Below are 144,179 nucleotides of genomic sequence, written 5' to 3'. Positions count from 1 at the left end.
TAAAATTATTTAATATATCTCTTCAAAAGTTTAAGCATTTTAGGTCAAAGGCATGAAAATACATATACAACTCTGGAAATCTCTTCCCTTCCTGATATTCGTTCAGTGCACACAAATTTCTATGGTCAACTAGCAAGTTAGGGATCATGAATTCATATCATCTTGGCCACCAAATAGCTGGGGACTTTAGGCAAGACACTTAATCTTACTATTTCTTAATTTCCTCCTTGGTAATAGTCACTGACCTCACAAGGTTGTTGTGGAAACAAATAATAACAGTGATGAGGATAGTAATAATATTTTGAGTAGTGATTTATAGCTTTCAAAGCACTTTGGTGCACATTATCTCTTTTGATCTTTATAATAACCTTATATGGTAGATAAGAGCAGCATTTTATTGTCATTTTTTCACAGAAAAGAACTAAGGCACAGTTAAGATTTGGTAAAATTATTAACCAATGTTTCTTTAAGAAGTCAAAGTCACTACACAAAGGTAATACCAAGGGCAGGGAAACACATGTGTTCCTAACAAGGAGCTTTAGGGAATACTGTCTGTGTATGGCATTTCTTCTTCCAATGTTCCAAAGGATGTTTGTTGTGATAAAAAGACTGGACTGCGACCAGCTTTTTTTCCCTCCACATTTTACACCAAAACTCTTGGTATATAGTTATATAGAAAAGTTTAATTACTAGAAAATAGAAATGTATGTGTGGTTTATAAATGCTTACATTGTATGGAAACTGAGAATTATCAGACAGGCTTTGCTTTTACATAGCACTTCATCTCACCGATGCCCAATGAAGATCGGTCAGGCAAGTGTTCTTCCCTCCATCACCACAGGAGGCCTGGGCTATGCATCTAACTGTAGCGTCTGTTTTCTCATTTTTCACTAGAAATTTTTTACAAGCACTGATGTGTATATATACATATTTTTTGGGGGGAGGGAAGGGGTACCCTTGAAAGAGAAGAAAGCCCTGGGGTGCCAGGGTGGCTCAGTCATTTAAGTGTCTAACTTCGGTTCAGGTCATGATTTCGTGGTTCGTGAGTTTGAGCCCAGCATCAGGCTCTGTGTTGACAGCTCAGAGCCTGAGGCCTGCTTCGGATTCCATGTCTCTCTCTCTCTCTCTCTCTGCCCCTCCCCTGCTCAAGCTCTGTCTCTCTCAAAAATAAACATACATTAAAAAATTTAAAATAAAAAAGAAAGAAAAGAATCCTTGACATTAACAGAAGCGTAGCTAAAGCTCTAAAACTTGGATTATACATTTTTAATCTATTGATCCAGTAAATATTTTAAAAATTTCCCTGTTTTCCAGAATGCAAGAAATATCAAATATCAAATCATAAAGTTCATTATGAACAGAATGACTAATAATTTTTCTCTCTAGCTTGATCTGTGTCAATAATCAAGAACTCTTTTGGGGCACCTGGGTGGCTCAGTCGGTTAAGTTTCCAACTTTGCCTCTCAGGTCATGAGTTTGAGCCCCACATCTGGCTTTCTGCTCTCAGCACAGGGCCTGCTTCAGATCCTCTGTTCCCCTCTCTCTATGCCTCTCCTCTCTCTCAAAAATAAATAAACATTTAAAAAATAACTCTTTTGGAGTATTTCCCATAGAATCAGATTTGCAGTACAATGTGTATTTCTCACTTGGGGATTAAAACTTTCAGTAATTTAATTACATTATTTAGCTCCCTTCCCAGGAAACTGAAACCTGGAAACATGTATCTGACTCTGCTTTATTGGGGATACAGATGGGAAATAAGAAAGCAAAATTTTTTTCATAAAAGGATAGGCTTAAAGAGTTGCAGGCCTGTTCTTTTCAATTACAACAAGAAATAGTTATTGAGAGCTTACAGAGAATTGGAAACTTTGGATACCAAAGTAGGGAAATAATATCCTTGTCCTGAAGGAGCTCACATATTAATCTAGTCAGAACTATAGAATTTTAGGCTCAAAAGGGAAGTTTGAAATAAATTCATCCAATGCCTTTCATTTTACAGGTGGAAAAATGTAACTAGTGATGTGAAGCACAAGTGTTTTAGTTATGGTTCTTTAGTTTAAAATAGTAGAAATCCAGGAAAAATAAATGGAAGAAAAAAAGGAACATTTACTGTCTTTTATAGCCAATAGTTTAAGGATAGTTCAGCTTTGGGCACAGCTAGATCAAGGTGCTCAAATGATTCTCTCCCCCCATCCCCTGTTTTTACCTCCTCTCCTCCCACTTCCCTTCACCTTCCTCCTCTTTCCTCTGCCCCTCCCTTCCTCCTCTCTTATCACCTGATTGTGCCACACTTTTAATTTTGACCTCTCTCTCATGTGTCAAGCTGGTCTTGTTCATGCGGTAGGAAAGATGATGATTGGAAGCCCTATCATTCACAAACCAGTATCAGGGAGAGTCTTTCTGTCTCCTTCTAAGGGCAGAAAGGATACAGAAGGACTCTTATGGCTCAGTTATGAGCGATCCTTCTGCCACTGTGGGGCTCCCAGATTGACAGTCCTTCCAGAGGTACATAGAGTAGACAATTCCTCAAAGAATTCCGAAAAGGAATGGGGCTGGGTAAGGTAACATAGCAAATACAGAAGAACCTGAGATCAGAAAACAAACCTCGTAGGCCATGAAGTTCCCAACATTGCTGCAGATGATGCCTGTGGAGGGCTCTGGTGTCCACTTCTCTTGTCATGATGCCCAGAATGAACGGTACAAGAGCAACCACTATTCCTAGCCTTGATTTCAGTTATTATCTGCCTTGTTCCATTCTATGTTGGATTTTTTAAATAATTATTTTAAGAAGTTTAGTAAATATGTTTTCTTTTTATAAAATTCGCTTCAGGTCTTGGAATAGGTAGTTGCAACATAATAAATAAATCGCACTTATCAATACTTTTCCTGTGCTTTTGACAAACTTGGGGCTTTCTTACTTACTAGATGTTCTCACTTCTATTCAGTCTCCTATAAGGACATAGCAGTTTTTCTGAAATGCTGGATTCCATTAGTTTTACATAGTAACTCCCAGAACCTGGCCCCAGGTTTTCTGTTTTATCTGAGTGTTTACAATGGATAGCTCTTGAGATGGGAAATATTTTTAACACAGGCTCACTGTTTAATTGCATACTGGATTTTATACTTTCGGCTTGTACATTTTTTATTGTCATGACTTCTGTGTCTAACAAGCAAGAATCAGATCACATTCACATATTTATAGATATGATAGGATGGCTATTTGTAAAAATGAGAAAATAGGTGATTCGTTTGTTTTTAGGTAAGTCTGGAATTTTCAAAATTTCATTTTCTCATAATCTGATTTTGGCTGGAAATGTAATGCCAGGCACCAGAAAATTTTATGTTGAGAGTACAAGCTGTAAATGGAAGAAACTTCAGTCGCCTGAGATTTTCCTACAAGGGGCTCTTGGATGTGAACACATTTATTGCTGTGTTCAGTCTCCCAAGCTTCACAGTTTTTGTGGCTTGGCCAGTCATTAAAACAGACAACAGGAAGCCCACACATGAATTCATCAGGCTGTTTGCATCTCTTACATATTGTCTAAGCCTACGAAATCCAGGGCTGAAAAGGAGCTTCAGGGTGTTGGCAACCACGGGTCCTCAGTCTTGTTGCTCTGCCCTCTTCAGTGTGCAGAAGAGGTCATCTCACGGTCCAAGATGGCTGCTCTATGTGTGCATAGGAGTCAGCAAGAGGGGGAGAGAGGCAGCGGGAGGCCATACACCCTTACTTTTAAAAAGGTCCAGGGGCGCCTGGGTGGCTTAGTCGGTTGAGCGTCCGACTTTCGCTCAGGTCATGATCTCGCGGTTCGTGGGTTCGAGCCCCGCGTCGGGCTCTGTGCTGACTGCCGGCTCAGAGCCTGGAGCCTGTTTCAGAGTCTGTCACTCCCTCTCTCTCTGAGCCTCCCCTGCTCACGCTGTCTCTTTCTCTCTCTCTCCTAGAAATTATAAATTAAAAAAAAAACATTAAAAAAAAAAAGGACAGCTCAAGAGATGTGGAGATTCTAATATCAGAGGGGAAGATTGGAAAAAAATATCATAGGGTTTCTATGCTGATCAAGATATTAAGAATATTTGTGAGAACATTAAAGTTACTCATGCAGTATGTATTGAATACTAATTTTGGGGGTGGCCTTGTACAAAACGCAGAATGCACAGATCACAGTTACACTTGTACCTTACTCTTGAGATCCTCAGAGCCTGGGCTGACCAGCTTCAGATTTCATCCTGCCAGTAAAGGCTATGGTGTAATGTGTACTCTTCCCTCACCCCTGAATTTTAGCAATAAAATATTTTAGTTTGTGTGTCTCTGTGAGCAGGGTAAGAGGATAACCATATAGGCGAGTTTGTCACCCAACTCTAAGTGCTCCTCCACCCCCAGATCAGTTTGTCTTGACCAATGGGAAAATCTGTCTGAATAATGATTTGGACTTGATTAAAACCACCTGTACATAAGAATAAAAAATGTATTTAATTAGAATATATATATGTACACACGTGTATGTATATATTTAATCACTCTCTTTTTTAATATACACATATATTCCATGTATATATGCATAATTTATTTAGAATTAAACTATACTTCTAAAATAAAAAATAAAGAGTTTTAGCTACAAATCACACACATACAAATTAAAAATAAAACAACCTGTAATATGTTGATGACTTATATATGGTGTGTTGTTGGTTGGTCATAGAGTTATAAGTTGTTTTCTAGGTGTGTTCTTTTTGCTTAATTTTATTTTAGTTTTAATAATATTTAGATATCACCTTTGTAATAAGAAAGAAACACATTATTCCAAAAGAAGTAAGCAAATTTAACTTATACCAGTTGAATTTAAGAGTCTCAAAAGTTAACAGAAAAATGAAAAGTACAATAGTCATTTCCTTAGTTGTTTGTTTTACATGATGACAAAGATATAGTTTGGGTATCAAGGAGTCCGGAACTTAATTTCTCATGTTAAATAGCATTTTTCAAAATTCTGGGACAATTGTTGAAAGTTATGTAACTATAATAAAAGTCACAACTCTTATGAAACAATATTCCTTTCATTGTACTATTGGCACAACAGTGCTGAGATTTCTGTTTTGTATGATCACACTCAAGAATCTGGAAGCTCTCCTACAGCTTTGCTCTCATGTCAAAAACAGTTTTCATATCAACAGAGCCACAAGTCAGAGAAATCACAAACAGAATACTCATTTCTTAACACTTTTATGTGCATCAGTCTGTTTTTTACCCTTAACAATTTTATGAGTTGTTATCACCATGTTATATATAGGAATACATTCAGGTTAAGGAGTAAGCTGGGATTAATATTTTGGGTTTGTGTGTGTGTGTGTGTTTTAACATTCGGTCCATGTGGGGGTAAGGCTGTGGAATATCTTGCTTAGCAAGGTAGGGGAATTTAACTTAACTCTGAAAATGATAGGAGGTTATTACATTTTTCTGAATAGGAGAATGATAGTTTGGGAACTAAATTGAAAAAGATCGATCTGTGATGATGTATTTTGTATATTCGAAGAGGAATCTTGGGGTAGAAACTAGTTTGGGCTGTTTCAGCAACAGAGGTATGGAATCATGAGAGCCCAAACTGTGGTGATGGTAGCCATGGTGGTAGAGAGGAAAGGGCAGCCTAGAGCATTGCTTTAAAAGAACTGGTTGGTCACTGCAAAATGGCAAAAACACCAGAATGTAAACTCCTTGAGAGGAGAGAACTTGTTTAGCTTTTATCATTGTATATTCCCCATGCATAGAATCATGCCTGTTACATGGTAGGCAGTTGATAAATGTTAGTTGGGTAAAATTAAAATAAAAACAAGTAACTGCAATGGAGTGTAGTAGGTGCAGTGATAGAGGCAGGAAATAAGGCCTGTTAGAAGGAGAGATGCCAGATTTGTGTTTGGCGGATTAGCTAGAGTGCTTCAGGAGGACAGGGGAGAAGGGACACCAAGGCCAAGAGGAGAGGCAGACTCTGAAGCATGGAGCAGCGTGGTGGTGTGTGTACAATCACCAGCAGGGGGCCATGTCTCAAGGGTAATACACTAGGTAGGAAGGGGCATCAGTTGATACTGGATGTGGAAAGCCTGGGTGTCAGGATAAGGAGTTTTGACTTACTGCAGGTTTGAAGACTTACTGAAGGTTATGAAGTAACATAAAGAGGTTTTTACTCTAGAAAGACATCAAGTGGAAATGAATGGAAGGCTTAGTGAGACCTTCTGTATGTTTGAAATAAAAGGGGAGACCGGAGTCAAATTAGGAAGCTATTGTAACCATCTATGAAAGAGGTGATGGGGGCCCCAGATTAAGGAAGTAATGACAAGAATTGAGATCTTGGCAAAGTTCTGAAAAAAATTCAGGAGTTAGAAGATAACAGACAGACGATGAATTAAAAGTGTAGAAGGGGAAGCAGATGGTAGAGTCAAGGATGAATAGGATGAACCCCAGGGTTCCAGTGAATTCAAACATGGTCCAACATCCTGAGAAATGGAAAACATGAGGAGGATTCAGGAGAAGGAAATAACGGATTAAACTTTAGGTATATTGATCTTGATAAGTCAAAGTACAAAGGAATTGTGGGTTGGTTAGAGTGACGTGGACCAGAGATGTGGTTTGGGGAGTTATGTGAGGCAAAGTTAATATATGAAAATGGATGATAATTGTAGTGAGGAAGTATGATATAGATTGAGGGTGGAACTCTGGGGAGTGCCCATATTTAAGAGTCACCTGGAGGAAGACACATGGTCAGGATGTCAGAATAGAACCAAAAGAGCCTTTGCATCAGATTGAAGACTTTTGAATAATTGAAAGCTTTAGAAAATCATGTAGGGAATGAAGGAGGAGAATTTCAAGGAGAAGGAATTATACCACAAATGCCTATCAGATTAAAGGGAGGTGAATGCTTAAAAAGGATCATTGAATCTGACAGATAAAAAGTCACAGGCAACTTTTCCCTGAACTATTTTGGCAGAGTGGTGCAACCAGAAGCCAGATATCAGTAGGGTCAGTGGGTCAAAAGTCAGGGACACTATTCCTTAACATTCAGTTGTGAAGAGGAGGGAGAAATAGAGTTGTAGTTAAAGAGAATGTCAAGATTGGAGACAATGTTATTTTGTATGTTTATCTCTTTTATACAAATGAAGTGAACATGGCATTCAAATCCTCATCAGCAGCCCTGACCTGTCCCTTGAGCTCAGAGTCTTGTATCCATATGGATGCTGATACATCTTGAAATTACTCTAAGCCAGTCTTTTTCCTGTATTGCACGTTTCCTTCAATAATCCCTCACCAACCATTTCAAGCAAATTACCACTTCCTATACAGCAGAACACATATTCATATTTTTTTCCTCTATCCCCCAGTGTAGATCCTAATCCTATCCCAACTAGTCTCCATCCTCTACCCTGTGTCAGAGTGATCTTCCTAAAATGGGACTTTATTTTTTTAAAATGTTTTATTTATTTCTGAGGGAGACACAGCATGAGCAGGGGAGGGCCAGAGAGAGAGGGAGACAGAGAATCAGAAGCAGGCTCCAGGCTCTGAGCTAGCTATCAGCACAGAGCCCGACGCGGGGCCCGAACCCACGAACCGTGAGATCATGACCTGAGCCAAAGTCGGATGCTTAACCGACTGAGCCACCCAGGTGCCCCCTAAAATGGGACTTTAAACCTGTCATCTTCCTGCTAGATACTTTGATGACTATCTTACCACAAAATAAAGACCTAAGCTCCTTATAAAAGAACTCCATGGGGACCTGGGTGGCTCAGTGGGTTAAGCATCTGACTCTTGATTTCGGTTCAGGTCATGACTTCACGGTTCATGAGATCAAACCCCTCATTGGCCTCCACACTGACAGTGTGGAGCCTGCGTGGGATTCTATCTCTCTTCTATTGTTCTGTCCCCCACTCCTCTCTCTTTCAAAATAAATAAATAAACTTAAAAAAATAACTCCAGTCTATGGTACTCATTCATGAAGTAATCTCTACATACAAAAGAGGACTCCTCTATAGTAATACCAAATGACTGTACTCCCCTGAGCTCACCTTCTTGACACACTTCCTGCTGCCGCTCCTTCCTTTTCCCCTTTTTCTGGAACAGCTGTCTGTACTTTCTTTGATTAGCTAACTCTTATCATCTTATCCCCCTAAACATCATATCCCTCATTTAGCTTTCCTCAAAGCTCTCTCGTCATCCCCTGGGGTGGCTAAGTGCCCCTTCACTATCTTGTTACAGTGCCCCATGCACACAACAATCATAGAAATCCCTACACTGAAATGAAGGTATCTATATGTGACTGTGTCCCCTGGATTTTGAACTCCTCAAGATCAGAAACGATGCTTTGATCCTTCTTGTACTTTTGTATATAGCATATCACCTGGCTCATTGGTTACTGCTCAAATGCTTGTTCAACTGAACTGAGCAGTGGAGGTAGGAAGATAAAGATGCTTAGGGCAGAAGGAGGACTCTTATGGAAAAGTTTGAGAAGAAGAGCTAGAGGGCACAATCAGGATGATAAATTATGGGCTAATTTCAAATAGAAAAGATACCTTTAACTATGTAACTAAGAAGAGGGAGATAAAGATGGAGGCAGATGGAGTTGATAAGGAACGAAGGCATTTCCAGGTTGAGGGTACCATTTTCTTTGTTAAAGAAGTGGTTGGACAGAGGGAGCGTTCAACCAAAAATTGGTGAACATGGCGGTGGTGAAGAAACACATAGAAATAAATGTACATTTTAAACACAGAGACCCTAGAGACATTTTATTCCAGAATATGCCATTTCTTAAGGACTCCTTCATATACTTGAAATTCTTTTTCGAGGCGAAATTTTTGATATACTTGTAGCATTTTCTCTGCACATGTGTGCAAATGCCTGTGGCTGCAGATCCTTGCTTTCCTGCCAGGCTGCAGGCTTACCACCAGTGCTGGGGTTGGCCGCTGTGATGTTGCTGCTAGTGGAGTCCAGGGAAACATGACTCGTGGCAAGGCTGCTGGCACTGTGGGAGGAGTAACTGTAAATCATCTTGAGAAAGGCAGATTTTGTGTTAGTCTCTTGCTTATAAAGAATAACATAGCATTTGGGGAAGAACGTGCAACACAGGATCCCATAGTTAGATATTAAAATAACGATAATCTCCACAGCTGGCAAATATTTACCAAATGTGGTAGCATAGACGGGGACGAATGTGATCCAAGCTATGAAATAAATGAGCATGCCAAATGTTATGAACTTCGCTTCATTGTAGTTCTCAGGTAGTTTCCTGCCTTTGAAGGCAAATATGAAGCAAATGAAGGCCAGGATTGCAATATAGCCCAGCATGGTGCCAAAAGCAAGGATGGATCCCTCCTCACATTCCAGGATGATGACTCTGGGTAAGGAGACATTCTCTTCCACAGCTGGTGCTGCAAAGATTAGCCAGATTGTGCAAATGACAACCTGGATACCTGTGCAAGTGAAGATGATGGGGATCGGTTTATAGAGGCACTTCAGGAAGTTCTGCAACTTGGGGTCAAAGCTAAAGGCGAGCAGAATTTTCAGGGACTTCACCAAAATGCAGGAGATGCAGAGAGTGAAGCTCACGCCAAATAACGTCTGCCTGGTTTTACATGTGAAGTCCCGTGGTTCTCCAATGAAAACACCTGTGCTGGCAAAGTTGAGGAAATGACAGAGAAGGATCACAAAGCAGACTGGCAATCCCCCAGATGATTTCACGACAGGTGTGTTCAGGTTTCTTGTAAATATTATGCCAATGGCCAGCACAAACAAGATTCCCAGTAGGGAGAGGGCCAGGAGCAGTATGGCAAAGGAGTCATTCCAGTTGAGATACTCTACTTCCTTCTCAAAGCATGCTGTGCTCCTCACGGGGGCCCACTGAGTTTCGTTGTTGCATAAAAGGCAGTGATCCATATCTAAAAGACAGAGATTCAGTTACATTGCAAACATTTAAACCAGGTGATTGTCCACAATGATGTTACAAATGAGACTCCTTAGTAATAATGTAGATGAGAAAAGGGATAGAGATAATTGTCACATTGGTTACTTATTAAAATAAAGCATGCACAGAACCCAAAATAAGTAGAGAGAAAGTGAGGGTGAGGGAAGAAAAAGAAGGGAAGAAAAAGCAAAATGCCAGCTGGGCTGTGAGTCTTAAGGGAATCAATATACTCAAGATAGATGCCAGCCTCTTATGAACTTGCTATTATAGGTGGCAGTTCAGGGATTCTGTTAAGAAAGGCTTTGAAATATGGAGGTGCCTGGATGGCTCAGTTGGTGAAGCATCCAACTTTTGATTTCACTCAGGTAATGTTCTCAGGGTTCATGAACTCAAGCCCCACATTGGGCTCTGAGCTGGCAGCTCAGAGCCTGCTTGCTCACTCTCTCTCTCTATCTCTCAAAAATAAATAAGCTTAAAAAAAAGAAGAGCTTTGGAATCAAATGTATCTCAAGTCCCTTTCTCTATTACTTATGATTCCCGTAATCTTGAATAAGTAAATTGAACTTGCTGGGTCTATTTCTAAATCTTTAAAAAAGTTAAAAAAAAAAAAAAGACTCTGCCTCTCTGGGGTGCTGCATTCAGTGACAGAATAAATGTAAACTTCTTTTCATGGAGCATTACACACAGTAGACACTAAATGTAGTAAGAACTGCTATTATAAATAGGCTGCAGATCTTTTAAAAGCAGAGAAAATATGGCTGGGTCACCCTAAAAGCTCTCTAAAAGTGAGATAACACAAGATTGTAACCACTGACAGTTGATGAAAAACTAAAGTTCATTTTTTTTTCCCCTAGGAAGTTGGTAAAATTGAGCCTCTCCTATGGGCAGTGATAAGCTTGAAAGTGTTTTTTGCTGATTCTGATGGCAGGGCAGCAGGAAGAGTTGATACCAGAGTGGAGTCCGGGAGTGTGATTGCATTTACTCTCCATTTTCACCCCCTAAAGGTGGGGTCTTATGTATTGCCAAAGGCTCTCTCTGAGCATCCATCTGAGACCCTCCTCAGTGCCCATTCAATTTTATACAGGGCCTGCGTTCCCTTCTTCATTAACCTCAAAGTCAGGCTATGTTTCTGTTTATAAACTTCATTACTTCTCCAGCCTCTTCCTCTTTCCAAACCCTGTTTTTTCTCTGTCCCCCCCAACTGCTGCTGCTAATGTGTAGCATTTTTTCACGTGTTTGGCAAACATTTAATGGCCTTGTCTATGTACAAGAGCTGTGTGCTAGAGACATAAGAAAGACAGAAGATAATGTCTTTTCGGATCCCCCTAAATCCTTGCTTTTTTTCCAAAGGAAAAACAGTCTTCTACACTTATTCTTGCCTTGGTTATCAAAAGACAACCCAAATTATATTTTGAAAATGCCTGCTTGCCTTTGTGGGAAATAAATGCTACATATTCTTTCAGTGTTCTTATTTATCCTACTTGGCAGAGAGTTTCTAGACACCATATTACCTGGAAAATCCCCCTCCCCCACAATTACCTAGTTATTTACACAGCAGCAGAGCCCATCTCAGGTTGGGATAAGTAGCATTTTTGTGAGATAGTGACAGAACAAGACCATTGGAATGTTTATATTGTGATACTTCTTTCCTTAGAGCCAGTGAGAAAAGAAGAGTAAATATTTGAGAACTGTTCTAGCTTTCAGGTTCTCAACTTTTATAGATGAGTAGGGATACAACAATAAACAAGGGAATATCATGCTTTTAAAGTAGGCTTGACTCCAGGGGCATCTGGATGGTTCAGTAGGTTGAGTGTCTGACTTCCATTCAGGTCATGATCTCCCAGTTTGTGGGTTCAAGCCCCATGTCAGGCTCTGTGATGACGGCTCAGAGCCTGGTGCCTACTTCACATTTTGTGTCTCCCCCTCTCTCTGCCCTTCCCCATTCATGCTCTGTCTCTCTCTCTCTCAAAAATAAATAAACATTAAAAAAATGTTTTTAAAGTAGACTTGACTCCAGGGAAAGTGCTGATAGCTCCTTTTATGACCACAAAGCCTGCTGACCTTATTCTTGTTCTTTACTTTGTATATTTTGCACTGATCTTGTGAAATTGTTAAAGATGGGTTTGGCAAACAATCAGTAGCATCTCATCTTTGTCAATAGTTCATCCCCTTGTCTCACAGAAGGCTCTTTTTAGGCTTTACAGAAGATTCTTTTTAGGCTCCTGTTGCATGTTGGTAGGGATAATCAGATCTCCAGGGTATGCATACCTCTGGGTTTTTTTTTTTTTTTATCATGCTCAGTTTAGTTAATTCAACATTTATTTAATTATAGCTATTGTGCCCCAGTTACAAGGCCAGCATATCTATGTGAGAGATACATGGACAAAAATTGGCAGAGAATTCACATTGTTTTGAGATATGCAGGAAGGGAAGTCTATCTAGTTGAGCAGATGACATCTTCCCTTGGAAGTGAAGTTACTCTTATATATTTGTATTATATATGTATTATATATATATATGTATACTGTATTATATATTTGTTGTGTATCTGCTGATATAATAGACCAAATTCCAAGATATAATGAAATTTTACTGGAATTTAATCTAGCAGGAGTATGAGATGCTTTTTTTTAATTAAAAAAATGTAAACCAAAATAGGATTCATGTAAAAAAAAAAATCAGCCTCAGAGAAATGTTTCAGGTGAGTCATTATACATGCTGTAGTGACTATAATTACCTGTCTGGTTACTGTAGTGATTTTCTGGACAGTTCACACATTCATAGCAACAGATATGTTGACTTCTTGTAGTTTTCTTCATTTGCCCAGGACTGCACTCCTTGGAGCATTTAGACTGAATTTTCTACAAAGTGAAAGAAATTCCAAATAGAATTTTAAAAGATTATTTTCCTACCTAACCTTGATTGATTTAAAGATACATTTACTAAGTAGTATTTTGGTCTCTCTCTCTCTCTCTCTCTCGTTTTTAAATAGCACGATAGAACTGTTTTGTCATCTGGAGGCGTGTGAACAAGTTTAAAAAACAGAAGATATTTCAAATAGCGAAACTGCCTTAGGAAGAAGTACTTTTTGTCACATTATTAACTTCTGAAATCAAATAAGGGAAATTAGCTCTTTCAGAAAGTCCCTAGCAGCGGGACAAATGTGTAGTGATGGATCTATAGAAGGAAATGATGGCTTGGAAATTTCCAATCTTGTGTTGTATAAAGCGTCCAACAGTATATAAAAAATAGTAATAACTTAATGGACACTTTTATATTCTTTAGAGGAAGGTTATTAATCACACTATCCAAGGAACTTGTCCAGTCTAAGCTTAAAAAAAACACTGGAAATTTTGAATTTAAAGCCATTAAAGTATTAGTGAAAAAGGCAACCCTAGATATATAAATACTATTTTACATTATAATTTGGCATGTCACAATGTGAATCATATGTAGCATCCTAATTTTATGGAGCTCAGTTTCCCATTTAACCAATAATTCTTTGTACTTCAGCTATGCTTTTTTTTTTCATTCACAGTCCCTTTCTCATGCATAACTTGTGAAATAAATCTGTTATTGTCTTATTCTTCCCTTTCAGAAAACCAGTGCAGAATGGGTAAATGAAGCTTTCTCTAGATTCTCTTAATAGTTATTTCTGAGCCAGGAACACAATCCACTGACTAAGCTAACTGGTCTTTTCTCTGGGAGATGAAAATAATCTGGCTGAGAGAGAAAAAGGAGGCAAGATTCAGGGGCCCTGAGTCCACAATGGTGATTTTCTTCTCAACACAATTATTCCTGATCTGGGTTTTCAGCAGGCAGGCCATCATTGGGGGATAAAAGAGAAATCTTCTCTTCTCTTCACATAAGATACAACAAAGACACTCTAATGTCTGGTGTTAATAACTTTGGGATAGCAAAAGATTTGGGATTATGTGATGTTGGACTATACATTGATGATTTACCAGAAATGCTGATACCCCAACTAGCCTGTATATTGACAAGCGTTTCCTGAAATCTGTTCTAATTAGTCTCAGATATTGTTTGTTTCCACTACCTCCTTGAAATATCTATGGGTATTTCCATCATGAAGAAAGGCATTTCCCTTTTTATCAGGCCTTTCCATGTAGTCTCTAAAAGCCCCTCTCAGTTATTTGTCACCCTGTCACCTCCTTCTCATTGAATGTCTCCCCTACAAAGCCTTAGAGAAAAATAAAAACATTATTGTGTTAATAAAAAAAAAAACACTAGTGGTTCTTGCAGAAATTCTAGTAGAGAATCCTCTCTGTATTCAGTACAAAAATGAGTCACTATGTGGCTTAAAAGATGCAGTATGAGTTACAGTGTTTAGCAGAGTTCTGGACTCACAAAGGCGTTGTGAGGCTGGTGGTGGTGATAACCAAGATGATGATGAAAGTTTGAGAACACAGAAGAATGGCTACATTCCTATCTTTCAAGGAAAAAGTATCTTTACTGAAACTTAGGACAGGGAAAATTAGAATAAAAATAGTGGCTTCATTCAACACATATTTTTTGAATGTCTATTGTATGCCAGGCACTGTTGTAATTGTTGAAGCCACAGCAGGGAACAAAACACAAAAATGCATGCTTTCATAGACCTTCATTCTAGCTGACAAGGTTGACAATCAGCAAGATAAGAATAAGCAGAATGTACAGAATGCTAGAGTGTGGTAAGTGCAAGGAAAGAAATAAAAAGACGAGGATACATAAAGGGTATTGGTTGGCATTGCAATTTAAAATATGGTGACCAGGGAAGACCTCCCTGAAATAGTGACATTTTAGGAAAGATAGAGATGAGGTCAGAAAGTGAACCACATGATCATCAAATAATATTATACAGGCAAAGGAAATAACAGGTACAAGGCCTTGAGTTAGGAGAAAGGAAGGTACTATGGCAGAGCAAGAAATCTTGTGGGGTTGTAGGAAGGGGCAAAGAGGAGGGCAAGGTAGGAGGCGAGGAGGCCAGGTAGATTCTGCTGGCAGGTCACATAAGGTTTTTAGAGACATTGGCTTTTCCCCTGAAAGAAACAGGATGTATAAGGAGGGTTTTGAGCAAATTATTATAATTTATAAGATTTCTCTGGCTGCTACTTTAAGGACAGACCAACGAGGGTAAGAGTGGAAACAGCAGTTAGAAGCCTACTGTTACAGGTGATTGTAGCTCGTACTGGAGGGGCAGCAGTGGACTAGAGAACAAAAGTTGGTCAGATTCTAGGCCCATTTTGAAAGTGAAACATAGATTGGATGTGAAGCGTGACAAGGATTCCACCAGGTTTTTCCAGGGACAAATGAAAGGAAATTGCCATTTATTAAGATGAGGGTTGGTTTGGGAGCTCAGTTTTGGAGATAATCTGTCAAGATGACTATCACATATTGTCAGTTGCACAGTTGTATCGTTATTAGGATTGAAATTCAGAAGATAAAAAGCTGGGAGTCATCTGCCTTCTTTTTTTTTAATGTTTTATTTATTTCTGAGAGAGAGAGAGACAGCGTGAACAGGGGAGGGTCAGAGAGAGAGGGAGACACAGAATCTGAAACAGGCTCCAGGCACTGAGCTGGCAGCACAGAGCCTGACGCGGGGCTCCAATCCACAAACCGTGAGATCATGACCTGAGCCGAAGTTGGACACTTAACCGACTGAGCCACCCAGGCACCCCTCATCTGCCTTCTTTATAATGAATGAAATTATTTATATCGTGAGCCTGGATGAGATCACTAAGGAAAAGTGTAGAACCAGGAGAGGATCAGTTCTGAGCTCTGGGTAAGCCAGTATTTATAGGCAGCTAGAATGATAAGGAACCAGGAAAGGAGGCTAAGAAATAGTGGCCAGAGACAGAGGAAGAAAATCAAGGGGGTGTGCTGCTCTGGGAACAATAAATAAAACATTTTACAGAAAGGAGAATAATTAATTACCAATAATTAGTAAGATGATGTTTGGATTTATTAGCATTGGTGAATTAGATAGAAAGAATTTTGATGGATTGGAAAGAGTTCAAAAGAATTATGGGAGGAGATAAACTGGGGCCAGTGGATGTATTTAAATTTTTCAAGGAGTTTTGCTGTCAAAAGAAATAGAGGAATGGATGTTACATAGAAGGAGAAGTGGAGGATCAATAGAGTTTCTTTCTTTTTTTGGAAGATGGAAAGAATAACAGCATATTTATATCACCATGTAGATAATGGAGAAAAGAAAATACCTGAGGATGTGGGAGAGAGTGGAGAATTGCCAGAGCAGTATCACTGAGTAAGTGGAAAGAAGTTGGGATCCAGAGATCACGGGAGGAGCTGACCTTGGCCAGGAGCAGACAGCCCATCCATAGTGCTGGATGGAAGACAGATGTGGTGGCAGGGGAACACTGCTGCTCTCTTCTGAGTGTTTCACTTTTGTTAGTGACATAGGAAGCAAGGTCAACTAAAAGTGAAGATGGGGAAGATGTGTTGGATCAGAGAAGAGAAGAAAAATTATGAAATAGCTATCTAGGAAGGTAGGTGAAGTAAGGGACTAGGGTAATAGTTTGATTGCCCAACAGCCCTAATGGCCCAATGGAGGTTTGAGATCATGACTTTAAAGTGAGAACAGTCAACAAAGTGTTTTTGTTTTTGTTTTTGTTTTGACAAGTTCAGCTACATGGGGGCTATACTGATTAGGCAGAGTTGAGGTTAGCCAGGATTATGCTCTAGTCAAATGAGTATGTTGAAGAGAGCATGTACAAGCGTGATACACAAGTTGACCGTAACATTTAAAGAGGGAAGTTGGGGACAGTCAACAGGCAGTAGGGTCACTGGAGGTCCTGGTAGGGTCAAGGACTTTTGTAATTAAGGTACTGATTTGATGTGAATGATATATAGCAACCTACCACAAAATTACCTTAAGATTTCTGAACTCATTTTTTGTTTCTTGGTCTGTGATGATGAAGACATCATTCTTCAGATCATATTGGGCAATCTTGGTGATAGCCAGGTGGCCATCGATCTCCTTCCAGAGCACAACATCATATCCAGTATTCATATCCCCATGGGCATCAAAATGAAATGAGTTCCCTTCATCAATGAATGTCACATTTTTTAGTGCATCAAGTAACTATAAAATACAAAAATAGAAACAAACACTAATAGAAATATGCATCCATTATCCCAATTGTAACACTGCCTTATAAGGAATATCACTTAAAAGTAGAAAAAAGACATTCTGGATCAGTGAGTGTGGTAACTAGTTGAGAAAGTTCTTAACTATCTGGCAACAATTTGACAATCCTAGCCTTATTTCTGCCAAAGTCTTGCTCTGTGAATTTGAGAAAGCAAGTTAATGTTTATGGAGAGTAGCTTCTCTAGCTTATAAGATTGGAAGCTGAGCATCTTCATTTTTTCACGTTGTAGAATTTCAGGATGGGTCCTCTGGGGGCATTCCATGGGCTCTAATACTGGTTCTACATCTCACTAGTGATGTGGTCTTGACACTTACAATTTCTTTCTAGGTCCAGGTTCCCCATCTGTGAAATGAAGTAAATGAAACCTACCTTATAGGGTTATTGTAAAGATTATATATAATTAAACATATAAAGAGTTTATCCAAGTATTGGGGACAGATTAAGATTAGTAAAGGTTATGGGCATCTGGGTGGCTCAGTAGGTTGAGCATCCAACTTAAGCTCAGGCCATAATCTCTTGGTTTGTGAGTTTGAGACCCACATCGGGCTCTGTGCTGACAGCTCAGAGCCTGGAGTCTGCTTCGGATTCTGTGTGTCTCTCTCTGACCCTCCCCTGCTCACATTCTGTCTCCCTCTCTCTCTCAAAAATAATAAATAAACATTAAAAATGTTTTAATAAAAAAGATTAGTAAAGTTTAAATTAATATCTGTTAACACTGTTAGCTAATAAGGACATTGTGCAAATAAAAATACTTTGAGTCTATTAATTAATAATGTCACCTGACATTCATAGATTACTTGATAATACTGAGAAGTGTGATATCCTTCTCCATAACAACTCAGTGAAACAACTGAACAGAGATCATCTTCCTCTTTTCTTAGGTGAGCACCACCAGTGAAAGGGTAAATGGATTTAATTCGAGAACACATATTTTGACGTGCAGCTCTTTCCATTGCACTTAACAATAATTTAATTCAAGATCTCTGTATTATTTTTTCCATTTGACTCAAAATCAACCATCAGTGTGTCATCTGGAGCTATAGAAGGAGGGAAAATTCATTATTTCCTTCCAGTCATAATTGGATCCTTGGCCAAGCCTGAGTGGGTAATCCAAGCCAGTAGTTGTTATGCTTACCATCCCCAAAATGAAGGCAAAGAGGACAGAGATAGAAACATGGGACAGTCCAGTGTCAACAGGGACAGTCTCAGGGCGTCTCTCCACCAGAGAGGTTTAGCTGGAGGGTGTAAAGTACTGCCAGTATCTACCTTCTAAATACATCCTTTTTTTTTTTTTTAAATGTTTTATTTATTTCTAGGAGAGAGAGAGAGAGAGAGATAGCATGAGCAGGGGAGGGTCAGAGAGAGAGGGAGTCACAGACTGAAACAGGCTCCAGGCTCTGAGCTGGCAGTCAGCACAGAGCCCGACGCGGGGCTCGAACCCACGAACCACGAGAACATGACCTAAGCGAAAGTCGGACGCTTAACCGACTAAGCCACCCAGGCGCCCCAGTATCTACCTTCTAAATACATCCTTTGTTACTCATTTGGTGGGAGGTACAGATCTTATTATCTCTGATGCTTTTCAAATTGGTTTCAGTGATTGAGTGTAAAGTGACCTCTAAATTCTATTTCCAACTTAATTCACAGAATGAATTTTTTTTTAATTTGAGAGGAAAGAAATGCAATGAAATATTACATGTCCTGTTACCGAGTGTGTACAGAAATTGTGTGTAATCCAGCTAGGACAGGAAATGTTTCACTGACAAATGAGGCAGCTGGATTGAGATTGTGCTGCAGAGGAAGATCGCTCTTCTGGGAGAGAGGAAAACACTGCTCCACCATTAACTTGTTATATAATCACGGCTAAGTAAATACCCTCTCTGAACATACTGGGCCTACTCATCTAAGTCTATGATGTTATGTGGCTCTCGTTGAATGCAAAATCTGGAATGAGGCAGAAATTATTCTATTTGAATAGAATTATTCTTATTCTGTTCCTTCTCAGCTAGTCTTTTATGCATGTTTCTTTCCTTCCATTTTTGTTTTGATCAATAGAATATAAGACAATCAAGCTATATTTTAAGGTAAATATACTAGTTACAATAGTTAGGTCAGTGACGAAATGTCACTTTAGTGAAATACCTGAGCATGTATATTGATTTTATTTTATGTATCCACAGATTTCTTAGTTCTCTTAATGGATATAAAATAATTATTACTACTTTAAAGAAGCAGGATATCAGATCTAACATGGTGGAATTAACCAACAAAAGCTTTTTATAGCAATTGCCTGGAAGAAAAAATAGGAAAGGAACAAAAAAAGAGGAAGTTTAGGACCTACTGTCAATGTTTCCACTTCCACCCGTGTGTTGATTTTTCTTCCATTCTTAAGTTCCTGCACTTGATTAGATTTTCTGACACATACACATTCTGTAAATAGTGACAACATTGTATGATGTACATAAACCAGCATAACTATGCTTGTTCTCATAAGAGACAGGGTGGAAGCAAACAAAACTGTACACTCATTACCTGTTAAGTAAGACAGCATTTACTCTGGATTAAGGTACATTTTGAACATTAGTGCTCCAGTTAGTAAGCTGCTAAAGGTTTTTTCTGTCAATTATTTATTCATTTTTCATGGAGACTCTGAAAGTCACTATAAATTGACACTATACATTTTAAACAGTAAGATTTGCATTTCTGTGATTACAGAACTCAACCTGTGTATGACAATGACCTGTTTCTGAGAACACAAAGCCAGGAGGCCACCCCAGCTAAGCTGTTGTGGTTAATGTTGTTTTCCATTTCCTTGACTGCTCCAGTGTCCACAACATCTTCCTAGAAAACTGTACTTGTGGGTAAATCAGAGAGAGCAGAGGAAGAGCCCTTGCATCTCTGTCTGGTGCCCAACCTGTGTCTTTTTCTTCTGCGAAATTTTATGTGCTGTATCAGAAAGCACCCTGGGCTAATGCTGGGACAGTCGCGCTGCTAATTGTGTGGGGGACTGTAGGCCAGATCTTCACTGTGGAGGTCCCCTCCATCTCTAAACTGCTGTGAGTCTCTGTCACCAGTAACGTTTCCTCTTGCCTTAAGATGGAGTGTAATGAACATGAAACTGTGGACCTACCAGATATTATAGAGGTTAGAGATGATATATGTCAATGCCTGGTATAGTCGCCCTTAAAAGTTATTAGTTATTATTTTCTTATTACTTCAAAATCACTCTCTTCTCAGCACATGTTTCTTCTGACTTCTGGACTAGCCATTGCTACACTGTATCTGGAAGTCATTTCTACACCTGAATGTCTCGTAAGTTCTTTGAATTCAACATCTCCAAAACAGAATGCTTAATACTTCTCTACCCCATCAGATCTTTACTTTTCTGTTTCCACTCAACAAAGGCATCAAATGTCCAAATGTGGAATCACTTACAACAACTTTGCTTCTCTTTGTCTGTCATCCTTTACACCCAATCTATCTTCAGCTGTTCTTCATCTTTCCTCTTACACATTCATGTATACATTTCCATCCTCACTGTCACAGCACAGTACTTTAATACTTATACCTGTAGTATAAGCCATCCTTATTGTATCCCTGGATTACCAAATTCTTCATTCTGCCTCGAGGCTTGTGTCCCTCTGATCAGTGTACACCACAACGGAAATGAAATGCTACTTCTTCAGTGGAAAGCAGATCAGGACACTTTCCTGTCTAAAAATATCTTTAACTGGCCCCCCTTTGCGCCATCAAGTCCCAACTTTTAAACATAGTTTGCAGTCATTCTATTGAAAAGATGGGCCCGTACTAGCAGTATGAACATCACCCAAGATATTATGAGAGGTGCAGACTCTCAGGTATCCCCCCACAGAATTAGCATATGCATGATAATAAGATTCTCAGGCAATTCAACTGCACATCAAAATATGAGATGTGCTGATTGATGAGGCCCTGATGATGGATCCTTCACTAATCCCTCTACTTTCATTTACCCATAGTTTCCACAAAAGACTCCAATTCTGAGGCACTATGCACTTATCCCTGAAGATGCCATGCTTTCTTTCCCTTCTTGGATCTTGCTTGAGTATTTCTATCCTGACTAACTCCTACCCAACCATCATATTCTCCAGAGATGTCATGATCTTTGGAAAATGTTCTCTGAATCGGTTGGCTCAGTTCTGTGCTTCTCTGCTTTTTTGTGTCTCTGTGAAACATAGTAATGCATCATCCTGCTTGTAATCACCTCCTTAAGTGGTTGATTGTACACACCAGTGGAAAGATGACTACTTTAGGAAGAGAATTATCTTGTTTTCCATAATATTTTCAACACTCAACACAATGCCTGGAACATTGAGACATCTAATAAATATTTCGTAAATATATGTATAAATGAGAAGTTTGACTATTAGACAGTATGTCATCTCACATGCATCACTTTCTATATCATCATAAGTAAAGGAAAACAAACAAACAAAAAAAATCACTGGTTACAACAAGGAGGTGGTATCCTCATGCACATCTGAGAAAACACCAAAAATCTACTGAAGTGAAACAGTTCTGACTGTGTTGCTTCTGAATACTGCTCCTAGATGTCACCAAATGTGGAGCCAAAGTGAGAACTATTGGGAAAAACTCCTTTAAAGTTATTTGAATATAAAATTACTTAGAAAGTAATATTTAGATATTAGTGAATTTAACCAGGGGATAAAATAATCTTCAGGAATGTATCTTTGGTTAGTGACCCTAAATGTTGCTGATCGTTTAAATATAAAGTCTATGGAGATTTCTTCATAAAAATTGTTTGCATTGTGTGTCCTACTGAATCTGGCACAGATGTGATTCACTCACATTGTGATCAAAAGAGCAAGTCACTCACATATTCTCTTTCCAGTCTGTTTCTGTTTGTTTCTAGATAACCAGGCTCCCAGGGGGAAATAAAGAACAACCCCAGGCTTCTACTGTTTAAACAAAATATTTTAGAAGATCTGTTTAGATTATACTTTCTCAAATCTTTTCCTCAGAATGTTTGAGATTTATTCCTGATTTAAAATACTTTCCCAGATCTTTAGTGGATAAATAGTCCTTGCTATTTTTATTTGTCCTTCCTTAGAGGCTCTTTATGTCTCCTCTCCTTTATCTTATCTGTCTCTAGGATTGTCTAATTTCTATTACTCTCTCTCAATCTCTCATTCTTAAAATTTCATGTAGTGGTTTCATTATTGTAGTCCACTTAATTTGTAGTTTTTACCAATCCCCTCATTAAGGTTCTATATTACGAAGAGTATGCTTTCAAACAGATACTTAAAATAGCTAGGAATAAATATATATTTTAAAAAAGATAGTTTTAATTTAAAAAATTCTAATCTCTAGTCTTACCTCCTCATTAGGTTTTTTACCTTGCATTAAAAGATCAAAACTAGTTTTAAAATGAGAAATTTAAAACACCCTATACCATCACATGATCCACCCAAATGTAAGCCAATGACCTTAGACTTTGAAGCTTCTGTTTGGGATTGCTTAAAGTAAAAATGACAAAAGTAGAAATAGCCTATCCTGGATACTCACCTATGTGGTAACAGTGGAGTCTTACTTCCTTTCACCTTCTTTTCCCTTACACATTTATAATAAATTTATTTTTTGAACATGATTCTGCATCAAAACAGGGTTTGGTTTTGAGTACACAGTATTGAAAAATCTGTTCTGATGAGTAAAATTTACCATCATATAAAGCAACAGTTTGTTTTCAAATATCTTGTTTATCAGCATTTTAAAAACACAATGGAAATTTTTCACTAAAAAGGCCTCATTAAGTTTTAATTTGAGTTTTTACAAAGTAATCAAAGAGAAGAAAGAAAAAGACTTCTTTTACTCACAATTAGTGGTTCATTTCAACCTGAGATATCATAGGAATTGTTATGATTTATCTAACAATGTTTATTTGAAGAAGACTGGAGCCCTAAGGAGACTGTTCTAAGTAAAAGTTGTAATTGAAGGTTTAAGACTAAAAACCAATAAAAACCCATGAAAAACAGAGGGCATAGAGGCAGAAGACCCAGGCAAGAGTCATATTTCTAGTACTTTCTAGCTTTAGTTTTTCCATTGATAATATTTAATGATAATAAAAAGGACCAGTAAACATGCCTGGTTTTATGTTTGTCAAGAGCACTAAAAGAGATAATTCACATGAAGTGCTGAAAAACTACAATATTAGATAACCATATACTCACAAAAAATAATACTGCCAACTGGATCTTCTTGGAAAATCAAAGAGCATCACTTTAGTGGGTCAGAGTAGTAGTGAAGGTAAAGTAGCAACTCTATTATCCTCAAGAACAAAGAGCTAATGAGAGAAATGCATGTTATTCAAACACTTAATGTATTTAATTTCAAAAGGAATACGATCAAGACAGTTAATATAAATACTTGAAAATTAAAGCAAGGAAAGGAAGTATGGTAGGGGAATTTTGTTGGATGTATGAGTTAGTACCTCCCATGGTTGAAAGGCGTTGGGGTTCTGACAGTCGCGAGCTTGGCAGAGATCCCGAATGGCATAAGCAAGGGCAAGTACTGCGAGCTGGATACTGTGGACAAAGCCTGGCTCAGTATAATCCCACAGGAAATCATTTCTCAGGGAGAAGTTCCTTTCTATATCCTTGTCAGCCTTGTAGGCCAAAGTTTCCTGAGAATGGTTGGAAATGCATTGACTCAAATCACTGTCCTTGACATATGCACAAGCAGACAAGAGTGAGGCATATTCATTTAAGGCTTTGTTATTATCACTGGGAAATATATGCAGATTTTGAAGAAAAGAATGGAAGGAAGACATATTTCCTCTTCTAAAGGTAAACCCCACAACTTTGCCAATCCTTTTAACATTAGGAATGGTAGTAATCTTGGTAGCCGTTGACCAGTTATCACTAGCAATCCAGATCTTATTTATATTCCTTTCTATGGCTTTACTGAAGAGATTGAAAACATGGAATTGCCTCAGGAATACCACAATGACATTAACCTGGGCTTCTGCTATGATTTTGTCAAGTGTCTCATTGATCCTGACCTCAATGGTATTATCTGAGAGGAAGGCTGGGAGAATTTCTTTGAAAGCTATGCACACATTATTTGCTGTGGTCTGAACTGCAAAAGTGCTGAGGGCCAGTCGTCCATAGTCATCATCTGTGGTTATGATGCCAATCCAGTTCCATCCAGACTTCTGAATCAGGTTGGCCATTGCTTTAGTTTGATAGAAGTCACTGGGCACAGTCCGTAAAAATGAAGGAAAGCGAATTTTGTCACTTAGGATTTCTGCAGTTGATTCATAACTCACCTGGAAATTGACAGAATCTTTTAGTTATGGTGTTGATGAACTCCAGGTGGGTGTTCATACTGGGTTTTCCCCTCTTTCATTTCTGTGAATTTTTGTAATCTTTCCCTAAATTCTCTGGTCCTTTATATTCTTTCCCATCAATGAACTTCTACTTTATAAACAGCATAAACCATAACATTTAGTAATTGTGTGTCAACTCTTTAGAGTCATTGCTCTTCACTCATTTCTATTGTGTCTAGTACAAGCTTTCTGAAGGTTCAGGCTCTATCTTCTGCTTCCATCTACACTTCTATATCCATCTATATCTATCTTATATCTCAGGCCAAGGCCAATAGTGGATATTATTTAAATATTCAGAGATAAATACAGGGAAAATGCAGCCAATCAAATAAACAGAATGTATTTTTAGGACACCTGCTATGTTCAACATTTTGTCTAATTGATTTTTATTCTAGGTAAATAAGTCAACCAGCCAAATAATCATCTAGTCTAGGGGTCAGCACACTTTTTTCTGTAATGGACCAGGTACAAAATATTTTAGGTTTTGTTGATCACATATGATCTCTGTCATATCTTTATTTGTTACAACCTTTTAAAAAATGTAAATACCATTCTTAGCTTAATAGCTCAAGAGCCACATTTGATGTACATGCTATAGTTTTCTGATCCCTGATCTACTCAAACAAGTAGCATCTAGGGATACCTACCTAATGTATACAAAGTTTTGCTTGATTTACAGTTCTGGGAATTTTATTCTAGAGAAAATTACTATCTTCACAGCTGCAACTGCACCATGTCCCTTGCTCGTCAATTTCTTTCTTTCTTTCTTTTTTTTTTTTACTATTTACAGCAGCCACCTGGCATGGTGCAAAGTCAATAGGCTTTAGAGTTAAATAAACTCAGAATTCTGATTTCAATAAATTTGGGGAAGTTAGTTAATATTTCTTTACCTGTGAAATGATAGGATTCTTGTGAAGATTAAAGGAGAAAATTGAAATGGTTATTAGCACACAGTGGACATTAACTAAACCTAGTACCCTGACATTACTATGCTGACCTACATTTTGCATCTGACATTGCTGTGCTCATCTATATTTTGAGGCCTGGGCTTTTGTAAAATCAGTGTCCCCTGCAGAGAGTCACCTTTCCTTTTGTGTTGTCTATCATGGAAATTACATTTTTACATTAAATAATCATTGTTAGAAATAGTCTACTTTTCTTACTTATTACCTAACTAGCATTACACATAGTCTAGAAAATTTGAGCCAAAGCCTTATCTCTGAGATATTTAGGAGAATAATTCTTTTTTTGTATTTTTTTTTCATTTTGGATATAAACTTTTATTAACAATTCCACTAGGCTATATAATAGAACTCTCAGAGTCTCTCATGGGTATAAGATCTTCTTTATTCTAACTCCAGAAAGTTATATATCTGAAATTCTTATGCACATTTAATATATGATTTATATTTTTCCATCTGTTCACTTCTATCAGAAGGCAATTTCCTAATATCTGATTATAATTCTTTTTCCTTTCTAACTGTTGGCTTCTAATTTTCCTTGAGCCTAGAAGGCAGTGACCTAGTGAGTTACAGAGCAATGAGAGAGAAAACCAAGGCAACTTGTTTGACTCTAAGTAATATGGAAGACCTTGGTGAAGGGCTTTCAGAGGCCTTTTTGCTTATTTCTGGATTATTTATTGGTTTGCATTACAAAGATATATATATTTTCATAGTCTCTGCTAAAAGCTTCCCACCATACTCAGAAGAAAACGCAAATCATACTACAGCTTATAAGATGCTGAATGACCAGCCCTTGCTTATCTCTCCAGATGCACTTCTTACTTCTTACTGCACTCCTTTCTATACAACTGATCTAGCTATACTGACCTTTTGTTATTCTTTGGAGATTTCAACTTTGTACTTCCTGCTTTCCCAGCATAGATATTGTCCTATCCTCCCCATCTTCCCTTGGCTGTCCTTCCTTATTCAAGTTTCAGGAAGTCTTCCTTTACCCTTCAGCCTCCTCATAGCACACAACTGGTGTTATTTCAGAAACAAGGCAGCTGAGGCCCTCAGAGATTTCTCTTATCCAAATCTCATGGAAAACTCTCAGAAACTAGACTTGACAGGTTGAGGGGCGACTATAGTCCCTTATAGTCCACTATATTATTCATAATAAGGCACATGTCTTTCTTTGACTGAAGAAAGGGAAACCTAGTATCCCAGGTTACCCTGATCCTCTCATAATAAGGAACATGATCAAAACCAACATACGGGATAAAACAAAACCCACCTGTGGCATGAGCTGTAAATTCAACACCCTGGAGACAGCCATGGTTATTTCTGAGTAGCCAGCACCTATGACAGCCTTAACCCTTGGCATGTAGCTGGAATAGTCACACTTAAACTCCACGATTTCTCTGGAGCTGTTGAACTTAGAAAGAAATCTCAGAGCAGCTGCCATTGCCACTGTGACTTCTGTACAAGTGTCATAGATTTCGTACCCCAGTTTGATTCCAGATAATAGTGTTGAATTATTGATCATCTCAATGCTGTGAATCATGGCAAGAGTTTGAATAAAAATTGATATTTCAAAGCTGTCGAGAAACAAGTTTTTTAAAACAATCAGAATACAACTCTTCTCTAGACATGATGGTAACTCATTTGATTCACATCTCTGTCTTATAATAGACAATTTCTGAATCAGTGAAGCTCATTTCTTAAAGAGTCTAAACTTTATTTTAAAATACTTCTTGATGAAAACCTTTCTAAATGGTATATAGTTTCCCAAATAGAGTCTGTGGAATAGGATTTAACTTGTTTCTGATTAATTTTGGGTTCATTTGAATACTCAGTTTAGTATTCTACAGTGTGGAGATGTGTCTGATTTTTGCTCCTTTTTGTAGTTAGATGTCACCATTTTGTTGCTGTCTAAGTATCTGCTCCTTAGACTCATTAGCCCATCTGTCTTTTTTAAATACAATCTGTTGTGATTTGAAACTAGCTTACTAAGACTCTTCAGAATTACATATAAAACAGTGTATAAGCTCAATAGCTTTCTTCTAGGTAAAGTGCACTGTTTTAGTTCCGAAACATAGCTATTTACTCTTTCAGTGCATTTTCCCAGTTGACTTCTTGATTTGTGATTACTTCAGAGGACTGGGTTCCTTGATTACTGCTGTACTGTTTATGTCATCCACCACTGTATAGAAAAAGTTACAAACAATATCTAATATATAGTAAAGATTCAAGTTTTTAATGATTAAAGGAGAGCATTATTATTATTATTTTATTTTCATTCCAGTATAGTTAACATACAGTGTTATATTTGTTTCAGGTGTACAATGTAGTGATTCAACATTAGTGAACTCATCAAGATAAATGTACTCTTGCAGCACCTGAGTGGCTAAGTTAAGAGTTGGACTCTTGATCTCATCTCAGGTCATGATCTCATGGTTTGTGGGATCAAGCTCTGTGTAGGGCTCTGCACTGACAGTGGGGAGCCAGCTTGGGATTCTCTCTCTCACTCTCTCTCTGTCCTTCTCCCACTTGCACACACATTTTGTCTCAAAAGAAAGAAAGAAAGAAAGAAAGAAAGAAAGAAAGAAAGAAAGAAAGAAAGGAAGGAAGGAAGGAAGGAAGGAAGGAAGGAAGAAAAAAGAAAGAAAGAAAGAAAGAAAGAAAGAAAGAAAGAAAGAAAGAAAGAAAGAAAGAAAGAAAAGTGTACTCTTAATACTTTTCTTACTCAATAATCTCCCGACCCACCTTCCCTCCAATAGCCATTAGTTTGTTCTCTATAGTTGAGTCTATTCTTCGGTTTGTCTCTATTTTTGTTCATTTGTTTTGTTTATTTTTCCAAGTTTATTTATTTATTTATTTTGGGAAAGAGAGAGAAAGAGAATGAATGTGCTCATGGGATGTGTGAGCAGGGGAGGGGTAGAGAGTGAGGGGAAGAGAGAATTCCAAGAAGGCTCCACGCTCAGCATGGAGCTGGACAAGGGGCTCAGTCTCACCACCGGAAGATCATGACTTAAGCCGTTTTCAAGAGTTGGATGGTTAACCTACTGAGCCACCCAGGCATCCCTTGTTTATTTTGTTTCTTAAATGAATGAAATCATACAGTATTTGTTTTTCTCTGACTGATTTACTTCGGTTAGCATTAACCTCCCTAGATTCATCCATGCTATTGCAAATGGCAAAATTTCATTTTTTTATAGCTGAAAAATATTCCACATATATATATATATATATATACACACACACATATTTATATACCATGTCTTTTTTATCCATTTATAGAAGACAATATTATTGTTCAGGGTTTTGATATTTTTAACTTTTCCTTTAATTCATTGAGTTATGATAAATTAAGGTATTTGAATAATACTATTTGTCATTGTAGACTATATAAAACTAAAGCATGGCAAATCAGCATTGTTTTTAATTTGAAAAAAGAAGCAAAAAAGTGAGAAAAGTTAAAGTAATGGATTGTAAAAAAATTATTAAATGTATAACAATCGAAATGTATAATGTTTTCAGTGTCTCCACATGTTAGCTCCATTAAAGTCTAAACTTCTTTGATGTATTCACATCAGTATCCCAATGCATAGAATAGGGCCTCATTAAGGTAGGCACTTAATGTATAGCTATTTGGGGGTGCCTGGGTGGCTCAGTTGGTTAAGTGTCTGGCTATTGATTTCGGCTGACTATTGATTTCTCATGGTTTGTGAGATCAAGCCCATGTCAGGCTCTGCTCTGACAGTGTGGAGCCTGCTTGGGATTCTCTGTCTCCCTCTCTCTCTGCCCACTTCCCTGCTTTCTCTCTCTGTCTCTCAAAATCAATCAATAAATGTTAAAAAATATATATATAGCTGTTTGATGCTGAGTGAATACTGTTTCTTTCAAGGTGTGTCAATAAGGTGAAAGGATATTCAATTCAGTAATTTTTTTCCAGAATATATTTGCTTATTAGAACAATGATTTTTTAGTATTTTTTATCCTTCACTGTTAGCCTATAATTGTGGGCCTGTACTCATTTTTTGACTACCAATATAGTGCTCTGAGAATCTTCATTAATTATTTTGAGGTATTCACTAGTATTCCTGATAATCAACATTTAAGAAAACAGTTCAAAGTGCCCAACTTCTAGAGAGAACGCCAGGAAGGAATCTTAGTGTGATGTGGGACCACATTTTATCTGACAGCATTCTTAAAGCACTTGGTAAATATGTTTTGATAAAGAAAGGGGAAAAAAAGGGGGGGGGAAGTGGGGAAGGAGGTTAAATTTACATAAAAGAACATCAAGATAGAAAGCAGGATTTCAGAGTTGGAAAAAAGCATGGTGATCAGATCGCCATAGCAACAGAAGCTGGATGCTGTCTATATCCCTAGAAGTTATCCAGGCACTTATTTTACAAAAGAGAAAATTGGAAACTGGGACTCAAAGAACTTAAGTGATTTGCCCATGTCTACAAAATGAGTTTGTCCCTAAGCTGAAATTAAAATTAAAATATCCTGCTTTCCTTAAAGAAAATCCATTTGTAACATCCTCTGCCCAGCTTTACTTTTCCATAGTACACTGTGCCACATTTGTTTTCTATAGTCTAGATTTCAGGGAAGAGTGTTTGTCAAAGAAGAATGAACACTAAGTTGAAGTAAGGTCCTAATTTATCATAAAAGAATTAGATTATTTCAAGAATGAAATTACTGCAGTACTGACAAAAATGCTGGTGTAGAGAGATTTTAAATGTCACCTATTTTAAACAAAGAACTAAATAAATAATAGATCTGTATTTAAAACAGAATGCATGTTGTAGCTGATATAAACATAACTAATACATAATATGCATACTGCAAATTAATATATATTAATTTTAATATATAATAAATATACATAATATAAATATAAATATGCTCTATATGTTTGTAGTGGACAGGCTACAGTGTCTCCTAATTGATTTTCCAAGTGACTTCAGGGTTTTTTTTTAGGCAAAATCCAAGTAGATATATTAATGGAAAGTATTCATTGCCTCTGCACATGGAGGTCGATTATACATATCGTGTTGATATATTTCTCTTTTAAGGAGAGATCACAAGACTAACTATATGCAACTTAAAAATACATTAGTTTAAATTTTATTAAAATAATTTAGACATCAATACAAGTAAATGTTTACATGTCCTAATCTCATAGTATAATTTTGAAATTTAAATGTGTTCCTTGAGGCTTTACTCACCCAACACACTTCTGGATTTCTGGTCGTCTGGGATAGTCTTCTGAGGACAACATTTTTTCATGAATGGCAAATAAACCTCCAATTATGACATGTCCTGGAGAAGTGGCAGTCACAAAGTCATCAGGGGTCTGGCAAGTCTGGGTAGCAGCAAGAGGAATCACAAAACAGATAATCGGTATAATCAATAGTGCCATGCTTCTATCTCATTTGCTCAGCCCATGTGAGTTCTTAGGAATCATTAAGCTCACAGAGTGCCAACAACATGGTTCCTATTTCACCTGTAAACACCATGTAAGGTATAGGGCAGTGTCAAAGGCTGGAAACATTCAGTTTTCAGATGCTTGATGATAGTCAAAACAGTTCTTCACCAATAACATATTGGACTCTAACACTCCATTGTTGGAGATGTATGCTAGCAGCAATGCTAGGGCAAAAGTTATAGAATTAGAAACACAGGTCCTCACTGGGACAGCACTGTTTTACTTCACTGATATGTCAAGGGCTTTGGATCATATTGGCATTTCTTTTGAAGTAGAATATAAAATCCTCAAGAGACAGCAGTCAGTGAAAATCTTCCCACTTCAGGAATGGACAATTTTACATTTCCAAATGTATCACATTCAAGGCACAAAAGCTTCAGTGTAGTTTATAAACTATTTAGAAAAAAATAGCATTCTGCCTTTATTTTTCCAGAAAATCTCTATTTCTAAAAAATGGAATTCAGTCAGCTTTAGATATTTAGCACTTCCAGTTTACATGTGTTGGAAATAAGTAGTTTTGGTGGGGTAGTTTGTGGAGAAATAAGTAGTTTTGGGGTGCCTGGGTGGCTCAGTCGGTTGTCCCAACTTCAGTTCAGGTCATGATCTCACAGCCCATGAGTTTGAGCCCCGCATCAGGCTCTGTGCTGACATATCAGAGCCTGGAGCTTGCTTTGGATCCTGTGTCTCCCTCTCTCTATGCCCCTCCTTGGCTCATTCTCTCTCTCTCAAAAATAAATAAACATTAAAAATTTTTTAAAAAACTAAAATTGAGATAAAACTTACCTGATATAGTGTTTGATTTTGAACAAGAAAACTCATAAATTGTTGACATTGCCACAGTGTGTGACTTTTTATAAATTTGGAACAAATTTTATTCTACATGTTCTTAAATGCTTAGGAATCTGAACTAACATGATTTAGTGGATATCTTTTAGAACTTAACAGAGGATAGATAAACCTCAGTAATTTAGTCTCCTTTAAGAAAAAGTTAAAAAATTTGGGGGCACCTGGGTGGCTCAGTCGGTTAAGTGTCCAACATCAGCTCAGGTCCTGATCTCATGGTTCATGGGTTCGAGCCTTGCATCAGACTCTGTGCTGACAGCTCAGAGCCTGGAGCTGGTTTCAGATTCTGTCTCTGGCTCTCTCTTCCCTTCCCCGACTTGTGCTCTGTCTCTCTGTCTCTAAAGTAAATAAACATTAAGAAAAAAATTTTTTTAAAGTTAAAAATTTTTAACTTTACTTTTTAAAATCCATCTTTTTCAAACATTGGATTAAGAAGGGCTATATCATGGGCAAGTGGTTCCAAACCCAATACATCCAGATGGCTGATGGGTAGCAGACATGTTTAAGGGAATTTCAGAAGATAAAAGAGTACAATAGCTACTATGCTGTTTTTCATCATTCAGATAAGCTTAGGTTCCACTGATGTAGGATTGTGCCAACTGAAGAGTGGAGAAGTCACAGCTTTTCACATTTTTACATTTTCCCCAATGGCAGGATTTCCTCTTGGATCCAAACCAGTTAACTTCAGCTGTTCAGAAAGTTTAATATACATGAGTTTGCAGTCTCTTCAAATGTACAGTAATTACATTTTGCCCATCTTAATCTTATTCATTTGTATACATATATGTATGCAGTTAAATGTACTTTTTTTTAATGAATGTAGTCATTTTGCTCAGATAACTTCCAAGGTCTACTGTAGTTACAAGTTCAAAGATGATTTTGGTAAAGATAAAAAATTAATAAATTCAGGTAATTGTCCAGCAAAAGTATATAATAGGTATTAAACAACTCAGTGATTCTGAAGGTATGACCCTCATGTGGCCATATTATTCAGATCTGACATTTATTGAAAAATCAATAACAAAGTTATACCAACGATTCCTTTTAGGTTGCAACTTCAGCAATATTTAGGGACTTTGCTATCTGAAAAAAATTAAAGATAAATCACATTTTAAATGTTATTATTATTATTTTTTAGATGTTTCTTTTGAGAAACAGAGAGAGCATACATGGGGAAGGGACAGAAAGAGAAGGAAAGAGAGAATCCCAAGCAGGCTACATGCTGCCAGTGCAGAGCCCCACGTGAGGCTTGATCTCACAGTTTGTGAGATCATGACCTGAGCCAACATCAAGAGTCAGATGCTTAACTAACTGAGCCACCCAGGCACCCCGACAATTTCTTATTTTAATAAATGTAATCTAAGTTGGAAAATCTATTTCTATAAGGGAGCCTTCTGAAGGTAGGAAAAAAGATTTTGAAAGCCCTTGTCCAATAAAATGCAGTCTCATGTGGCAGAAAGGGCACAAACTTCGGAAGCTGACAGATTGGTTGGCTCTGCTTATCACTTGGCATGTGACCATAAATGAGTTACTCAACTTTTCTGAACAATAATTTTCTCATTTATAAAATAGGTAAGCTATTCTTTATCAAAGGTATGTCTTGAGACTTGAACTGAATTGATTTGTAAAGCTCCTGTATTCTAGTAGGCATTCAGTAATTAGCTCCTGTCTCAGTCCATTAAGACTGCTGTAACAAAAATACTGTAAACTGCGTGGCCTATAATCCACAAACATTTATCACATAGTTCTGAGGCTGGAAAGTCCAAGATCATGGCACCAGTAGGTTCAATATCTGGTGAGAGCCTGCTATAAATCTCACTTGGTGGAAGAGGTCAGGGAGCTTTCTCGATGGTGCCTTTATAAGGATACTAATCCCATTCATAAGGGCTCTGCCCTCATGATCTAATCATTTCCCAAAGTCCCATCTCCCAATATTGCAACTTTGGGGTTCCATTTCATTATCTAAACTTTGGGAAGACACAAAATATTCAGAACATAGTAGCTCCCACCTTCCCCTTCCCAAAACCAAACTGAAAGTTATTAATTCTTAAACTTGGAGTGCTTTCTGCAGTTGACATTGCTCAGAGCTCTTTCTCAAACATCATGCCTGGTGGAAGTGATGATATTAGTAATAGTGCCACTAACTAGTTGGTTATTATCTCCCTAGAAGGTAAATCATTATTGAGTTAAGCTTGAAAGAAGATACAGAGTATATTAATGACTTCAGAATTCCACTGGACATATTATCTTCACTGTTGTAGTTTCTGTCATTATCAAGATTTAATTTTGGACTAGGGACAGCACTTTTACCCATAATTTTCACTCTGAAGTTACTACATGTTTTCTGCTATTTAAAAACACTGACATGTGCTTGACATGTAATGACAACAATAACTTACAATTTCAAAAGATTTTTTAAACAATAGTTTCTGAAGGATAAAAACCTTGAAGAAATTTTGAAAGATGAATTACTGAGGGCAGTAGTCATTTCCTCCTTTTGATCTCAAGGTTCTATATTTCTTTGTAACTATCTTTATTTGAAGAAATATCTGGTTAATATTATTTAAAGGGAAAAATATGGAAGTGATAGCATTACCCACGTAATTCTCTTAGAGACACCACCGCCCTGCTTGAACAAGGACAGAAGAGACATGTACTCAGTGAGTAAGGATGCTATGTTCTATCATCATTTGTTTATAGCACTGATGAAGGAATGACTCCCCTACCCCACCCCCATGATAAAAGACTAGTGAAAACTAAGCCAGACTGGAAATGGCCCTCTGGGACCAGAGGCTCACAGTATGGCATCAGCTCTCTAGGAAACTTTTAAGCCTGTGAACTTGACACCTGTCAGCTTTTAGCATGTTAGTTTTCTGTTCTGTTATAGTTTCCCATCCACCCTCCCCAACTCCACACCCCTCTTTGATACTTCATTAAATTTCAGACTAATAATGCCACCACAAAATTGTTTTCAGTGCTATTTGCATCTGCAGTGAGATTTTTAAAACAGAAGCGTCTTCAGAATTAACGGCATCTATTTAAACAATGGATTTCAGTTATCTGCAAGAGGAATTGCAGGGAGGTCCAGCATGGCATGGGGACTTCTGGGCCACACTAGCACAGAGAGTCAGCCAACAGAACAGCTCACGGCACTGAGTCTGAAATGAAAGAAGCCAACACAGGTGTTATGAAAGTAGATGCCAGTATCTACAGCCTGGGGGAAAAATAAGCAGATTTTAAGAATTAGTCTGATCCATCAGTCCACATTGTCAATCACCTTTTGTTTCTTTTTTTCAGGGCTGCACAAACAAACATATATTTAGCTAAAACAGACAGGTATTCAAAGCACAATACCAAAACTCATTTATTGGATCAACATTAAATTTGAGTGCATGTTTATGTCTGTAGTGTGCTTCCATTTCACAAGAACCTCTTATCAAGTAGTTGTAACAAGAGATTGCGGCCTTAAGAACACAGCTCTTAAAGACTGAGCCAGGAATCCTACGATTAGGCTCTTTCAACTGTGTTAATGTCTTACATGTTTTCTTACTCTTCTTACTGATTCATAATTTTTTGTGTGCATAAGTATTACCTCTTCAACTAGATGGGCACTTTTTATAAGGCTGAGATAGGGTTTGATAGGTCCTTGTATATCTCATAATTTGTCTTTCTAAAAAAATACAGTTTTTTGATGTGTTTAACAACATTACAAATGTATTGTTCAGTTTGATATTTTAAACAAATCACTAGTAACTACATAGTAGAGGAACCCCAGTAAACTAATTTGAACTACAGTGTATACTCCATATGATCTGCACTTTTATAGTCTATTACTATTATCATTCACTTGCAAAAATCAAAGTATCAATGCATCTTGCGTAAGCAGCAGTGAGTACTAGAAGAATATCACTGTACTACAAATCACAAAGTTCAGTAAAACTTCATAGTAAAAGGGTAAAATTACATGGCAAAGACCTACATGCCCAATGAACCCCACTGACTGCTTAGCTAAGTAATTTATTTCATTTAGTTGGATTTCAAATATATCAGTAAGATCAGAGATGGTTCTTAACAAAGTTATAAAATAACAGTCAAATTTTGATTCTCTTGCAATCCTTCCCCTATCAATTACCCTATTCCTTGTATTTACCTTTTATTTTCTCAGTATTTCATCTCTTTGCTATTCTATGTTGAGTTGTCATTTATCACTGCAACACTTCTGTTCCATTATACATCATCTTTTTTGCTGTTTTGCTGTCTATAATTAAAATTTTTCTTCTAGCAATTTTTATTTAATATATAGTTTTAACATTAGGTAACTAATTTCCTTTAATATGCAACATAAGGGATATTATCCTACTATATCCTACTATATCCCTACAGGGCACTATACTCCTGTAGGTCTATGAATGGAGTACAAAGAAGTCTATAAATCTCTTAAAATTGTGTACAAATTTTGAGTGAATGTGCATATGTGGATTATTTTGGGGAGAAAATTCAGTGCTGTTATCCAGTTATCAAATGGGTGTGTTACCCCCAGAAAAGTTAAAAACACCGTCTATTCCATTTAAGCCTTGCTTCCCAGGAAACACAGGAATGTTTTCCTAGATAATGATCCTTTGTTGCTACCCGTTGTAACTCAGATCATCCTAGCTAATCTTCCACCAACAACTTCATCATTCGCTTGATACACATCTTCATTTGGTACCACCGGTCAAAAGATTATGTGAGCAAAGCGCTATTACCCACAAGTCACTGCTCATCTGTCGCAGAGAGAACACAACTAGATCACTACCCTAAGAACACCAGACCTATTTCCCCTACTTACCACAAAATGAAATGAAGGATAGTTATCTCCTGGTGAAACTAAGCAGCAGAAGCAGTCTGTAGTGTTTTATATGTTCAGAATAGAATAGGCCAACTGTTTTTCAAAGCTATCTTCATTTTATTTTTTCCACAAATCATATAAAAGATATCATTATTAAAATAATTGCCCTGCTATAACTTGAAGGTGTGTGTGTGTGTATTTTCCCCCTCTCTCTGAAGGGAAGAACTTCAATATTTTAAGTTGCCATTTAGATCTATGTTTTATAGTCTCACATGGAACTCTAATGTAGCATCTCATCATCTTTTCCCTTCTGATATTACTGTTCTATTTTCAAAAGTACTTCTTTTGCCCATCTCATCACTAATTAGAAAATAGGCAAGGAAATCAAAATCCTAACATATATACTTCAGTGTCCAATCTTTGCCTCAACCTTGTTTTTATGTATTGAGTTACTCATATGAAAACTGTATTTTTCATAGAATTATTAACAAAGAAAAGATTTTAGTAATTTGTACAGCAAGTTGCATATGCTTCAAAGCCATTTTAAATCACTTTAGTGCTGTTGATACTATTTGTTGATTGAGTGAATGTCTTCCTTTTTAGTTAGTTTTTTGATGTGTTTAGACATGGTACAAGTCAACCACTTAGCTCTCTTTTCTCTATGGTAAATAAACAATGCAAAACTTATGAAAAATTTTTTCAGGAATTTACAAACTGTACCCTTATGTCCCCACACTTCCTAATAAACATTCTGCACACAGATTACACTGGCAAGAAACCTGTTCCTTCTTACCCAGTTTGCTGTGTTGGACTCAAAGTTGAGAAAGTATAAAGAAATTCTTTTACCCTGTAGATGTTGATACTAGAGTATTTTCAACCTTCTTGTGTTTGATTTTGGCTTAAATGTCACTTCCTTAGTGAATGTATTCATTTTCTTCACAGCATTCATTACTATCTGTTGCTGTTGAATGTTTATTCATTTATACTGCATCTCTTCCATTATATTTTAACGCTCTATAAGGACAGAAATCACGTTCATATTTTTACTTGATTATACCCAGTATCTTATACAGTGCCTAGCCACATGGTAGACACTCAGTCACTGATTGTTGAACAAATGAATGAGTACATCAGAACAGCATAGAAATGGGTGGTAACAGCACAGACTGTCCTTCTTAGCTGGATGTATGTCGCTTTGAGAACTTGCAGCACCCAGAATAACTCTGAAAGCTGAACATTAGTGGAGACCATTCACAAGCCAAAATCAGAAACTCCAAGTTCACACTGGTTTTCTCCAGTTTGTAATGTCAGAACAATGACTTGTTCAGGGAATCATTGACACCTGCTTCCCTATTGGTTCATTCTCTGCTCTCCACTCCTCAAGAGGCAGCATAGTAAGCACCTCACTGATTGTAGGCACAACAGACTGTACACTACCAACTTATTTGTTTTCAACCTACTCCATTAGGTTCATATCTCATATTGTGAGTGTCACATGTTTGTGTTTTAAGGATAAACAGCTTTTTATATGAGGTATACATGAAGCTCTTAGTTTCAGTTCAGTAACAAGGAACAGACCAAAATACATGATAGGTAATTAGCTAATAAATTCAGCAACTCTGTCATATGAACTGGTTACCAGTGTAAAAGCTGCAAAATTGCTCAGGAAAAAAATATATTTGCCTTTGTAAGTTTCACATCAATCTAAACAAAAATAAGAGGTTGGTGATTTGGAGAGGAAAATAAGACCTTGTGTAAGAGACTAGCTCAGGTCTTTTCCCTCAAGACTCCAGACAATCAACAGGTTTAATCCCTCAAACAAAGGCAGACAACTTTGGTTAGACTAGGTTGGTGAATTATTGCAGATCTGGCTGCTGTGGTTGGTAAGCACTCATTGAAGTTTTTTTTTACAAAGCTTCTTCTACAAAGAGATAATAGAACTCTTGAAAACAAATAGGTAGAAACCTCTCCAGTATGAACGAAAAAGTTAGTGTAACAGATAACTAATTTAGAAAGTTAATTCTACTTATGACTGTTTTATAGGGTCCTAGTTGGTTAGATTCAGTTGACCAGTTGTTTCAATGTAGCTCTTTGAATCCATCAATTTGTCCTCAAATACTGTAGAAATAGATGCATGTAACTCTAAATCTGTAATGTAGAAAATGAGAGTTAGAAGTAAGAAATGAGGTTGAGTCATATGTATATTTGTGCTGGTATAATGTCCTCAAATGTCCTGAGGTAGTATCTAAGGTAAACCGATAATGTAGCAATTCAGTGCTTTAGAGAAGTGTAGAAAGAACTTGGATTATTATGCTTGAAATTCTTTTCTGAGCTATGCTTCATCTAAATGAGCCTCAGACAGTTAACTGGAAATTGATCAAAGTTACTTTTCATTTGCCTGTAGATGCTTTCCTTTCTTGGGAAAAAGGTATATTAAATTGTACCTATCATATATTTATGTTAAATATATTTATGTCTCTGGCACTGTTCTGGGTGCTGGAAAAACACCCATGAAGTTTTTATTCTAATGGAGGAGGCAGAAAATTATATGAAAATGTATGTCTTATAATATATTAGAAGGTATTAAGAAGGTTATGAGAATAGTAAAGCAGGAAGGGACATAAAGTGTTCTAAAGTAGAGCTGGAAATTTGGGCAGGTAAGCTAGTCTGTCAAGACCTTGCAGAAAATATGACATTTGGGGAAAGATATAAAGGTGGGGAGAGAACTGTGGATGTGGGAGGGAAGAGTCATCCAGGTAGAAGTGAATGGAAAGCCTTTTTGGAGAAAAGAGACCAAGGAGGAAAGTAGTAAGAAATGAATTAGAGAAATGACAGGGGACAATATGAGGGCCTTGCAACTCATTATAAGGATTTTGCTTTTTACTCTGAAATGGGAATTTATTGGAAGGTTTTGAGTAGTAGAGTGACATATTCTAATTTACATATTTAAAGGATCATTTTGTCTCATTGAGAATAGATTGGGGGTGAGTTGGTGGCAATGATTTGGGCAAATTGATGCTGGCTCTGGTTAATCTAGTAATAATGGAGAAGGTGAGAAGTAGTCAAATGTTCAATATATTGAAAAAGTAAAGCCATCAGAATTTCCTGATGGCATTACTTAGAAAAGGTGCCACATCTAAAATTCATATATTTTTTCTTTCTCAGTTTCCATCCAGAGATACACTAAGGATACTGAGGCAGTAACTGAGGTCATGTTACTTGGCTATTGAGTCTGTAATTTGAAGTAGAAAAAGTTCAAGAAAACTATATAATATTTCTCAATATTTTTGTATTATTATTATATTTATTCCAGGATATTCAGATATAAAATAGGATAAAAGATAAAATGCAAATCTTCTTTTCTCTTACTAAGTGTGCAGTAAATATAATTCTTAATGAGGTGTGGCTGAAACATTGAATTTGGCCTTCATGGTTCTGTCTTTGTGTTTACTTAACAATAACAGAATATGTCCATCTTGGAAAGTGAAAAGATCAAAGAGTTTCCTCATTTGGCTTCAAAGACAGTAAAGGGAAAACAGGAAAAGAATAAAAGCTGGTATTTTTCGAGTTTTTGAACTCTGTTACTATCTCTTACATTTCACTTTCTTGGTTAGTTTAAAACCACTATAATTTTCTGTAGTAAACAAGAGATGATGAAAGGATTTTCTTGTGATTATAAAATAAACAAAATACTCCACTTCAGAAAAACAATCTTTCAGGAAATACCAAAAAAAAAAAAAAAAAACAAAAAAACCTCCAAAAAACCCCAAGCCCAAAATATTGATGTTAGAATTTCGGTGAATGATGGCTTCCTAGTATAGGTGCTAGAAAAATCAGATAGAGAATTTTATGTGAGCTAATAGGAAAAGAATACAATCTCTAGATCATTGTTTCCCAAACTTTCTTAAGATGTTATTAATTGTCCTTTGATTAAAAAAAAATCTTTTCAAGCTAAATAAAATGGGGATATGCTGGGTTGAGTTAAGTAGTCAGACCCATCCTTTGTCCCCCAAGTTCCTAGGGTTCTCACTTCTTAGCCTTTATTCACCCTAGAAAGATATGGCCACACAGAGATACCTTCCACCAGGTGCCTATTCTGAGTGTTTTGCTCATTTGAAAACCGACTTTGTCCTTTTCCTTATAGATTTGAAGAAGTTCTTTATAAATTCTGCTAGACATACGACTGTACAATATTTTCTAGCATTCTGTTTCTTGTCTTCTCAAATCCCTCTCCATTGTTATTCCCTAAAATTTCAGAGAAAAATAGTGTCCCACTTAGGTCAGCATGACAAGTTCAAGGGAAGAACTTTACAGATAAGTTACGAAAACATTATTCTTTTGTTGCTAAACCAGCAGCTTCCTAGATGCTCACAAACCCCTCACCATGAGACTGAACCTGCATTTGCTGTTGAGTGCTGTAGTTTGGATGTTGGGCAGGTATAATCTGTCAGTTTCACTTAATTCTTAGACTCTTTTTTTATTTTAAAAAACTGTTTATTTTGGAGAGTGAAAGAGACAGAGAGAGCATGAGTAGGAAAGGGACAGGGAAAGAGAGGGAGACACAGAATCTGAAGTAGGTTCCAGGTTGTGACTGTAAGCACAGAGCCCAATGCAGGGCGTGAACTCAGGAACTGCAAAATCATGACCTGAACCAAAGTCAGATACTTAAACAGCTGTGCCATCCAGGAGACCCATGGGCTCTTTAGTCAGACTGACTCCTAGGACAAAATAGACCATGAATTAAATATTTAACTCAAGTATGACCTACAATACACATGCTTAACTTAGTTTCTTTTTTAAAAATCAATAAATCAGGGCACTTGGGTGGCTCAGTTGGTTAAGCATCCAACTCTTGATTTCAGCTCAGGTCTTGATCTCAGAGTTCATGAGCTTGAGTCCCACATGGGGCTGTGTGCTAGCATCATGGAGCCTGCTTGGGATTCTTTCTTTTCCCTCTCTCTCTCTCTGTCCTTTCTCTGTTCACACTTGCTCTCTCTCTCTCAAAATAAATAAATAAAATTTTAAAAAGATCATTTAAAAAAGTCAATAAATGAAGTCTGATATCTTATTACGCAGACAAGAAACAAAAACATGAGGCAACCAAGGCTAAGTTAAAATTCTGTCTCCACCATCTAGTAGTTGAGTGAACATAGCCAAAGTAACTTAATTTCTCAGTTCCCTTATCTATACAATAAAGCTAATAATACTGACCTCCTAGGGCTTCTATGAAGATTAAATGATACCAAGTATGGAAAGCCTCTAATTTAGTACCTGGCACCAGTGGTCACTTAATAGCTATTATTAATAAAAAGAAAGTAACTAAAGTCAGACTCTAGTATTTTCAGCAAGTGAGTCAGACACAGGCACTTATTTGTCATTTGTATTTTGTAATTCACTCATAAATCACTGAGCCCAAAACTGAGATGAGATATTGATTTACAGTCCACTAAGCCATCAAGAGGTAAGAGACTGAAATGTTGACCTGTTGCAGTGAGAGGTTCTTTCTAACAGGAGCTCTAGAGTTCACATTCTAAGCCGAATCCAGTCATTTTTACAGTTATTTTGAAATATTTAAAAAGTGATTTATAATTTCTGAAAGAAATGTCATTAAAAATAGATTACACAATATAATAGGGCAGCTGTTTATTCACAGGCCTCTCTCTGTCTCTCTTTTTTGTTTTTTGTTTTGTTTTTGTTTTTAGGTCAGAAACAAGTCTAGAAAAATATTGTCCAACATCCCCACCTACTGGTAAGTCTAAAGAATGAGATTATTCAATTAGTGTAAGAACTGAAAATTCCTAGTTTCTAAGAATTTATTATTCACTAGTGATAACGATAATGATTAACATGCACTGAGCATTCACTTGGTGTTGGAGACCTTTTCAAGAGTCTTATGACATGGTAAATTACAGAATAATAAAGTGTGTTTTGGATTGAGTCCTATAAGGGAGGGAAGAAATCATTTTCAGCATTACACTGGGCAAGAGAACAAATCATTGAGCCAGTTCAAAGCAGGATCTTGGGTCCACATTATGGTAAATCCAGAGGATTACAATAGCCTTCTCAATGGCGTCTCTGCCTCCAGTTTTCCTCCAAGCCAGTCCATTTTGCACTGTGACATTAATTTTCTCACGGTGATTAAACACAAAGAAAGGATTTATGTTTCTGAATAGGCTTAAAAAAAGATTTGAAAAATTTTAGCAGAGAGAATAGTCTTAAAGCCAAGACTTCCAGTTGATGGGGTTGGACTTGTGAGACAAAAGCATGTGAAGATGAAGCCCAGAGGCAACGGAGCATGAAATATTTGCCTTGTAAAGTTGATTTGAAAAAAATATATGATGATGTCAAAGCAGATTCCTCCCCTCCCCCAATTAGATAAATATCTCACAGGTTGGGGGAGGCTCAAGATTGGGGAGGGTTGTGATCTGGACAATGAGATCCTGGACCTGAGCCTGAAGCTAGTGGCATAAGGGAGTGTACATTTTAGGATTTGAAGAAGGAAGGAGTGTATTTTACAAGTGGGAGGAATATAAGTAATTTGTGGTCAGAGAATAGACTATAGAGAAGGCCATAAAGTCTTTGGCATTTCTTTCTTAGAGAGATGTGATACGTCCTGTGTGGCTCCTCTTTGAATTTTGACTGACTCTATAACTTCCTCGATCCCTACAATATCACAGAAGTGACTCTATGCCGGTTTTTAGGCCCAACTCTTAAGAAATGGGCAGCNAGGCTCCAGGCTCTGAGCTGGCAGTCAGCACAGAGCCCGACGCGGGGCTCGAACCCACGAACCGCGAGATCATGACCTAAGCGAAAGTCGGACGCCCAACCGACCAAGCCACCCAGGCGCCCCTGTGTTTTCAATTTTTAAGAACAGAATAGTGCTGGGGCACCTGGGTGGCTCAGTCAGTACGCATTAAACTTCAATTCAGGTCCTGGCTTTGAGTGAGCACAAACCCAGCTTCGGTGAGCCCTGTGTGAGCCCTGCTTCTCTCTCCCTTCTGCCCTTCCAAGGATTCTCTCTCTCTCTCTCTCCCTTGCTCCCTTGCGCCCTCTCTCTCTATTCTGAATTTCTATTGCTTGTTGAGTCAGTGTTGAGGACTTGTGTTTTTGAAGAAATTTGTCTATTTTGTCTAGATCTTAAAATTTATTGGTCAAACATTGTTCATAAATATTGTCTTTTTTCATATGTAGAATCTATAATAATATCTCTGTTTTATACTTGAGAGTGGTCATTAGTATTTTATCTTACTCTTTTAAAAAATTATTCTTGCTAACGATTTATAAATGTTGCTAATCTTGGGGTGCCTGGGTGGTTCAGTCGGTTAAACGTCTGACTTTGGCTCAGGTCATGGTCTCATCGTTCGTGGGTTCAAGCCCCACGTTGGGTTCTGTACTGACACCTCAGAGCCTGAAGCCTGCTTCAGATTCTGTGTCTCCCTTTCTCTCTCTGTGCCCTTCCCCCACTCATACTCAGTATCTCTCTCTCTCTCTCAAAAAATAAATAAAAACATTTAAAAAATGTTGCTAATCTTTTCAAATATTCAACTTTTGAATATTTTTTAATGTTTGTTTTTTATTGAAATGATTTTTCCTCACATTCTTATTATGCTGTTCCTTTTACTTACTTAGTTTTAACTTCTCTTTTGCTAACTTCTTAAGATGGAAACTTAGATCACTGATTTTAAGACTTTTCTTCTTTACTAGTATAGTCATTTAAAGCTATAAAATTTTCAGTAAATACTGCATTCACTGATTCTCACCAATTTTGTTCAAAATCAAGTTTTGATAGATTACATTTTTACCATCTCTCAGTTAAAAATATATTTCTTTGTCTTGTGATTTTTCCCCCATTTGACTCATGTGTTACTTAGGAATGTATCATTTAATTTCCAAATATGTGGGGGTTTTCTAGATACCTTTTGCCAATTTCTAATTTAATTCCATTCAAAATAAGCCCTGAAGATTTCAACCATTTGAAATATACTGAGATTTGTTTCTTAATAGCTGAGTATATTTGGTAAATGTTCTTGATACACTTGAAAAGAATGCATATATAATTGTTGGGTGCAGTGGTTTATAAATATCAATTAGATCAAGTTGCTTTATAGTTTTTTTTTCAGATCTTCTATATCCTTACTAGTTATTTGTCTAGTTGTTCTACTAATTATTGAGATGAATGCCAAAATTTCTATGACTATGAACTTTCTGTTTCTTCCTTTAGTTTTCTCCATTTTTGCTTCATGAATTTTGAAGTTTTGTTATCAGATGCATACATGTTAAGACTTTAAAGAATTACCCCTATTATCATTATGCAGTGTCTCTATCTCTGATAATATTCCTTATCCAAAATTCTTTGTTTTATACTAATATAATCACATTTTGTATAGAAATTTAAGAAGAGTTGCTTACTATTTCAGAAAATCGCATTACCAATGACAATACCTCTTCTGTATTTTAGTTACCAAAAAAACTCTCTGCATGTATAACTCTTCCATTATGGTGATTTTATGTTTAGATGCAAACATCAGATTTCTTAAAATGTTTTAGCAATGTCATGCCTGAGCGTGTATCCATTGAAATGCTTATTATGTATTACTCGTAATCTTTCTTTACTCTTTATATTAGAGCTGGTACATTACATTTATTAAATATATGTATATAGTTATCTGTGAATTTCTTTTGGGGTAGGAAAGAGAATATTATAAAACATTTACTATAAAATAGTGGTGTAGGGTGTGGGGATGTGGGTTGGTAGGGCTGAGAACCACTGGTCTAAGCATGTATGAGACAGACCTGGCCCTTGTGTTGGTAGGGGTGTCCAATAAACTTTGGATTGTACTGGTTAAGATATGAATGTTTAAATCAAGCAGGGCTAGGTTCACTCTATTTCCTCACTAATCATGAGATGTTGGGCAAGTCACTTATATTTTTGAGTCTCAGTTTCTTCATCTGAAAAAAGTCATATTCTCAGCTACCTCATAGAATCAGTGAAGGTAAAATGACATAACATATAAAGTACTTAAAATAGTGCCCAGCATATAATGCAGTTGGTATATGATATCTTATTATTAAAACCCAATAAGTTAATGAATTCCTATAATAAACTTTATGAGCAAAGTGTTATATACAATTAATAATATAGATATTAATAAACATGTCACATTTATTCTTTCATTCCTGAAGAACTTGTTCCTTTATTCTAGCTCATAGGATTTGGTGTGTCATTATTCTACTGTGTATTTTTTCCAGTTATGCCAAATTCTACTTTCAGTTTATCTTGGTTATTTCCTTTGGGTCTTGAATTTGGATTAAAATATATCAATACTTAGGTTTTGCAATTTTCCATTTCCCTTTGTCTAATTCTCCACATTCTTATCAGCATTTCTTATTTCCCTGCTGGATTTTGGGACTGTACATGGGTGAATATGAGTTCCAGGTCTCTCTGGATGTCCTCCAGCTGTTGTGCAGAGATGGTTTGCTGGGTGAAGCTAGGAAGCCTGCTTACTCAGCAAGCCTGGATGTATTATTCTTCTCTCTCTACAAGCATTAAAGTGCATCACTGACAGGGAGGAAGCTCCACTTCCTGTAGGGTTTCCACAAAGTTAACCCTAGAGAGAGCACATCAACATCATGCCTACTGCTCACCGAATGAAGATATCATTCATATCATTCCATTCTCTGGTGCAATGAATCTTAATAACATTGGAAGGTTGTGAGTTTTTAAAAACTCACTTTATAAACTTAACTTTAAAGTTAAATTCAGAATTTCATTATCTATGACATGCATTCATATTTCTACAAATTTTCATGAGTATTAATTTTTCTAGCTTAATGTTTGGATTCCTTCACATCAAAGTAGATGATGAAATAATTGGAAGTCTAACATATGCCCTATGTCAGCACTGTGGAATTACTTTTTCTCTCCATAGGCTTTTAATTACAAATGCATCAGAACAGGGTCAGAACAGAAACCATCCTTACCATGACCCTGACTCAACTAAAATTCTATTTACCTTAATCACTTCCTGTCTCAATAATTGCAATTTCCTTTTTTTTTATAGTCTTCTTCAATTTTCTTATTTCTAACTTTAAATGAATGTTGAAGGCAGCTGACAATCCATAGACTATTTCATGGAAATGTTGTAGGAGAATTTTCCATTAGTCTAATTTTCCTTATATGGTCCACAGCAAGTCATATAATGACTTTAATAATTGCTCTACTATCTCTGGAGGGACCAATTAACTCTTATGTCTCTCATGTCTCCTTTCAAAATGAACTCATAGTTAGAAACAGCTAATCAACCACCTTTTTGATGTGATTTATGTTATAAATTAGTAGTTATAATAGTTATGCTGTAAGATAGTGTAGCTATTTATTCAGTTCATAAAATTGAAGCTTACTTCACATTACTGTCATTGATGAATGGGCTTAATATGCAACTTGGTTTTACATCTGATTTTAAGTTGCCCTACTTGTCACTGAGTTAGGTTTCTGGAGACATGAGCAAACAGAACTTACAAATAGATCAACCCCAAATGTGTAATCATTATTTGCTCTCCCTTTAAGTGTAAATGTTGCTGTAGTCTACTTCTAGTACTGTGTGCCATTAAATTTTTTTAACATGGTACATTATTTTCAAAGTTATATATCCTGATTTATTTTAATGCATCCAGTTAATGTTGAAAGATACAATGTTGAAGTAAAATTCAACTTAGTTTGACATGTATTATGGAAACTCACATTTTTAGTACTACAGAATTTAGAGAATTTAGGAAAATGATCAATAAACAATTTTATTTTAACTATTAATCATTTGATGTTTTTAGGTATTTGTGGTTTTATAAAAGTTAATATCAAACTTGCTTTTTGGTTTCTTTATCTCTTATTGACTCCTCCTCATCTTTAGTTTTTTAACCTGGAATACAGGATGTTTTTTTCAGATGCTAACATGATCAGCAAATAATTTTCATCTAAGGATAAAAATGAGTTCTATCACCTTTCTATGTATTTTGCACTTTCTTATTTTATAGTTTATGTTTATATTATAGTTTCATGTTTTATGTAAAATAAGAAGAATTCTCTTGAAGTTTTACTTAATATCATCATAAATGGCTAACTAAAAAGCCAATTTATACAAGTTGTACATGCTTTCTAATACAACTATTAAATTATTTATTTCATTCAAATGTAAGACATACAGTAATCAAGAAAAATGTTCTACATGTAATGCCATATCCACTTAATAGTATTCCATAATTGACTGTGGAAATGGAGAAACTATACCATGTTCTTCTTTACAAAGAGCTGGAAAATGGCCCAGAAGCTTCCTCCTTCTTCTTCAAAGTGGAGAAGATGAAGCCAGTGCCAGACATTGCTAAGAGCATGTAGTGATGAACACTAACAAAGAGCGATAGATGTTCCCGGAGCATCTTCCCAACAGGGTGTCCATATGGAGGTGGTGTTGATCCCCTGTCTCTTGTAGTTCAGAATCTCTGGTCAGTGTACCTCATGGGCAGACTCATCTATTCAGCCCAGTATGCTGTAGAGACATTTTCTACATGAGCTGTGGTGTGAAAAGCCAGGAAAGCACCACAGAGGTTACTGAGAAGTTATCACCTTCTCATTCCTCAGCCTACCATCTACATTGTCCCCACCTCCACACTGTCTTTCTGAATGAGCCATAATCTGGGTGAAAGCATTCTCTAAGATTTTAGACTATGACTTAGGCTGGGCACATTTTCCTTCATCATTGTCCAATTTTCTTTGTCTTAATTTATAACGTGACACTATTGGGTAAATGCCATTTTATGCAGTGATTCCCTGGTTCCGAGGTGGATATCTGCAGAGTTCGCATGTACTTTGGATAACTCTGATACAGATTGTCCAACTTCAAGAAATATCATCTCAATCCTTGTGTTAGATATAACCAACTATCTTTTTTCTTGACCTAACTTACTATGTTTTTCTATCATTTTGTAATTAATAGCTGGTCCCCTAGAAATACCCCAAAGCACTAAGTTATGGAAAAAGTAGCATTTACTCAGCAACTCCAATTGATAAATTGTTCAGTAAAGAAGATGCACTGAGCTCAAAAACTTTTAAACAGAGTGAGAGATGAGGAATAAATGCATTGTACACATAATCTTAGAACCACAGCCTGGAGTTAGTAGGCAGAGTTATCCATTCCACTCAGTGACAAGTTACAAAATTAATGATTTAAGCAAAACTAATCTTGTATAGCTTGAGGAAATTACATGAGTTCTGAAAAGAGTTATTGATTTCAATATTGTATTTAAAAAGCAATGTATTCATCAAAATTACTAATAATTATTAGTCAAATTATTGTATACAGCAAAATGATTATAATAAGCATATTCACACATCCCTTTTATAAAATACAAACAATTGGAAGGCTGAGAAAAATAAAAGCTACAATCTTCAGTGTTCATGGAACACATATTCTAAGTAAAAGAAGCATTTAGAGTGTATTTTACAACCAAAGGATGATATAGAGAAGTATGCTGAGAAAAGAAAGAGGCTTGGAACCAGCTATTAATTACAAAATATTAAAATCAAATGTATTCATACTTCCCTAAATCTTAAATTACCTAGTTTCTTCTATATTATTCATGACAGTAGATAACACATGCCTAACATTGATGCTTCCAGTGTAAGTCTTTTAATTTCAATTATTTGCCTTGTTATGCTAGGAATATTCATGCTGAAAAGCATTCTGGCCTTGCCCATTTCTCCCAAGTGAACACTGATAAGACATGAAATAATTTATTGTCCTCATCTTGTAGGCTACACATTATGTGTTGAAATTAAATGCTTGATAAGCTAGTATATCTTATTACATAATTTGTTATTTGAAGTCATAGGCACCCCAGCCCCAAGGCCACTAGGAAAATATATGGCAAATACAAAACTAAAAGTTCAAAAATAAAGTTGAGTTTGTTTAGCCTTAAACATGCTTAATTTATTTAGAGAGCTTAAGGTTCACATTTGTAATATCTTAGTCTGTTTACACCCATAATGTTTGCCTCTATGTGGACACTTCATTTTGAAGAAGCAACTGCACAATTCTCTGGGTTTGGGAATAGAAGGAGAAGTATGTCTGTGAAAATTATATCCTGCCTATAGTCAGAAACTTTAGGGAGTTGTTTTAAAGTGTGCTGTATGTAGATAGCCACTTGTGTAAATTCCTAAAGTTGACTAGAAAATAAAGTACTTATAATCTACATATATGCAGATTTATAAGATAACAATTATTTTTCATTTGGTGTTTTTGTGTACATTATTGCATTTGATCTTCTCACGAACTCCTTGAAATAAGTTTTATTATTGAAAACTGTTCTCACATTTGAATTTTATTCTTCCTTACCTAAAAAACAAAAGTGAACAAAAAAACCCCACCAGAAACAAACAAAATCACTCCACACTCACTCTTCAACTTGCTTTTCCCAGTAGCTACTGCTACTCTTATGTTTCTAAAGTTCAACTGACTTTTTGTGGCCTTCAAAGCTATAAATATAAACGAATCCATTACTGTGTCAGTTACTTTTTGCTGTGTCACAATCCATCCCCAATATTAGTGGCTTGGAACCACAGTTATTCATTAGTGCCCAGTTCTACGGGTCAGCAGTTTGGGCTGAGCTTACTCATGAGCTTCATTCATGGTGCTGCACTCAGTTGGCAAGTCAGCCAGAGGCTGGTTAGTTTAGAATGGTTTCATCGACATCACTCACATGTCTGGTAGTTGGTTCTAGTGTTAGAAGTATTGGTTAATTCTAGCTATCAACTCTAGTAAAGGGTTTGACATGTTTCTAGCAAGCTAGCCTGGGCTTGGCCACATAGTGATGGTCTCAGAATTTTCAGCTTCAGTGAGGAAAGGGAAACCCCAGTGCAAAAGTGTTTTTCAAGCTTCTGATTGATGTTTGCTAATAGCCATGCTCAGAGTCAACATAGGATGGGATTACTCAGTGGCATAAGTGGAGGATGCGTGAATGGTTGGGAGAACCAGTATTGTAAAATCTGTCATAATCACCATGTATAAATCCTTCATATGTTCTTGAATCACCTTTTTTTTTCTAGCTTCACTGCCATCGTCCTTGTCTACACCTTTGCTTTGTTTTATCACATGGTCTTCTTAACTTTCCTCCCCCCAATCCACTCATTCTTTATACTTTCTTCTTAAAATCCCTCAATGATATGTTATTATTAGTTATAAGATATATTGGTTAGCTTGCACAAGGCCCTAAGACCTGATCTCAACTCATGATCATTCACTTTCCACGATGTTGCTTATCCTCCAAATCCACCCAATTACTGACTCGTCCAACCAGCCATGTTCTTTCTTAACTCTGTGCCTGTGTACATTCTGCTCCTTCTGTCTTCCACCCGTGATTGCATACAAATTCTTCAAGACTAGTTCACATTATAGTCTCTTTGAAACCTTCTGTCTCTCCTGGGGCCAAGGTGATCTTTACTTGAGCTGGTCATTCTTTGCTCTGTACTCTTATATCACCTTGTGCATACCACCATTTTGATATTTATCACGCTGTATTCTAATGTATCTGCCTCCTCCACTAGACGGAGAATACCGAGTAGAGAAAAATCATGTCTTACTTATTTTTGAATCCTCCAGTCATGTAAATTATTTTTGGTTGAATGAAGGAGAGATTGGAAGGTCACCACCATTTTCCAATCAGTTTTGTAACAAATATCTGGTAGATATCCAAGATGTGTCATTTGCTATATAACACATATATCTAATTTTTAATTTGATTTGCAAGTCATAATTTTGATATTTACTATATTTATTATAATGCATATAATACATAAGAAGTTCTCAAATACACGTGATGCAGTACATTATTTTTATACACAGACTAACCTGGCCTATTTCTCCACTGTTTCAAACACATAATTAGTTTTATATTAATCTAAAAAAGACCATTAGACTGTCTTTTATTGGAAATGCAGAAAGAGCTAAGTGGTTATTTGTATGTGAAGGACAAAGGTTACTGGAGACACTGCATGTAAAGGTTGAAAAAAGTAACTTTAAATAAGGGATAGAGTGACTTTAACTATAGAAGTGAATATTACAATATTTTAAATGTACTCTCTGTTTTTAACAGCATTGTATTAAACACATGTATTTCCTTAGCTTTAACATATTTTATGTATACACATGCACCCCTAGAATTATGTAAATATCTTTTTTTATAAACAAGTATAGGTCAACTTTACTAAAGATAAAATGCTTACTGCACTTTTAAAATTTTATTCGGAAACAATTTTAATCCAAAGAAAAGTTATGAGTGTAATGTAACAAGTACCCATATACTCTATTCTGGCATTTCTATTTTTCTAAACAACATATAGAACAAAAATAAACACACTTGCACCAGTTACTCATTAGGATTTACAGTGTGGAGAGTTACAAATTAAGAAGAGTATCATATCACAGCCCCAAGGAAAATCTGATGAAACGTCTAGACACTGAAATGGGTTTCAGTGCACATTCTCAATACAGACACTTCTGGTTCAGGGCTGAGTTATTAGCTCTGGGCCCCAGTTCCGGCTGAAGTCCCTGTTCTGAGCTTAAGACACATGTCTATTTTTGGAATGATAGTAGTAAAAGAGGTGGCTGTTATGCATTGTCTGCCTGGTAACATTGCGTTTGGCAATGACTGTAGTGAGTTCTGGTGCAGCGTGAGAGCCTTTAGCTGAACAATTATTTTACAGGGAAAGTACTTCTTATTTTCCCTGACAGTTCCTAAAGACTACAATCTCGGAAATAAATTTTCTGTTCCATGCAAGACCTGCCCATTAGTCACCAGGAAATGCTGATTCTTTCTTTAAATAACCTTAGGGCCTGCCACTTACTGCATTTCCATCCAAACACTCCCTTTCCTAGCCCTGATCACTGCCTAATGTAATCTGGCTGTAGTTTCCTAGAAAACCCCATTTCCTGGATTTTCTCCCAGTTAATTTACCTTTTACATTGATCTACAGTTATGGAAAAAATGGTTCTCCCCATATGGAAACTGGAGTCATCAGTTTGGTCTCTTAACTTCTAACCAACTGGATGTATTTTATCTTTGCCTTTTTTTTTTTTTTTTTGCTGATTCCTTCAGTCTTATCAATAATTTCTTAACACTTCCTTTCCTTTCTCCTCTTCATTCTCCATTTCCCACTATTTCTTTCTCATCCTACATGCAATAAACTCAAAAGAGAGAGAGAGAGAGATATTTAAATTAACATGGCACAGGGGCATCTGGGTGGCTCAGTTGGTTAAGCGTCATGATCAGCTCAGGTCATGATCTCACAGTTCTTGAGTTCGAGTTCCGCATTGGGTTCTGTGCTGACAGCTCAGAGCCTGGAGGCTGTTTCAGATTCTGTGTCTCCCATTTTCAGTCCTTTGCCGGCTCGTGCTCTGTTTCTCTTTCTCTCTCGTAAAAATATAAAAGCAGTAAAAACAATTTTTTAAATTAACGTGGCACAACCAAGTTTGAAGGAGGAAAAAATGAGACTTGAAAAAGAAATGGAGACATAATCCATTGAAGTTTACAGGACAATAACAAAAGTAATGTCTCGTATTTTAAGAATAAACCTGTGAAATTTGTCCAAACTAATGATTTTTATCTCGTAATAATGTAGCAGATTCTTAAGCTGTTTATAACCTGACCTTGCTTATTTAAGTTTTTTTCTTTATTGAGATGGAATTCACCATTTTAACCATTTTGAAGTGTATCTTCAGTGGTTTTTAGCTTACTCACAGTGTTATGCAGCTATCACCACTAATTCCAGAACATTTTCATTATCCAAAAAAGAAACACCATATTCATTAGGCAGTCACTCCACATTACCCTCTACCTCTAGCCTCTGGAAATCACTAATCTACTTTCTGTCTCTATGGATTTGCTTATTCTGGACATTTCATGTAAATGTAATCATAAAATATGCAGGCTTTTATATTTGGCTTCATTCACTTGCATGATGTTTTCAAGGTTCATTCCTATTATAGTCTGCTTTGTTATTTTTTATGACTGAATAATGTTCCCTTTTATGGATATGCCAGTTTGTATTGATCTGTTCAACAGCTGATGGACATTTGGGTCGTATCTACCTTGACTATGATGCATAACCCTTCTATAAACATCTGTGTTCAGGCTTTTGTGTGAACATATGTTTTCAGTTCTCTTGAGTATATACCTAGAAGTGGAATTACTGGCTCTTATGGTAACACTATTTAACTATTTGAGGAACTGCCAAATTGTTTTCCACAGCAGCTGGACCATTTTACATTCCCACCAGCAATGTGTGAGTCTTTCAATTTCTCTACATCCTCACCAACGTTTTTTTTTTTTCTTAAAAAAATTACAGCTACTCTAATCCTATGGGAGCAACATGTTATCTCACAGTGGTTTTGATTTGCATTTCTCTAATGCAGATGATATTGAGCATCTTTTCACGTGTTTATTTGCTGTTTGTAGATCTTCTTTGGAGAAATGCCTATTCAAATCTTTTGCCCATTTTTAAGTTGGCTATTATCTTTTGATTGCTGAATCATAAGAATTTTTTGTATAGTCTGGGTACTAGACTCTTATTAGATACATGACTTTCAAATATTCTGTTATTCTGTGTGTTATCTTTTCACTTTCTTGATAGCGTTCTTTGATGCTCACATTTTAATGGAGTTCAATTTGTCTATCTTTTTCATTTGTTGCCTATGCTTTTGGTGTCATATTTAAGAAATATTTGCTTAACCCAAAGGAATGAAGATTTATACCTAGGTTTTGTTCTAAAAGCTGTACAGCTTTAGCTCTTAGATGTAAGTCTTTGATCAGTTTTGAGGTAAATTTTGTATGTGGCATGAAGGAAGGTTTAAGTTCTTGTGGATAAAGGCTTCTCTTGCCTGTGGATGTCCAATTGTTTCAGCAACATTTATTGAAAACTTAATTCCTTCCTGACTGAAGGGTCTGGGCACCTTTGTCAAAATCAGTATTTCCTTCATGTGTTTTTGGGCTGTGTTGTTAGTTCATAACTGTCCTTGCTTTTATCTGAAAGCAGCAACAACATGAAATTTGTTACTGGAAGGCAGAATAAGAAGTACTTTTTATATTTAAAAAGTAATCTTGGTGAAAAGAAAAAAAAAATAGAGGGGACGTGTGCTTTTACACAAGAAAGTTCCATAGTTTGTGATCACTCCAGATCATACTAAGCCCAGGAATAGCCTAAGTAAGGAGAAAGATGTTTCTCAGAATCATTTTGCAATGAAAGAAAAAGATTTCTTTCCTTACTTGTGAGCATTAAAAGAGATACAAAGTTTCACAATAACATCCTAGATACTTTTTAAAGTTTATTTATTTATTTTGAGAGGGAGAAAGCATGAATGGGGGAGCAGCAGAGAGAGAGAAAGAATCCCAAGCAAGCCTTGTACTGTCAGCAGGGCTCAACCTCACAAAGCCACGGAGCCCAGGAACCCCTGAGGTCATGACCTGAACTCATGAAGTTGGAAGCTCACCCGAGTGAGCCATGCAGGCGCCCATATTAGATACATTTTACTTACTGTTCCAGGCATTGTATTAAGTTTGTCTTTATAATATTGCATTTAATCCTTACAGAAGCCCTATCATGTGATGTCTTTGTCAGCAGAACTTGAGTTAAGTAGTCATCTACAAAAGTGATTTTTAAGGAACTGTTTCCAGAAGAAACAGGTAAGGGAGCAGAGGTAGCTAAACAGTGAAGAGGAAGAAACCAAACTAGGATGGGATGTCAGGAATTGTCCAGCCACGGATGCTTCAGCCTGATTCCACAAAGGAGCTCTGAGTTGTAAATTACAACTCAAATTTATCTACCATGAGGTCAAAGAATCAGGCTTTTATTCTCCCTAATCATCAATCATTGACTAAGGAATACCCACGGAGTGGACAGACACTGAGGTTCTGCCTATGCGCAATGGTGGTCTGGTAGCCAAAGGCAGGTGGTGGTGGCGGAGCTGGTGACTGGAAGCTGGGGAAAGGGTGCTCAGAAAACTTAGAGAGAAGGAAACTAAAGTTAAGGACCCAGAGTCACAAAGGGAATGAGTGCAAATGTATGTGACTCCAAATTCCTTTTTCTTTCCCCTTTAATGTGGTGCCTCCAGTCACAAAGATACCATCATTTGGTAACTACCAAGAATCTCCCATTTCAGAGATCATTATGCCCTTTTTAAAAAAAATTGAATAAATTTTCTCAGAGTTTTAAAAAATCTGGGATCTGACAAATTGCATACAAAATTTTGTGTGTATATATGTGAGCGCATTCATGGGTTCCCACCGCATCTCCCCTGGGGGAGACAGTTTATGGCTTACATAAATTTCTTAAAGGGAATTTAAAAAACAAAATGTTAAGAATCACTATTTAAGAGATCATCCTCCATATTTAACTGTTTTCCTTTTTAGGATCTTATGACTTATCATTATTACAGTTTTAAAACATTGGCTTCATGAGCTCAGATTAATTATAATAACTACAAATGAAAATTTAGGATAATGACCATCTGCCTATTCATTGAGCACTATTCTCACTGGTTCTCATACGTTTGAGAAGAATTGGCATTAATTCTTTTTTAACATTTGGTATAATTTATCAGTGAAGACTTTTGTCCTAGGCTTTTTTATGTCAAAGTTTTTTTGTTTACTGATTCAATTTATTTACTTGTTATAGGTCTATTTAATTTATATTTCTGACTAGAAGCGCAAAGAACTTACATGTTATTTTGTAGGGAATATGGTTTACTTAAAATCAAGGCAAAAAGTTCACTGAGGGCATTAAAGGAGTTTGGTTTGTGTTTCCTTTGATTAATTCAAATGAATAATTGCCAGGTACTCAGTGTCTATCACACACACACACACACACACACACACACACACACACACACTTACTTAGCCTGGCTATCAAGTGGTCTATATTTTTAAAAGTCCAAAAAGAATTCCCAGTACTTTTCCTGAATATTTTCTTTTCTGATTACGTGATATAAATAGCAGAGTCTTTTTGTGCACACATAGTTAATCACTAGCACTTTTACAGAATGAATCTGAAGGTGTCTGTATAAAGGGGGGACATTCTAAACTTTAGTATTATAGAACTAAGCTCCATGCATTGAGAAAGTTCTTTGGCTTTTGAAGGTCTGAGTAGAGGAAACTGGTAGGCGAAGTTGTCCCTTGGTTGGCAAGTGTATAGACTCCCAGGTTTGGGTGCATGAATGGGTGGGTGGCTCCAGCCTGGTACCAGGTAGGGAGAAAACCTTTGACAGGAAAGTGATGCCTTTCCCAACAAGTGGTGCTAAAATTAAGGAAAGTTTCAAATATATCCATAATCTTGGGTGCTTAAGCAGGTTCATGCTCTTAGATTATATTTTTCCTCTCTATAATTCACCCTTCAGCCATCCACCACCTTGAGTCCCATTTTGTTTTTACTAAGTTAAATTTTGATGTATTGTAGTTTAATATTAAATTCAAGTCCAGGGATTATTTCTCTTGCTAATGCTCCACAAGAACATGACAGGTTGTTGGTTATGGTGAGGCAGTGTGAATGAAAGCAGATTCCTTGCTTTTTCCGGGAAGCAGTAGGCATACAGTAAGCACAGGATATGGATATACTTGCCAAAAGAACAGAAGATGGAAAGAATGAAAGATTATGTGGCAGTCAGGCAACAAACTCACCCCAACTCTCTACTGACTTCTTAAAGAGAACACAAGTTACCATTTCTTCCACCCCACGTGACTCTTCCCATTTTAAATTGGAAATGAAATATGGCTGCTTCATTTTTCATCACAGCAACGTCCACTGCACTACCCCTGGGTACAATAGATGAGGAATTGCCAGGGATGCTTTTAACTCACAAAATTCTGCAGGAAACAAGTGAATCGTTTCCTCTACTCTTAAGGCTAGAGATCCTCGAAAGAGGCGAGGCCTGGGATTCAGAGCCCTGGTGCACCCTCCAGCAGGGTAGTCTGGACACGTGTGCGATGCGATGGCGTCTGTCCCCGTCACTGAGAAGAGCCTTCACCACCCCCTGAGATTAATCCGAGATTAAATAAACACGGCCCAGGTTGTGCGAAGACTGCGTGCTGCTCAGGGTTCTCCTCTCCCTGGCCTCGCAGGATCAAGGCTGCCGGGCAGGGCGTCCTTTAAGTCTGATGAGAGAGCTAGGGATGGGGACAGTTGCTGTAGCTCTTGTCTCAGACAAGAAAGTGGGGTTTTCTCAGCTCTTTCCGAGAGCTTTGGGTGTGAAAAGTGTCCTCGGGCCCAGCACAAGATGTGAGAAAGGGAGGAAGGAAGGTGGGAAATGTGGGGCCTGGGAGAGAGGCGCAGTTGAGGAAGGAAGTTCCGAATTGAGCATCTGCGAGGACAGCGGACAGGTGGGGGGCAAGGCAGTCCCGCCTCGGTCAGCGCAGTCCCAGCGCACCGCCTTCCTTCTCCGCGACGCCGGGCGCTCAGGAGCCTGCGGTCTCCGCCCCCGGCCCCGCGGCCGCAGGTCTCCAGCCCCGCCCCGCCCCGCCCTGAGCTCTGGGCTCCGCGGGGCGCCGGCCGAGCTGCGGGTGCCCAGGTCTCCCGCGGCCAGGAGGATGGCCAAGGTCCCGGAGCTGGAGGACACCTTCCTGCAGGCGCAACCTTCGCCCCAAGTTTCCCCTGAGGCCCAGGAGGAGTGCTGTGTGCCGCTCCTGGGCAAGAGCCTGCTCATTTACCCCGAGGAAAGGGTGTACCTGGCGGCTGCTGCGCAGCCCGGGGGCGCGCTGTGCAGCGGGGAGAGAGGGGAAGACCCGGAGCTGCCTGTAGGAGTTAAGTCAGGTGAGTGCTCTGCCCCCTCGGGGGACGTGACTGGCACGGGGATGAATTCTAAGAAGGGCACCCCACAATAAAAGTAAACACACTGCAAACGTAACATACATGTAGGATGTTCAGTTCTGATCTTTGTATTTCCCCCAGAAAGATGTTGGTCACCTAGAAATGAACTTTAAGGAATTTTGCTTAGTTCCCCTCTCACCACCCACCCTCCGCCCCCTTAGGCTACCCCGTTTGGTACTAGGGTCCATTGAGAGGCTACTTAACTGATTTTACATTCTGATTTTCTTTATCATCCTTTCAACTTGCGATCAGAAATGCATTTAAGCAATGGCAACGCTTCCTCCGAAGAAGAGGATGCAGACAGTCACGACAGCAAAACTAAAGCAGCCGATCTACACCTTTCTCAGAAAAAAACCGTCACGCAGATGATGAAGGATAAAAAGAAGCAGACACAGCTCACCCTGCAGTGGTAAGTCTCCCACCGGGGTACCTTTCAGAACCTGTTGAGCTTTAAAAGTCAGTATCTTCAGAATTGCTTTTCCCAATCTGTTTCTCCCTCAAACTTTTTGGAGGAAGTTTAAAATGCCAAAAGGAAATGAATCTTTTCTTTTCTTTTTTCTTTTTACTGAATATTTGATACGGAGACATATTCTGTCGTTGATGAAAAGTGATCTGCAATACAAAAACCCATCACTTTGTTCATTATTGACCTAAACTATAATTTTGTCAAATGTCAGCAATAATGAATGTTTTTTAATGACTTATTTGCTTAACATGCAATCAGTTTGGTCCTTATATACTTGTTATTTTGATAGTCTTTTTGTTTATAAAACATGATTTTTCCAAACAACTTAAAAAGAGGAAGGGTCTTAATATTGCCTTTATCCATATGTGGGCAAATGACCATATGATTATATATTGATCATTAGGTGAAATGCGTTTGAACTAGAAGACATAGAAAAATCAGTTAAAGTAACACTGTTAACATAAATAAATGTTCAACTATTTTTATAGCACCTGTCATATATGATTTATTATGGTGAAATATCATGAATTGGATTTTATGGAAAATCTTTTAAAACCAAGAGTTTATCAGTAGGCATTCTACATATGAAGAGCATTTTGTAATATTAACCAAAAAGGAAGAGGGATCTAAAATAAAAACGCTAAGCTTCCCTACATTGTGTAAAAAGGAGTATAAATTTCCTCCCAAGTTACAAATAACAAGTAAATAACTTAAAAGGTCTATTTACTGATTAGTTATATAATCTGTATATGTGTAAAGTATGAACTAAACTTTAGAAAAATACAACAGAAAAAGTAATATCTAGAAATCCAGTAAAAAAACACCCTAGTAACTTTTATTTTCAGCTATTTAAACAATTACAGTTTGCATATACTAAATTTTTGTGATTATATACTTAACACCTTTTCAAATATTTGAAATCTAAACCACATATTCTTCTAAAGTTATGGCTTAACTATTGAAGTTGATGTCACACTTACTGGTTAAAAATACACTGGAGCAGTAAATATTTGAGTCAATTATCTGGAATATTTTAGATACAACTATTTTATTAGGATAATTGGGGCAGAAGTATTGATTAAAGATATAGTATGGAGATCTGAGGAATGATCACTTCCAGTCCCTTCAAATTGAGTGAATGGAAACAAATGTGGTTTTTTGCTTTATAAATATCATTGATTGCATTACAATCAAAGAAAAATAAATGTCATACCTCAAATTAGCCATATTCATGGCTGGGATTATCCACTATTTTGAAGATAAAGACAATGCCTACAACAACATCAAAACAGCCACATGAATAGTTGACATTTTATGCATGCCATTAAAATATAATTTTCAAGTAGCTGAATGTTAGTGATTTTTCATTTTTTAAAACTTAAAATGCCATAATTTTTGTTTGAAACTTCTGCCCCCTTCCTATAAAAGAATGTTACATATGATTTTTTAAAAAACTAAGTGACTTATTTGTACTTTGAGAAGTTTCCCTCATGGTTATGTAGATTTTTGGGAATATTAAAAATTGGAGCTGAAAATTAAAATGAAAAAATGTAAGTAACTCCAGTTTTCAACTGTCAGCTAGATTTGGTTTTATGGATGTAAATCTTCCTGGGTGTTGTTTTGTTTTGTTCTTCTTCATAGAAATATGGACATCTGATGCTTTAAGTCTGATGAACATCTCCTTTAGCTTTTATCTCATGCATTTAGGGAATATGCTAAATCAGAGATTTGAATAGTTTCACTCAATTTTAATCTGAAAGCATGCTCAATATTGCATTGTTCCTATATAGTAATAATTATCATTTTACTATACAGAAAATGAGTATACATAAAGTTTAGTCAATATTACCTACTGAATTATTAGGAAAATTGGGAATACAGTCCACAAGTTCTTATTTCTCTATTGCTGTTTAGATATTTGTAACACTTACGTATATATTATTACATTTATATAAATTGTGTTCAATTGCAATTGTAGACATTCAAATTAAATAGAATTATGTCTAAATTTTCAAAAAGTTGAATTTATATGTCATATTTGGAGACATCTATAGAGAAGTACATTATGTTTCAAGTTTGTAGTATGTTTTAGGCAATTATGATATTGATCACAGAAAAAGGCATAGGGTAGAAGTAGATCAGTACATCTCAGACATCAGTGAAGTGAGTTTACTCTTAGGTATTTTGCAAATAAATGCATAATCATGCTTCCCTAACCATTTAGGGTTCAGAACTAGTTTGTGAATGAAAGTAAGAGATTGTAGGCATTTGCCAGCCTGAAACCTGACAAGTCCATTAGTATTGAGAATATTCTTTTAAAAAACCATCTTCTTCAATTTTACCATTTATATTTGCATCTCACAGAACAAACCATCATGAATAGTGAGGATTTCCATAGAAGTAAGACTTATTCTTTGAGATATAGACCAGGAAGGAGTGGTTTCATGTTGGCCATAGTATTTTAACTCCACTAGCAGGTATTCACTGGGGCTTGTGCTCTTCTAACATTAATTCTTGTGATCTGACTTTTAGTAATATCCAGAATAAAGAAAGTCTACTCATGTCTGCTCATGAACTCATTTGTATAGAGTCTGTATTCAAAACAGTCATTAAATCAATGTGAAAGGGGAATGGAAAGGAGAAATAAGGAAAGGGTTTGACCTAATTTTCTTTTTTAGGCTAGAAGAGAATTACATCGTATGTGAGGGAGTTTGCTTACCACGGTGCATCCTTTATGCACACTATTTAGATTTCTGCAGGAAAGAGAAATTGGAGCCTGCCTGCGCAGCCACCTTTGGAAAGGTAAATTACACATATTGGCCATACTGCTTTACGGCTAAAGTCATGTTAGGCAGACAGTATGGAAACAAATCATCTGAATACATTTTTTTTTACAGAATATTAAGAAATTTGTTTCACTAGCATAAATGAAATTTCTTGCAGATGTCTTTGGAACTACTGTATGTTTTATCTTGATTTTACCTACTACAGGTTTTACTTTGAACTACTATATGCTTTGAATTTTAGAACCTTAGCCATCAGATGGTTTAATGTGACATTAAAGGAAGCTCCATTTGAGCATTTCCCTTCAAAGAGGGATACATTAAAGAGTATTGTATGGCCTGTATTGAGAAGCAAAATTAAGTGATGGTGACAAGTATCTTGTTAATGCAACTGGTGATTGTGTTTATTTAGCTAGTCCAAGTATATGAGTTTTTAATAGATTTTTACTTTATTTCGTAAATAATTCCCTTGATTCTCTATTCCACTCTGAGTATGTTTATTCTCCAAACTCTAAAATGCTGTGACAGGATTGGTTAAGCATTGCTTATTTGAAAACATTCCTTTCTACACAACCTGTATGTTTAGGATGGGAATCTGTAGAATTGGCATTACTATATTTATGTATGTTAATCTTATTTTAAGAATTGAGAAACAATATCAATCTCTTGGTAAAGCTTTGTACTTTGACATTCTCCTCATTCTCTGCTAAGAATCTACGATATTCTAGGAAAACCATAGGAAGGTTAGGCCTTAAACATTGCATCTCATGTAAACTGAAATCCAAATTCTAACCTGCAGAGGGACTCATTGTCCAGAAAATAATGAACACAATAGTTGAACTGCTCAGTTTTTGAAAATAAAATAATTTATAAGTTTATTTTGAAACCTATCTGTTTATGGGAGTCAGTGTGATATGATGCGTGGTAATCTCATGATTTAGATTCTGCCTAGCCAGTGAGTAATTCGTTGTGAGGCCTACTGAAAAGCACTTAACGTTTTCAAAACTCAGTTCACTCATTCCCTAAAATGAAGAAGTTGCATAAGATAACTTCTAACATCCATTTTAACACTGCTGTTTTATTCCACCTTATGGCAATAATCTTAACTGTTTGAGAATCTGATTAAAACTACAGAATTGGTCCCCAAGAAACTGACATATATAAAAAGTTTGCCATGGAGCCCTTAGTAGATCATAAAATTCTTATTTTATGTAGAAGAGATTTTGTTCTTTAATCAGATGCTAATTTTTAGCAAATTTTAGAGAAAAGAACATAGAAAAGAAACAATTTAAAACACTACTGTGGAGATCTGGTAGGAAGAAGAAAGTTTCATGTGTTCTTTCAGAGTTGGAGATACTTAATTGTGATAAATCTCTGGATAAAATTATTATAAAGACACTCAAGTCTTTCGTCTAGGTACATAAGGTAGTAACATGAAGCAGAAGCAGAAGCTGGTATGATTTGCTTTGGAAATTGAGACAAGGGCAGTAGAACAATCTCATTAAAAACCACCTCCCTGCCTCTGCTGATATATTATTGCTTATCAGTATGGTATATGTAGGATATTTCTTCTTTGAGACTAAATTTTACCCAAAGTTCAGCGTTTAGTTTCTTGAATTATTGGTCACAAGTTGCTTGCAACAGAACCACACATTTCCTGAAAACTAAAGTAATTGACTCTCTTTTTAGACAATTCGCCAGAAATTTCCCCTCTTAACGACACGGCGACTTGGAACAAGAGGCCATTCAAAGTAAGACACATTAATGAGCATATATCAGATCTGTACATATGATACCCTGTACATAGGATTGACACATGTAAAATAAGTATTGTCTTTATCTGTGAATGGAATCAGGTGTTCTCTTCTTGAAGAAGATTTTTTACCAACTCTAAGAACTAACAAAAAAAAAAGTAGATTTTGGAATAAAGTTTAAAAAGCAATATTTATATATTATTTCTTCTGATAAAAAATCTAAGTGAATCATTTTCATAATCTTAAATCCACTAACGAAGGCACGTGTATCATGAAAGGGTAGTGTATATGGCTAAATAAGTGGCCGGATGAAACCACAACACTCCCAAAGAGCAGGGCCAAAGTCAGGAGTTGAAGCATGGTTCAGGTTCTTCCTTTGGTTTTCTTTCCTAGATAATAATTTCAATATCCTCTTCTTTTCCCTTCAAGGCAAATGACCTCCACAAATGACTTCTTTGATCATCTCTTAATGTAAATATAAAGTTAGTTCTCTCTCTTGGTAATTTTAGTTTTTCTTTTCTCTTGTGGCAATCTCTGTAGAGTTATATGTTACATGTTCTTATTCATCCATTATTTCTTCTGTCCACTGTGTTTTCAGTTTTTCCTTTCCTTCTGCCTACAGTCATATTCAGATCTCTTTTATGTTGATGAACATAAACTGATCTCAGGCCTGCTCTGCTCTTAGTAATTGCTCTATTATTTTCATTCTCATTGCTATTTCTTGGGAGAGTAGCTGTGCTCACTTCTTTTACCATTGTTAACATGGTAACTCCATTTCTTTACCTGGATAAAAACTCCATGGCTCATTTTTACTGTTACTCATCCTCGTTGGCACCTGTCTATATGTGCAACTGCTGACAGTGCCTTCTTACGATAAATCAATATGTAAAGCTTCTCCTATGGTTTCTCTGTCACAGAACTGCCAGGCCCTATTTCCTTCTCCCATTCATTTTCTAGCTCATCCAATGTCTTCTTCTGTCCCAACATCTAGTTCAGTATTGCCTAATGAAATATAATGCAGCCACATATTTAATTTAAAGATTTTTAGTAGCCACATTAAAACAGTAAAAAGGGACAGATGTTATTTAATTTTGATAGCTTTTATTTAATCCAGTGTATCCAATGTATCATTTCACCATGTAATCAAAATTAAAATTATTGAGCTATTTTGCATTCTTTCTTTTTCCCTACTAAGTGTGTGTGTTTTATTCCTACAGCACATCTCAACTCAGATTAGTCATATTTCAAGTTGTCAGTACACACGTGGCTAGGAGCTACCTTATTGGCTAGCTCAGCTTTACTCACTTGCCAAAAAATAAATCTTACTTTATGAATTCTCTTGAATCAGTCTCTCTCCATTCTCACTTTCATAATCTGGCCTTCACTGTATCTTTCCAGTCCTTTCAATACAATTTTTCTAAACTGGACTTCCAAAGGGTTGAATTCAGTCATATCTCTGTCATACTCAGAAACTTTCACCAGTTCATGACCAATTTTTCTCACTTTGGCATTCAGGGTCCATTATGATTTAGTCCCAAAACATTTTCCTACCTTATCATCTACTCACCCCTCAATATGGAGCCTATGCTCCCACCAAATTAGTGCCCAATACACTTTGTTTCACCCTCAAATGTCATTCTTTCATTTATGCTGTCTTCCTCCATGGAAGATGCCCTTTCCCCTACAGGTATGTTGAAAGCTTATCCATTGAAAAGAATGTCTCATTAACATCCTCTTCTTCTGAATTTTGTCTTACCTCTTGATTTCTTGTAGGCTCTTTTTTCATACTCTCCTAGCAGTTCATTGGTACCTATCTTAGTGTGAAATTAACTCATCTCTTCCCCTCAAAAGATAATATTTTGAGGATAGAGACTTTGTCTCATTCATTTTTATATCCTTTCTGTATTTGGCTACATAATCGACTACCAGTTAATATTTCTTTAATTGATTCCTATTAATGTTAATAGCATATGGTCTGAGAAAGAGGAATAAAATGTCAGATTGAAAACGACTGAATTGGCTCTTCCCTTCTAATTTGTTTTTCAAACCTGAATCACTTTAATTGGCTGATTTCTGCTGAATCTGATTCCTCCTGAATTGTGTAGGTGGAAGAAAAATCAGATAATGTTTGAAGCAGATAGATGGTAGAAAAAGAGGCAAAGCAATGCAGAGAAATCCTCTTCACGGGTCTACAAGACGGCAGGAAGGCAGGCTGCTGTGAAAGTCAATTAATCCCAAAAGAAGCCTTTAGGATTAGGGATGAATCATTAACCTTGTCCATTGTGACACTGTGAGGCTCAGATGTTTAGGTTTATGGAACAACATGTGGTAACTTCAGGCAGTTTGTTTGATATCTAAAAGCAGATGTGCCCAAGAGCAGAACATTAATAACTTGAATTTTTTTCTACCTTCTCAATATGACATTTGCTTTTTATAACTTGCTTGTTATATTTTTGACATTTTGATATCCTGGAGAGAAAGAAAATTTCCATAGGTAAACTAATTATGTTGACAGATAGGGCAAGACGTAGAGTTTGTGAAATTTATGCCTGGCAATGTGTTGATTTAATTATTCAATTAATTAATTAATTGATTGATTTTTGAGAGAGAGAAAGTGAGCAGTTGAGGGGCAGAGAGAGATGGAGAGAGAATCCCAAGCAGGCTCTGCACTGTCAGTGCAGAACCCTATGCGGGGCTTGAACCCACAACCCATGAGATGATGACCTGAGCCAAAATCAAGAGTTGGAGGCTTAACCAACTGAGCCACCCAGGCGGCCCTTAATTTTTGTCCAAAGCATTTCTTTATGTTGGTGTATTATTTTCACAGTCATCATGTCTAATGGCTATTTAATATTTCAAAAAGTACATCTTATGAAAAGTATTTTATATCTATAGAAATATGAACAATCTGTGAAACACAGAAATATTAATGAAGAAGTTAGCATATTTTGGAGAAAGAGAAATTTATAATTTCTCCGAATTTTACTATTAATTTAGCAGAACTTGTTGGAGTAATGTTTATTCTAGTGCCTTAAACATAGTATCACTAAATGCTTATTGAATTATTTGAAAAATATAAATAAGTATTAATTTATTTTAACCTCTGTGGATCAAATATTAAAATATATTACCATTATATAACCGTATAATGATGGTTATTTAAAAACATAAGCTCTCAATTTTTGCCAATTTCTCATAGAATAGCTAGAGTCTGTTCAGTCATTTCATTTGAGTCTTTCAGACAGGATTTATTTTGATCCTGATTAACTCAAACATTTCTTCTGTATTCTGGGCACAAGATAGCACCACTGTTTCTAAAACTTTCCCTGGCTGCCTTTAGGGTTCATGGAACTATGTTACTTTCCAAATTTTACTCCATGTAGGAAATCCAAAAGTTTGGGAAGCACTGATCTTTGCGGCAAAGAAGTGATTAGTAGGATCTAAAAAAATAGGAGTGAATTTTGTGTCTATTTTCAAGGTTGTTGTTTTCTTTTTTCCTAAATGATCAGTCCTCACACTCATAATTATACAGGTGTTACTTTCAAGGACCTCATGAAAGTGAAAGATGAAAATATTTAACTAAATAAAATGAAGCAAAAATTTATTCAGCCAAAAGGAAGAGATAAAATATTTAAAACAGATACATTAAAAGCAAACAAAAAATCCAAATGGACAGAATAACTAGGTAGATATCACAGATCACCAGATATCACCAGGTATCATGCACTGTCAGAATTAGAAACAATTAAAAATTGAAAAATTTGTTTCCAGGGGCAGGTTTGATATTCTACATAAGAAGCCAGTAGTACCAATAGATATGGAAAAAGGTCTTTAAAGGTTAACTCTTGGGGTTATGAAGCCTCACCCTAGGACATTTAACCTGAGTGTGCCTTGGGGACAAGGCCAATCAGTTTACAGGGGCATTAGCAGCTCAGCTCTCTGTCCCTTCCTTCACTGTCACCCTTCCTTCCCTGCCAAGAATCCCCAATGACAGATTCTGCACATTCTCAACACCCAGATAAAATTGTCTTGGCTTTTCAGTTTTTTATTTTCTTCTCCTTGATTTACTACCAATGCCAAAATATACACCTGATTTTTTTTCCTGTGCAGTATTTTTAAATTTGGATTTTGAAAAAGTAAAAATGAAGCAAAAATCTATAGGCACAAAAGAGCTATGCAAAGTGATTTTTGTCTATTTGATGTTATAAATGTACTATATCAATAATCAATCCATATTTATATCAATGTACAGAGCATGATGCTAAAGAGTTTTTTAAGATGCGAATAGCAAGATAGGCTATATGCTATCAAAAAACTTTCACTATTAAGATTCATTTATTTAATAAGCATTTTATTGTGTGTCCTGGTACTTCTAGGCCTTAGGGATACAATGATGAAGAAAAAGAGCCTGTATCCCACCATTGCTCAGAATAGCTGATAGTTGAGACCACCGAGTAGATTTCATGTACACAGTAGACTGTTTGATTTGAAGTTACATTTTAATTTCTTGTAGACTTTGATCAGTCAAATCTTGGTTTTCAGACATGATGGACAAAAGCTATTATCTTATTTATTAGTAGTGATTTAGTGGGTTAATAAAACTGATATGGCAGCTGCTCTTATCATAGTAAGTTATTGCAAGTCCCTGAACAGCTTAATCCCATCATTTCCTTATCAGTTATCATTTGTGTAGTGTAAACTAACATCAGCGCTACCAGCTCGGTAGGAACATATGTTTCAGGAATTCTATATAATGACTGAAATAGAAAAGAAGAACTATAGGTGCAAAGAGAAATTTATCAGCAAGTGAAGAAAAGTATTAGGTGCAATGTAAATATTTTAGTAGTAAGAGTAGCAGTAATTCCATTTGTCCTATCAAAAGTATTTTATATTTTATAACATGTTCACTTTAAAATGTGGACATAAAAATTAATAAATCTTTATTTCTAAAATGTGAATGATCTGTTATTTGGTATAAGGCTAAGGACAGTTGACACTAATGAATGAACATAATTTGTTAGATAATCACAAAACTACTTGTATTATGCTAACATTTGCTTAAAGAAATTAGCTAGTCATACCCAGGATTTTAAAGCAGTTTTCACATATCTTTTTTAATAAAAATGGATAAAAACCATATAGGGAGAAGGAACTGTGCAATATTTAGGAATCTTTATTCAGAGTAACCTACAGAATAAGCATTAGGAAGTGGCATATAAATTAAAATAACTAATTAAAATTAGTTATCCCACACTTATGCAGACCTTGCTTTTTATTCAACATGCACCAACATAGGTATTTATTATGCTAGAATATTTCTGGAAAATATTTTGTAGTAAGACTTATTTTAGAGGAATATATTAATAATAAAATAATGCTATAATATTTAGGGATTGAGATGAAAAATCCATGTATACTTTGCATGAAATTACTCTTCCTAGTTTTATGAGGTTTACCTTTAGGAAGACAGAGCTACTCATTTATTATCTCTTCTCTGTTCTCAAAGACATGAAATCATCACTCAAATGATAACATGTATCTAGTAGAGTAAAAGGAAGATTAAAGGGTAAAGATTTATTTCAGTAGTTCCAGAAGAAACAAGATAGGAGATGTACAAAAGCATTACAATGGTCATTGCAAAATATTAAGATTTATATTCCTAGCAACAGTCTTTCTACTTAAATACTCTGATTTCATGCCCTTTGTATATATTGGTTAGCTATACAACTTTTATTCAACCCCAATTTTTTACTGGTAGCCTGGGAATGCACAGTGCTACAAAGCAGTTATTGAAACTATTGGCCTTAAGAGAATTTGTGCTTTATCAGTGTCTAAATTTCTAGCAGGATACATTGACTCATCCAATAAAAGAGGATTTTTCTATACAGTAATTTCTTAGGAGAAAATCAGTGAAGGAAAAGATAGAATTCCCTTCCTCTACATCTAAAGTTGAGTAGGAGAGGTAAGCCCATGTATACACTCACCAATGGTATGAGGTGTAAGGCTACATAGGATAAACGATCAAGAGAGGATTTCAAAGGGCATAGAGATTAGATGCCTGAGAAACCAGGCAAGCTTTGTGCATTAAAATTATGATGCCTTGAGGTATGAGTAAGAAATGAAGACATGAAGGAATAAGGGCGTTCCCAGTGAAGAACTCAACAAAGTAAGAGCACCAAGGTGAGAAAACACAAATTATTTATGGAGAACAAGTAATTGTGATAGTGGTAGATAAGTTTAGACAGTGTTTGTGGTAGGGTTAAAGGAGTTAGTATATTTCCTTATATCATGTTAGACAAGACATTCTTTAATCTCTACCAAATTTAAAATTGTGCTGATATATTTAAGTATACGATACTATATGCATGGCCTTAATTGAAAAATCTTGTTTCTAAGGTGTTCTTTATAACATATAATTATTTTTAACTTTTTTATGTTATTTATTTATTCAACAAATGTTTATGGATTTCCTATTATAGGGAGCTTATATTCTAGAAAGAGTCCTTGTTTGCATATGGATTGTCAAGTAAGAAAAATCCAGATCAATGGTATAGGTCTTAACAATTCTTGTTAGTTACCAATGCTTGCTTAATATGATTTGTGCTGAGCTAGAAGAGGAAGTGTTCATACTTAGTGCAAACATATTTAAAATATTTTCACTTAAGAATTTATAATCACATATAAAACTGAGATACAAAATTATGCAAAAGATATGTATATATCTTTTGCTTCTTGAGTACGGAGGCAATGTGACCCACTGAAACAAAGAGCGCTCAGTGAGTGTCTGGGTCGATAGCGGCATTTATATTTGGCCTACTAATAAAATACATTATTTTAAAAGGATTTTCTTTTGCTGGGGTGGGGTGGGGCCTTAAGATGTAAAATCTTGGCTCTGAATGTAGTTGGAAATATTACACACTTCCATTTTTATTTTATTTAATTAATTATTTTTTTACAAGTAGTTTATTGTCAAGTTGGTTTCCATACACACTTCCATTTTTAAAGATGTTTTTGCCTATGATTGGAAAGAAGAGGGCAAAATAATACAGTCATTTTAGAAAAAATAAGGAACAAATGAATTGTGCAATTAGAATACCCTTTCCTTAAAAGTCAGAAGTAAGGACAAAATTACAAATTCATATTAGTCAGTATTATTGAGTGCTAAAGGATGTTGCAATATTTACAAAATATTGTAAATTTACATCAGATGATGTTTAAAAGTGGAAGTCAAATGTGCCTTACTCAGTGTGGTCACTATTCCATGACTGACAAGTGATTGGGTTCAAGAAGCCATGAACAAAGGTGCAATTCAGAAGCACATTTCTGACTTGATTTTCCATGTCTGTTTTTTCATTGTATTGACATCTAGCATAGTCGTCAGGACACAGTATGTCTTCTAATATTTGTTGAACTCCTGGTCATCCCTTTGACTTGTCCAATGACTTTTGTCTACCATCAGGCAATGTAATTTCTTCTCAAATCTGCATGGCAAACCACTTTACCATGGTATAATATTATCTATATATTGAATAAGAATTACAGATGAGAAACAAAAGATCAAAGTTCTAATAAAGGAAATTATCAACTTTTAAAGCAATGATTAATGTATATTGCTTCAGCAAGTGGATGAAATATAGTTATTTAAACTATAGTATCTACAGAATAAATAGAAAACTTTGCAAGAGAAAATGAAATTACAATATATTTCCATTGCAATAGATCCCCTTGTTCTCAAACATCCTTTGCTATATTTCTTCTAATATAAAGACATTCCCTTTGAAATCTTAGTTCTAAAATTTAATAAAGGAGATATTAATATTTATTTCAGACTCAGGTTCATTAACTAATTATAATATACTTGCCGAATATCCTCTAAATCTGCTCTTTTTTTTTCATGGTTTTTAGGCCTTTCTCTTATTTATTTCTGTTAATATAGCTGCTTTTGTTATGGTCTTTATGACTTATATAAGTTTTCTTCCTTTAGTTTCTCATTGGAGACTTGAGTCATTTCCATATATTGGGGTTTTCATCACTTTTGAATTTCCTCCATTTCCCCCTCTGTTCCACTGTACCTTATGGGTTCTTTTTTCTTCTGCTATTATAGGATTGTTTTCTGTATTGTAAAATTGGAGCAGTTATAAACCTCTTCTGTTTGAGGCATCTGGGTGGCTCAGTCCATTAGGCTTCCAGCTTTGGCTCGGGTCATGATCTCACAGTTCATGAGATAGAGCCCCGCATCAGGCTCTGTGCTGATAGTGTGGAACCTGCTCTAGATTCGGTCTCCCTCTCTCTGTCCCTCTCCCCTCCCCCTGCCCAGCCACCTCAAAAATAAATAAGTAAACATTAAAAAAAAAACAAAACTCTTCTGTTTTAGGTTAACCAGCTACTTCTTGCCTTATATTGAAAACTTGTTCCCAGTATGCAAAAATCATAAAATATCACCAGTCAACTTGATCATTGCCCCTTACTGGTTCTCAAGTATACCAGCTTTTTCTGAAAACATTTATATAATATGTGTAATTTTTTTTCACAATTAAAAACTGTTTTCTCTCCATCTCAGATAGGCTAGGGTCATCAGAGGTGACTTCTTTGCCCTTAGAATAATGGGAGAGAACCCATATCTGGGCCTCACAGTTTAGGGGGCTCTATTCTGGCCGTCCTCCAGCTGTTCTCTTCCCCAGGAGACAAGGGGTCCATAGCCTGAATAAATGTGTCCATTGAGAGACCACATGCTCCTTTTAGCCCACATTCCAGGTCCCGAGAGCCCCAGAATTCTCTGTCCAAAGAGCCCAGGCCTTCCTTCTCCTTTTTATGTGGGGCTCTTACCCTCGTCCATCCTGAGAAGGGAGCTGTGCTCCACCAGTATACGTAGACTTGAGCCACCAGAAGGCAGCTTTTTGGTGGTGGTGGTTGGAAGGTTGGATTGACCTTGGACATGGAGGCTGTGTGTTCACAGGAGGCTCCGCACAGTGAAGAAAAGAGCTGGGGCTGTGAAGAGAAGGGCTGAGGGTGGCTCTTCTCCCACCGCCGTGTTTACACATGGAAGAATTGTAAATTCAAACCCACCTACCAGATCGATATGGAAGTAAACTGTCAAGCTAGGAGGACAGGGTTATTTTATTTAGCAGTTTTATAGCTTTATTTAGATTTGAATATATAAATATATGGTATGTGGGCTTTCATTTGTACTCTTGTCCTGGGCCTTGGAAATGTTTAAGGGTGGACTTGCTGTGCCAACTCTTTTCTTTATCTTTATTTATTTATTTACTTACTTTTTTATTGTTAAGGTCAGAAAAGGGGCCTTGAAACTTAGATCCACACTGTCTTGTCCACTTTAAACTTGGATGATGATGCTAAGTAATGAAATTCTAAATATGGTTACACTGGAGTCCACTGGCAACCCCTTTATTCACTTTTATTTCATTCCTTGCCTGATTTTAGATGAATGCAAATTGAAACAATAGGTAACCAAGTAGGTGGTGCTGCTGCCTGTATTGGGGCTGAGGAAGGAGAGGGAAGGCAGAAGTTAGCAGGCTTCAGCCATCCTTACTAATTCCCACTATTTGGTTAGCTTTTGTATATTTGTAGTGTTTGTATTTGTAGCATTTGTAGTGCTTGTATTTGGGTATGTAATAAGTCAGGAGCCTGCGCTTAAGAGAATGAACTACAGCTTGAGAACTGATGACATGTTATACCTGTGGGTGGCTCAGGATCCACAGACACATTTATAATAAAGTGACACTGTTACATTCCATGCTTTATATTTCCATTGATTCATGGTAGAGTTTTTCCCTCATTGTTGCACAAAAGTTTGAAGTGAAAATGACAGGGAATTGGGCTTCTCATTCCTCATGAGGAAATTAAGGTTTGAAAGATCACATGCTTCACACATATTCCTATGCATGACAATAATATCTTCCCTCATACAATGTCATATTTTTTCCTCCATCCAATAAATATACCATAAAGGAAAGCTATCATTTTCTTTTTCAATTGACTAAATTCAAATTGAACCAGAAATTTGCAGAATGGCACTTGATATACTTGGATGCTATGCTGACATTTGCAAATTTGGGTAGTTATATTTAAATGTCTATATTTATAAATTTTTTGGTTTTTGAAGTCTATATTTTTAGGAGTTAGAAGGGGATTGGCTGTTCTTCTTTTTTAATCCCAGAGCCAGAAAGCCAGAAATATGATCATAAGTAGGACTAATGACTATCAAAAGGATTTAGCACATTAAGATGCTACTTGAAAAAAAAATCAGGAAAGGAAGATGATCAAAGGGTTGCAGTTCTTAGCTATGCTTTCCCTCAACTGTATTTTATCTCCTTCTTCCCTTCAAAAAACTCCCTCGTTAACACAGAGCTGGTTCCTGTCCTTGCTCTAGGTATCATTATTACGGGATTGGCATCAAAGAGAGCAGTGCATATTACCACTCCGTTTATTCTGGAAAGGGCCTGACAAGGTAGAGTTCTGTTTTCTTCAAGACAAATTCTCTACATTTCCTGAAATATGTATAATAGCAATTAAATAAAAGACTTTCTCATTTTGCTTATTGAAATGTTTTCTTTTAAGCATCAGACCTTAATTTCAACTTTGTGTGGACATTTACAATGATATGGTCTAGATTACTGGGTAATTTATGTAATTTGCAATCATTAATGAGAAATTAATAGTGAATAAGGTATCCCAAAGAGATGAAAAAGGATAATCAAGTAAGGAGAAATTAATAGTGAACATACCTCAGAGAGATGAAAAAAATAATCAAGTAAGCAGAATTGTTTTTAAATTAGTATTTACTTTTAAGGCTGAGTCTGTTTTCAGACTGATTCAATAAAATAAAGGCAGAAAATGTATTTTTTTTCCCCAAGAAATAACCTGTTTTAAAAATCTATGTCCTTGGGGCGCCTGGCTGGCTCAGTAGGTAGAGCATGTGACTCTTAGTTTCAGGGTCAAGTTCAAGTCCCACATTGGTTGTAGAGCCTACTAAAAATAAAATAAAATAAAATAAAAACCTATATGCTTGATAAGTACCTTACAAAGATGAAAAGTGTATAATAACTCATCTTTAATAATACGTACTTTGAATAGCAGTTTACCTTAAGTGAGATAAAGCTACTGTCCTGTTTGAGTCTTTGTGAAAGGAAATACACAAATGATTATAAAGAACACATTTCTCTAACTTATCATTAACTATCAGGAGGAGGTCATTGATAGCTGGGGTGACATGCAATAAAACCAGTGATAATATATAAGTACTATTTTTTAAATATTGAAGCTCTGAAAAATTAAATCTGCTTCTGAGATTGCCTTATATGGTAGATTTACCAAGAACTGCTCGTTGCTTTCAAAAGAATAATTTTTTCTGAAAAGTAAAGTAACTTGTGAATAAAAATAATTTTATTCACCTGAGTCATACTAAGATGAACTAAGACATGTTGAAGTACATAATGGCAGCTACTGGCTATGACTCACTGCAGATTGAAAATAAAGGCTAGAACACAAGTGAATATTTAATATCAAGTGTTCTTGGCATACCCTATCAGATTTCCTTAAATATTCTTCATTTACTTTTCCTTAATAGACTTATTTTTTAAGTAAGTTGATAAGAATGCTTGGGTCTCTTTGAAAATCAGGGAGATTTCTCTCCAGGTTGTTTTTTTTTTTTTTTACTACTCATGATCTGTAGTTACCACTTTTGTGAGTTCTCTGCATTTCCTTGATTGCTAAAACTGTATATTTATATGTTAACTAATGGAGAATATACTGATTTTTAAGGTTTTCTGGAAGCAAGTTGAAGAATGAGGTAAGAATTATTTTCATCATTATTTTATCTGCTACAATATGTACTACAAACTAAATAATGCTAATCATCCTCGTTGGTAAATATAGAAAAAATGTTAATTTATTAGGAGCCCATTAATATGATTGAAAATTTCAGAAAGAACTAAGTTAGATTGGGGACTACTTATGATTCTTTACATGGACCTACTGAACAATTTCCAATTAACCTAGGAGGGCTAATTTTTCAGTTATTCTTATTCTCACCTAATATCAGATACTTAAGTGACTGCAAAAAAAGACCATTACAGATCCAAGAAATTTCCATTTGAATATAAACAAAAAGCCTAACGCTAAGGATATGGAAGGAATTGCTATTTGGAATACACCCATTTAGACAAAACCCTTAATAGTTATCAAGAAACCCAAATGTTATGCTGTGGTTTGTTTTAACCACTTTGTGTGAGCGTGTGTGTATGTATAGTTAGCTTGCTGACCTCTTGTGCAGTGTGGAGACAGGGTGAATGGCGGAGGTGGGAGCTAGGGAGAAAGGGTACATCTCTCTAGCACACACACACTTACACACTTTCTCCCTAGACACTCCTCCCTCTCCCCACCCCCAACCAAAGAACAGATCAGCAAACTGACTTTATCTAAATGAGTTAGACTACCATTAGGGACTGCATGGCTAATTAGGCACACGATAAGGCCTTCATTATCCTCAAGTTATCTAATCATTAAAAAGAGGTGCCACAGAGCTAAGGGCACATGACAATGTGTTGTGTGGTAAATCTGGACCTGAGGTAAATTGTAACTCCATTAGTTTGGTGAAATGATGCAAGCATATTATCTCAAGGAATAATATAAAGCCCCCAACCCTTTGAAATGACCAATTTCTTCCCACCAGTGCTTTTAATACAGTTAATGGCTAATTACATAATAAAATCCTCTAGATTGCTCTTTTATCAATGAAATAATAGCTCTTTATTAGATAAACAATTGTGAAAGTGCAAAAATATTGACTTAGAAATACACTTCAGTTGACTGAAGTTTATGTCAATAGGGAATTTAAGTAATTTCTCTCAGGTGTTCTTTTTACCACTTGGATGAGGTCGGTGGTACGAGTTAGCCATCAGCTGTTACAGTGCATGCACGGCAAGGCTCATTTCACAGAATACAAGAAAAACTGTTTCTCCAGTGTACTGTTTCTTCCTTAGAGGAAGGCACTACAAATTTGGGTGTAGATTTTGTTAATAAATTTAAAATAAAATATATTTGTTAGGCTGTCATACCGCTGATATTTCCAAAGACTGCAACAGCAATAACGATCGTTACCATGATGATTATAGAAATTAGCACAAGGGCTTTCTAAAGGCTCGGAACTACTCTAAATACTTTTAAAAATGATAATAGAATATTTGTTTAACAAAGCTGACATTTTAAACATTGTTTGGTACTTGGGGTGATCAACCATCATAACCTGCTCAGGACGTGAGACTTTCATTGTCAATCTATATATACTTCAGTTCATTGAAACATTATTAACTGTGAGGTAGGGGTAATGAGGTAGTGTAATTAGTGTTACTAACTTACAGGTAAGGAAACTGATGCTGAAAGATGCATTTGCTTTTTTCAAATTCTGAATAAAGTTCTACTTTTTAAAACTCATGGTCAAGATATTAATCAATAGATATATGGAGTTATAAGTACTAAGGAACAAAACAGTGAATGGATAGAATTGTTCTTTTACAGTGTAGCAGGAAAATATATCTTTTAAAGTAATTATATGCAATTATAAAGGGTGTCATGGGTATTAACCTAGTTTAAGTGGTTAAGGACATTTTCCATAGGAGTGGTTGAAGGAAAGAACTGAGAATAAGTGGGAATTTGGGGAGTGGAATTGGGGAAAAGAGTAACAGTGAAGGAATAGATGTAACAGTATAGTTTAGGATTTCTCAAACTTGGCATTACTGACAGTTCGGGCTATATACTTTTATGTTGTGAGGGATGTCCTGTGCATTGTAAGGTGTTTAGCAACATCACGGTATCTCTGGCTTCTACTCACCAGATTCCACACTTTCCTCTTGTGACAACCAAAAATGTCTCTGACGTTACCTAATGTCAACCACTGACATATGGGAAGGCAAACAAGAGGAGCATCATGTTATACATATGTGCACAAGTCTGGGTGAAAGAATATCTGGACGAGGATGATAGTTCTAGAGATGAAGAGAGGTGACTGATTTTAGCTGGGAAACATTGTAAAGGTAGTTCTATTTTTAATTTTTTGAGGAAACCTCCATATTATTTTCCACAATGGCTGCACCAGTTTTCATTCCTACCAACTGTGCAAGAGGGTGGTTTGTTTTTTGTTTTTTCTCTACATCCTTTTCTCTACATCAGCCAATTCTTGTTGTTTCTTTTGTTTTTGATTTTGGCCAATCTGACAGGTGTGATGTGATATCTCATTGTAGTTTTGATTTGCAATTCCCTGAAGATGAGAGATGGTGAGAATCTTTTAATGTGTCTCTTGGTGTCTATTCATATCATCTGTCCATTTTTTCATTGGATTATTTGTTTTTTGGGTTTTGAGTTGTATCAGTTGATTATATATTTTGGATTCTAACCCTTTATCAGATATGTTATTTGCAAATATCTTCTCCTATTCAGTAAGTTGCTTTTTAGTTTTGTTGATTGTTTGCTGTGCAGAAGCATTTTATTTTAAATGAAAATTTTAAGTGAAAAGACATACCACCTTCCTGGATAAGTACGTTAGATATTATAAATGTGCCTGTTCTTTATAAATTAATTTAGACATTTAATACCCTAATAAGCATTTGAGTGGGTAGCTGATTTTTGTAAGTGATTGAAATGGCTGTACACTTGATGTAGAAGGATATACAGAAAGTAATAGTTATGAGAAATGTAAATAAGAATAGTCAAAAGGGACTTGTCTGGCAGATATCAAAATATTAAGACACTATGATATAAACTCAACTGTAGGTAGAATAAATATATAACAAAGATTAGATACCTGATAAAAAGACCTTAATGTATGATCAAAGAGACATTACAACCAATGAAGGAAAAAAATATTTTTCAGTGAATTGTCTTAATTGTTTTTTGGGGGAAGATGTAGTATCAAATAAATAAATAAAGCTTTTCATAGCATAATGCTAGAAAAATGGACCATTTTGGAGAAAAATTTTATACCTCATGCCTTGTATGAATTTCATATAAATTATTAAATATAAAAGCAATACTTAGAAGGGAACATTTGTATCTACTTCATTTATGGATAAGAAATGATTTTCTTTCTTTCTTTCTTTCTTTCTTTCTTCCTTTCTTTCTTTCTTCTTTCTTTCTTTCTTTCTTTCTTTCTTTCTTTCTTTCTTTCTTTCCTGTGCAAAAAGGTGATTTTATTAAAGCATGGGGATAGAACTTGTGGGCAGAAAGAGCTTCCAGGAATGATTTTCTAAGATGAAAACAATATAAGAAATTTCAAAGGAAAAATAAAAAATGGGGAAATTGAAAAGTATTTTGTATCAAAACATCACATATAAAATTTGAAGTCAAAAGAAAGACTGGAGAAATAAGATAATATTTCTATTTAGTAAAGAAATTTTATCAGTTTATAGAAAAATATGAAGATGGCAGTAAACAGTAAAAGACATGAATAGAAAATACACCTAAGGAAGAAAAGGCCAATAAATGCATGAAAAACAGACTGCCAAATAAAAAATAAACAATATTTTAAATCATATAATTATCAAATATTTAGAAATTAATATGATGATGCTGGTGAAGTTCTGGTGAGATAAGCTGTTTCGTATCCTTCTGGTGAATACTGAACAAACTCCCTGGAAAAAAGTTGGAAGATCTGTATCAAGTCTTTAAAGTGCTCATGCTCTTTCTCCCACAGTTTCACTTTTGCATGAATCTCACATAAAGAAATAACAGAAAATGCTTACAAAATATTATGCAAAAATTGTAATTGACAACTATGAAAAACTGTGTGCAATCTAAATTACTACTAATAAAGAAATGGTGATATCATTTATAGGACTTTTATGGGATTAAATATGTTATTTATTAAGAGTCTGTTTTAATGACATGGAAAATGTTAATTAGGAAGAAAAGCGGACACAAAAGCAAATATTGTATACTTGGCTTCAAATGTGTAAATAAAACTGGATATTTATATGTCATATATGAATGACAGGATTAATATGTATAGCTATGCTATACAATATAATAGCTACTAGCCACAAGTGGGTATTAATTACATCAAATATTGTTTCTCTGTCACATTAACTACATTTCAAGTCTATAATAACCATATACAGCATTGTAGTGTAGACATAGAACATTTTTAGCATCACAGAAAGTTCTGTTGGGCAGCACTAATTTAGAACATGTAAAATATTCATCTCTATGATAACAAGACAACTCAGTAGAAATATAACATGGTATATGGACATGCAATTCATACAAGATGAAAAATAATAACTACAAATAGTGTTGGTATTCATGGCACCCCTATTGATTGACCATAACATAGGGTCAGCAGATATTCTGAATTCCATTCCTGCCAAGAAACATGTGAAAAGTGCTCAACTTAATCAAAGAAGTTTTAATCAGGGAAATGCAAATTAAAACCATAATAAATAAACATGTCACTATTATTGGAATAACAGCAGTCAGAAGTCTGAAAATAAGCGTTGTTAGACATGTGGAGTAAAGGAACGTTCATGAACAGCAGGAGGAACAATCACTAGTAAAGGTGAAGGTGCACATACCTTGTGACTGCTTTCCTAGAGAAACCTTCACACTGTGCTCAAGCAGGTGCACTGCAGTATTGCGTGTAATCTCAGAATACTGGAAAACAAATGGCCATTAATATATGGCGAGAGAATCAATTTTAATATATTTTTACAAGGTAAGACTACACTGCTTTGGAAATGAATGAACTATAGCTATAAGACTCAAATGAGATTCATCTCAAAAACCTAAAGTTGAGTGATAAAAACGTGTTGAATGTAGGATATATGCTGTATTGTACAGGTTTTAAAGCAACAGTATGTATTACTTAAGAGTATTTACATATGAGGTAAATTTTTAGGGGTTTAAATAGGAGTAATATAAACTAAATGAAGAACATTATTTCTTGTGGGGAAGGAAGGTAATAAGATTAGGGAGGGCTACAGAAGCTGCTTTAACATTTCAAATGTGTAATATCTCAATCCATTTGGTTAGTACATGGCTACTTATCACTATCTACACCTTTTTAAGCTTTAAATAGTTCATAATGTAAAAGCTAACAAAATGAAAAATAAGAAAAGCAAAACAAAAAGACAGGAAGAGGATGGTAAGAGGAATTATCAGTTTAATTATTTTTATTATTTTACATTTTTATTCAGTAGTGACTCAAATTTCAGAAATGTCTTAGAGAATATTTCAGAACCCTTTCATCCTCTGGAATAAAACTAACAAAACCTATTCTCAGTACTTTGTCCTGATAAAAGAAAGCCTTTTTTCCCTGTGAATCTTCTAGTGTGCACCAAATTTTGTTTTAACTAGCTCTAATAATGAAGTTGCCATTATTTCTTAGGGAGCCAGCCTCTTGATTTCATACATTTCAACCAGGAAGTCTCCTGATAGCTTGAATTTCCTTCTCCTTAACATCGACCATTCATGGCCATTTAACAACTTTGCACCAAGATAAATAACAAATCCTCCCTCCTTGGTATATGCTTTGCAAATATTTACAGACTGTTATCATGCTCTCTTTTGGTCATCACTTAGCCAAACTGTGGTGCTTAAATCCTTTAATCTTTCCTCATAAATCAGACCGTCTTGCCTTCTAATTATATGGTTTCTTTTCTGCAGGTTTCTTCTTGTTTTCTTTTGGATATAAGACTTAATAGTTTACCCAAGAGTACTGATGTCATTGGTTGAGAGGAACACTCCCCCTCCCCCCCCACGCACCTCCTAGACCTCTGTAACTGGCCTATGACTTGGCACCAATTTTGGTGCAATTAAAATAGCAAACATATTAGTGTAATTAAAATGATCATGTTTTACTTTTTCTCCCAGTTTTATCAATTGTTCCTTTTTGTGCTGCATGTTCTGGATGGCATATAATTATTTGATTTATACCAACTTTGCACACAATTGTTAATATATCCAACAAATTTAATTTAAAAACCTTTTCCTTTGGCACTTTTGCCTCCTGTTGATTCTGCATGTTGCTAGTGTCTATTACACAAAACTGCTATTTATCAAGATGAGAGTTTTAAATAAGCATTTAAATATAATAGATATACTTTGTTCTTTATGTGTTTCCTTAGCACTCTAACATTTTTTTAATTGGGAAAGGTATTGTTCTTAACACACACATATGCACATTTAATTTAATTTTTTTCATTAAAAATGTTTTAAATGTTTATTATTGAGAGAGACAGAGCGTGAGTTGGGGAGGGGCAGAGAGAGAGAGGGAGACGCAGAATCTGAAGCAGGCTCCAGTTTCTGAGCTGTCAGCACAGAGCTCAATGTGGGGCTCAAACTCATTAACTGCGAGATCATGACCTGAGCCAAAGTCAGATGCTCAACCAACTGGGCCACCCAGGCGCCCCCACACATTTTAAAAATAACCATAAGACAAAAATTCAAGACCTACTCCACAGCTTAACATAGAGAAGTCCTTTATGTGACCCCACCCCAATCACCTACCAAAAGGTACTGCTCTCCAAAATTTGATGTTAATCACTCTTTTTTTTTCCCCCCTTAAAGTTGATCACTTATGAATATATACCTAAACAATGTGGTTATGGCTAAACAACAATATAAATGTACTTAATACCACTGAACCATATACTTCAAAGTGATGCATTATTTTATTGCCCTGTTTATTGTCGCCAATGTTCTGTTCATTATTTGCTCTACATAGAATAGATTCATTTTTTTGTGACTTTCTGGTTTCATTTAGCATTAGATTTTGTGATTGATCAATGTTCATGAATAGGTAGCTTTAATACCCTTATTTATACTGCTGTATAATATTCCACTCTATGAAAATATCACAATGCATTTATTCATTCCATTGTTGGTGGACTTTTTTCTTTTCTATTCTTTTTAAAATATAATTTATTGTCAAATCGGCTAATATACCGTATGTAAAGTGTACTCTTGGTTTTTGGGGTAGATTCCTGTGGCTCATCGCTTACATACAACATCCAGTGCTCATCTCAACAAGGGGTGGACATTTTTTTCTGAAAAATTAGTGCATGAACATTCTTCAGGTGCACATGTGCAGAAGTGGAAATCCAGGTTCTAGGATACGCTCATGTCTAACTTTACTAGTTAAGATGAAGTTGTTTTCCAAAATGGTTGTGTCAATTTATGTCTGCCCAACCATGCGTGAGCATTCCTTTCGTTCCACATTCTCGCTGATACTTAGCATTGAATGACATTTTAGTTCTTGCCAATCCAATGGGTGCAAAATGGTACCTGTGATTTTCATTTGAAAATTGCTTTTAATAACTACATCAAAAACATAAGCTTGTATTTTTAAAGAATTTTTATTGCCCAGTTCTGTTCTTTGAAATATTTCTCTAATGATTAGTAATGTTGAGTATCATTTCATGTGCTTGTTAACTAATGTACATCTTCTTCAGAGAAATGTCTATTCACATCTTTTGTCAATTTTTGAAGCAGGTTGTTTGTTTTGTTGTTAAGTTTTACAAGTTCTCTATATGTCCTGGATATTAATCCCTTATCAGACATATGATTTGGGAATATCTTCTCCCATTCCATTGATTATCTTTTTACTCTGTTGACAGTGTTCTTTGATGCATAAAAGTTTTTAATTTTTAGGAAGCTCAATTTGTCTTTTTGTGTTGTTGTCATATCTAAGACAACAAAGCCTGTGGATATCCAATTTTTCCAGTACCATTTGTTGAAAAGACTGCCCTTTCCTCATCGAATGCTGTTAAGTACCTTTGTCAAAAATCATGTGGCAGTTTTTGTGTGAGGCTTTACTTCTGAGTGTTCTGTTCTGTTCCACTGTATGTTTGTCTTTGTGTCAAAACTACTCTCTTTTGATTATTGCAGCTTTTTAGTAGGTTTTAAAACCAGGAATTGTGAGTTCTCCAAATTAGTTTTTATTTCAAGATTGTTTTTACTATTTGGAGCTCCTGAGATTCCATATGAATTTTAGGATGGATTTTTCTATTTCTGCAAAAACCATCATTAAGAGTTTGCATTGATTCTGTGGATTGCTTTGGGTACTATTGACATTTTAACAGTAAGTTTTACAAATTAAGAACATAGGATGTCTTTCCCTTTATGTTTTAATTTCTTTGAGCATTATTTTGTAACTTTCATTATACAAGTCTTTCACCTCCTTGATTATGTTAATCCCCATGTATTTTATTCTTTTTGATGTTATTGTAAATAAAATTACTTCCTTAATTCTTTTCAGATTGTTCATTGTTATTAAAATACAACTGATGGGGGCGCCTGGGTGGCTTAGTCGGTTAAGCGTCCGACTTTCGCTTAGGTCATGATCTCGCGGTTCGTGGGTTCGAGCCCTGCGTCGGGCTCTGTGCTGACTGCCAGCTCAGAGCCTGGAGCCTATTTCCAAGTCTGTGTCTCCCTCTCTCTGTGACCCTCCCCTCTTCACGCTGTCTCTCTCTCCTAGAAATAAATAAAAATATTAAAAAATAAATAAATAAAATAAAATACAACTGATGTTTTCATATTGACTGTACCCTGTTACTTTGCTAAATTCATTTATTTCTAACAGGGTTTGTGTGTGTGTGTGTGTGTGCAATCTCTGTGGTCTCCTATATATAAGATCATATCATCTGCAAACAGATAATTTTACTTCTTTCTTTCCAATTTGGATGCATTTTTTTTTCTTTTTCTTACCTAAGTGTTCTGGCTAGGACTTCTAGTACTATGTTGAAAAGAAGTGGTGAAAATGGGAATTCTTGCTTTGGTCCTGATCTTAAAGAAAATGCTTTCAGCCTTTCACTATTGAATATGATGTTTGCTGTGGGTTTTTCATATGGCTTTTATTATGTTGAGGTACTTTACTTCTATTCCTAGTTTGTTAAGTATTATTAATGTCAAAGTGTGTCAAATTCTGTCAAATGCACCAGTTGAAATAATCATGTGATTTCCCCTCTTTATTCTGTTAAGGTGGTTAGTGTATAACACTGATTGCTTTTTGCATCCAAGAAATAAATCTCATTTGGTCATGGTGTATAATATTTTTAATATGTTGCACTTTGTTAGTATTTTGCTAAGGATTTATGCATGAATGTTCATAATGTATATTGGCCTGTATGTTTTTTTCCTTGTAGTATCTTTGTCTGACTTTGGTATCAAGATAATGTTGGCCTCATAAAATGAGTTAGAAGGTGTTCTCTCCTCCTCAATTTTTGGAAAACCTCAAGAAAGTATAGTGTTAATTCTTCTTTATATGTTTGGTACAATTCACTAGTGAAACCATCAGGATCAAAGCCTTTCTTTGTCAGATTTGTGATTACTAATTTAATTTGCTTACTGATTATAGACTGATTCAGATACTGTATTTTCTTTCTTTGTGATTCATTCTTGATTGAATTTGTGTTTCTAGGAATTTATCCATTTCATCTAGGTTATCCAACTTGTTGATGTACATTTGTTCATGTATCCTCTTAAAATCCTTTCTCAATAGACTCAGGAGTTTTACCTTTTTTAAATTTTAGTCACTTGAGTCTTCTCTATTCCTTTTTTTTTTTTTTTTAGTGAATCTACCTATGAGTTTGTCAATTTTGACCTTTTTAAAGAACTAACCTTTGGTTTCATTGATTTTCTTTATTGTTTGTCTATTCTCTATTTCACTTCTCTGTTTTAATCTTTATTATTTCCTTTCTTTTTCCCAGTTTGGGTTTAGTTTGTTCTTTTCCTAGTTCCTGAAGTTGTTTATTTAGATTGCTGATTTGAGATCTGTCTGATTTTTTAATGTAAGCATTTATAGCTATAAAATTCCTCCTTGGCACCACTCTCACTGCATCCTGTAATTTTGATGTAACACATTCCCATTTTCAAGAATCTTCTAATTTCCCTTATAATTTCTTCCTTGATCTACTGATTGTTTAAGAGTATGTTTAATTTCTGAGGTGCCTGGTTGGCTCAGTCAGTTAAGTGTCTGACCTTATGGTTTATGAGACTGAGACTCACATTGGGCTCTGCGCTGACAGTGGAGCCTGCTTGGGATTGTCACTCTCTCAAAATAAATAAACCTTCAAAACCCAGTATGTTTAATTTCCACAAATTTGTGAATTTCCCTAGTTTTCCTTCTGCTCTGATTTCTAACTTCATGCCATAGTGGCCAGATAAAATATTTTATATTATATCTAACTTTTAAAATCTATTGAGAGTCCATTTGTGGCCTCACATATAGTGTAACCTAGAAAATGTTCTATGTGCACTTGTGAAAAATGTGTATTCTGTTGTTAGGTAGTAAATATTTTAATTCACTTCTCATTTGCTTTTGTATATATTATACAACTATTTTCTTTTTGGCTACCATGGGGATTACATTTATCATCCTAAAGCTATAGCATTCTAACTTGAATTTATACCAGCTTAACCTCAATAATATACAAAACTTTCCTCCTTTCAAGTTTTGTCCCTACCTCTTTCAGTTATTGATGTCACAGAATTACATCTTTATTAATTGTGTGTCCAAAATATATATACTAAAGTTTGTCTTTTAATAAACAATATCTTTAATATTAATGTCTTTAATATTTCTTGTAAAATGTCAAATAGTAATGAACTTGCTATTTACTATTGAGTATGATATTTTCTATGGATTTTTGATAGATTATTTTCTTATTTTGTATTTTTTGATATTTTGATAGATTATTGAATGATTAAGGAAAATTTCTTCTGTTTCTGTCATAGACAGAGAGAGCAACAGAGAGAAAGAGAAGTGAATGGTGGTTGGATTTTTAACAAATGCTTTTTCTGTATCAATTGAGATGATTATATATGGTATTCTACATATCCCCTCCCCTTTTTTTCTTCTGTCAGTGTGGTGACACTGGGTTCTTATTGACTAATGGGTTTGGTTTGCTAATATTTTATTTGGTACTGTTTCAAGTATGATAATAACCAGGAATGGCCTATGATTTTTCTTTTTTTTTCTGTCCTTGTCCAGTTTTGGCATAAAAATTTTCAAACAAATTGGAAGGAGGTTCTTCTTTTCCATTGTCTGAAAAAAAAAAGACCTTTTAGGTTTGAAAATATCTGTTCACTGAATGCTTGATAAAATTCACCTTTAAATCTTCTGAGCCTGTTTTTTTTTTCCTTTGTGGAAAGAGTTTTGATTATTAATTATATTTGTCAATGGAAATGAAACTATTCTCATATTCTTAACTTAAATTTCATACAACACTATGTATTGCCATTTTTTTGTTTTTGTTTTTCTTTCTTTTCCAATCTCACCAAATTACATCTTGGGATGAATAAACATGATTTTCCCCCCATGAAAAAAGGTATAAGAAAACAATGTAAGCTTTCCTAAAATTAGAATTTAAGTGCATTTTTGTTATGTTTATCAAATGTTAGTTTCATATTCTTTGCCAATTACTTTTTCCTCCCTTTAAGATTAAATTCCTTATTTCTCATACTCTATTATTTTCCCAGTTTGGTGACAGTACCATTCTTTGACAGTACAATGATGATCTATGCTCATAAATGACAAATTCAAGCATTAAAAATATTTGAAGCATATCTTGATTAAGACCGATTAAGTAGAGTGGATTGGAATTAACTGTGCTAATATATCAGTTCATGATAGCTAATCATTTATATAGTAGTTCTTGAGAATTAGTTAATTTCTTGAGAATTAGGGGCGCCTGGGTGGCTTAGGAAGTTAAGTGTCCAACTCTTGGTTTTGGCTCAGGTCATGGTCTCATGAGTTCAAGCCTTACATTGGGCTCTGTACTGACAGCATGGAGCCTGCTTAGGATTCTCTCTCCCTCTCTCTCTCTGCCCCTTCCCTGTTCATTCATGGTCTCTCTCAAAATTAAATAAACTTAACAAATAAAAAAAACTCTTAAGAATTATTTAATCAGAATAATTCTTCTCTATTCATACTTGAAAATAAGGGATAACAAGGATGAAAACGAAAACCTAACCTGAAAATATATTTATATTTCACTTTTAATACAATTTGTTTGAAAGCTTATATCAAATCTGTCAATGAGAAATCAGTGTTCTTAAAATACCAGCTTTAATGACTGAAAGTCCTCCCAACTTCTTCCTGATTTAGCATGTGAGTCTGTAATAGTCTACAAAGGTTGGGAATGATAAGACAGGGTAGGAACCTAACCTGTATAAGCAAAAAATCTTCAATATCACAGAAACAAACAAAGAAACACAAAAGCTGTAGAAGAAAATACAGGAAAATTATGGGAAAGAATGAAATTTGGTCCTTGACAGGAATACTTTACTTCCTATACTATAGTCACAACTTCATTCTTTGCCCAATCTTTTTATTACACTCTAGTTTGCTAAAACTTTGAGGAGCAGGAACAATCAGCTGTGACCTGGAAGACTGATTTGCTGAGGCTCTGGTTCCATCACCAATATTCAGTCTCTCTTTCTGTGCGGATTTTTTGTAGGGACATCAACTTTGCGGCATTATATATTATTTGTTGTTTGTCACTTTTTCTAATTTTTGAAGACTACTAGAAGTGTGCTATTTATTCCCCAAGGGATCCAAAAGAAGAACACACATCTAAATTCAGGGTGGGGGAAGATTGAGTTGAGAAAGTCCAGAGTACTAATTTGAGAATGAGAAGACTTAGACTCCACTCCCAAGTCTATCACTAATTATTTCTGAGACTAAAGAAATTACTTAACTTCTTATCATCGTGTTTACTTAATCTATAAATGTATTTGGTAATTCTTGATCCTCTTATAGTTCAAATAGCTTCAAAAGTTCTAAAAATAAGTCTTTCAAAACATATGCCATTAACAAATATGAACTAAAATTAAATTTCTAAAAGTGGTACAAACTGACAAATGTTCAAAAGTAAAATCCAAAATAAGAGAAAATATCCTATGAAATTATTTATGATTTGTCAATAATGATTCCGCTGACATGTCTTCTTTGTTCAATTGAATGATCTGAAAGTTTACCAAAATCTCTTAATTTGTCATGGTTTGCAGGATGAAGAATAATGATATTTTATGGGTTTCTATTTTATTAGAATTGTATTTTGGAGCCAAGTAGTTGATAATGATTTCTTTCTTTTCATTCTTCTGAATTATAGGGTGGCTTCACTCGTAAATATTCACTAAGCTCAAAAACGGGAACACTTCTTCCAGAATTCCCCAGTGCTCAACACCTTGTGTACCAAGGATGCATTTCTAAAGACAAGGTATCAATTAAAGATACTTCTCTATTGATTTTCTGATATGCTGGCTCCCTATCTGCATTTTCTGGGAATCTCATGGCATTTGCAGGAACTAGTCAGAAATCTGCATAATCAAACATAATTGACTGATTTATAGGAGGGACAAATGTTTACTAACATTGATTAAACACTTTCCAATTAATTATTTACCATCTCCATGATAGTATGTAATCAGAATTTGGTAAACTGAACCTCAAAATACTAATGATTATTTTTTCAAGGACAAAAATACAGATTATTTTTCAAGGAAGAAAATATGAGAAAGTGTCTCTCACATGCAGTTTCTTTAATTATAAGCTTTATGTTTTTGATTAGCTTCATATAATTTCAGTAGTCATCAGGCACTTCTCTAGGACAGAATTTGTTCCTAGCATCGAGGAGGCAATACCTAGATGAATGGCAAGAACTATACTAGAAGTTGACAAAGCTTCCTTTCTATTCTAAACTTCTGTGCTCCCTTATATTTGCAATTTTTTTTTTTTTTGAAAATTAAGGAAGAAACAGTTTCATGGGATTCAGTTTATAAGTAATCCTCAATGTGACCCTTCAATGCTTATATAGTAAAATCTAAGAGTAAATCCTCCTCTATTTCTGAGTTTCTAAAGTCACTTGCTGAGAACCTACTGGCTGACTAATGGCAGGATCCACTATTAAATCAGGACATAATGATTTCTGCATTTTTATTTCAATCAAAGTTCATTTCTCATTAGCATTTAAGGAAAATGTCTTTTTAAAATTATGTTTTAACATTTATTTTTGAGAGGCACACACACACACATACACACATACAGAGTGTGAGCCTGGGGAGGAGGTGGGTAGAGAGAGAGGGAGACATGGAATGTGAAGAAGGCTCCAGGTTCTGAGTTGTCACCACAGTGCCCGGTGTGGGGCTTGAACCCATGAGCGATGAGATCATGACCTGAGCTGATGTCAGACACTCAGCCAACTAAACCACCCACGCTCCCCAAGGAAAATATCTTTAATAGTATGTTAAGTCAGTTCGTATTCTTGAGGTTCAAAGACAGAAGAATATGATTATGTCCAGCTGATTTAGTAGTGGGTTTTGTGTAGAAACTGGAAATAAAAACAATGCATTGATAAAAAGATCTATTGACAGATAAGTAGAGTTGCACAGCCACTTCCAGGATTTATTCTGATGAGCTACTCTTCCTATTAAGAATAGTCAAAATATTGAAGATAATTCTCAGATGCTGATTCTAAGCAAGTCTCCTGAAGTATGTCCACTTTCTGTCATTCTCCTCTCCCATCACATTTCTTGAAATTATCACATTATTTTTTTATCTTATAAGGTATAATTATGACTTTAGATTTGGGTGTCTCGTGTGGCATTCTGTGGAGAAACCTGTGGATATCAGTGGGACTCCAGGGAATATGGTTCTTTTGGGGAGGGTGTTGTTGGGCCCCTTTGTGGAGAAATTGCTTACATGCAAACATATCATGTAGATGTTTGCTGTATAAATAAATATACCTGGTGAAAGAGAGGGAAAGGGGGAGAGCAACAAAGGAAAAACAAGAAATGAGGGCATGTTCCAATTGTTTATTTCAATTTCTCTGCTGGCTTCCAAGGAATTCCTTACCTGTCAACTTGAAAAACTGGTCTGTAGATCATTTCTCACTCAGGTATCAGGATGCTTAAATAAACAACCCCTGGTTTCTAAGTTCCTTCCTAGTGGTCCTCATCATGAGCACCAGGGACTAACATTCCTCTTTGTCCCTTGAAAACAGATGGACGCTACTTTTCACCTTCTTAGCCAGTAGCCCAGTTCCCTGTCAGTTTCTAGAAAGGGGGGTGGGGCTGAGGCTAAGCACTTTAGCATCTGCTTTCTTGAGACAGAAAGGATGGGACTTCCCAGTGGGAAGTTGATCCCAGTGAGGTGGGGGTTGGCCAAAGCTGAGGGACCACTTTCTGCCTCATCATGGTGTCACTCAAGGCAGTTGCCACCCCTCACCACATACTCACTAACTTTACAGGAGATAAGCTTCGCCTCTGCTCCTGCCCTGTATAATGTGGTGTTTTACTCTCAGGAAATTGAGCAAAATTATGTTTGTAAATAATGCAAGCCATGCTACAATAAAAATTTATTGTCCTAAGACTATGTAAATACTAAATAAGCAAATGTAGTACCAATAATAAGATTAAAAATTTTTGCTGATTTGTGTAGGAAAGAATAAACTCTAACATACATCAGTGGAAATACTTGTGAAGATAAAAGCTTACTAATACTTTAGGAGATTTCAGGGATCAAAGGGTTAATTTTGACAACAGTTGTGAACTTTCTATATTTCATACTGTCCTTATCCTTATTTTCAAAAATATGCATTAGAAACCTACTTAAAATGTAATGTCATTGCCTAAAGTATAGACCACGTCTCAATTGCATTAATGGTGACATATTCTGTGAGAGGGGTCCTGTAGTCAGCATACCTCCTTTCAGGGAGATTGGTAATTTGCATGTCATCATTGTGCAGCTTTGAGCTAAATTACAAAGATGGGTGCTGTCACTGGGCTCTAGGGACAAATATTGGAAAGTGGAGGTTACAGTGGGACACCCCCATCACCATCACCACCCTAGATACTGCTGGGATAAAAGTAGCCCCAAAGGTCAATCTCTCAGCATGTATTATGGATTATTCGAACCACTTGTGTGTGTTAATTTGTTTAGTCCTCATAACAACTCTTTTAGAAATGTAGTGTTATTATCATCTCCATTTTCCAGATGAGAAATTTAAAACACACAAGTTAAGTAGGTTTCTTGACATCATATAGCTAGTAAGTGGCAGATTAGAGCTAATATTCACATCCAGGTAAAAAACTCACACCTGTAACTGTAAGCCATGTTCTTATTCGCTTAGACTACATAACCAGTAACAGGTAGTGTATTTCTAGATTATAAAATAAGGACATTTGACTATTATTAATCTGTTAAAATATTATCTAGTTCTAATCCATTACAAATTTTAGAATATGTTTAAAACTTTTTAGGGGCGCCTGGGTGGCTCAGTCGGTTAGGCATCTGACTTCGGCTCAGGTCATGATCTCATGGTTCCTGGGTTCGAGCCCCGTGTCAGGATCGGTGCTGGCAGGTCAGAGCCCGGAGCCTGCTTTGGATTCTGTCTCCTTCTCTCTCTGCCTCTCTCCCACTTGCACTCTGTCTCTCTCTCAAAAATAAATAAACATCAAAAAATAAAAAATAAAGCTTTTTAACTATGCAACCCAAATATCTGTGGTAATGTGGAAGCAGAGACTTTTCATAATAGCCATTCACTATTGAAATCTTTTTTGGGTAGATCTATGAGGCATTTGATATTACTAATATCAAGTAATATTTAGTAAGATCTTACTGTGTACTAGGCACTATGTGCCTGATATTTTATTTAATCTTTTTAATACCATGTGGGTAATACGTTATTACTATCCTACTTAAAGAAAGAAAGCTTAGGGTTCAGAGACAAAACAGCCTATGCAAAGTAGTGCAGTAGAACTGGGTGCGCAATTTCAGCTGAGTCCAGAACCCAAACTGGAAACCACCATGCCACGCTGCCCAGCACACACTTAATAAAACTGTGTGAAGTTATTGTATTTTACCATTTTATGTGTATTTCTGCAATCAAGGGTAATTTTCTTCTTAGGTAGAAAAATACAATGTTGATTTGGCCCACAGCTCCTTGCTCAATCAGCCTTTTCATTGTTCCTATGATGCTATACTGTAATTGTCTATTTGCTTGCCTTTCTCCTTTCACAAGGCAGTTAAGTTCCTGGAAATAAGAACCGTATGTTAATTTTTGATTCCTTGACATTGAGCACAATGCCTGGTACATAAGAGGAGCTTAAAAAATGCGTGCCGGACAAATGAATGCATAAACGAATGAAGGCAGTATTGAAAGGATTCTTTGGTTAAGCGTTTTCTTCCTTGAAATAGGTTGATACCCTCATAATGATGTATAAAACTCACTGCCAGTGCATCCTGGACAATGCAATTAATGGAAACTTTGAAGAGGTAAGGATGACAATGAATGCTTTGCTGATCGTACCATGTATACTTTCTTGTCCTGTTTTTGATGAGTTCATGTGAAGGAGGAATCTTAGTGTTTATACTTTTTGCTTTATAACTAGATCCAGCATTTCTTATTACACTTTTGGCAAGGAATGCCTGATCATCTTCTTCCCCTGCTTGAAAACCCTGTTATCATTGACATTTTCTGTGTTTGTGACTCAATTCTTTATAAGGTAAGGTCTTTGGGGTGTCTAAACATGAACCATATGTTTTCTTTATGAGTATTCTATATAAATTTTTGCATTGTATTTTCAATAACTATTATTTCTGGCTGGAGATACAGTATTCTTTTTGTCTGATGAGAAAGCAATATTTACTAGTGTATGTATTATAGTTAAATATAAATTAAAATAAAATCAATTTCTGTTTACAGTTAAGAATGATTCCAAATGTGACATACTCACTAAAACATGTAAATCTTGTTAATTTTTATTACCTGCTTAAGGTGTTTTCAGAGTGAATTACATAATGGCTTTTTCACTGTTGGTATTTTTGGGGGAAAGCAGAATTAAGCACTCTTATGGGATTAACAACTTAAAAATATTGGAAATCTCTATGTTTTATGTATTAATGTTCATTTCTGTTCTAAAACCAAGTAAGAGTATGCAAATGGCTACAGACGGATTATGAAGACATTACAAACAAAGATGAGCTCGTTGGCCTTCTAGCCAAACATTTATCCGGGAAGAGAGAGAAACTAATTCCCTGACAGTCTGTCCCCTAGTTACAGCAACAGCAAGGTCCAAGCTGAGGGAGAAAACTGTGTTACAATCCGAGTACTTTACAGTGAGTTTGTCTACACTTACCTGTTCAGTTGTCAGAAGGAAAACAAGACTTTTCCTTTTAAAATATAATCTGAAAAAATAGTGGGGGAGAGGGAGGGAGGCAAACCATGAGAGACTCTTGAATGCTGAGAACAAACTGAGGACTTATGGGGGGTGGGGGGAGAGAGAAGGGGGGGTGATGGGCATGGAGGAGGGCACTTGTGGGGATGAGCACTGGGTGTTATATGGAAACCAACTTGACAATAAACTATTTAAAAATATCATAATCTGAGTTTGCAAGAAAATCCAAAAGAGAACCCTGTTAAGCATTTAGAAAATAAAATCCTCCTAAATTGGTTGCTACTATTAGGTTCTCAGCAGAAGCTAGATGAACTCAGACTGGAAGCAATTTTGCACACCAAGAACTGGTAGGTAGTCTTGAGCCAGAATGGGGGAGCTCATATTTTAATCCTCTGTTCAGTTTTCCCTATCACAGGATAACATAATGGAGCAAGTGCAGTATATTCCTGGCCTTTAGTTCAAATTCATGTTGAAGAAGGACAAATAGTCTGGGTTTTGTTTTTGTTTTTGTTTTTGGATCCAACACAAAACTCCTGAGTTTAAATACTTTTAAATGAACTAAGTTTCTCCTCTTCATGGGGTGGGCCCAGGGAGGCACAGTGAGCATTATAAATAGAGCAGCGTAGAATGAGTTTCTGGTAGATCTTCATTCCTCGCTGGAGAGTGGTCAGGTTTTAGTCCATAAAACAGCACATGACTACCAAGGCCAGTTCATTGGTAACTAACATACTGGGCATATATGATACTGTCTTATATACATGGAACACATGCAAATTTTGCTGGTAAGCAACACAGGCCTTTGAAGATTAGGGTCTACTCACATTTTGAAACATCTTCTCCTCTTGGTCCTTTTCCTCAGGCTGGACTACTGAGTTTATCAGCCAGCTTAATGGATCTGCATTGCTCATATCCTTATCCTCTTCCTTTATTTATTCTAGTTTTTCCTGAGCTGGGATAAGTCAGCTCTATCTATATTCTTCTTTCTACTGGTTCTCATCCAGGCCCTACCCACCTCATCCATGTTTAGAGCTCAGTCTAGCCCTTTCTTTCTGTATTTTCTTTTAATTTTTTAATCAATTAATTTATTTTTATTTTTTAATTTAAATTCAAGTTAGTTAACATACAGTGTAGTATTAGTTTCAGGAGTAGAACCCAGTGATTCATCACTTATATAGAACACCCAATGCTCATCCCAACAAATGCCCTCTTAATGCCCATCACCCATTTAACCCATGTTCCCCACTCACCACTCTTCTAGGAACCCTCAGTTTGTTCTCCACATTTAAGAGTCTCTTATAGTTTGCCTCCCTTTCTGTTTTTATATTATTATTTTCTTACCTTCCCCTATGTTCATCTGTTGTATTTCTTAAATTCCACAGATGAGTGAAATCATATGATATTTGCCTTTCCCTGACTGACTTATTTTGCTTAGCAGAATATACTCTAGTTCCATCCATGTTGTTGCAAATGGCAAGATTTCATTTTTTTAAATCACTGAGTAATATTCCATTGTGTGTGTGTATATATATATATATAAATTCTTTATCCATTTATTAGTCAGTGAACATCTGGGCTCTTTCCATAATTTGGCTATTGTTGATAGCACTAGTACAAACATTGAGGTGCATGTGCCCCTTCAAATCAGCATTTTCGTATCCTTTGGATAAATACCTAGTAGTGTGATTGGTGGCTCATAGGGTGGTTCTATTTTTAACTTTCTGAGGAGACTCCATACTGTTTTCCAGAGTAGTTGTACAGTTTGCATTCTCATAAGCAGCTCAGAAGTATTCGTCTCTCTCCACATCCTCACCAACATCTGTTGTTTCCTAAGTTGTTAATTTTAGCCATTGTGACATGTGTGAGGTGGTATCTCATGTGGTTTTGACTTATATTTCTTTGATGATGAGTGATGTTGACTATCTTTTCATGTATTCTTTGTGTTCTGATAATTAACTCTCTGGGCCCAGTATATTAGTGCCACTTGCTTAACTTAGTATTGTAATGTTTCTAGATCCCCACCTCTTGCCTTTCTTACACGCATGCCTCACACATACATTCATTTTAGAGATAAAAGTATAACTTCCAGAAATGAGTTAGCATATTAATTCTCTAGAAAGCTAGGAGTAAAAAGTAATTGACAAATAAGCATCTTTCAACAAAAATACTAAGTAAGGATTTATGTTAACTCTCTTTTGCTGTGATTAAGGTTCTTACAGATGTACTCATTCCTGCAACAATGCAAGAAATGCCTGAAAGGTAGGTTCAGTCAATAAATGTGGTAGTTTCTTAGTGTAGGGTTTAACACTATCCATTATATTAAAGGAAAACATTAAATAAAAATTCACGTGTTTATAAAGATTACTTTCCTGCTTCTGTCCCTTGATTAGTTAGAAGATGTGCCTCAAGCCTAATACTCAAACCTCAATGAGCAAAATTGATAGAATAATCTTGAAATCCTTTTAATACGAGACATGTCTAAGTGAAAAATAAATATTTAAGTGGCATTTTGACCTTTGAAATACTGAGAAAGTTCTTCAATAGAAACTGCTACAGGAATATAAATGGGGATAATTGATGGAAAAAACCCACAATAATAAAAATTAAAAAATATTTTCTTTATTACTAAAGACTATTTATTAATATTATTTATTATTAGTGGTTTTAATTGCAAAATCATAAAGTAGCATAATGGAATTACCATCTTCTTTTAACAAAGGAATAAGAGCTCAAATAGACTGTATTCCCCATCCTGGGAACTTTGTACCTTTTGATCCCTTCCATCCATATTGCCCCACAATGACCCCCAACCCTTCTGGCAACTGATGACAGGTGGCAACTGGACTATTGTGGTGATCAGCTCACAATGTATACAAATGTCGAATCACTATGTTGTACACATGGAACTAATATAATGTTGTTTGTTAATTATACTTCAATAAAAAAAATCTCAAATTGAAATGATACCTGAAATTTTTCACAAAAACTTTCTGATGTGTGAACAATAAAAAGTTGAAAATAAAAAGCCAAAATTTTCTTTGTAAACAAAGTCTAGTGAAAAAAAGAGAAATTTATTTTAGTATTCTGGGCACAAATACATGTAGGATGGACATAGTTGATGGTCAATAAATACATGATGATTGATAAAACAGAGTTTAGTTTTTATTTACTTTTTCCTGTAGATAGTTTTACATATTTATATAAAGTTGTTATTGTCCTGATCATTGGTTTCTTTTAATTAACAATATGTAATCTTTAATTTTTATTTTTTATTAAAACATTTTTTTAATGTTTTAAAGAGACACAGCATGAGCAGGGGAGGGTCAGAGAGAGAGGGAAATACAGAATCTGAAGCAGGTTCCAGGCTCTGAGCTAGCTGTCAGCACAGAGCCCAATGCGGGGCTCAAACCCACAAACTGTGAGATCATGACCTGAGCCAAAGTCAGATGCTTAACCAACTGAGCCACCCAGGCACCCTGACAATATGTAATCTTTAAACATCTAATCTGAACTCTGAATTAAGTACGCTTAACATTTTTGTGTCACAACAGAATGGCTTACTTAGAGGCAGGCATTATTAATTAATAGTAATAATAGCTGACCTTTATTAAATACAACGTGGACTTTGAGACTAAATAAATTATTTCACTTAATTCTTCAACTAACCTGAAGCAGACTGTTTATGTATTTATCTCCTAAGTATGCAAGTAGTTCATTGTAGAAAATGAAAAACATGCATAAATGCATTAAAAAATACTCCTAATCTCTCCACATTCTTAATGTCGTATGTTATTCTCCTGTAAACTTTTTTTCTAAGAATATCTGTAAATATACACATTAAAAAATGGAACCATAGTATACATACTATAATTGCAGTATACAGTGAAAATCTTTCATATCAACAAATATGGATCAACATTATTTTTAATTTTTTTGTTTTTTTATTTTATTTATTTATTTGTTTGTTTGTTTATTTATTTATTTATTGAGAGAGAGAGAGAGAGAGAGCGAGAGAGAGCAGGGAGCCTGGGTGGCTCAGTCAGTTAAGCATCCAACTTTGGTTCAGGTCATGATCTCACGGTCTGTGAGTTCCAACCCAGTATCAGGCTCTGTTCTTGACAGCTGAGCCTGCTTCAGATTCTGTGTCTCCCTATCTCCCTGCCTTCCCCCACCCCAACTCACACTCTGTTTCTCTCAAAAATAAAAGAGAGAGAGAGAGAGAGAGAGCAGGGGAAGAGCAGAAGGAGTAGGAGAGAGAGCATCTTAAGTAGGCTCCATGCCCAGCATAGAGCCTGGTGCTGGGCTTGATCTCATAACTGCAAGATCACGACCTCAACTGAAATCAGGAGTTGGATGCTTAACCAATGGAGCCACCCAGTCACCTCTCAACATTATCTTTTTAAATGGCTGCACAGCATCTGAAAAACACTATACTTCATTTAACCAATTCCTTATCATTCAACAATTGGATTTTTTTAAAACACAACTTGTTAGACTATTCCCCAGTAGCTATTATAATCCCAAATCCACAAATGAGGAACCTGGCAGCAAAAAAGACGTTAATTAATTTGTCTAGATTAAGTTAATTAGTTAAAAAACAGAGTCAGGATTTTAACTGAGGGTCTGTTGAGGGTCTGTTCTATTCTTTTTCCTGTATTATGTTACTGCTTGCCAATATTATATGCACCATCCCAAATATAAATTTAGATCTGTTTTGTTGAAGTAGAGTATGGAGATTATTGACTGATTTTTAAATTTTCGCATTTCTATATAAATGCTTGTTCACATACACAACCAACATTTGCAATTTTCTAAATTGGGTCCTGTGGCACATTTTTGACCATGTATCCCACAGTAATATTTGGATTATAAAAATATATTACTAGACACTAACAGTAAATACCTGAAATGACATTATGATCCTTATGCAATATCTCTCAAGAAGCCAAGATACACAAAATCAAGTACATACTTACATTTCCCCAGAAATATTTTATCAAAAATGACTGAACCATGAGTAAAAATTAATAATATAGTATTATTTATTGATTACTCTCTGCAGACCACATTTGACCAGAGAAATCTCCATGAGTTATTTTATGTAGTCCTCATAATAATCCTGTGACATAGATACTAATCTTGTTCCCGTTTAATAGGTGAAGACAGCACTTGAGGACTTTGAGTATTTTGACCAAGGTGATAAATGGCAGACCCAGGCTGAATCTATCCGACTTCAAAGTCATGTTCTTGGAATCACAGAATAATAGCATACCTCCATTAAACTACATTTATTTAATGCATTTTGAACAATTTAGCATTTAATACATAAGGTTTTTTTTGTGTGTAGCTTATTAGCAGATATAAGAAATTTTGCTAAAAATTGGGAACAGTGGGTTGTTTCATCTTTGGAAAACTTGCCAGAAGCCCTAACTGACAAGAAGATACCTATTGTGCGAAGATTTGTATCTTCTCTGAAACGACAAACATCTTTCTTACACCTTGCTCAGGTATGTTGGTGTTTGAGTCACCAGGTTAAAAAAAGAATCCTCTGGTAGTGAAGAGTAAGACATTTTCAGAGACTGGAGACCAAGTAGACAACAGTTAAATGCAATGTGATACTCCAGAGTGAATGCTAGAGCAGAAAAAGGACATTCGTGGGGAAAATGATGGAAATTTGAATTATGTCTACAGTGTAGCTACCAGTGTGATACCAATGTTATTTTCCTGAGTTTTGGCAATAAACAAGGGTTAGGTAAGATGGTAACTATAGGAGAAGGGGGATAGGGAGAATATGGAAATATTTTGCACTATCTTTGCAGCTTTTCTGTAGATTTAATATTATTTCAGAATAAAAAGTAAAAAAATACAAAATTTCTGAGTGCAATATAAAATACAAAATTGTTCTTTGCATTATAAATCCAGTTAATAAAAATGAAGGTTGTGGGGAATGTGCCCATGTGATATTTGATGTTGTGAAACTCACAAACATAACACATTTTAAGCTACTAATTTGGATCTCTTAAATAGGAAGAAAAAAAGTAATTCTTAAATTAGAATTACAGGTTTGTATATTGTTAAAAAATATATTTCCCCTCTTCTCAAATGATTGTTTTGTGAAAGTTTCTAGCCCCCTAAATTTTAAAAACGTGACTGGGCTAGTTTCAGATAAGAAACATAACGTTGTAAAATCCTTATTGTATGACTGTGAGTAAAAAGTTCATTTTCTAGTTCCAGAAATAGTTTTCAGACCTTTTGCAGAGATGATCATGAGTCTCAGGTATTGCTTTTAGTTTTAAAATAAGAAAATATTTGTGATACTTCTCTCTCAAGGAACTATTTCTCTAGAAGCCAAAAGTTTCTTTAGATAGATTATTGATAATATAGTTTAGTGTCTTTTTTACTTTCTTTATGCAGATTGCCAGACCAGCTCTCTTTGACCAGCATGTTGTGAATTCTATGGTATCTGATATTGAAAAGGTTGACTTGAATAGTATTGGATCACAGGCCCTTCTCACCATTTCTGGCAGCACAGACACTGAATCAGATATCTACACTGAACGTAAGTCTTCTTCCTGTTTAGAGCTGGATCTCTCAACTCCTTGGCACTATTGACATCTTGGTTTCGGCTCAGGTCATGATCTCATAGTTCATGAGTTTGAGCCCCACATCAGGCTCTGTGCTGACAGTGCGGATCCTGCCTGAAATTCTCTCTCTCCTCTCTTTCTGCCTCTTCTGCCCCCCTCTCTCTCTCAAATAAATAAACATTAAAAAAATTTTTTTAAAAAGAAATAACCTAGAAATAATGAAAATGTTTTTGAATGTTGTGAGCTTTCTTCTAGTTTTACATTACATGCATATACATTTCTGCATGTTTTCCACTCTTCTATCATGATGCATATCAAAATGATATCTCAACATAATACTGTGTTTCAAAGCAGACATTCCCTGATCAGGTTTGGGCAATCTGACAGAGTTTAGCAAGCTAATATGTGTGACTAGACTACCAGGCTCTATTTTCAAGGAATGGAAATCCACTATTGCTCCACCCTCTCTCTGAAAAGACAAATAGTGCAGCCTCCGATAGGTTTTTGCCCAAATGATGAGCGGTTCTCTGGGGTGGTCCAACATCAGCCCTGCTTTCTGTTTCCTAGTATATAATTGTATTACCCTTTGGGATTCAGTAAAACTTCAAATTCTTTAATAAACAATACTCCTAAAGGCCGCTGTAACCTTTACAAGATGAAAGATTATTCGTGTGAATGGCTCCATTCCACAGAGCAGAATTCAATTTTTGCTAAAGATAAAAGGAGTTCAGAAAGCAGGAAATCAACAGTAAGTTTAGCTTAGTTCATTCATTAGCTTTCAATGAAGCTGTTGCATTTAATGAATGCTTTGGATTCCAAATGAATAATCAAGTATACTGAAAACTTACTCTTCCCCGGTATATACATGCTTATATAATATATAAGCCTACATTTCAGTATGTGCCAAAATAAATACACTTATTACTAAAATGTTGAAGAGTAAAAACCTAAGGATTTTTTTGTTCCTTGTTCTCGGGATTTGAAATAATTTCTTTAACACATTTAATTTATTCTGTCTTTCCCTTTTATGCTACAAAATTCTTAATGATTCCTAGTTTTAGGTTTTCTCTTCGGTTCAAAGTAGAGTAATATTCTGCTTTCTTTTTTCACTTTAGATGATTCTATCACAGTGTTCCAAGAACTGAAAGATCTTCTTAAGAAGAATGCCACCGTGGAGGCTTTTATTGAATGGTTGGATACTGTGGTAGAGCAGAGAGTTATTAAGGTATTTTTCAATGACACATTCAGAAAATAAGAATTTTCTTAGTGGTAAATGCTAAACTGGCTGTAATTTCTTGAATGGTGGGGGAGGAGTGATAGTCTATGTATAAAAATGCTTTGAAAACTTTTTGAAGACTTGCAAATAAGGTGGCCCAAATATCAAAATTCGGAATAGGCCAGATTTGAGAGTGTTGGGCATAGATTCAATTCTATTTCTCCTTTTATTGACAAAGGACTACAAGCTACTATGGATTCCCTGTCAGTCAGTAAAGTTACAGCTGAGTGACATAGGCGGTGAAAGATAAAAACTGAATGAGATTTGACCCTTCTCTAAAAAGCAAATTTTCATAAATGCTGACAGAAAATGTGGTTTTAAGTATTTCCATTCTTTACTTCTAGGAGTGCAGTATTTTGTGTTTTCTGTGTTTTTTCAACTCTTTCAGTTAACCTGCAAGTCATCCATCATGGAACAAGGCAATAAGAACAAATAGATCCATCACTAGTTGGTGTTAGCCATCCTATATCAAGGAAACTGGTTGTAGTGTACGGACTTTTTTTTCCTCCTGGAAGGAAAACAGATTATCATTCAGGACCAGAGAAGTCAGAGTTAATCATTCACAGACATATATAACCCTTCTTTCACACTTTACCTTCTGTTCTTTTTAAAGTTCTGTCAAAGGAAAATTAGGAGATAAAGCATTTTGTAAATTATTTCATTTTGTTGTCTAATTCGGTTAGGCAACAAAACCATACAGAATAAAGATCTATAAACTTTAAAAATCACAGCAAAGACAGACTAAAATTAAAATCCCTGGACAGATCGTAATATCTGATCAAATAAATTGCATGTCATGCCATCTGTCCATTTGTCAGACAGGTTATCAACCTCTTGATTTTATGTAGGATGCAAGTAGTAACGAGATGACAGATTTTATAGTTTTATTTTGTTCCTTTACTTGTAGACGAGCAAACAAAATGGAAGATCATTGAAGAAGAGAGCTCAAGACTTTCTGCTCAAGTGGAGCTTTTTTGGTGCTCGAGTAATGCATAACCTCACCTTGAACAATGCATCCAGTTTTGGTATCCTAAGTGCTTTATAAAGCTCTTCCTATCTGAATACATCATTCACTTTCCAGTGACATTTCCTATCAGTTTTTAAATGTGTCACTTCCCAAATATGACTGTCGAGCCATAGAGAATGGTAGTTAGGAGCCTGGGTTTTGGAGTCAGACCACACGAAGAGTTAAATCGTAACACTGCTTCTCTCTGGCTTGGGTTTTCCCCAAGTTGGTAGAAGAGGATGGATATTCCTTTCCCTGGGTTATATAGACGTGTTAGTGAGTCAGTATATATAAAAACACAGTCCAGTACTCAGTGAACACTTCATGAATAGCAGCTATTATCATCACCTCCCATCAGTGCATGGATAATTTTTTGTTGTTGTTAAACAGGCAAGTAAACAGTAATTTACACATGGTTTTCCAAAGGCACCAACTGCAATATGGCAAATTTTTGTATGTTTTTCAGGAACTACATAGCTGTATTCAAAGAGTCGCTGAGAAGACATGCTCTCATATGTTTCTGAAACTTCTTTCCTGATTGATTTGACTTATGAAACATAATGAATCAAGTTAGCTCTTTTAAAAATTGAATACCTTTCTTTTTCTAAAATTTCTGGGATCCTTAGTTTGCAGCCATAATGTTATCTTGTGGAAAGTACTTCTTCATTTAACTTTTCAAGAAATCTTTACATTATAAAATGGGTTACAGTTTACTAAGTTGTTTTTACTTAATTCTCCATGGATTTAGATAAAATCAGTGAACTTGTATTGAAGGATGAACAAAATGTATTGAGCCTATTATTTGAAATATCTTGGTTTGGTGTGAGGTTTTGTTATACACATGACACTTAAGCCTGACTTTATTATTAAAACAGATTTTTGTTGGGAAATCTGTTCAAAGAAGTTTAAGGTTTTCCAAGACAACTTCCAAATGAAAATAACTCTCTTGCTTTTTACGAAACCAAAGAGAACTTTGCTTCAGGCTAGAAAGACATCTTACTTGGTACTTTTTTCAGACCATGGTGGCCATTGTCTAATTATTTAGTACAAAGTAAACAGAAATACAGCAGAGTAGAGCTCATTCTCCTCAGGTTAAAGCTTATCACGCTCCAATGTGTGCCCTCTTAAAGCATAAAGCATGTCTCACTTTCATCCGTATTTTCCTTTGATGTAATTAGTGGCCAAAGAGCTGGCAGGACAGTACACACAGTGAGCTGGGCAGGCAGTACACAGAAAGATTAGAGACCTGAGTTAAGCATGTTGGTCTTAGCAGGTCATTTAAAGTCCAACAAGTATTTGTTTATTTCAGTTGCTCCTTGTAAAGTGTTGTGAGATGGTCACACAGATAACTCGACTTCTCTCTTTTTCTTTCACCTTCTCTCCCTCCTTTCATCTTACATTGTCCTCTCCCTATTCCCATCCATGAACAAGGTTCTTTCCATTTGATCCGAATGCTTCTTGATGAATACATTCTCCTTGCCATGGAGACCCAGTTCAATAATGACAAAGAACAAGAGTTACAGAATTTATTGGACAAGTATATGAAGAATTCAGGTAATTTAAAATGTATATTTTGTTTTACATGTTTCTTTATTTAAACCTAAGTTCAAGAATTTCTAAGCCCACAATGAGTGGCTCTGTAAGAGTCTCAGAGTTTTTTCCCAAGTATGTTACTACTAACACAGTCCATTACCACTACTGGAGCACTATTTTTTCTCTTTACCATTTATACTTAGAGTAGTCAAAGGACTTTACTGTAAGTTCTGAAGGATACAAAAACAATGTTCTTATGAGAATTTAAATGAAGATAGAGAGGTGATTAAAATAAAAAAAAATAGTAATTTAAGACATCTGTGGTACACACCTTTTAAATGGTGCAGAAATAAGTTCTACAGAAGTTTAAAGATGGAAGAGAACACATCTGTGTGGGATGTGATGACTTGCATTTTGAAGACTGTCCACTTCTGAGGGAATTCCTTAGTGCCCCTTAGAATATCCCTCACACTCACAAATGTACAGATAACAACGACAACAACAAAAATCCAGCACCATTGCCAGGACCACAGCTCTGCCAGCTTTGTTTCCCATGGCAATTATTTCCTGGAGTTTCCAGATTTGTGACAAAACCCTAAAGCATTTTCAGTTTCCTTTGCTTGGGCTTATATACTAGGAATATGAGAGTGATGTTAGCTTTCCTGTTAAAAAAAAAATCTTTCCAGATGCAAGTAAAGCTGCCTTCACTGCTTCTCCGAGTTCATGCTTTCTGGCCAACCGTAATAAAGGGAGCACTGTTTCCAGCGACACTGTGAAGAATGAAAGCCATGTGGAAACAACCTATCTTCCTCTGTCATCCAGCCATCCTGGAAGCTTACCCTCTGCTCTGCACCCATTTACTGCTGGGAATACAGACACTATGCCCCTCACAGGTACGTTGGGAAATATTCAGGCTCAGTACATCCCACAGTAACCTATTCCTGTGTTTTCTTTTTTTTTTTTAGATTTTTTTTTTTAATGTTTTATTTATTTCTAGGAGAGAGAGAGAGAGAGAGACAGTGTGAGCAGGGGAGGGTCAGAGAGAGAGGGAGTCACAGACCGAAGCAGGCTCCAGGCTCTGAGCTGGCAGTCAGCACAGAGCCCGACGCGGGGCTCGAACCCACGAACCGCGAGATCATGACCTAAGCGAAAGTCGGATGCTTAACCGACTAAGCCACCGAGACGCCCCTCCTGTGTTTTCTTCAAAACTGGTAACCTCCAGGCATTCAGAGAATAAGCAAGACTTGTCTTAACTGACTTATGTTAAAGCTTTATAAAGTTTTTGTAATTTTCAGCATTTTTCATTTACATTTTTATCAATACCATTATTAACATAGGTACCATACTGTGACATGCCCTCTCAGTTATACTGGAAATACAAATAGTTATCTTCATTAAGTGGAAGGAAAAATTAGGTTAGGTATACATAAAATCCTGTAGATGCTTTGAGAGTCAAAAAATGGGCCTTTTATTTATTTTTGGCTTTTGAGGAGGCTATTTCTCCTCCATTAAAAAGTAGATTTGGCCATTTTAGGAAACCATTACAATAATTTTCATCTTTGGTCTAGAGTCCCCTTTGTGTCAATCTCAATGGTTAGTGGCTGGAACTCACTACTAGATAATATTTTAAGTCTGCTTCTTGCCTTATGTCTTTTCTGAAATATATAACTTCATTGGATACACAGAATTTTAAACCTGGAAAGGCCTTATAGTTCAGGGGCCCAACTTCACTAGTGGAAAATTAAACACCCAGAGAGTTGGTGGCACTCATAACTCATTGTTCATCAGTGGTGTTTGGATGATGTTTTGAACTGGCTTGCTTTGAAGCCATCGGCATTTTGACACTATTGCCTTTTTCTTTTATCCTAAAAATCAAACCATTTAACATTCAGGTTTTTTTTTTTTAATTACGGAGAAATGGGAAGAGGAGATCCCTTGACCTTCCCAACCTTAAGCCCTAAGCATCTTCATACCCACAGAAGCATGAAACCCTCCCAGACATTTTTTTTTCATAGTCACTAGCTCTGAAAGACTTCACTATTGTGAAATATACATGTATTATGGTGATGTTTTTTATTTATTTGTTTGTTTATTTTTTTGTGACGGTATCTTTTAAACCTGGGTTTTTAGTGTTCCTCAGTTCTGTAAGTTTTAAAGAGTATGAATGATCCAAATTTAAAAAAGCATATTCATAAATCTTTTGAATAATTTTTAAAGATATGTACCCATCTATTTTAATATGCCATTGTCGAATGCTCTGGTGATTTTTTCCCAGGTCAAATGGAGCTTTCCCAGAACACTGGTCATCTGATGACACCACCCATTTCTCCAGCCATGGCGAGCCGAGGAAGTGTCATTAACCAGGGGCCAATGGCAGGAAGACCTCAAAGTGTGGGCCCGGTCCTGTCAGCTCCACCCCACTGCTCAACCTTCCCAGAGCCCATTTATCCTACTCATCCTCAAGCCAGCCATGACTTTTATGGGACCAACTCTAACTATCAGACTGTGTTTAGGGCACAGCCTCACCCCCCATCAGGACTCTATCCTCATCGCCCAGAGCATGGTCGATGCATGGCCTGGAATGAACAGCAGCTTTCAAGAGACTTCTTCAGTGGCAGCTGTGCTGGGTCTCCATATAATTCCCGACCACCTTCCAGCTATGGACCATCCTCGCATAGCCAAGATTCACACAGTATGCAGTTTTTAAATACAGGAAGCTTCAATTTCCTGGGCAACACAGGGGCTGTCAGCTGCCAAGGAGCAACACTGCCTCCTAATTCACCTAATGGTATTGACATTTTTTTTCTTAAATAGTTTATTGTCAAGTTGGTTTCCATATTACACCCATCCCAACAAGTGCCCTCGTCCCTGCCCATCACCCTCTTTCCCTTTTCCCCCACACCCACCAGCCCTCAGTTTGTTTTCAGCATTTGAGAGTCTTTCACGGTTTGCCTCCCTCCTTCTCTCCAACTATTTTTACCCTTCTCCTCACCGATGGTCCTCTGTTAAGTTCCTCCTGATCCACCTATATGTGAAAACATATGGTATCTGTCCTTCTCTGTCTGATTTATTTGACATTTTAAAAGACTTTTTCCTAGCTTTTGAGATGGCAGTAAGACAAAATCAGACACTGAATTGAGCTCCACCTCTCTGAGTAACATGTCATCCCATGTAAGTTTTCTAAAGATCATGGAATCTTAGATACATGGAGCTAATTTCTTTTATACAAACATACCCTTAATTCTTGTGGTTTTTTTTTTTAAGTTGCCCTCATAAATGCCACAGGTGATGAAAAAATACTATGTCAAACTGTATGTTTGAGACCTAACTTAATAAGCCCAAAAGAAGAATGTTCTGTCCTTTTTATTTATAGTAAATAATGTTTCTTCTGGAGAACTAGCAGCAGATTATACAGATTAGGACTGAAACGGTGCTCCCTGTTAGTCTGATAAAGCATTTGAAGTTTAGGGAGTTGGAAAGGTCTATGGACTTCTTCAGCCACCGAAGCAGGTTCTGTGTCCTCTCTTCTAAATGTAGGGCAGTCCTTCTCCCAGAAACATAAATCTGTAGATAAAATTGGTATTTGATAAGTAGTGTAATCTTTGTGACAGGTTAGTAGTGCTTTTTTTCTTTATAGGAAGATCTTGTTAATTTAGATGAGGAAAATATGAGAGAGGTGTAGTCTTACATCTGAAAATTAAGAATGGGATAACTCCTTTGTATTTTAAAAAAACAGCAGAGTGAACCGTATCCTTATACAAGCACAAATCCAACTCCATAGTAAAGATAGATGTGAATGTAATATTTATAATATAGCATCTTTAGGGCTCTTCCCTATTATCTTGTCCTTTTTTTCCTTCCTGGAATATTCTTTGTAGTAAGTTAACAGTACATTCCTGACATTTTCTGTTGTAGGATATTATGGAAGCAACATAAACTACCCAGAGTCTCATAGACTTGGATCAATGGTGAATCAACATGTTTCCGTCATCAGCAGTGTTCGCTCACTGCCTCCCTACAATGACATCCACGATCCACTTAACATTTTAGATGACAGTAGTAGAAAGCAGACCAGCTCATTTTATGCAGACACATCACCATCAGTTGCGTGTCGAACTCCAGTAGTAGGTAAATTATTTTAGTAGTTCTTGAAAACATTTTAAAAAGCTGCTAACCTCAGGTATGTAGTCTTACTTTGGAGGGTGACTATTGAGGTAAACTCGAGACTCATGTTCCTACAAGTGATTCGTCACTTTGGATCTGAAGTCATATTTTTGTGGCTGTTAGTAGCAGTCTTCCCATTTCTCATTCTGTATGTCACTTGGCAACCCACTGCTAAATCTCTTATTTTTCAAAAAAAAAATAGTTGGCACCTATTATATATGGAAGACATGAATATAATCTGTCAAATGCAGTCTAAAACTTTAGGTTTTACGAGGGCAGTAATGATGTCATTTTCTCACTCTCTCCTGTTCACGGTTGGACTCAGGGACTGTGCCAAGAAGTGTCTTTGGACCCCATAATCTCCACCAGTACCCTAAATCCACTCCAAGTTTTTAAAAATGGTGACTTGTGATAGAGATTGTTGTCATTTTCTCAGTTGTATCTAAAATGTAATTAGACAGCTCTGTAGAACATGCTGCTATATTTATTGCTCTGTTACATATAACATAGTTTAGGTAAAAATGAGCAAAATAGTGTGTTTGCCATGAAGTTCCCTAGCCTCTTTTTCCAACCAGGTTGCTGTCCCTGGGAAAATCCTGCAACTTGTACTTATACAACTTGTAGATCAGCAGCACCCAGCAAAGTGTCTATCATGTAGTAGGAACTTCATACATCAATTAGTTGAAAATAAGGGGCAAAAATATATGTATAGATTTAGTTTCCAGCGTGACTAACAAGGAATCACAGGGCAAGTATATATGCATGTAAGTATCAAGGCAGAGTGTTAATGTTTCTATGAGATGGTTGAAATCTTCCAATGGAATAGATTTCAAGCTCGCATGAGTAAAGGGCATTGACACCCAACTGGAGCATAAGGGAAAATGAGATAAATTCCATCTCTCCTCTGTCAGTGTGCTTTTCCAATAACTCAATAGGAAACACTTCTTCCCTCCCCGTGACCATCACAGATGCTCCCTGAACAGAGTCTAGCAGTTCATCTCATGCTATCTGCAGATGGTCATTGCTTCTAGGTTACTCTAATGAAGCAGAAAATTCCACTTCAGGAAGTTTCCTCACTGTGAGACTAAAATGTACCGTGTTGCTATTGTTACTATTAGTTCTGTTTACTCGTAGAGATAGTGGAAGCTTTGATGGAACATAGCTTGGGTGTAGGATGGATTCTAAGCTTTAGTTGTCAGAACTGGCTTAAAAGTAAATAGCAAAGAGGGCTTCTGAGTGAAGAAAAGAGAACAGAGTAAGTGGGTAAGTAGTGCAAGGGAAGTTAGGACCCACTCTATGTTTCCTTAGAAAACCTAGTTTCCAGAGACAGAGAAGATGGTAGTTAGAAAAATGAGAAAAACCTCAATGAGAAGCCAGCAGTCATACATGCAGGAAATGTAGTGTCTGAGAGCCAGTTGACCAAATTTTTGAGAACCTACTACTATGTGCCAAATTTCATTCTAAGTGTGAGATTATGGTGGTGATCAGACAAAGCTCTTCTCTATAAGAAGTTTACCTTCTAGGAAGGAGAGATTAAGCGACGAATATATAGACAAATGCATTAAAAAGATAATATTGAGTACTCTGAAGTCAGTTAAATAAGGTAATATGACACATGGTTATGGAGAAACTGCTCTTGGTAAGATGGTTGGGAAAGGAATCCTGAGGCAGAGATATTTGAGCTGAAAGCTGAGTGATTAGGAGGCAATGACTTGGAGGTCTGATGGTGGAATTGTAGGCAGAAGAGATGCCAAGTGCACAGTCTCTGAAACGGGAACAAGGAAAACTCAGTGGGCAGAAAGAAGGACAGTGTGCTTTGAGCATGGTGAATGAAGACAGTAGAGTAAAATCAATCAGAAGGCAGAGACCAGTTCACAGAAGGTCTTGTGAATCATGGCAAAGAGCTTGGATTCTGTTCTAAGAGTAATGAGAAGTCATTGTAGAGTTTGAGAACAACAACACTTTGATGTACACATCAGCAACATTATCCTGGCTGGTCCCTGAAGAATGAGAGGGTGGGGCAAAGGCGACAGTCATAAGACTAGTTAGGAGGCTGCTGGGTTGGCCCAGGTAAGAGAAGATGGTGATTTGAATTATTGAGGAAGTGTGGATGGAAAGAGGAAGCAGACCGGGGATATATTTTGGTGATAAAGCTGTCTCAGTTTAAGTTTGAAATTGAGCTTTCTTTGTGAAATGTGTAGAAGTAAAAACAATTTCTACAAAAATAGCACAGGTATGTGTGATAAATGCAAAAATAAATCAGAGGCTTAAAATGAGTGACACTTGCAAAGGAAAAAACGTCAGCCAATATTCAATTACTGATTACATTTTCCCTTACAGCATCCAGCTTGCAAACCCCAATTCCTTCCTCCTCATCCCAGTGTATGTATGGAGCTTCCAATCAGTATCCAGCTCAAGAGACCCTGGATTCCCATGGAGCAAATGGTAGAGAAATGGTGTCCTCTTTACCACCCATCAACACTGTGTTCATGGGAACAGCAGCTGGAGGCACTTAAACCAACAATGCTGGGTGGGGATTGAAACTAAGAATCTCTACTGCTCAAATATTCTTCACTCAGATTGCCTTCAGGGTAAAGAAAATGGAAAATAAGGTGTCAGGACATTGTTTTCAAGTCACTGGTACAAAACCATGGACAACTCCATAATGAATGGAGATACTTGCAGACTCTGCCTTGCACACAAATTGTTTAAAACGTGATCTCATTATTAATTATAGCTTCAAACATTATCAAATGGAACCACTAGAGCTTTGAAGAGGCAAACATTTCAGCTATGAAGATTTAATATTTTGCTTCCTAACTTATTGAAAATCTGTGTTCTGTTTCATCTTTGGTCTATAAAAAGAAAACAATTATTTAATGCCTTTAAAATACCTTTAATTTATTAGGGTCTCAGAATCATTGTTTACTATCCCTTATTTGACGAAAAGTCAATTGTGTGTGTTCTACCTCCTATGGAAATGTTTACAAGGTCAAGACTTAATTCAATTCAGCCTAGACCAAAGTTGCTTGACTTTCAATCCTGTGCATTAGTGTGATGATTTCTGTTACATAGCAGTATTCCAATTCTATGTAACTGAATGGAAATTATGAATGCTTTCCCTCTTTATTTAAGAAACGTAAGAAGAAATGAAAGAAATAAAGTATGAAAATATTTTTAAATGCTTGATTGCTCCCAGAGCTGTTACTGTTTCTGAAGAATGCTTAGGATTCACAAGCAAAGCTCCTTTGGATACTGAATTAAAGAGTAAAGCTGGTTGGTGAAAACATCATAATTCAAGAATATTTTCATATCATATCTATGCATATAAATATAAGGAAATTGTGGCTTATAGACCATTTGAACTTCTACAGATTTGGAAGCAGTCTTTAATCAAGTACTTGGCTTATAAACTAAGAGTGAATGAGTGTTCAGGGATCAGGATCATTTGATTGCAAAGAAAAATCAGAAGTGAGGAATTCATTCCATATGAGTTAATAGAATTTGATACACCACCTATCTAGCTCTGTTTCTGTTTCATTTTTGTGTATCTTAGCTGAAAGGTCTGTTGTAAGAATCATGGCTACTAAAAGGAAACCTCCATTAAATTCACAGGCTTTTCCTACAGTCATACGACAGGCCTTATATGATTTGTATTGAGGATTGGGTTATACTATGAGCTCTGAGTACATTTTTAAAGTATTTGTAAGCCCCAAATACCCATTATACATCATGATGTAATTTGGTGAAGACAAACTGTGTGATTGTTTTCAGCAAGCAATAAACAAATTAATTGTGGATTTCTCAGAGTGTTGCTACCATTTGCTTAGTAGCATGTAGTTTATGAGCTAATTAATTGAACACAAAAATTTTGCAACAGTAACAAATCATGAGAAATAGAAATTTCTCAATTTATTTGTAGTAGTGTTGTTAAGACTACAAAGGAGAGTGAAATTAACAAGGGCTTGGACTGACGCAGAAAACAAAACAGCTTTAAGAAATGTTTGGACATAAGTCTTGAAAATTAAGAGCCAAATTCCCACTATATAGTAGTTAAATATATATTCAGCATCTATTTTATGTCAGCCACACTGGAAAATGCAAACTGAAAAGATGAAAGTGAAAATGCAAAGGCCATAAAAAAAAACAAAACACAACTCTGCCAATACCTTTAATAAGTTCTGATATAGTGAAGAAGGGGTGGTGTGATAGGAAATAGAAGCTCACTGAAGATTTCTGAGTAAAAAGCAATATGGGGGATATGATGTTTAAGGAACAGCCAGCAGCAGCTGGAAAGGGAGGAGGACCAGACAGGAGAGCAGCTAGCCCAAGAATGGGCTTTCTGGGAGGCTATTTCTCTCACCCAGATGTCCAGCAGGTAAGTGCAGAGACTGCATGGGGGCAGAGTGAAAGCAGCAAGACAAAGAAATTTCAAAGAAGCATAAGCATCATTTAGTACAATTGAAGGATTTGTGACTGAGTAGATATCAGGGATTAAAAAGGAATATGTTAATAGTGGCTTTAAAGTTTTCCTTACCCTATTTGCAAAGCATTTCAGTACAAATAGTTGACCCTAGATTGATAGCCCCTTTATAGATGAGGGGAAATTACCTGGGGCAAGGAGAAGTGCGGAAGAAAAGCAAACATTATCTCTGGGTTCCATGTACATCTGGCTGATGACAAGGTGCTAAATTTTGACATCAGGAAGATTAACTTGTTCTTTTCCCCGGGCAGTGGGACTTGAGCTTATCTCTATTAGACACATAACAGCATTTCTTATTGTGGGCACTACTGGCTTTCAGGCAGGACAATTCTTTTTTTTTATAGGACTTTTCTGCATATTGCAAAAGATTTAGTATCCCTGGCACTCAAACACTAAATACCAAAGCACTCCCCTCACCCAGCCTTGTGACAACTAACATCTTCCATATTTCCAAATGCCTCTGGGGAGGCAGTGCCAGTCATGTGTGAATTATAAGTGACAGCATCTTTAATTTTACCCAGAAGGAGCTTGAGTCATTTAATACCTTTCGGCCCTTCAGCTGCACTCATCATTTGAGAATTGTTTCCTTCATGGATCTAAAGCTTGGATGTTCAAGGCCTTTTCTGCTATTCTTTAGGTAAATTTTAATATAGTTACAGGATCTTGGCCTAGCTTTCTAGTGTTTCTGTTTTTAAAAGTAAGTCAATGATTCTTCAAGTAATTTTTAGAAGTTGTGGACTATCAATTATAAAGAAGTGACCTGGGGGCACCTGGGTGTCAGTCAGTTGAGTGTCCGGCTTTGGCCCAGGTTATGATCTCATAGTTTGTGAGTTTGAGCCCTGGATTGGGCTATCTGCTGTCAGCACAGACCCCGCTTCAGATCCTCTGTCCCGCCACCCCCCGCCCCACTCCTTCTGCACTCACGTGCTCTCTCTCTCTCCCTCGCTCTCTCTCAAAAATAATAAATAAAGAAAAAAAGTGACATGTTCAAGCGAATGCCTATGTGAAGTCCAAAATTAAAGTTAGAAATAAAAAAAAAACTAGAAGCTTAAATACTCAGGTCTTAGAGTACTGTCTTTCAAATCTTGTGTTTTAGTGGTTACTATAGATAAATAGCATAAGGAAAAATGCACGTTCCAAATAATTCAGTGGACTCAATACAATTCAGACACCAAGAGCCTATTTTATAACAGCTTGAAGAAAAGCTAAAACTGAACTATGCCATTAACATAGAATACAGACCAAAAGAGATCTGATTTATTTTCATCTCTCCAGATAGTGCTACACTAAGAAAGGTTAGAGCTCTCCTCAGTTATATGTTCACAAGTATGCTTTTAGGTTAGCAAGGAATTTTAAAAAATTATTTAAGCTAAATTCCTATTACAGTTGTGTTGTAAAATCTCTTTGTTTCTGCTTTGAGAGAAAAAGGTCCATGAGACTCTCAGAGTCACTCATGTCAAGAACCCATTTTGGAAATGGGAAGGAGAAGATTTCTTACTCCCATGATACCTAAAGACAGCAGGCACACTGGCATTCAATGTCAAGACCAGGGATGTGAATATCCTGCAATGTGGGGGACAAATTTGCACAATGAAGAACTGTGCCAAGAACTAAAGCCAGCAACACTTCTATGAAGAAAGGGAGGTAGACCAGTAGGCTGTGAGATGAATGTCCCCAAACTCTGCCCAGTAGTGGCACTCTACTAACCCAATAGTATCTAACTCACCTAATTAGATGATTTCTTCAGGTACTGTGACCATGAAACTACTGCACAAAGCCTAGAGAAGCAAACAGGCAGAAGAGTGGGACTAGAAGCAGGGAGAAAGAGAGAAAAGAGGGAGAGACAAGCTTTTGTGAGAGGGGTCCAGTAGGCAGCAATGGTGGGCCCCTCTAACAAGACACTGAGGCAACGGGTGCCTGGACCTAGATTTTAGAACACTAGTTGCGACTGTGCCATCCTGACCAGTGGTGCACAATGCCCAATCTCTCCTGCTCTCCCAAATTTACCCTTGGAGCCTGTATTGACATGGTCTCCATTTAGCCGTTCAGAGTACAGCAGCTCTGACTACAGTCACCAGACCACAGCAGCATGTTCCTCTTCTTCAGAAAAACATGATAAATGGCCAATTAGAGGCTCACTGATGATGTTTTTCAACCACTGAATTTATGCTTATAAATTTATGCTCAAATGCAGTCCACGAAAACAGGACAAAGAATACTGCCAATTCTTGAAAAGTCAGCCCAGGTAGCACATTCTACTCCACCAACTCCCCAAGAAAGAAAAAGAAAAAAAGAGAAAGGGAGAAAAACTCTTTGATATAAATGAATTCTGAAATCCAAACCCCAAGTTCCAATTTTTCAAAACAGCAGGGGACAAATGAGAGTGATATGTCTGGACTCCCTGGAAAGAGATATTATAAGTTCTCAGATTTCTATATAACAGGGAGCGAAATTAATTGTCCTATAAGTCTCACAAGAACAGCTCTGAGCTCTTGTAAGGCCTGCAGTAGCAGACTGTTCATACTATATTTTGAAGGCAGATTCATAATCCCAGGTCAGTTAGAGAAATTTAAACAAAACCCTTCCCGAAAAGTAAACAATAGTGATTATGGCATACAGGACATTTTGTGCTTTGGGAAAGATAAGAAATGATGAGTTTATATAAAAGGTTATTGTACTATCTCATTCAATTATTGAATTCTAAATTAAATCCCCAAGTTTGTAAATGGCAGAGAACACAACTTGTCTCTTCCAAAAGCACACTGCTTAAATGAAAAGAAAATAAATTTCAGTTACTCCTTGATTATAGGTGTTAGCAGTGGCTGGAAAAGATTGGTAGTTGCAATGAGTAATCTATTCATTAATTTTAAGATATTTGATTTCAAAATAAGGGCTTATCTCTGTTCTGTTTGGTAAAAAGGTTTTCAATTAGTTTCCTAATATCAAAATCTTATAAATAGTGCTTAATTTTTCTTCATCTTGTCCATATAATATTATGGTAGAAATGTTTCTTTTTTTATAAAAAATAGTCTATTTCCAGAATGACCAAAGTAATTTAGTTAGTTTGTTTTTGTAGAAACTAATCCAGTTGGAGAGAGCTCTGATTGTCTTCCTCAAAGTTCTCTTGTGGTACCTATTCTTTCAATCATATTCATGCAGATGTTTATGGGGATAAAATTGACCACTCATTAAACTGATAATTTTACTTGTCATATCTAGAAATCTGTCATAACTAGAAGGTTCTAGTTCTCTCTGTTCATTCAGTAGCATGAGGAGCTTTGGACATACATATAAATGTAGAATACTTCTAGATTCATCTTCCTATTAAAAACCTTATCTCATTATTTATAAATATGTCATTTAAAATCAAGACTTATAATTTACTTATTACTTGAATATTTTAATGAAATGTCTTGGTTATGTTCTTAGGCTTGGTTAGCTTTTTGTTAAGGAGTTAACATGTTGAAGTTTCCAGAAGATATCCAATTTTATCCCACAACTTAACAAATATGTCTGCTCATGCTGATAACAAGGACAAGGTCTTTCCCCCATGAATCTTGTGAGGTAAGGCAGACATTAAGCTTAACATTTACACAACTGGTTACAACTAAGAAATAATTCATTGACATTGTGAAAAGAAGTAAAGGCTGCTCAGAGAAATAACAAGAGTTGAGCCCATAGAGATGCCTTCAGGGCAGAGATGGGGTAGGGAGAGCTGGTCAGGGAAACTTCTTGAAGGAAGTGAAATATGAGACTGGAAGAATAAGTGGAAAGCAGGCGATGGGGAAAGAAGCAGTGGGGGTGGGGGAGGGCTTGGCAGGCAGGATAAGTGTTCAGGACAGGAATGCAGCCTGTAAGGAACCTAGGGTTGGAAGAAGAGATGAAAAGATATGAAGGAGCATGAAGAGTTTGGAAGAGCAGCCAGAATGAATCTAGAGAGACACTCTTGAAGCTTTCAAACTTTAATGATGATCATAGTGATTTAGTGATGAAACATGAGAAACATGATTATGAAGATACATAAAGTTTTAGGCAAGGCTGGTAGGAATGTCAAGCTGAGATTTTTATAAACTCTGAAATGCTAAAATATTTTCAACAAACACCATTGCTTTCATAGAATCTACTACTTAAAATAGGCTTTAAGTCCCTTTTATGTGTTCTATGACAACACAAAAGTAAGGAAATTAATCTCATGGGATTTTTAAAATTGAGATATAATTGACATATAACATTGTATTAGTTTCAGGTATTAGTTTTCTTCATGAAGGTCTTAATTTGGCTATCTTTTCAAAAATGATGATTTCAATAAAATAAGATTAATACAATTTTCTATTCCTTTTCACAAATTGAATCCCAGATTTTCTCCCCTGAAAAAGGTATTTAAATACCAAGGAAGAAAAAATTTGTTAATGTTTTTAAAAGCATTTTCCTGTGTTGCTGATGTGATTTATTTTGACCCTAAAACTAAAGGGAACTAAAGGTCAAGAGAAGGTCAAAACCAAGATTTCTCAGTGTGATGTGATGACTTTACCTCTTAAAGTAGATGTCATAGGGTCTTTAAGTGAGAATTGGGTGAAGAACACATTTACAAAAGTGAAAAATTAACTACTTAATATGATACCTGCCCTAAAGTAAAGAGAAACCATTGTTTTTATTAGTTAAAAACAAGGGTGTTGTTCTTACCAATCAATAGTCAGAATGAGGGTCAGGGATTTATAGCCTTCAAGCATCTTTAAACACACCGAGGCAAATATGGGCTTTGTGGGTCGTTTGTTAATCAAGGTTTGTCATTTAGCTCTGTGTGCTTTAGCTTATTAATGCTTTCCGCATGATCCCTGTGGAAAATAAAATGGTTTCCATATTTTATGTTACAAAATGGCAAGATTTCTTGCCTTTGAATTTGGGGGGTAATGTATATATGTACTATTTGTCATCCCTTCTCCCCACGTATATACTATCTTTCACTTATTATTCATTGTCTGGGTACCTCTACAATTTATAATATCGTTTCAACTCTCCACTAGAAAGTGTGCCTGAAGATGGTCTCTGATGTATTTTCACAGGAAGCTGAGTATTCAGTTGCGGAGGCAGAGAGGGGGTGGGTGGAGGTGGGGGCTCTTAGGGACACTTGGACAGCAAACCAGCAAAGAAACCCTTCTGAGAGTGCATTGATCCTTTGATGAAAGATAACCCCTTGGCACATCAACATGTGCCAACATGAGTTCTCACACATCTTAATGCTGCCCAGGGAATATAAGAGAAAAGTGGCCAAGAATGGACTATTGAATTTGGGAAACCAAAAAGAATAGCCTGTCCCTGTCCCAGGCTTCAATTCTAAGTGGCTTGCCATAGTGAAACACCTTTTTAGCTTTTCCTTGACTCCTTGCATTTGAAAAGATGAAACCTTAGAATATTCAGATAGGATGCAGTAAGGACTAAGAAGTATCAGGATGATGTGAGCTAGTGGTAAGTTCTAGGAAAGGCCAAGATTTGCCTTTATATAGCAGCCTTGAAGTAGCTTTTCAAGTTTCTGTTACAGTATGAATACAGGATGGGGCACCTGGGTGACTCAGTTGGTGAAGCATCCGACTTCGACCTCAGTCATGATTTTGTCTTTCTGAGTTCAAGCCCCGCATCAGGTTCCATGCTGATGACTCAGAGCCTGGAACCTGCTTCAGATTCTGTGTCCCACTCTCTCTCTCTGCCCTTCCTGCACTCACACTCTGTCTCTCTCTTTCAAAAATAAACAAACATTAAAAAATAATAATAAAATAAAATATGAAGACAGGATTAACATAAACTATGATTTCAAAGTAGAGACACAATATGTAGCAATTCAAAATGTTTACTACAGAGTCAGACAAATCTATGTGTGAAACCATACTAGTTGTATGTGACAAATAACTTCTCTGAGACTCATTTTCCTCATCTGTAAAATGGGCTTCATAATGCTATCTACTACAAAAGGTTTTTGTGAGCATTAACAGAGCTAATGCTTATAAAATATTTAGCAAGTTCATTTCTATCATATCGCACAGGCTAAACAAATGGTAACCATTACTAATTATCACTATTCTTCAGATCCCAATGAAATCAGTAATGTTATTGAATGCAGTACAAATTGTCCTTGTGTGCCTTTATGTGTAATGTAGACTGCTATATTGCTAGAGTTGTCCAGCAAGATAACCCAAACTGGTGTAATTAAATAAGAATTTATTTTGTAAAAGTAAAGGAAAAAAGCAAAATGTAGTAAATCATTAACCACACCAGCATGGTTACATAGAAGTGACACTCACAGGATACAATATGGTCTGATTGTTAGATATGAAAACATTGCAAGCAATATTTAAAAATAATCTGTGCTTCTGTGTATTTCGGTGGTTTCATTCAATGATGCAAGTTCTTCCTCGATTAATCACTAATTCTGGGAGTGAGCTGTCAATGTTTATTTCAGCCTGATTGTCTTTGTTTTCATAGACTGGTAATAAAAAGCTATAAAAATATGTGATTTTCCTGTGGATATTTATATTAGGAAGACAATATTTTCATTAATTTTTATTCTCCTTTTAAAGTCAATTAAATTAGCATCTTAAAAAACGTAAATGGTTACATTTACCTTAAAAAATTATTAAGTGCTGGAAATTTCTAATGCCTTCCTAACTGCCAGGTTGGGGACAAGGTGTTTTCTGTTCTCTTTATTATTACTATAAGGAAAACCTTTACCTTAGCCAAAAGCACTCCCGCAAGCCAGAAAGCTGAATGTCAGTTACTGATTATTGGTGTCTCCTCCAAGATGTTCTGCAGGCCCCTGAAGTTCAGCATGTACAGACCAGGAGCCATTTGATTTATTCTCAGATTGTGTGCTCACCATGTCCTTACAGTGCTCTGGAAGCCAGAGACCGAGAAGTTATCCTAACCTCTCTCTCCTTGCCCCCTTTTCCAGTCACATTGTTCCTTCTAATGATTTTTCTGAACTCTCTTCCTCATAGACAACATCCCAATGCAAACTCATCTCTTATCAGGATGATGGTATTAGCCTCAACTCAATCCATTTCTCCATCACTTCCAGAGGGATCTTCCTTAAACCGCTGCTCAAGACCAGGCTGTGGCTCTTTGATCTCAGAACAAGGCCCAAACTCATTAGTATGGGCCTAGGGCATTTTCACTCTTCCTGCTTGGACCTAATATTAATCAATATAATGCATATACTCTTTGGAACTTAGTCTGCAGACAAATGATTCATAGGGTTTTTTGATGTCAAAGGTAATCACTGTGTAGGTACTGGGATTTCCTTTCTGTTTTATGGTCAGAGTAAAAGGTGTAGAAATATTAATGATAAATGATCAATAGAGATAAAATGCTTACAAAAATCAATAGCTTTAATGGATCTAAAATATTTCAGGACATTAGCATTTGACACAAACAACACTGAAGGAAATCTTATTTAATGGGACATTTTGGCTCATTCCTGAGTCATTCTAATGTGTGACAAAGTGATATTAAAAGACTAAGGAAATAGACCTTGTTAGACCTCAATTACGTATAGGCAGATAGAGGCTTAATTGAGGCTAAGATTGAGATTTAAAACAAGTTAATAATACAGGAATTCAATAAACACAATAAACTCTCTTCTTCTTTCTTCTGCCTTTCCTGCGTTTGGATGATTCTTACTCAGTCTCCCAGTACAGACATTGCATTGTCTAAGAAGTTCCTCTGGGAACCCCAAAGTCCAGGTTAGTGTCCCTCATATAAGCTCCCTTTAGATCTTATACTTTTCCAACATGACACTTAACATGTTATTTTTCTGTCGCTTTAAGTTGACTGTAAATTCTCTTAATTTTAGCTCAGGTCATGATCTTGCAGTATGTGAGTTCAAGCCATGCATCAGGCTCCATGCTTAGCATGGAACCTGCTCGGGATTCTCTCTTTCTATATCTCTCTGCCCCCTTGAGCACATGTGCCCTGATTTTCTATCTCAAAACAAACAAACTTTTAAAAAAAGAAAGAGATGGAAATTTCTTTCTTTTTTTTAAGTAAAGTTTATTTATTTTGAGAGAGAGAGAGAACACAAACAGGTGAGGTGCAGAGGGAAGGAGAGACAGAATCTCCAGCAGGCTTCTCACTGATGGCTGTTGTGAGGTTAACTCATGAACTGTGAGATCATGACCTGAGTCAGACGCTCAACTGACTGAGCCACCCAGGTACCCAAAGAGATGGTAATTTCTTCATTCCCTGAAAATAACATGGCCTAGGATGTTTTCTAATCTAGCATTGTCCTCACTGAACCCCAACATGAAAACACATACACTTGATTTTTGTTTTACACATATGAAATCATCCAGATGATAAATTAAATTTCTTGGGTACTTTTGGCATGTCTGACGTCCAAAAGACAAAACCCCTGTGGCACCTCAGTCAGCTGTTAGCATGTCTGGGAGGTGGCATGCCTAGACCATGGATATATCCCCGATTTTGACTTGCTTACTTTGGAAGTGGGGAAAAGGGACGTCACAGTAAAAGTGTTTAAAATAAAATTCTTTTGGGGTGACAAACTTATTTGAGTATTCTTAAATGGGAATTCTTTCCAAAATATTAATAATACTAATACTGGATATGAACTTTTAATCCTCACAACAACTCTAAGTAATATTTTTGTTGAAGTAAATTTCTAGGACCAAGATGGAGCTGCTCCTGCTCAGGGCACCATGTCAACAAACAGAAATTTAGATAACTTCTGTGTTCCTGTAAATGCTGTGCTTCACCAGAAACGTAGTATAACCAGTCAGCCAGTCCTTAAACTCTAGACCACCTCTAGGCTTTATTGCTTCCTTCCTGGTTCCTTATTCTTTATCCTGTAAAAGCTTCCTCCCTTCCATCCCATTTTGCAGTTCTCTGAAAGGAAACTGTTGTTTCCAGTTGTTTGTGTTACCTAAATTGTCTTCTGTAATCATTTTTTAAACAAATTACATTAACATTTATGCTGGATGTAAGAAGCAACTGCTTTATGATTCCTTCAAAAAAGACAATCACAAAATAGTCCTGTTGGCCTTAATTGCCAGAAAAGACCTTCTGACACATGAATATCCATGTTCACATATCCCTGAAGATATGACAGTAGTCTAGGCAAGAGAGGATAAACACAAAGCCCAATGGAGAACACAAGCAAGTAGAAAAGAAGCAAGGTAAATCGGGTGAAATTCAGGCACTGTGGAGATCATGATTTGATCCGCTATCAATGTCAATGTCACAATTCATTCTTTCAAGTTCAGTTAATATTGAGGAGGTTATAAACACACGGCTTCCTCCCTGGAAAGTATTTATCCATGCAAACACACCTCTCAATAGCCTAGCAACTCATCTGCCTTCTGGTTTCAAGGCTAGATGCATCATACATTCCCTTAGATAAAAGGAATAATTCAGACAAATCTTCAACACATCCCCATGAAGGAATAAAATCCAACTTTCCACCCAAGGTCAGTGCAAACAGCAACATTCAACAATAAAGGACTTTTCCAAGTTATGTTAAGAAAACCAGTTTGTGTTTGGACTGTTTTTTCTGAGGCAGGTCTATGTGTTTGTGCTTCTGTTGGAATACAAGTAACTCATGGGACAAAGCCCCATGTGTCATATAAAAGCTGCTATGCCCAAATTCTTTGGGTTTCTACAATCTGTATAATTAGGAAGGAAGATTCTATAATATTCCAGGTAAAATGTGGTTTCAAGATGAATTCAGTAGGTTAAAAATGAGAGAAGACAAGACTTGATTAATAGGCTATGGAGCATGGACATGGTGGACAAGGGCAATAGGAAAGAAAAGAGCTGACTTGGAGACTTGGTTTGTGCTGATGCCAACAGCTTATTAGGGAATAAGAACAAGTGCAGTGTTTCTGTGAGGTATGTATGGGAGAAGAGTCACAAGAAACAATCATTTTACCTAAATTCATTCTGAGGTGCCTTTGAGGTATGCCTGGATGGGCCTATTTCTGGTCTAAATCTCAGGGTAACTACACAGGTTGAACATTTGCACTTGTTGGTCTATAAGATAAGGTGTTGGTTAAAACTGTAAGTATTAAAGTTAGTGCCAAAGGAGAATTCATAGGTAGGCCAAAAGAAGATCTCTGAGAAAATCCTGCGTTTAAAGAGAAGACAGAGAGAACATTCAATAAAGAGAACTGATGGTTAGAGCTGAGAGAATAAAAAGGAAAAATTGTGGTCTGACGTCAAGGAAGTGAGAGAGAGTTTCAAGAATACGTTATGATGTGATGGTCAGTAAAGGCAAACAGTGTAGATGCCCCATAAGAAACGATTTGGAAAAGATTGGGTTTGGTAATGTGGAAACTGGTGGGATGTGTGAGGGCAGTTTGAGTGGAGCAAAGACTAGCTTGTATGGGTTTGGACTGAGATGTAAATGGAAAGTGAGGAAAGGAAGACAATGAGTATGGAACATTCTTTAAAAACCTATCCTACAGAGTTAAAAGAGGATTGCTTGTTTTCTTCATTTGGACTGGGAAAAGCTTAAGCATGGATATGGACTGCAGGAAAACCACTGGTAGAGTGGGTGGAAAGCATCGAAGGTATAGGAGAGATGGAGGTAATGAAGGAGTGACATACTAGAAGAGTGTTCTTATCCAGGCTTGGCTGCATCACTGGGATGCACTAATTGTTATTGCTTTTCTTCCCATTACCCCACCATAACATTCTCTATTCACATGCTATTCATTATCTATTCACAAACTTTGGTAGAATGTGCAACAGGACACCCCTCACTGTTTATGAATGTTGTTCTTCCAAGCCCTCCTGCAAAATCCTGGTAGGAAAAAAACCCAGGATGGACCTGGTGATTGGTGAGCAAAAGCAGAATATAACCAGAAAGACTTCTTTACTGGTTTGTGTTCTTCTTTCCTAATTGCTCCATAGTAATAAAATGACCTCATCATTTGGCTTTCCTGATTCAAAAGACAAGCTCGGTTACCAAAGCAACATAGCCACAAAATCTTTATGATGACATACAGATTTCTGCAAAATCCAAGTTAATGGTCTCATCTCATAGAATTCTCTGCCTGCCTGAATTGAATTAGGGTAGGTTTTAAGCCAATGCATTACACACACATATACAGAGAACACACAAAGATATGTCATTCTCCTGGTCCTTAGGTGAAACAGGAAGTTCTGATACAGGAATAACATGCCGTGGACACATCTAGGATAGTCCAAAGGTGAATACTAAACTTTCAGCTTTTTAATTACCTAGTAACACATAGTAAAACCCCCTTACTCCATTCCTGACCCTCAGCCCACCACTCGGACACACTCCTCCATCTCCATATGTAACCTGGAGGACAGAGTAAGAGTTGGAAATGTGATGAAGGTGTCCTACTATACTTATAATGTGGTAGTTCTTACAACCTGGAAAGTTAATGCTTTGTCTCTTTAATTTATTTCATGAATGCATATGAAATTTAGAATAGTCATAATGTGGAAATAATAATATCAAAGAAGTCTTGTTAGGATGACATGTGACTTTTCTAGAGTCATCTGTTCTCTCTTCTTCTCATTCCTAATAATCTCACTTTCTATCAATGACCTTCTGTTTCTATTTCCCCATCTTTCCCTTCTGAACCTCATAGTGGACATGACAATTCTTTATTCACTACCCTCACCTGACAGCCAACTATCACTACCTTTCAATAGCAGTTCTAGAAGCCTTTTCTGAAGTAATCAGTATGTTAATCAACAAGTCTTGTTAAGCACCAAGCACCGTTATCCTGAAGTGTGGTAACATGAGGTTTCTAGAGCCAATAGCCATTGGTAGGTATACTTCATTTTATTTTCTGGTGCTTGTCTGCACAGAGAGCAGTACTAATAATTAAAATCCGAGTCCTATGTCCCAGAAACAGCATATAGAATCCAATATGGGCAAGAAATGTGCTTGTAGTGTCAGAATGGCCCAGAAACCCAATGGTGTTTAATAAGCTGTTACATTAGAAACTTGGGAAGTCATCATTTCAAATGGCTCGTATTTGAAAAGTAGTCAGGATTCATAGGAAACTCCAAGATACTGTATACATTTTCCTCAAGGCTGGAAGGAACATACTAGTGTAGCAAATATTTAGAAAGCACAGAAATGAATTTGTCTTTCTTCACAAATGAAAACCATTTGTTCTGGAAACTATGATTAGCAAACACATAACTGTGTGTTCTGATGTTTATTGGTATAATCCGAAGAATTGTGCTCTCTGTTTAAAATCTAAAACATAAAAAAAGATAAATGCAAAGACTTAAAAATGATGATGCAGAAGAGAAAATTAAAATGAGCAAGCAAACAACAAAAGCAACCTATCTGTGGCTCTTTCAATTCACAGAAAGGAATAAAGGACACATTTCCATTCATAGAGTGGCAGCCCCTACATATGCATATTCAAATGAACTTTAAATATTCATTCCTGTTGTGTTAAGCCCCTTTATTTCTGTACATTTTTCCTTCTCAATGATGGCACAGATGGACTCACAATTGGAGAGCATGTAAAAAGATTCTCTTTCACAGGTGAACTAAGAAAGCTGGCCCACCTTCCTCTGGGCTTGGTTGATCATTACCCTTGATCAAATAAAAGGCCACATGTTCCAGCTGCCCTTATGCCCTGGTTACCACAGTGAGAGAAAGAAAGGAAAGAAAAAAAGAGAAACAGAAAGAAGACGTAGGACAAGATAGATACTCTTATACGAATTTGTATATCATCTGAGTACAATCACGTTCTGTGTGTTCAAATTCTTCATTTTTAAGAAGAGAGCATTGAAATGAGATGAAACAGTTCCCAATAAATCATTTACTTTTTTTTTTTAAAGTTTTATTTATTTCTAGGAGAGAGAGAGAGAGACAGCGTGAGCAGGGGAGGGTCAGAGAGAGAGGGAGTCACAGACTGAAACGGGCTCCAGGCTCTGAGCTGGCAGTCAGCACAGAGCCCGACGCGGGGCTCGAACCCATGAACCGCGAGATCATGACCTAAGCGAAAGTCCGACGCTTAACTGACTAAGCCACCCAGGTGCCCCAATCATTTACTCTTGTAATGGAAATGATAATCTCCTGCAACAAATGCAAGCTTTTAAAATTAGAATCATCATATGATACGTACACAGAAAAAAGAAGAAAAGGGTAAGAGAGGAAAGGAAGAATAGGGGCAAAAGCCAGAAAGCAGTGACTCCTCATTTCTTCACAGTGAACCCTGGTGGGATATGGGTGCCTAGGAACCCCTGCAACCACCTCTGCAGTGTCATCTGCAGGATGAGAAGTCATGCTTTTCTTCATATTCTTTGAGCCTTTGGAAATGCCATCATTTAAGGAGGATAAGACATTCACTGAACAATATCTTCTCATTTTCCATTTGAGCTTAACACATTTGGTAGATATTTGGAGTAACTAGATATTTCTAACAGCAAACACTATATAAAATGGGTTTTTTTTCCCCTCCTCCAAAATGAGTTTTAAAACCTAGCTCTTTTCTGAAACACATATCAACATGAAAACATTTTGGTGTGGTAGAGGATGGGGAAACAGATTGCAAATTCATATACATGATATCACATTTTTCTTGAAAACATATATTTTAGGGGGGTGGGGGAGTATAAACATAACTAAGAAAATTTTGGGGAGGGAATTAGGCCTCAGTGTGTTGAATTTGTTGATAGTGATTTTCCAGGGTGGGGGAAACTATAAGAGACTTTGTGTTTCATGACTTCTTATAATTATTAAATTTTATTGATTACTATTGTAATTAGAAAAATACTAAATATCATGTAATATATACAACATCAAGATTTAGAAGTTGATAATTAAAAGGTAGTTATGGTGGCTCTCACAAAAAAATGTTGAATATTTTGCTAGTGACCTGGAGCCAATGTGTATTTTTTTGAGAATTCTGCCACTGAGCAAGCCCTGTTTGAACCTGATGAACCAGATTTGTGAATAGAAAAACCTTGAATACTTGCCTTGTTTTTAAGGAAACTCTTCAAAAAAAAAAAAGGGAACTCTTTGCATTATTCCCTTAAAAAATTTTTTTTGTCTTTATTTTGAGAGAGAGAGAGAGAGAGAGAGTGTGTGTGTGAGTTGGGGAGGGGCAGAAAGAGAGGAAGAGAGAGTACCAAGCAGGATCCACACTGTCAGCACAGAGANGAAACTCTTCAAAAAAAAAAAAGGGAACTCTTTGCATTATTCCCTTAAAAATTTTTTTTTGTCTTTATTTTGAGAGAGAGAGAGAGAGAGTGTGTGTGTGTGAGTTGGGGAGGGGCAGAAAGAGAGGGAGAGAGAGTCCCAAGCAGGATCCACACTGTCAGCACAGAGCCCAACACAGCTTGAACCCACAAACCTTGAGATTATGACCTGAGCCCAAGTGGGATGCTTAACCAACTGAGTCGCCCAGAGGTCCCTGAATTATCCCTTTATACGAGTCCCAAGTCAAGGGGAAATGATAGGTTGGTTGATGACAGATATGTACACAAAAAATTTTAGAGATATTGTAATTTCCCAAGGCAAAGATGAAAACCAAAATATAGCAGATTACTTTTATCTTACCAGCTAAAACCAGAATTAAAACAATAGCTGTTGGGGCAAGTAAAAGCTTTTGGAGAATGTGTTTAGTGGAGGTAAATAAATAGTAAGCTCAGAATGTGAGAAGCTCTCAAATTTGAATGACAAGAGGAGTGGCCAAAATGATGAGTCCGGAGAAGCATTAAGCCAGCCCAGAGTGACACTGTGAGCATGAGATTGTGCGTCATAAAGATAAGTATATCTTCTTGCAATTTTTAAAGGGAAGTGAATCTGAGAAAGGGCTTCAGTTTTATTCATTAACTTTAAAAGATTAAAGAGTAAGATTTTGAAATCTAGCATGAAAGAAATGCAGTTGGAACGCAATACCATTTTATCTGACCTGTAGGGCTGCTGAGGCGAGAAGGGACTTGACCACAGGGCAATGTGCCCACCTAAACATGAAGATAAACTCAAAGGTCATTCTTTGGACATTAATGAAGTCATTTGCTCAATTATGATAGTATAACTTCAAGTTAAGAAAAGGGCTTTGCACATTATGGCAACTGAGGCCTTTTATCTTGTAGTGAAGACTACTTTGAAGTAAATTGTTAAAATGACATTATTCCTTCCATAGTTATTGGCCAAAGTGAAATGAAAATCTCCTTCCTACGTCATGGGGATAGCAACAGCCAAAGTGGATTTTTAAAATATCTATCACATGCCTGCAAGTTAACTCCCCACCATCTGATTCTATTATTGCGGCTCACTTTCAACAGCTGAAAGTGGATGTGTTCTGGGGAAAGTGGAGCATATTTAGCTGCCCAAGTGCATCATCAGTCTTTGTAGTGATTTCTTGAAAATGGATCTATATGATTTTATGGTATATGCCATATTTACTTGGTTGTTGTTGCTAAATTGGTTTTTCTCAGAGAGATTTTGTAACTGTGATGTGTAGATGCCTTCCATTCCACAGTCACCTCATTTCTGAGACTCCTTGACACAAGCATATCCCAGATTAAAGAGAAAGCCCTTAGTGTATCTATGGCTGGAAGATAGCTTTGCTTCAGCATGGTATTGTCTGTAATCGGCCATCTCCGTGAACAACATCTGCAACTGGCTTTGTCAAATAGAGTCAGATTGAGATCAAAGCTGTGGCCTCTGTGACCGGTTGACTAGCAAGATGAGCACAGCCATAGAAGAACAATCGGGTGGCTGATGCACAGCTGATGGGTTCCCGTGTTTTCTCTCACATCTGGTTTACCTCGTTTTATCTATGCTGATAAGAAGAAGAAAAGTATTTTAACTGGACAAAGGCTAATGATAGCATGTTATTAATATATTCACATAAAAACCTGAAGGAATACTTGTAACTCCCCAAGCAGTATCAGATTAATCTTCTAGCTGTGATTTGTGTTGGACACACAGTTTTCCCTCCAGAAAGACTTCAGAGTTTGCCATCCTATCTCCTCCTGCCTCCTATGCTTAGAGAGAAGGAGTTTGTTCATAGCTCAACGCAGCACCATTGATCTGTTGCTAAGCTATGCTAGGAGGCCAGATGCTGGTTCATGAAAGCACCCATTTCTCAACCAAGAGAAAGTTCCTACTCCATAGGAATTGTAAACCAGATTGAGTTTTAAGGAAATAGAAATTTCTCTGATATTTAGGGTTCTAGAAGTATTGTTTTATGAATTGATTATGGAATATGAAATGGATATTTTTTTAATCTGCAGAATGTTCAAGTAGTAAGAAGTCCCTACAGTTGACAAAATAATTTCCATTTCCTAAAAATTCTTTTCCTCATGTTACTGTCTTTTCAAGCCTACATACATTTACTTAATTTTTATAGATTTTTCTATAAGTTTTTACCAATTAGGACTGTTACATATCCTAACATGCCCCTGGATTATGAGTTTAGATATCAGAATGTTTTGGATTCTTATAAGTACTTATAAGCTTATCATGACAAATGACAAATAAAATTATGCATGGTTTTCTTAGACAGTCATCACAAATTTATTATGGCTTTCTTATAATAAAAAAAATCAATCTACCGAGTGTCTACTATGTGCTAGGCATCGTGCTAAACAGGTTATATGCATTACCTTGATAAATCTTCACATTAACTCTATGGGGTTGGTGCTTTTGTTATCTCCATTTTACAGAAAAGGAAACTACATATTGGAGACATTAGGGGGTTCCCCAAAGTCACACATCTCGAAAGCAGCGAGGCTGAGTTAAAGCCAGGCATCGTGAGGTTAAAGCTTGAATTCTGAGATGGTACAGTTCTGCCAACGTGCCCTGCTCCTCATCCCCATCGCACCCCTGTCCCAAGTGATAGTCAGCTATTGTTGGGTAGCCATGTGTTAAGACGTGTTAAGAGGTATCTCTGAATTGGGCTTTTTGCTCAGTCTCCAAATTATTTGGGGGGAGAAAAGGAATTATTCAATTAATAATGAATTTTATAATAGTCAGCAGTCATTGTTTTGTTTTTCTCCTAAATGGACATACATAATAGATATCAGCCAAAGAGAACTATGAAATTGCTTTAAAAGTCCACTACTAGACCACATATACAGTTATATTTATTGATGAACTACACTGAACTTAAAGGTGAAATGACTCAAATATTTGGTTTCCAGTGACCAGTTGACTGAGACCCAAAGAGATTTCCTCTATGTGTCCTACATGCCAGGAACCATGTGAGGTATTTTACTACATTATCTTTTAAAGGCCCCAAAAGAACACTGTGATAGAAGTACTTTTATCTTCACTATTTTATTTGACAAGACATCAAGTTAGTGAGTTTAAGTGACTTCCCTAAGACCAAAAACTAAAAAATGATAAAGCCATGACTTGGGCCCTGTTCTAACTCCAAAGTTTGTATTTTCAAACTGTTTTCACTACATTTCCTAAATGCAAAAGGTGCAATTTATAGTAGTTCAAGCACTACTCACGTCCATCATGTGGGGGTGAGGGATAAGATTAATTACATGCCTTTTATAAAGGTTTAACAGAGGGGTGCCTGGGTGGCTCAGTTAGTTAAGTGTCTGACTCTTGGTCTAAACTCATATCATCATCTCAAAGGTCTGTGAGTTTGAGTCTCGCGTCGGTAGGCTCTTTGCTGAACATGGAGCCAGCATAGGATTCTCTCTCTCTCCCTCTTTCCCTTTCTCTCTGCCCCTCCTGCACACATGCTCTCTCTCTCCCTCTCTGTCTTTCTATCTTTTTCTCAAAATAAAATCAATAAACTTAAAAAAAAAAAGATTTAACAGAGGTGCAAATCTTCTGAGTCTTATTTCTGGGAAGAGAAGGACACAGCCTAGATATTCTACATCACTGCAAAGCCAATACATTGCAAGCCACTTCTTTTAAAAGTATTTTCCCCTTCCTGGATCACTCTGTTTGTGTCATGAGCCTCCTTTACTCACTGTAAAAAGACACATGCTATCCACAGCAAAGGCACACTCTTAGAGTCTTGACAGTATCATGGCAAGTTAGTAAGGAAAATTTCCAACACTGAAATACATCAAAACCTATCTTTAACCTCACCCCATTCATCCTCTAATAATAGCTCTGCATGTACGAGAGGAAACAAGAGCGGCAGGTATTTCATTCGCATTCATTTTGCGTTCTATGACAGGCTTCCTTTTCCATCAGTCAGAGAGAATTTCCTCCCTTTTTTTCCACTTACATGTTACCAAATCAAGGCCCTAAAATCAGAACTCTGAAAGTTAAAAAAAAAAAAAAGCCACTGTAGATTTTTTCTTTACCTTGAAAGGAAAAAGAGTTTACCCTCTTGCCACAACAGATGGCTTTAAATGCAGTGATTACAAAATTCTGAAGGTAAAATGGTTTAATTACAAAGTCAATACTGCCTCCAACCTGGGCTGAGTCTTTAGCGTAAAAACAACAGACGGAGCAGTGCAAACGCTAAGACAATGTTTAACCAGAACTTTGCATAGCTACTGCAGTAGGGTTTTCCATGGGGCTTTAGTAAACGACAGGGCACATGATTCTGTGTCCCTATTCACTGAATGTCCTCAAGAACGAAGAGTTATATGCATGTGCGTCTGTTTCATAAAGCAATATATGCACATGCACGAATAAGACCTGATGAGGTCTACTGGAACCTAATACCATGACAGTGTTTAAGTTTAGCAAAATTGAGCAATTAGAAAAAATTAAGAATACAGAGAAGGAGTTTGCTGCAGAATGCATTTGCAGTTCATTGCAAAGGATGTCATTCTGAAAGTATATGTTAATAAGTAATGTGTCCAAACATTCCATCGTTAATTTTGGCTTAAAACTCAAAGAAAAAGCAATGACATGCCGAGAAACAATTCAATTACTAGATATTTTTGTAAAGTTGCTTTTTAAAAAAAATCACACAAGAGGGCAAAATTTAAGTTGACTTTTCTAGAAAAATTATCATCTTTTTTCCAAAACAGAATTAGAGGATACAAAAAAATTATTTGTAGATTAAATTTTGATTCCAATTATGTTTATAATACTGAAAAATAAAATTAGAGCACCTGGTGAAAGCTTTCTTATATGCCTAGCAATATGCTCATATAATAAATCACTTAATTAGTGAGATTCTTTTCATCTTATCCATTAAATGGAATTAGAACCATCCACAAAAACTGATGTAAAAGGAAACCACATGCATTTTGCTTAAGCTGGTATGTTCTTGCCTCATACCCACTAAACGTTTAATATGGGCAATTATAGGATAGTTGGGGTCACTGAGCTAAGCAGGTGTGGGAGGATCTAAATAGTTAAATAGAATAAACATTTCTGATGGCCTTATCTCTGCACCTTCTGATCTTAATAAATGTCACCAGGATAACCTAAAACAACTCTTCTAGCAACTCACTGCAGGGAATTAAAATCAGAAGCATTTTGTGATTTCTAATCTGTTTAGGTTGTTCTGGAAGGGAAAAATGCCTCATTCTAGCAGGAAGTGCCTGGGGTTGCATTCAATAACATTTGGAAAGGTTGGTGTTGAGGTTAAAATGTGAAGAAAAGATAAATAAAGGGAAATAAGTACTAAGCTCTAAAAATAAAAATGGCTAAAAGGTGCTTTTTTAAAACATTACATTAAGGCAAAAGAAGTAGCTTTCTGAATCATAATTATCACACATGAATTTCACTGTTGGCAAAGCATTAAGATTTAATTACCCAATTCTAAAGAAAACAAAAACAAACAAACAAACAAAGGTTTTAATTACCTCAATTCTTATTAACAGGACTTATATCTAGTTGCTTATGTAATTTCATCCTCTGCCACACATTTTCTAAAACGCCCTGAAGCAAAGGTGAACAACTTACTCTTCTCAATAACTTAATAAAATTAAGAAATTCCTTGGTATTCCTTGGGAATAAGTTCTTGAAAACCATGTACTTGAAATTCATTCATTCTTTCTTTCATTTCCTCCCTGACAGGCAGCCACTCTTAATGTATTTAATACATAACTTAAAAAAAAAACTTTTGAGGTGCCTGGCTGGCTCATTGGTAGAGCATGTGATTCTTGATCTCAGGGTTGTTAGTTTGAGCCCCACGCTGGGTGTAGAGATTACTTAAAAATTAAAAAATATCTTTAAAAAACATTAAATTGCAANGGATAGTTTGTTCTAGTTTTGAGAAGTATGCTGGTGCAATTTTGATTGGAATTGCATTGAATTAAATTGCAATATTATAAGAATAGAGACAGTTACACTTCTCCTAAATGTATAACTTAGTGAATTTTCACAAACTGAACACACTTATTCAGCCATCAGCCCCGTGATCAAGAAGCAGATGTTTCCAGCACCACACACAAGCTTTTCTTGGACACCTTCTAGTCACAGTCAGCTCAGGAGAGCCCCTCTCCTGACAGAGGAGAGATTAGTACATTCTATAAACAGAATCATACTATTTTCACTCTTATGTGTCTGGCTTCTTTAGCTCAACACTGTGTTTTTAGGATTAATTCATGTTTTTGTGTGGGACTGAAGATTGTTCATTTTTACTGCTGTATAATGTCCCAGCTTGTGACTATTTGCCATTCATTTCCATTCTATTGGTGATGGGATTTGAGTAGGTTCTGGTTTTGCTTTTGCTAATAGTGTTGCTGAGAACCTTGTAGTTCATCTTTTGGTGAACACACGTCCATATTTCTGTCAGGCTCTTGCCTAGGAGTGGAACTGTAAGTCACAGTATATACAATATATTCGAGCATGGGTGCTATATGGAAACCAACTTGACAATAAAACTGTAATAAAAAAACCAATATATTCACCTTTAGTTAATATAGCTAAAGCTGTATTACAGAAAGCGTTTGTGCTGAGCCCTGTTCTCATACACTGTGAACTGTTGTTTTGCATGCACATGTTTTTATTTATACGGATGGTTTTACATTATACATCATACATCTCGTTCTCTTTCCTACTTTTTTCCCCACTTAGGATTAGGATCTGTGCATGCTGCTACGTGCACATCGAGTCTGTTGCTTCTAATGGCACATTACCATGTGATGATGAATAGTGATATTTTTATAACAGGGGAATGGTTTCATCCAGACAACAAATATTATAGGCCCACTTAAAACCATGTTTGTAAATACTGTCTGATTTTGTGGGAAATATTCATGAAAATCAATACTAGGAAAATAAGTATATAAAACAGTTGATAAAAGATGTTCCAAATTTTATTTTTTAAAGTATATACCTGAAAAGAAATACACAGATACAAAGTGTTTAGTATGATATAAGAATTAGGCTGCTTCTTCTTTTATATTTCCTGTATTTTTCAAAGATATTACAACCAGGAAAAGGTAAATGAAAAATTATGTAACTTGTTAATTGTGTCTTACTCATATGAGTTAAAAAGTGTTAGAAAACATATTTATGTTTTTATGTCTCAATCATGTTTTCCCATTATATTTCCCATCATTGTTTTTGTAATTATTATTTGTAGTTTAAGCTAACTCATACTGTAATCTCTTCAAATCATTACTTCATTTTAATATCTTTGTCTTCCTCTCTGTTTGGTCTTCCTCTCTGTGCCTTTCTTCATTAGGAAGACCTACTCGGTCGTCTGGGTGGCTCAGTCAGTTAAGCATCTGACTTAAGCTCAGGTGGTGATCTCACTCTCCATGAGTTTGAGCCCCGTGGGGCTCTATGCTGACAACTCAGAGCCTGGAGCCTGCTTTGGATTCTGTGCCTCCCTCTCTCTCTGCATGCTCCCCCTCAAAAATAAACAAATAAATAAAAGAAATTAAGACCTACTCAAGAGACAACTGGGCAGCTCCGTCGATTGAGCATCTGACTCTGTCTCAGCTCAGGCCATGTTCTCAGGATTCATGCTTCATGGGTTCGAGCCCCACGATGTGCTGACAACATGGAGCCTGCTTAGGATTCTGTCTCGCCTTCCTTCTGTCCCTCCCCCTACTGGTGCAAGTGCACTGTCACAGGGGTGCCCTCTCTGTCTGTCTCAAAAATAAATAAGTAAACTTAAAAAAAAAAAAAGTCCTACTCAAAGTCAGCACATCCCTCTCTTCTCAAGGGAGCAGCAGCCTCTCCTGCCACACTAACTGCTGATATTTTTTATATTGCAGAATTAAATTAAGGAAAATCCACATCCTGTTGCTTCATTTTAAGATGTCTTTTCTCAAGTTAACTTCTTAATTAGACAAATCATTATGTCTAAACTACATTGAAAATACTTTAAATGACAATTGCTAATGTTTCTAGAGAGAAATAAAATCTGACATAAGACAGAGCCCTTCTGCAATTTTAATCTATATTAGAACAAGGATTCATGTTACTCAATTTTCTTCTACTTTAACCTCCTCTTTGTTCTTGGCTACAAACAAAAATGTCAGTGGGCATTCTCTCAAGCAGAAATGAAACTTAATGATTAGGATCAGGAAACATTTTACAATTTAGAAAGGACATTAGTGGCCATTGAATTACAGTGATGACCACATAGGTTGGGTGACCTTCCCAAACTTTCATAACTGGGTAAGGCCTCACCAGGAACAAACTAGAAAGAGCATCTTGGCTTCCTTTCCAAAGCTCTTTCAGCCACCATTGGGTGCTTCCGTTTCAGTCTAATTTTAGGGATGAAGTTATTCTTATTATTGTTATTGACATCTAACTTAAAACAAGTGTTACAGAAAATCCACATGCTGTAATTCTGTTTTAAGATGTCTTTTCTCTTCTTACGTTCATTTGCCAATTAACCAAATGATATCTAACCCATGTTGAGAATACTTTAAATTATAGAACAGGTTAAAAGTTGTCAAGTGGGAATGCTCAAGCACAGCTGCATCATGACTTTTGGGAGCCTGATGTATTATTTGTAGGCCCCTTCCTCCACACAAAAATATTAAAAATGGAAGAGCCTGACAAACTGAACAGGTGAGGAAAAGAGATAAAGGAGACGAAATGGAGAAACAAGGACAGGTATGTGACAAGAAGGGTCTGTCCACGTAGCTGCTGCCTGGGTAGGAGGCTCCTCTATCAGCTGGCCCACATTTGTTCACTCCCTCCCTCCCTACATTTGCTTCAAATTGCTCCTCGAAGCTTTTAGAGGGCCACAACCCCATGCTCCCAAACTATCCTGTTGCTTACCTTTCTCTCTCAGAGAGCCTTTTCTGTCCTTTAGCTAATCCCCACCATACCCCTATTCTCTGTGTCTAGCAATCTGGAGTCAGGATAATCATATAAATAAATCTCCCTGAAGGCACTGCACTGAAAGGAGTTGCCTCTTCATTTTTCTGGAAAAAAAATGCATGCTCCAATATTGACTTTTGAATCTCTAAAATTGTCTAATCCATCTTGGTTGCCTGACTTGATGGACTGGCCACAGAACTGAAAACTCTAGACAGAAAACAGGGGCTCTTCCTTGCAGATCAGTGTCCTTCTCATACATGGTGAGGCAGCTGGCTGGCCTCACCTGCACCCAAGGCTAAAACATCACTGTACAGCACTTCTATATTTTTGATCCACTGAAAAATAACTTCAAAGCAGTGTACAATCCAATGGTAAATAAAGGAGAAGACCTATACACTTTTAAGTCTTCTCTTGGTTAACAACTTTTACTAATGATGGCAACAAAATTATTGGAGCCTGCAATAAGCCATCCAGTGGTCAAATAGGTCACCTTATGACCAGTAATAAGATTTAAATATCCTTTAAAATTAAACACTTTGGGGTTATTAATGTTTCCTTTCCTCTCAAAATTTTTGTGTTGAGAAGAGGTATGAGAGGAAATGTATTAGCAACAGTAGGATGTGGAGAATAACTCTAAGTACATTAAACATCTGTTGATGGAGCTATTAGCACAGTTTGTAGATACCGCCACCTGGCCCTTATTCCATTTTGCTCGAACTTTAGTGCCTGAAAATATACTGTAGCAACCATGTTCCGCTTATATTAAATCTTTTACTACTGCATTAGGTGGAACATAAGTGTCAATCAGTTCTCACTGAGAGGAAAAAGACTTATCACAAAAATCAAAAGCCAATAAGAAAATGCCAAGGGTTAAATATCACTTAGCATCTCAAGCTGGCTGTGTTATTTTCTGTATAAGAGGAAGTCTTTAAAACAGCACATGGAGGTGAAGGAGATAGCATTGTATAATCATGTTATTCAGGTAGGAGAATTTCAACTCCTTCCTCTACCGCTTCTATGGGTTATTTTCAAGTGCAACCTCAGATTTATCAGAGAGATTTTATGGAGAGAGAACTAAGGAAAATAGGATCTCAGAAAAAAAAAGTCTCCATCTTCCCCAAATGTTAAGCCTAAACTGATTGTTCTTATTTGGAAAAAGCATGTGAACAAGTGCTTATTCTGAAGTCTCATCAGATTTACAGTTCAAATAATGGCGTGAAAAGTTCTCTACTGAAAGCACCATTGACTTGCCTGATTTAAGATCACTCATCCCTAGTCTTCTATAAAACAAGATTTCCAAGCTACAAAAGCATTTTTCCTTCCTCCATCTGAGGATAAACCAGACTTCCTTGTTGGCTGCTATCTCAGCTCATTTCATATTACCATTTTCTTCTCTACTAAAGAGATTTACCATTGGCAGAGGTGCCTCCAGGGACATAAGAAATCAGACTTTCATTTTCTAGTTCCTCTATGAGGTGCCTTGGCTCCCAGCATGGCTATTTGAGTTTCAAGGCTTCTGTCAATTAATGTTTATGGAGTGGATGGTCAATGATGCACTTGAGTTTTAAAAGAGATCACCCTGGGCCATCCTCACTCATGCTACATTGTTTTGTGCAACTACTTCTGTAATTCCACATACCATAGATATGTAATGTTCTTGAAATTGTTCTTCTCAGCTCCAAAAAAAAAAAAAAAAAGTCTCTACCCATTCCATATGTACGTCCTCAATATCATCCATTAGATACTGTAGAACTCTATGGTTGAACATTGGCCTCAATATTATGACTTAAAGATGTGTCTTGGACGTCAGTTTGATGGTTGGATTAGTTTACCAGTTGTAATCACATTAGAGGCAGCTACTTTCCATTCTTCCTATGACTTGATGGTGTGTGTTGTGGTGATGTTTAAGTCTTGGACATTCTCTGACAATTCAATTTTAATATTGCATTCATTTTCAGACTGTTTTTATTGTATAATTTATGCTTTAGTTTCTTTCTCTGTAAAATGAGGAAAATGACACCTCATTGAAGCATGGATATAAACAACAGCTATTGACGGCATCATCCTCACATTCTTCCTCCTTCCTGTTCACAATGTTGCCACTCTAGCTTAGAAACTTTTATGCCTTACCTACATTATTTCTATTTTCTCAATTAGAAAACACAAAGCAAACAAACAAAAAACAAAACCCTCTGCTTTCTTTCAGCTGGCTTAAATACTACTACTGATTCTTATAGACTCCAGTGAAATATTTTTTCTCCCTAGAGACTTACCAGTTATCTCAGTTCCTCTCTTTCAGAAGTAATTGGTTAATTAGAGTGTTTTATATAACACTGTTAGCCTCTGAGAAGTCTATGTCTTCAATTGAACTTTACGTTCTTTGAGGAAAAAGGTTCTGTTTTGGTCACCTTTTCATCGCCCACACTACCTAACACAGTATGTTAAAAGACTAAAGTTTCTTGAATTGGATTGAATTAATTGAATGGGGCTGGTGATGGGACCTGGATAAGAACATCATTACATTAAAATCGCAATACAATTTCTTATCATTTGCCAAATTCTATGAAAAATTCTTTGTAATTTCCATATTTAGGACCTCTTGATAGTACAGTATTTGACACAACTGATCACTTTCCTTTGTGAAGCACTTTTTTTTCCTGTAGCTTTTGGGATATCACACTCTCCTTTTCCTTTCACTTTCCTATTTCTCCATCTAATTTGTACAATTATCCCCTTCTTATATTTACTTCTAAGTGTTAGAACATCCCAGAGCTCAGTCCTTAATCCCTACCCTCTCCCCTAACACTCCCTAGATGGTATCCTATCTGAGAGCATTAAACACTATTGATATGCCGTTAGTCCCATGTTTGTATCTCCAGCTCGAAATGAATTCTGACCAATGAATTCTAGATTAATACATCCATTAGTCTTTAAGATTTCCACTAGGATGACCAATTGTCATCTCAAATTTAACATGTCCAATGAAAAATTCTTGATTCTCTTCTATTCCTTCCCAAATCTGATTAGTCCCTAAGTTCCCACTTCCCACTCCAGGTTGATTAGGCCAAAAATCTAGAAGTCATCTTTCATTCCTCTCAATCTTCATATCTTACATTTAATCCATCAGCAAGGCGCCAGTCACATTTATCTGCAACACATACTTCCTGTCTTACCCCTTCTCTCCATCCACACTGCTACAATGCTAACCCAGACCTCCATCCGCTCTTGCTACCCCTTTTCCCACACTCTTCTTCATACTAGTGTCAAAGTAAACTACTAACATCATAAGTCCGAGAATGTAAATTAAACTCCTCCAAAGGCTTCCCATTGAATTAGAATATAGTCTAAAACCTTTCCCTCACAGTTTGCAAGGCTCTGGACTCTGTCTGAGCCTCCTGACTCATTTTCTGTGCTTTCTTCCTGAAGGACTTTGTTCCAGCAGGGCGTTCCCAATTATTAGCTTCCTGGGACACTCCTTCCTTCAGATCATCACATGCTGCCTCCTCATCACTCATATGTCAGCACAATGCCCCTCTGAGAGACTCCATGAGCTTTCTAGCTAAGGCAGCCTGTCTCCCACCTTATAACCCTACCTCACTATTTTATCTTTTATCTTATATTCCTATTAGAAAGGATAACTGTCAGGAATTATTCATTTATATATTTTCATGTTTATTGTTTTCCTCCTCCAATCCATCTTTGATTTTTTTCCTGTCTATTCCTGTAATTTTAGAATTTAGAATGATTCCTGGTCCATAGTAAGTGTTCGACAACTATCTGTTGAATGAATTGAGCATCTACTTTCTTTATTCCCTTGACAAAATATTATTAAGCAGGCATTGCATGCAGGCTAATTATGTAAATCTGAAAAATATGGTTCTGTTTTCAGAACACTCAAAAATGCAGTGGAGGAGACAACCCAGTAAATAGAAAAATGTAGTAGAGTGAGCAGAGTTCTTGATGAGGAACACATGAAAACCACAGCAAAATCTAGGGGAGACATGTAACGTAGACTTGGACTGGCTACAGGAGATTTGGGAAAAGGCTTTCTGGAAGAGGATTTATTATATTTTAATTGCTGCCATCACAGATCATCTCAAATTTAGCATCTTAAAACAATATCCATTTATTGTCTGTTAGTTTGGTAGCTCAAAAGTCCCACCGGCTGCAGCTGTTTCTCAGGCCAAAATCAAGGTGTCAGCAGAGCAGTGTTCCTTTCTGGAAGCTCTGGGGATAAATTGCTTTTAAATTCAATCAGATTGTTGGTCAAATTCAGTTTTTTTGTGGTGTCAGACTGAGGTCTGCNCGGGAACTGGTCTTTGTTTCTAGATGGCACTCACATTTCTCCTCAAGCTTTCCTGTGGCCTGTATTTAGTATTGGTGGTTCAAGTCTCTCTCACCTTTTGAGTCTCTGCAGCTTCTCTTCTGCTGCATCTGCTTTTAAGATACCTTGTGATTACAGTGTGCCCACCTGCATAATGCAGATCAATGTTCCTATTTTACTGTATGTAATGTAAATTACATCAGCAAAGTCATTTTTGGCAAGTAACATACAGGTACTAGGGATTAGGACATGGACATCTTTTTTATTTATTTATTTTTTAGAGAGACAGATAGACAGAGTATGAGAAGTGGAGGGGCAGAGAGAGATGGAATCCAAAGCAGTCTGTAGGCTCTGAGCTGTCAGCACAGAGCCTGATGTGGATCTCAAACCCACAAGCCATGAGATCATGACCTGAGCTGAAGTCGGATGAGCCACCCAGGCACTCCAGGGCATAGACACCTCTGAGGGAATGTTATTCTGGCTACCATGGAGAAGAGGCTTAACCTAAGTCTTTCAGATTAATTGGGCTCTCATTAGACAAAAAATATGAGAAGAACTTGGCAGGCAATGGGGGAAAAACAGTCAGATAATCACAGAATTCTTGCCAGTCATTCTGGATAGCAGGAATAGTGGGATGTCATTATGTGTGGGAAGGATGTGGGACAAGACAGAGACTAGAGAAGTGGGCAGAAGCTAGATGTTGAGGGAAGGGTTTTATGTACCACATTGAGGACCTCTGATTTCATCACAAGAACAATCAAGAGCCACCAAGGAATTCTTGGACTGGAGCTCCTGATGGGATTTGTGGAGAATAGCAATCAAGACAAAGGCTCTGTTTGCTGCAAGAACAGAGGAACTTATACAAAAACCATGTGTGAACACTACTGTGGTCAACAAGTGAGGAAGAGGAAATTGCTGTGAAAAATGTTCCGGGTACCCTAGGAAGACTCGGGTGCTATGATCCCCTACTTCTTGGTAGGGACTGTGAAAGAATCAACTTCAAATTATCTCATTCACGTATGTCTGAAGATCTTTATTTAATTTTAATATCCAAAATATCCCTAGATAGAAATCAACTTGGATTAAATGCATTCTTATTCAATAAACTGATAATTCATTTAACAAAAATATGTTGAAAATCTACTCTGTCAAGCAGTAAGTATTACAGAGTAGCCAATCACACCTGTAAATTAGTACTACCAGATGACCTTCTTAATACAATTCCTGACTTAGCTCATCTAAGAAAATCACAAGAATGAAAATCACATTTCAGAAAGCAGCTGGAAAGATTGTCCCTAGGTGAAAGAAAGGCAGGGGGTGGGAGAGAGCAATGAGATGCTCAGATGGGAACCTGAGAGTACTTGAACTTGGGCCAGAAGGGGAGAGCTCCAGTACAGTCACAGATATAATCTAATAGGCTCAGGATTTGTCAAGGTGAAGTTCAATAACCAATTTTTACCAGACTTTTTTGTGCTTATTTAAAATCCATGAGATCCACATCTGGCAAATGTGCAATTTTTACCATTCCTTGGGATGATTTTTATCTGTGCTGAGGTAGGAGAACCCTTAATGTAGGCCTACGATAGTTTGCCTCATTTTACCAATGAAACGGGACCCAAAAAAGGTCCTCTTGTCAGGATCACCTTGTCAGTGAGTGGCAGAACTGAGGCTACAAACTTGGACTCAGAGCTTCCCATTGGGTGTTGTGTCCACTAACCCACACTACCTGTTCAACAGAACCCGAGCCATGGTATCAATAGAAAAACCTGGTCCCAATCCAGAGGACCTAGTTAGAACTTATAAACTGACTTGAGCTAAGAGCAGGAATGCAGGATTGTTCTTGAAGCATAAACCAGAGATGATGCTGATGAAAGTAACTAAAAAGTCAGAGTTAGAGTAGAAAGTTGTCTCAGAAGAAGATGGAGGGCAAATACCTCCTCTTAGAAACGTCGAGGAAGGGGCATATGGGCAGTTCAGTCAGTTAAGCAGTCAACTTCAGCTCAGAGTCATGATCTCATGGATGGAGAGTTTGAGCCCTGCCTCAGGCTCTCTGCTATCAGCACAGAGCTCACTTCAGATTCTCTGTGTCCCTTTCTATCTGCCCTTCCCCTGTTCTCTCTCTCTTTCTCTCTCAAAAATAAATAAGCATTTAAAAAAACCACACAAACACAAAAACCTCAAGAAAGTTGAGCTGAGGTTGAGTCTGGTTAAGAATAATGTCTCCATGTGGTTTGGAAGTTATGACAACATGGATAGGAACAGTAGTTTGGACGGCTAAGGGATGGAAGAAAAAACTGTCATCGTCCATGAGAGGAAAAAGTCATCACATGGAAGGTCATAGGCTTGGCTGGGATAGAGTGAAGGAAACTGAGGTTGGACAGAGGATCAAAAAGTCACTGGATGCCAAGAGCAGGGCTGTATTCATCTCCAAAATATGGAGCTCAAGTTCTTACCGCTGGCTTATGCTTCACGGGATCCAAGACCAGAGACGATGTGTAATGGAAACCCTGACGATGGTACCTCTGCACGTGGGCAATGTTCACAGGCGTGGCAACCACGGGGTTCTCACTGCTTCCTCGTACACTGTTGGTCCTGGATCAATTACAACCCACAGTGCTGTTATGAAATCTGCCCCTGTCTTGAGAAAAAAGACCTGCAAACACTTTGAGATTCTGTGGGGAATAACTGAAAGGATGTGAAAATATCCTTTTTTTATGCAGGTGCCAGTTGGTCAATCTCATCTCAAGTTTGAAGTAAAAGAATTCTGGATTGAAACTTTGTCTCAGTGACCTTTCTCCTGTAGAAGCTGACCAAGAGAGGAGAGAAAGTCTGCCCAAACTCTTTGAGTTGCTGCTCTATGCAGAGAAGTGAATGCCATATGCCCTCTCACTGAATCCAACCACAGTCTAATGAGGTTGCTAAGAGGGCTTCCACATTACCTGGAAGGAAACTGAGACCAGGCAGAGGAAGTGATTTAGGCTTGGCAGCAGCAGCACTAGGAATCAATAAAAGATTTGGCCCAATCCTATGGAGGGTCTAGGTTATTCAACTTCAACAAGATGAGACAGAACTGTCACACTGACCTGGAACAACTGAAAGTAGGCTTAAAACTCTTTAAAGCTGGGGCATCTGGGTGGCTCAGTCGGTTAAGCATCTGACTTCTGCTCGGGTCATGATCTCACTTTCTTCAGTTCAAGTCCCATATGGGGCTCTGCACTGACAGTGTGGAATCTGCTTGGGATTCTCTCTCTCTCCCTCTCTCCCCCTCCCACCCACTTGCACTCTCTCTCTATCAAAAATAAATAAATATTTTAAAAATTCTTTAAAGCAGTGACAATGCTTTAAAGAAACTACACTGTACTCCCATCTTATAACTGCAAGGATGTTTCATCACCAAAATAGTTAGGAAGCAAATGATTTCAGAATAAAAGGCTTTTTCCTGCCAAGAGAGTATAATAAATCATTTCAACAGAAATCTATTTAGTCCTCTTTTTTCTAATTTCTCCAAAGACAAATAAAATTTGTAAATTTGATCTCACTCTTCAGATTGGCTTTTATGAATCACTCACTGACTAACATTTTCCAGTGCTTTCTATTTTAGCTTATTTTCAAACTGACAATTTCAGACATGGTTTCAAGTATCAGTAAGCTCTCTATTTTCTATAAATGTATAAATATAAAATTTGCATATATTTATATATTCATATTTATGTATATTAAATAATAATATAATTATGAATACATACAATATATAAATATAGATATAATTACATACTCATATATTATAAAATATGTATATTTAAACTATACATATGTAATATATAACATTTATGTATCTAATATTTACATATATAATATCACACATATTATATACATACAAATTATACATCTATAAATATAATTACAGAAATCATAAATCATACATGTGATTATATGTATATGCATA

General features: G+C 36.5%; 2 protein-coding genes across 4 annotated transcripts; one reads left to right on the top strand and one right to left on the bottom strand.

The window, feature by feature from the left end:
* Positions 1–8,794: 8,794 nt before the first annotated feature.
* On the bottom strand, positions 8,795–30,860 carry GPRC6A (G protein-coupled receptor class C group 6 member A). 3 transcript variants are annotated; one of them, XM_077770869.1, is made up of 6 exons: positions 30,667–30,860; positions 26,724–27,027; positions 23,592–24,428; positions 16,825–17,037; positions 12,673–12,796; positions 8,795–9,909 (listed from the first exon to the last, which is right to left on the bottom strand). In XM_077770869.1, exons 1-6 carry the CDS (start codon positions 30,858–30,860, stop codon positions 8,795–8,797), a joined length of 2,787 nt encoding a protein of 928 aa, XP_077626995.1. The 3 variants fall into 3 exon arrangements, with proteins under 3 accessions (XP_077626995.1, XP_077626997.1, XP_077626996.1); XM_077770871.1 differs by having other exon boundaries at positions 24,117–24,428; XM_077770870.1 differs by lacking the exon at positions 16,825–17,037.
* Positions 30,861–58,218: 27,358 nt separating this feature from the next.
* Positions 58,219–110,763, top strand: RFX6 (regulatory factor X6). The gene is made up of 19 exons (XM_077770867.1): positions 58,219–58,441; positions 58,751–58,907; positions 61,643–61,766; positions 63,437–63,498; positions 73,892–73,969; positions 75,283–75,310; positions 88,623–88,730; positions 92,708–92,785; positions 92,902–93,015; positions 95,894–95,943; positions 99,032–99,191; positions 100,099–100,243; positions 101,384–101,493; positions 102,452–102,569; positions 103,982–104,104; positions 104,770–104,976; positions 106,359–106,871; positions 107,999–108,211; positions 110,588–110,763. The coding sequence occupies exons 1-19, from the start codon at positions 58,219–58,221 to the stop codon at positions 110,761–110,763; spliced, it is 2,787 nt and encodes a 928-aa protein (XP_077626993.1).
* The last annotated feature ends 33,416 nt before the right edge of the window (positions 110,764–144,179 follow it).

This window comes from Crocuta crocuta, unplaced genomic scaffold, assembly GCF_008692635.1.
Source record: "Crocuta crocuta isolate KB4526 unplaced genomic scaffold, BGI_CrCroc_1.0 scaffold562, whole genome shotgun sequence".
Classification (NCBI taxonomy): Eukaryota; Metazoa; Chordata; class Mammalia; order Carnivora; family Hyaenidae; genus Crocuta; species Crocuta crocuta.
The sequence above is the reverse complement of the archived record's forward strand: the minus strand, read 5'-3'. Positions and strand labels throughout refer to the sequence as shown.

Excerpts from the sequence above, each read along its gene's own strand:
- GPRC6A (XM_077770869.1), bottom strand. The coding sequence starts at position 30,860 with ATGGCACTATTGATTATACCGATTATCTGTTTTGTGATTCCTCTTGCT. Across the intron at positions 27,028-30,666 it reads GAAATCCAGAAGTGTGTTGG|CTTTGAAATATCAATTTTTA; the intron begins GTGAGTAAAGCC and ends GTTTCTCGACAG. Across the intron at positions 9,910-12,672 it reads TCACTACAGTAACCAGACAG|ATATGGATCACTGCCTTTTA; the intron begins GTAATTATAGTC and ends TCTGTCTTTTAG.
- RFX6 (XM_077770867.1), top strand. The coding sequence starts at position 58,219 with ATGGCCAAGGTCCCGGAGCTGGAGGACACCTTCCTGCAGGCGCAACCT. Across the intron at positions 73,970-75,282 it reads TCTGGAAAGGGCCTGACAAG|GTTTTCTGGAAGCAAGTTGA; the intron begins GTAGAGTTCTGT and ends CTGATTTTTAAG. Across the intron at positions 104,105-104,769 it reads CAAGTATATGAAGAATTCAG|ATGCAAGTAAAGCTGCCTTC; the intron begins GTAATTTAAAAT and ends AAATCTTTCCAG.